The sequence below is a fragment of the Styela clava genome, chromosome 13 (assembly GCF_964204865.1).
Source record: "Styela clava chromosome 13, kaStyClav1.hap1.2, whole genome shotgun sequence".
Classification (NCBI taxonomy): Eukaryota; Metazoa; Chordata; class Ascidiacea; order Stolidobranchia; family Styelidae; genus Styela; species Styela clava.
In genome coordinates, this window is record NC_135262.1 from 2454819 (window position 1) to 2598997 (window position 144179).

The 144179-nt window shown below is 36.6% G+C and overlaps 9 protein-coding genes across 12 annotated transcripts in view; 5 read left to right on the top strand and 4 right to left on the bottom strand.

Annotated features, from left to right (window-relative positions):
• The first annotated feature begins 4984 nt into the window (after positions 1 to 4984).
• On the top strand, positions 4985 to 7806 carry LOC120332781 (mitochondrial-processing peptidase subunit beta-like). Its single transcript, XM_039400095.2, has one exon. The coding sequence runs from the start codon at positions 5056 to 5058 to the stop codon at positions 6475 to 6477; it is 1422 nt and encodes a 473-aa protein (XP_039256029.2). The 5' UTR covers positions 4985 to 5055; the 3' UTR covers positions 6478 to 7806.
• A 153-nt stretch (positions 7807 to 7959) lies between these two features.
• LOC120332358 (origin recognition complex subunit 2-like) lies at positions 7960 to 11817 on the top strand. The gene is made up of 2 exons (XM_039399586.2): positions 7960 to 9068; positions 9638 to 11817. Exons 1-2 carry the CDS (start codon positions 8342 to 8344, stop codon positions 10777 to 10779), a joined length of 1869 nt encoding a protein of 622 aa, XP_039255520.2. The 5' UTR covers positions 7960 to 8341; the 3' UTR covers positions 10780 to 11817.
• Positions 11818 to 13785: 1968 nt separating this feature from the next.
• Positions 13786 to 16194, bottom strand: LOC120332555 (uncharacterized). Its single transcript, XM_039399822.2, has one exon. It carries the CDS (start codon positions 16026 to 16028, stop codon positions 14727 to 14729), a length of 1302 nt encoding a protein of 433 aa, XP_039255756.1. The 5' UTR covers positions 16029 to 16194; the 3' UTR covers positions 13786 to 14726.
• Positions 16195 to 21600: 5406 nt separating this feature from the next.
• On the top strand, positions 21601 to 84316 carry LOC120332705 (kinesin heavy chain-like). 4 transcript variants are annotated; one of them, XM_078119487.1, is made up of 27 exons: positions 21601 to 21779; positions 24530 to 24631; positions 30322 to 30409; positions 38273 to 38346; positions 38724 to 38877; positions 40936 to 41079; positions 41668 to 41792; positions 42258 to 42362; positions 43410 to 43558; positions 43913 to 44061; positions 44475 to 44626; positions 45251 to 45376; positions 48175 to 48303; positions 49170 to 49316; positions 49561 to 49701; positions 50442 to 50636; positions 51563 to 51712; positions 53282 to 53421; positions 54413 to 54557; positions 54860 to 54949; positions 56994 to 57101; positions 58233 to 58369; positions 59510 to 59589; positions 60276 to 60372; positions 73808 to 73881; positions 74574 to 74630; positions 78927 to 84316. In XM_078119487.1, the coding sequence occupies exons 1-26, from the start codon at positions 21735 to 21737 to the stop codon at positions 74585 to 74587; spliced, it is 3060 nt and encodes a 1019-aa protein (XP_077975613.1). In that variant the 5' UTR covers positions 21601 to 21734; the 3' UTR covers positions 74588 to 74630; positions 78927 to 84316. The 4 variants fall into 4 exon arrangements, with proteins under 4 accessions (XP_077975613.1, XP_077975612.1, XP_077975614.1 ...); XM_078119486.1 differs by lacking the exon at positions 74574 to 74630 and adding an exon at positions 77273 to 77362; XM_078119488.1 differs by lacking the exon at positions 74574 to 74630 and adding an exon at positions 77460 to 77472.
• On the bottom strand, positions 61176 to 65076 carry LOC120332706 (uncharacterized). Its single transcript, XM_039400015.2, has 4 exons — positions 64920 to 65076; positions 64542 to 64698; positions 63641 to 63822; positions 61176 to 62639 (listed from the first exon to the last, which is right to left on the bottom strand). Exons 1-4 carry the CDS (start codon positions 65012 to 65014, stop codon positions 62183 to 62185), a joined length of 891 nt encoding a protein of 296 aa, XP_039255949.2. The 5' UTR covers positions 65015 to 65076; the 3' UTR covers positions 61176 to 62182.
• LOC120332708 (uncharacterized) lies at positions 67166 to 70358 on the bottom strand. The gene is made up of 4 exons (XM_039400017.2): positions 69951 to 70358; positions 69659 to 69815; positions 69131 to 69312; positions 67166 to 68328 (listed from the first exon to the last, which is right to left on the bottom strand). Exons 1-4 carry the CDS (start codon positions 70016 to 70018, stop codon positions 67872 to 67874), a joined length of 864 nt encoding a protein of 287 aa, XP_039255951.2. The 5' UTR covers positions 70019 to 70358; the 3' UTR covers positions 67166 to 67871.
• A 5173-nt stretch (positions 84317 to 89489) lies between the features above and the next one.
• Positions 89490 to 94778, top strand: LOC120332316 (E3 ubiquitin-protein ligase RNF13-like). Its single transcript, XM_078119407.1, has one exon. It carries the CDS (start codon positions 89513 to 89515, stop codon positions 91061 to 91063), a length of 1551 nt encoding a protein of 516 aa, XP_077975533.1. The 5' UTR covers positions 89490 to 89512; the 3' UTR covers positions 91064 to 94778.
• Positions 94779 to 94812: 34 nt separating this feature from the next.
• On the top strand, positions 94813 to 118813 carry LOC120332308 (autophagy-related protein 9A-like). The gene is made up of 19 exons (XM_039399526.2): positions 94813 to 94948; positions 95715 to 95823; positions 96971 to 97111; positions 97540 to 97681; positions 100056 to 100171; positions 102876 to 103053; positions 103204 to 103415; positions 104215 to 104325; positions 105911 to 105986; positions 106410 to 106484; positions 106803 to 106937; positions 107804 to 107983; positions 109035 to 109184; positions 109904 to 110002; positions 110497 to 110599; positions 111096 to 111284; positions 111573 to 111766; positions 112779 to 113300; positions 114557 to 118813. Exons 1-19 carry the CDS (start codon positions 94831 to 94833, stop codon positions 114659 to 114661), a joined length of 2955 nt encoding a protein of 984 aa, XP_039255460.2. The 5' UTR covers positions 94813 to 94830; the 3' UTR covers positions 114662 to 118813.
• A 2511-nt stretch (positions 118814 to 121324) lies between these two features.
• LOC120332815 (uncharacterized) overlaps positions 121325 to 144179 on the bottom strand; it is a 27190-nt gene continuing 4335 nt past the window's right edge. The window contains exons 2-11 of the mRNA XM_078119600.1: positions 142003 to 142749; positions 135483 to 135577; positions 130575 to 134655; positions 129682 to 129834; positions 128296 to 128470; positions 127825 to 127903; positions 126421 to 126503; positions 125230 to 125292; positions 124501 to 124593; positions 121325 to 123287 (exon numbers count right to left, since the gene is read on the bottom strand). Coding sequence (XP_077975726.1) covers positions 123173 to 123287; positions 124501 to 124593; positions 125230 to 125292; positions 126421 to 126503; positions 127825 to 127903; positions 128296 to 128470; positions 129682 to 129834; positions 130575 to 134655; positions 135483 to 135577; positions 142003 to 142749 — 5684 coding nt within the window. The 3' untranslated portion in view covers positions 121325 to 123172. The remainder of the gene's footprint in view (positions 123288 to 124500; positions 124594 to 125229; positions 125293 to 126420; positions 126504 to 127824; positions 127904 to 128295; positions 128471 to 129681; positions 129835 to 130574; positions 134656 to 135482; positions 135578 to 142002; positions 142750 to 144179) is intronic.

Below are 144179 nucleotides of genomic sequence, written 5' to 3' on the forward strand. Positions count from 1 at the left end.
GAGCAAATAATTTCGAATCGCCGCCATCTTGTTTTTTTTTCCTTCCGCCAATGGTCGTTTCTGTAGTTAGTTACTGATTAAAACGTTTTTCCTATTGTGTGTTAACGATCAGCAATCTGTCTGAGTGATGTATTTTACGTTTTCAGTAATTCATGTGTTGATAGGACCAATTACAATAAAAAAAAATCACATACAATTATATATCTCCCAAGTATTCGAGATTCGCTTCGAAAAAAATATTCAATTTGATTCTGAAATCACCAAGTATTCAAAAATGCCCAGCCCTACATCCCCCCTCACGGTACAATAGTGTATTTAATACACTAGTAATACACTGTATTACAAGTGCTCATATTGATAGATACAAGTCAGATACATGTGCAGTGTAAGTGAAGTAAAATATACGAAGTAAATATAATGAATAAACAAGCAATTGAAAAAACGAGACAACATTGTACAAACGTACGTACAACGTGGAATCGTCATATGAGAGAACTAACGTATACGCAATGGTATCGTAAGGCAGAAGTATGATATGAATGTATATAGTATATGCTATTTGTTCGGAACGTGAAGGTTTAAAAACGCCTCGTATAAACACTTTATTGCTGATTTGACTATAATTCTAAATGTGTACTGAGATTTGCGCGAAATAAGTTTCAGATTTTGGCAATAATAAATTTTCACTTTGGTACCTGAAATAATAGGTCAAATGGTATTATAATATAGGCCTATAGGGTGTCCGTGAAGTCTTAAAAAGTTAAGTTAAAATCGTAAAATGTTTCAATGAAATAATTTCAAATTGGAAATAATTGAAACTCGTATTTTTACTAGAATAACAACATACAAGTACCTCAATTCAACAACAGTCATTAAAAATTTCCAGTTAACGATCAAGGGGGCGCATTTTCAAACTTTGCTGTGGGAACATTTACTGATTAAAAAACAACAAACCTGGTTGAGATATATTGAGGACTGACTTCATTTTGAAATTATAAAGGGACTTTATGGTCACCCTGTATACACCTATACGATATGGAAAAACTGTGACTTTTTCCTGTCTTCCAAATATAATCAACAATTCTGCGGTTTCCCTGCTCGTTATATTGTTACACTCAATAAGGATTTGGTGGTTGTGACCGCTTTTATTTTAATAGGACATAAAATTCGGTTCATCACAGTCTCCCACGCAAGAATGAGGCCGCGTTGTGTATATATAGGGCTGCAAGGATCAAGTCCATCTGAAAACAAACAACTGGCTTACTAATCCCATACACGACATGGACTGGCAACCGAACGAAAGGCCGTGGTTCGCCATATAATTAAACCATTTTATCGAATTTACTCTCCCCCGCGATAAATATATATAGCCTAAATCCCAAGCCTAAAGCTGATTGAGCAAGTCTTGTTGAGGGCATGCTGACGATGGCCAAATAAGCAACGTGTGTCCTGGATATATTTGGTAACCTATGTTAACTTTTGGGAGCCATAGGCAAAATTGATAGACGGGCACCTAGTCTGGGTAAAAGTGTGAAAAATTAAAATTTTGTAAAATGAAGTTAATTCGTCTTAAAACATTTTATTTCGTTTCAACTAACTACTAAATCGTGATCAAAATAACTTCACACGGCATGTGTGAAGGAAACCTCATGCAGTATAGAATTATTATTGAGTACATGTTGATTTACACCTGACGCGAGGCCCACTATAGATGGTCCTGGAAGGACGTAACCAAGGGATTCACAGCACTGGCTCCATTCGACACTGTACCTACACACTCAAACCTGTAACTATGTTCCACAACCCGAGATTGTATATTAAAATCTTATATAAATATAAAGATGTAATTCTAGGCAAACTGGATGTTTGGAGGTGGATGGTTTGAGTTGCGATAGGCATAAAAATGAACAGAATGTGTAAAAAAATTCACCAGTGTGTTTTTATTAACACAGCCATTGTTTATTTTTATTTGTCACGCTAAATTACTTCGGATTCCTCAATCTGCGTTAAATTGCTTTAAGTCAAGTCTATACTTCCGAAAACAAATAACTGGCTAACTAATCCCATACCCAACATGGAATGGTAACCGAACGAGAGGCCGTGGTTCGCCATATTATTCAACCGTCTTATCAGTTCCCTGTTCCCCGGGATAAATATGTAAATCTTCTCTCATCACACATGGCATAATATGAACTTGCTTGTCCTTGCAATGATTCTTAACGTGACCCACGCTATTTTAAATTACTTACCTTTAAAACACCAATGCACATAAACTTGGGCCACGGAGCACCTGACAGTTGACAGTAGCGGTAGCGGAGTATTCTGTCTGAGGCATTGAGGGTTTTGTAGTGGCGAATTTTGAGAAAAAATTAAAGCTTTGTTCATTCGTTTTTTCCGTGGTCATACAGGTATCCCCAAAGATATTAATGCATTCTATTTGACGTAAATTTCGCTCGTGTGTTACCAGTATGGGATATTTTTGTGTAGATACAACCTTGGAGGTGAAATCCTCCAGATCAATAGCGCTTTTAGTGTTTGTATTTCACTTATCTTCCAGTAATTCAGCGCTAATTATTATTGTAAAACTAGAACAAAAAGTTCAAATGAATTCGAAAAAAACTTAAAACTGAATGACTTCTAGTAGGCATTTAGATTAATCCAAGCATATATTTTGATAACAACCTTTTATCACGTGGGTCATGAAAAGATCAAGAAAGGTCGAATTACATGCATGGTTGGCTCTGCTGTCCTTTGGTTGACGTTTGCTAGTATTCTTTTGCTGCCCTATTCTCCAAGTTTAAGGCTTATTTTCAAGATTCAACAAGTTTGATTACATACGTTACGGTATATCTTGAACACATCCTGCGACGGGATGTCAAGGCTCGGCGGTGTGGCGCATCGTGCTCAGCTTTGAAATACTGGTACCGGTACCGTACCGTATTACCGGTACCATCAGTACCGGTATCAGACCATACAGCCATACCTACTGCTATGGCTATTCTGATTTTTTTTATAGGGTACCGGATTATTTTGGGTCTCGTGTAGTTTCGTACCTAACCTACTTCTAATAGGCGTAGCATAACAATTTTTCGATATGTCAATCCTAACCCCCATCTGACTACGCCATTCAAAAATTAGGTCACTACGACATTACAATCACCTCATAGAGCTTGCCAAATAGACGTACGATCGCCCGAAATAGCCACCGCGCCGAAGTTAAAGAACTGACTGATGTCATCGATCTCTCTCCTATCGGGATCGCGGGTCTCGTGTAGTTTCGTACCGTACCTAACGTTTTTCTAGTGGGCGTAGCATAACAATTTTTTGATATGTCAATCCTAACCCCCATCTGACTACGCCATCCAAAAATACGTCACTACGACATCACAATCACGTCATAGAGCTTGCCAAATATACGTACAATCGCCTGAAATGAAATTGGCCCCGACGATGAAGAGCTGACTGAGAGTTATCGATCTCTCTCCTATTGGAATCGTTGCGACAAGAAAACGAGAGAAATAACTGTTTGATTTCGGGTGCTCGTTTGCGCATCTTGGATAGTAGTTCGTATAGTTTGAAGGGCTCTATTACGTCACTGTGACGTCGTGTTGATGTAGTTTTGGGATGGTGTAGTCAGGTGGGGGTTGGGATTGATACGTGAAAAAATTGTCATGCTACGCCCACTAGAAGTATGTTAGGTACTAAACTACATGAGACCCGGGATCGCGACGAGAGAACGAGAGAAATAGCTGTTCGATTTCGGGTGCTCGTCTTGGATGGCAGTTCGTATAGTTTGAAGGGCTATATTAGGTCACTGTGGCGCAAATTTTAGATGGCGTAGTCAGGTAGGGGTTAGTATTGACAGGTGAAAAAATTGTTATGCTATGCCCACTAGAAGTATGTTAGATACGAAACTACATGAGACCCATTATTTTTCCTAGAAATCCAATGGCTGAATGGTGATTTTTTTTGATTGTCCTTTTATTTTTTTTTGCACTCTGCCGATTTGAAGACCCTGACAGTCTCATAAAGAAGGGGTTAGCACTCACAGTTATACCAGTAACAGTAATTGATTTTCTCACGTCTCATGTAGTTTCGTACCTAACATACTTCTAGTGGGCGTAGCATGACAATTTTTTCATGTATCAATCCTAACCCCCACCTGACTACGTCATCCAAAAATTACATCATTACGATGTCACGGTGACGTAATAGAGCCCTTTAAACTATATGAACTGCCATCCAAGACGCGCAAACGATCACTCGAAATCGCGCGGCGGTGTGGCTCAACGGGCTAAGCGTTAGGAATACGCTCGCCACCGCACCTCTAATTACTCTGCATGGGTTCGCAGGTTCGAATCCCATGCAGGGATGGTTATGTGCGAGAGGATTGCTGGGCTCCTCGCCGTCGTTGGGTGGTTCACGTAACCGCTGGTCGGTTACGGCTTCCTCCACCACCAAGTCCACGCTTCCGAAAACAAACAATATAACTAATCCCATACCCGACTTGGAATGGTAACCGGACAAGAGGCCGTGGTTCGCCATATGGATAAACCGTCTTATCGGCTTTCCTCTCCCCCGGGATAAATATGTAAATCCTATCCTATCCTAAATCGAACAGTTTTTTCTCTCGTTTTCTCGTCGCAACGATTTAAATAGGAAAGAGATCGATAACGTCAGTCAGTGCTTTATTGTAGGCGCTAATGCCATTTCGGGCGATTGTACGTATATTTGGCAAGCTCTGTGACGTGATTGTGATGTCGTAGTGACGTAATTTTTGGATGGCGTAGTCAGATGGGGGCTAGAATTGACATATCGAAAAATTGTTATGCTACGCCCACTAGAAGTACATTTGGTATGAAACTACACGAGACCCATTTTCTCTAATGTGGAGGCTATTCTTGCAATCGGAGAACTGTACGATACTGTCTAAAACAAAAAATATCCACCAGCATTCGTGAGAATATTTTCTTCCCATTTTGCCATATTATTTTTGTTTTTTTAGTTTCCCCTGTAGTTTGGGTTGTAATATTTTAGTTAAATCCAGTTTATAAAATGTATTCAAGATTTGCAAAGAATTTAATCAAGCCTGCGAGACAGCTGAAGCAGGTTGTTCAACGCGGAGATGCAACACGAGCTGTTGTACAAGTCAATACTCCAGAAACACGAGTAACAACTTTATCCAATGGATTCCGAATTGCAACTGAAAATTCTGATCTACCGACATGTACTGTTGGTTTATGGATTGACGCTGGAAGTCGTTACGAATCCGAGAAGAACAACGGTACTGCGCACTTTTTAGAGCACATGGCGTTTAAAGGAACATCAAATCGCTCTCAATTGGAATTAGAATTGGAGATTGAAAACATGGGTGCACATCTTAACGCTTATACTTCTCGTGAGCAGACTGTGTATTATGCGAAAGCATTTTCGAAAGATCTACCACAGGCCGTCGAAATTCTCGCTGATATTATTCAAAACAGCACTCTTGGAGAAGCAGAGATTGAGCGCGAACGAGGCGTGATTTTGAGGGAAATGGAAGAAATCGAACAAAACCAACAAGAAGTTGTTTTCGATTATTTACATGCGACTGCGTACCAAAATACTCCGCTGGGTTTAACGATCTTGGGGCCGAGTGAGAACATCAAGTCGATAACACGAAATGATTTGGTAACGTATATCCAAAGTCGATACAAGCCATCTTCAATGGTCATGGCAGCAGCGGGGGGCGTCGACCACGACAAACTGGTTGAATTAGCGAAGCAATACTTTGGAGCTACGGAATCCAGTGTAGCAGAATCCCTATCAAATAGCCTTAAACCTTGCCGCTTCACTGGAAGTGATATGCGACATCGGGACGACAGGATGCCATATGTTCATGTTGCCCTTGCAGTTGAAGGAGTTGGATGGGATCACTATGACACCATACCACTGATGATCGCGAATCAAATTATTGGAACATGGGATCGCTCTTCGACTAACGGAGCTCATTTTCCGAATCCTCTCATGCGTAGAATGGCAAACGAAAACCTTTGCGTTAGCTTCCAGTCATTCAATACTTTGTACACTGACACTGGTCTATGGGGAATTTATTATGTTACAGATAACGCAAATGTGTTTGATTGTACGGTCCGTATTCAAGATGAGTTAATGAGAGTCTGTCACCAAATCTCAGATTTCGAAGTTGAGCGTGCGAAAAACACGCTTCTTACTAACATGGCAATTATGATGGACGGGACGACCCCAATTTGCGAAGACATCGGAAGACAGATGTTATGTTACGGACGCCGAATCCCGTGGCCAGAAATGACAATGAGAATCCAACAAATCGGAACCCAGGATGTCAAAGATGCGATGCAAAAATACGTTTACGACCAAGACCCCGCTGTTGCGGCTATCGGACCCACAGAAGCTTTGCCAATGTACACCAACATTCGTGCTAAAATGTACAAAGTACATTCTGGATTATTTAACTAAAATGACTCTCAATTCTGCAGAAATAACTTTAAAAAAATTTAAAATTCTGTCTTTTGCTGTTTTTTATTGAAAAGTGTTCTCAGTTTTGGGCATTTTGATTCTTTTTAGTCATTGGTGGTGATATATTTTTCCTTCTTTGAGTTTTTTGGGTAACTTATTCTGTTATTTATGGTTATTACTTATATCAAAACTCTAAAAGTTTCATAAATATAGCGTAATACAGTGCGAGTCGCTAGAAAAAAGGAAAATTTGTCAAACAGCTATTTATTTATAAAAAGAATAACTTGTGCAAAGATTTTCAAAGGCATACCGTATTTGCTCGTTTTGTAGCCCGGGCCCATATTTATTTTAAAAACTCACTAACCGGGGCCCTTATTCAAACCGGCCCTTATTCAAGCAAGGGCGCTTGTTATTTTTAAAGTAAAATTCTACACAAAAATTACGATATCTTTGAAGACAAATATTTGACGACATTAATCCGTTGTGACAAAAGCGCTTCTTATTTCCTTAGCGCCCTTATTTGTTTTTATGTTCTGTTCACACGGGCGACTATTCAAACGGGCCCTTAATCAAGATCGGGCGGTAAAACGAGCATATACGGTATGTTATATTCCACTTATAGATGCTCAAAATGATGTCCACGCACTTCAGAGCGATGTCTTAACCTAGAAGTCCAAGCTCGTGTAGTGTTTTGAAGGTTAACTTGTGGGATATTGTTCCAATTCAACCTATACCTATACTCATTTTATTCATGATCTCGTCTTACTTTCAAATTTTCTGCTCTTCTAGCGACCATTCTGTATGATATTTCATTACCTGGGTTGGCAAGTTCTGTTATATTAATAGAAAATCTTGATTAATTTTCATCAAATGATTGTATTATTCGATATTTCAGCTTTGAGTACTATTCTGTTGGTGTTATTGTTACAAAATCTCTGATCATTTTTTTTTGTACTGTTTATCTTACTGATAAGATAAGTTCAGATAAGAAGCTAGGTTATTACCTTCCAACTTATCCTAATCTATGATAAAATAGAATCGAAGAAAAGAGATCTCAAATTTATAATAAAATTTGTCGTTCCATATTTAAAAGTATCATCTTATAATGTATTCAGAATAGTAGATTCTTAGATTTGAATATCCTCTGATTTAAAATAACTATCCTTTGACATTACTAGGTCAGCCATAACTCCATATAACTAAAATAAAACTCAGTTTTCATTTGCTGTCAAATCTCCTATTGTTATGTCATAAATATATTATTTGCTCATAATATGTTCCAATTTGAATTCTGAATGCTCAACTGTTGTGCTTTTTTGTTTAACTTAGTTATTTTAGTTAATTTAACATAATTTATAATAGTTATATGCAACAGAAGCTTCACTCAAAGGAGATTCTCACAATATTCAGAAAACTTCAAGAATCAAGAGTGCATTAACTGTGACCTGGCCTGGAGAAATTTCCATAAAAACTGTTCACAATTATCAGTTCACCGTGGAAATATTGTCCTATAAGTGACAGCAATTGTCCTAGAAGTGACACAGCGTTCCTCTGAAAAACATTTGGTTACAAAGTTGAGTGTTCTTGAACTTGTATAGATGCGTTTAGTTGGACATGTGTGTGACCTGTCTTGGAGCAAGTCCTCAAAAAGCTTTTAATACTTTGCTCAGCGGGAATGCTATTTCTCGCCTTGCCTCTGTAGAGCATTTGGTTGTGTATTTTTTCTTTTCGCACACTAACAAAGAAAAAACTTGAAAAACTATTTTTTGGAAACTTAACATCTGGAATCCTCAAAAAATTTCGGCTGAATTTGGAAGAAGAAGAAAGGTTTATTTCCAAATTTTTCGTACCAGTTCAATAAACCATGTCAAAAACCCCAAGCCGACGATCTGTTCTTGTAAAACATGTCGGAAATGAAGATGTGGAGCATCACGTTACTATGCTTGGAGTCAAGAACCAACGAAAAACAAGATCTTCTATGGCAATAGCAGCGGAGTTCTTTAACGATGTCCCAAAAATTGAGAAGAAAAAGCCTTCTGAGAACCCTAAAAAGAAAGAAAAAAGCGTCAAATATGCGGAAAATGAAGAAAAAGACATTTTGAGTGAAATCACGTCACTCGTTCCGACATCTCTACTTGAAAGTAACGTACAATATGGAGGAGTAGATGTGTACGGTTTTAAAACTCCGAAACGAGCTAAACAAATGTCGAAACTAGCGTCTGAATCTGCAAGAAAAGTATCCAGTGCAAAACAATCGGCGAATAATGAAAATAACGATCCATTGGTTGAAAAAAGTAACTCCAAAACGCCGAAGAAAAAATCGAAGACTTCTAAGACACCTTCCAAACCAGCCACAGAAATAGAGCCTAAAACACCAAGTGTTAAGTTCGCTGAAAATGACACCGACAGTTCATCTAAAACGCCAGGTAAAAAATCGAACAACGATGCACTTGATACACCAACAAGAACCTCGAATCGCACAAAAAAATATCTTGTTCAAGAGATGCAAGCTAATCAACAAGTTGACGATAATTCTGACTCCAGTGAAGAGGAAAATAGTGAAGATGAGGAAGAACAAGATGAACGACAAGGTTTGCGAATTAAACTATCTTGGTTGAGTTCATGTCTCATGCGAATCAGCATGGACTTATGAATCGTTTTAGATAGGTTATGATTTACATATTTATCCCGGAGGATGGGAGAGCCGATAAGATTGCTTACCGTAATTATATGGCAAACCACGGCCTCTCGTCCGGTTGCCAGTTCGCTGGGTGTTGTGGCGAACATATTCCTAGCGCACAGCAGGATGTGTTGGTATTTTTTTTTCGTAGTTACCTTATTGAAAAATCGCTCTTGGACTAATTGCCTCTAGAATTTATAGTGTTTAAAGATTGTAATTTTCCTAGAAGGCTAAAATTTATTTCAAAACTTGCTGTGGTATCTATGGCATTTGATCTTTTTTGTGCAATGATGTGCCGGCTTCGCATTCATTGCTATCTGGTAGTCAGACGAAGTCATGAAAACTGCGGTACTGGTAGTCTACTGTTAAAGATTGCATACACCACACATAGGCCTACTACTTTGTTATGGTATTCTTGTCCATATATTTGTGAACTCAACTGTTAATTTATCATTTTCTTAACTGGCATATTTTTCTTAGATCAAACCCCAGTGCCGCAGCCATCAAAAAGAATTGCCTTGCCATCGGAAACAGAGCTTTATTTCGAGGCTCATAAAAGTGGAAGAAAATTGGGTGCGAGTACTTCTGATCGAACTCTAGCACGACTAAAAATACCTCAAATGAACCAAGAAACAATGCATTCTATCTTAGAGGAATTACAGAACAATAAAATCGCGGGATTAAAAAATTCTAATCCGCATATGTTCAGCAAAGTAGAAAAAATCGAGCTTTCTCGCCAGTGGCTGATTCAAGGCTATGAAGAATACTTTCGTAAATGGATGTTTTATATTTTTAACGATTATAATATTCTACTATACGGACTGGGATCAAAACGCCACCTAGTGCATGAATTTTGTGAAAAAATGCTCTCAGAGTTTGATAAAATTGTTATAAATGGTTATTTTCCGAGTTTAATTATACGCTCAATTTTGGCGTCAATTTGCGAGGTTGCGGACGTAAATATCACCATCGGAGGGAGCCAACAGCAGGCTCAAGTTGACGCAATATGTAAAAAATACACAGACAATGGGTTTGTTGATCATTTATTCTTGATAATTCACAATATTGATGGAACAACTTTACGAAACAATAAGACTCAAAATATTTTAAGTCGCCTAGCGTCGTGTCCACGGATTCATGTTATTGCAACCATAGACCACATAAATGCTCCCCTTATATGGGACCAATCCAAGTTATGTCGATTCAAATGGCTCTGGTACGATGTAACAACGTACGAACCTTATAAAGACGAAACTTCATTTGAGGATTCGCTTCTTATGTTGACCAGTGGAACTGGTATTGGTGGTTCATTAGCTCTAAGCGGCCTCGTCCATGTGGCAAGAAGTTTAACTCCTAATGCTCGAGGAATTTTTAAACTTCTCACAGAGTTTCAAATCGAGGAGTCAAAATCGAGTAATTATATCGGACTCTCTTTTTCTGATTTGTATCAGATGTGTCGTGAAAAGTTTCTCGTCAACAGCGAACTAACGCTGCGGACTCAACTTACGGAATTTCTCGACCATAAACTTGTTGAAATCAAAAAAGGTATTGACGGTGGCGAATACCTCTCTATTCCCCTCGATAACGCTACTTTGCAAGAATATTTAGATCAATCACTTTGAGAATGAGGAATTTTGTTAGAATGGAAGGTGATTACTTGTTTTTGAGGTGTTTTCACACTCCTCCAAGCTTTGTTCGCCTAATATCCACTGTTCAGAAACCGTCATTTTCACTCTGATATTCATGTTTTATTTTCACTGAAGTTCGCTGTCATTTTTTGTGAACTAGACCAGAATCTTTTCAGTTCAGAAACTGAATTGATTGATTTTCAGTTGCTTTTTTCACCCATGTCTGGGCTCCACTGATATGTGATAATATTCTTGAAAAGACCAGAATATTTGCATATTTTTGCTTACCATTGTTCAAATTTTGTTTAAATTATTTGAACACACTTGAGATGTTCATCCTCCAGTTAATTGAGAAAATGAACTGACTGATGTTCTTGTTCCATTTTCACTCTGAATTAGGCTCTGTACAACCAGTTACTGATAGGCAAGGTAATTAGTTTCTCGGGACCCAGAATATTTGCGTTTTTTTGCTCACCGTTGTTTTAATTTTGTGTAAATTATTCCAACCTTCTATTTATTTTCTCATTATTTATTATATTGCTTTCCACTGCCACTTGAAAGTGTATTTGGATGCTGTGCCACACAATGAGGTTTAATGACTATTTAAATCATTACTGTATTCCAGTCTCCTTACATTTTACTCTAAATTCCTCTTTCCGACTATTTCGGAACTCTTTATTCCTTTCTTAATATGTATAAAAACTGCTTTATTTTTCCAGTCGTTTGTGGGTTCTTCAAACGTATTAAGTACATTTTGCATTTCCGATTTGGTACAGTACAAGTAATTAATTTTCTAAGGTAATAATAATTATAAATAAATAAGGTAAATATAAATAAGCATTAGAATAAGCAAATAAAGAATATTAGTATTTGTACTACAGCAAATACTATGCAAAATTCCCCCTGAAAATAACAAAATTGGGAGGGGGGGTTCTCCTCAGCTGGGAAATGTTACTGTATTCAATCAATCGTGTATTTTGTTTCTACAAATGCTGCCTCTTGAATACAATATATTATTTGAATTGCAATGAATCTTGTTGAAATCTTCACAAAAATACCTGTGTGATCTGGATAGAGGATTGATAACCTCATCATGTGCAAGGCATATTTTGAGTCGTAGAGAGATTAGATCAGTGGTGCCCAACCTTTTATTATAGCATGTGGCCCTTTTTTAGATGCTTATAGTGCTCATGGCTCCCTGTTTATCATTCCAGAGGTATTCATAGTGTTATTTTGATTGGTAGATTCTAAATCACGTTGAGTTCAAACAATTCATGCTCTATAAAATGAAAACACCCTGTGAAATAACCTTATCAAGCAATGAAACTGGGAAGAATAGGAGAGTTTGCTTGTAAAGTGAAATCAGTTTTGCGCCTAGCATTGGGGCCCCCTCCAGCTGCTGTGGGGGGCCAGTGGCCCCTGGTTGGGAACCGCTGAGATAGGGAGGGCTTGATTGAACTTATGTGCTTCGGACTGGGCCACAGGGATCCTCTCAGGTTAGGAGGGAAAAACTTATTAAACAGTCTATGATCACAAGGTCAGTAGTTATATGTTCATATGGGTAGTGAAGGAAGCCGCAATCTAACAGTGTTTTTGTGAGTCACGCTGCAAGAGTCAGGAATCAAGCAATCATTTATTTCATATTTATTTACCAGATATTCTCCAGAGAAATGACAGGGCTGGGAAGTATGACTCTGAATTTGCTGTCATTTCTCCAGAGAAATGACAGGGCTGGGAAGTATGACTCTGAATTTGCAGTTCTGATCACTGAAGTTGCCTACCAATTAATATAGGCGGGTTACTCAACCTAGTCTTTAACCTGTCATGGGCAAAATCCGGCCCGTTGGGTAATTCAATCTGGCCCGCCTGATGCCAACTAAACTAAAACCATATTATGATGTTTTAGCTAAAAAGAAATTTGTTGAAATTGCAGTTAATTTTAGTTTCGTCACAAGGCTTATTGTTTTCCACTTTTGCTTTTGTAACACTGTGAATGTTGTACCCGACACGAGGAGAGGTCGTAGTTTTTCATATGATTGAGTCGTCTTATCGGTTTTGGGATAAATATGTAAATTACTTCTTCTAAAAATGAACGTAATTCTGAAATCCCACCATTCACAATAACGATGCGAAGTATCATGCAGGAATATATTCGAAAATCATAAACACAATTGAAACAAAATTTCTACAACACTAGGAGTAACATGATTTAAGCTACAAACACACAATAATATCATGAAACTTGAAAAATCTGATTAGAAATTCAGCCAGTCCAGAGGCGTGTTTTGCTCAAATTCTCACAAAGTTAAAATGTCCCGATCTTTTTAACTGCTTGTCCAGGCACTGTTCAACGCTTAAATTTAACCTTCTATAATGCAGAATTTAGTTCAATGTTAAATATTCAACTGAAGATAAATTAAATATAAATGACCGCTTGTGTAAAAAACTAGAATTTGTTCAGAGCAAAAAATGATGAGGTACGAATTTGAGAAAAAAACGTTAAATAGAAACAAGGCATGATTATTATTATGAAATTAACGCTTTTGGGGCTTTCAAATCTGATTTATGGTCAAAAAAATTCAAAATAACATGGTTATTTCAAATGCTGCAAAAACGAAAGAAAATAACGAGAATATCGGTCAGAGACCAAAGACTTATCGATTGAAAGTTAGGGGATCTCCCAAAACAGCGCTCTTACTCCATAGTGACACCCTGTGTCCCATCACTAATTAATTAATAACTCGCTAATTATACGACATATTTCGCCTAAAATCAATAGGCTTCTGGTCCGAGATAAGATTAATGCACATGCAAAATCTGGAGCAGATTCAATCTCGCTTGCGTGAGATATCGCGTGCATCTACCAGACATACAGACAGACAAATACCAAATCAACATACTTACCGATTAAAATCGATGAGTAATAACCAGAAAAAGACCAACCACATGTTTGACATACGAATAACAAATGATAATGCGTAATACAGTGGATAAAATAAATCAAATTAGGCAAGGAATTTATTGCTAGTGAAAACTAATGCAAGATTAATTTTAAAACACAATTTTGTTGAAAAAATAAAAACAATTTTCTCATAATTACTGAGGTTCAAGGTTGATAATATATAAAAATACAATGGAGAATAGCCCGAATTGTTGTTTCTAAAGACAATTTATACAAAAAACAAAATTGCTCTTAAAACAAATTTGCTGAAAAAGGGGTACTTCCGTAGTGTGTGTACTAGGTTAGGTTTAGGCCATAATTTTATTCCGATTTTCCTTATTTTAATTTTATTACAAGTTCGGGGACTGTCTGTGTTAGCCAAGTGAATATATCCCCTGCCCATAGGTTTCGGTCCCTTTACACAAGTTGATGTAACGTAGGCGAACAAAATTAGTTTCCCTCCATATTGGTACACATACAAGCAAGAAATACAATTAAAAATAAATAAAGAGGTCTGAATATTCTGTTGGAACATTTCAATTTGAGAATATTACTCATAGATTTGAAAAATAAATACAGTGAAATATATTTATGTCCAAGAAAATTTATACAAAATAACCCTAAATCAAATATTGTTCAAAAAAGTAGATTGAAAAAGTAACAAGGCACAAATGAACAATTGATTATATCTATAAAAGCAAGAAATAGAATTAAAACATTTTGTAGGAATAATTAGATTTGAGAATATTACTCATTAATTTTAATAAAAATACAGTGGAAAATGGTGATGTCCAAAGCAATTTGGGGAACTGCTGATGTAAAATATCTCATGAAAAAACAAAATATTATTTGGGTGATTTCCTATTATAAGTAACAATATTATTACACTTGTACTTGTCACTAATAGTCTTATTTCCAACCGTCGGCCATTTTGTGTACATTTTTTTTGATTATAAGAATATTATCATCCACTAGATGTCCTTCTATTTCTAAAATTAAATCATTTCATCGACTGGAGAGATCTTGTCATATCTAGTTCAGTGTGCGCTCTGGATACATCGGTTTGTAGGGTGTGAACATGGGTTTGTAAACGCTGAACTTCCGATTCTTTTTGATCTAGAGAACGCTGTATATTCGCAACATGTTCCACAAGTAACTGCTTGTCATGACGAAGTTGTGTATTTTCAGTGTCGACTCTAGCGAACCGTGACTCCAGTTCAGTCAAGCGTGAACGAACTGTCTCTCCTTGAAAGTTGGTGTGTGACATGTTATCTTGCATTTTCAGAATTTGGTTTTCTAACTCTCGACATCGCTGTTTCTGAATCTCAATCATATCGAGTAGTTTTCTCGACTCTAGCGATTTGACCTCATCTTGACCTTTTAGATACGCAATTTGAGATGTATGTGACATAGCTCTTGTTTCTCTTTCTCCGCGAAGGATTCTTTCGCGGTCCAGTTGTTTCGACAACTCCAAAATTTGACTTTGAACTGCGGTGTTTTCTTGAGTCAATTTCGAGACATCTCCGAGTAGTTTGTCTTTTAGAATTCTTTCTTGGGAAAACGCGAGCTCTTTTTCTCGTACTTGTTGCCTAAGCCCTCGAATTTCTGTCTGCAGGTCACGAGTGATTTGTTCTTGCATTGTAGCCGTTTGTTGGAAATGTCGCTCTTCGCTTGCATGCATGTCAGATTGTAAGCGTAGATTTTCCTCTCGTTTCCCTTCGAGAAGTAAAGCGGTTTCAGTGTGTTGAGTGATTCTTTGGTCAAGTTGAGATTGTACGAGAGCTAAGTTGTGTTGAGTGTGTCGTAAATCTGAATTTGTGCGGTCTAATTCTTGTCGTAAATTTACAATTTCAGAATCTTTTCGAGCTATATCTCGATCAGCAACGTCTTTAAGCTTTTTAAGTTGGATAATTTCTTCTCGGAGCATTCCTCTATCAACGTCAAACGTTGTTACTTTCGCTCGGAGTTCTTGATCAAGACGATTCTTTTCATTTGTGAGCATTGAGATTGAAGCGTCCTTTCTTGAAACTTCGATTTTGAGATCATTCGTTTCGCTGTGTCGTTCCTTGAGCTGAGTCATCATTTGATCAGCTTCTTTGACTAATTTTGGTTGAATATCGGTCGCTTTTTTCGCTTGATCTCGTAGATATGTCGTTTCTAACTCAAGGAAGTAGATTTGTTGTTGCAGATTTTTGATGTACTCTGATTCGACCTCTTTTAGAGTGCTACTCTTTCCTGGCGAGTATGCTGGCGGATAAACCGCCTTTTTCTTTTTATTTTCGGACCCTTTTTTATTCGGCATTTTGTGCTTTTTTAAGACAAATTAAAGAAGATATATATAGGCTGAAATTAAATAATATATTGTTGGTAATCAGATTTGGAATTCCACAATTTAAATGACATTATTTTCATTTATTGCAGTATTATGCTCCATTTTCAGACAGTGTCTCATTGCTATCTTTGGCATAGGATCTTAGTCCCAGGGAGAGAAACGCTGCTAAGATGGCCTAACATATGGCAACCATGCTCTCTTGTATGATTACCGGTGCATTTTGCGTATGGAAATAGTTACCCAGTTAACTTGTTTCAGATGAATGAACTTGTACGAATGCTAACCTTTCGCTAATACTTGGAATGGTATAAATTATTTGGAAGTAACCAATTTTCCATTATCAGTGAAGCTTAAAATTCTCAGTAGTTGATTGCAACTATTTGGGCTAGTGCTTCATTGAGAACAAGGAGCAATGTGGAACAAGCCTATGCTTCCGAAAACCAATAATTGGCTAACTAATACCATACCCAACATGTACCGGTACTGGTAACCGGACGAGAGGCAGTGGTTTGCCATATATTTAAGCCGGCGTATCACTTTCCTCTCCCTTGGGATAAATATGTAAATCCTATCCTACTGTATCCTAACTGTGAGGCTTTGAGTGAGTGGCTCCACATAAATACATCTGTCTCAGTAAAACCACTTCCAATCTCTGAAACCCCAGACCAATTTAGATTACTGCAATAAACAACAAGACACAGAGCGAATCTCCCTGCTTTTTGTTTGCGCTACATCTTTTTACAGTTATTGGCAGTTCATGATATCAATGCCAGGACACCGGTAACCAAGTAAATTGTACCGGTACCTTGTAAAAAGTACAACAGCCCAATAGTTTATTACTATCATGTATACATACATTTGTTTGTTAAGTTTGGCCCAAGCCTCATTTAATTGGGCTTGTATTTTTGTGGGCAGGCACATGAGATACTTCTCATTGTTTTATAAACTTTTTTATAGGTTTTGCTTGCCCTCCAGAATTCTCCATATTTAATTTATGTTTGTTATGGAGTTTTCGAAATAAACTATCTATCTATTTTCCTAATGCTTTAATTTGCAAATTTACATTGCATATAATATTTGTACATAACTTGCGATTAGCTAAAACTACAAATAACCTAACGGTCTTCTCTAAATAACATAATCATTATCACAATAATGTTCCAAATTAATCAAATTATCGCGTCTGAATTATTTAATTTGATTACAAAGTTATCGCTATCTCAAATGTTTGCAGAAGAAGCGCGTCATCAAAACGTCGTTATGGCAACTGATCACTCACTTTGATTGATCTTGAGTGACACCTCGCGAATGAATAAATTCGTAAATTAGTTCGTAGTGTTTGGAGTCGCCTAAATTGTTTCACGGATAAAACCGGAGTGGAGGCTTGACCATACAGCTCGCCCGCCGGCACGGTTTCTTTCCTACATCCTCGACGACCAAAAAAATGGCTGCTTAATCTTTGACGCCCGTTAAAAAAAAAAGGGAAAATAGTTTTTTTTTCGCCGGTCTTGGTGTGGCATCTTGATTTTCGCGGGCCTGTTTGCTCCCTTGGGTCAGCCAGAGCTGTCTTTCCGCTTCCTTGTTGGCATTAAGCAAGCATTGTTTTCTTTTTCCTACATCCAAATCTCGGGCATAGGATGAAGATGCTCTTTTACTTTCTCCTCCTTGTCTTGGACCTGCTCTTCTGGCACTCTTTGCCTGACTCACTCACACCTGCGTTGTTTTTTCTGTTTTCCTGTATTTTCTTCGGCTTTTCGCCTGATCCTTTCTCGCTTATCTTATTTTATTGTCCTGCTTTTGCTATTGGCGGTATGCCCTTCTTTCGGCTTTCCTCCCGTTCCCAGCCTTTTCTTTTTCCTCTTTTCCCAGTCTTTAGCTATCCTCTGCCTACTACACATGGGGATCCGCCTTTGCCTGCTCTGGTAGCCTTTTCTTTTTCCTCTTATTTTCTTTTTCCTTTCTTTTTTCCCAGTCTTTAGCTATCCTCTGCCTACACATAGGGGTCTTCTCTTTGGATCCGCCTTTGCCTGCTCTGGTGGTCGCACCGGCCTTCCGCTTCATCCGTCTGTCTGTTGTCCGTTGTCCTCATTTCTGACTGGTCTATTTCACTTGACTGCCTGCTCCTGGCGGTTCTCCCTTTTATCTCCTCCTCGCAGAGTTAGCCCAGGCTCTTCTTTTTTCACGCATGACTCATCTGCCTTAGTGATTCCACTCCAATCTGCGTTACTGTCTTCTCATGGCCTTCCCGTCTAATCTGCACGTCCGCTTTCCTTCCTTGTTCATCTCACTTGCCCGCCTGCTCTTGGCGGTCCTACCTTATGCCTGCCTTCCTCGCCTACTGTCTCTACCTAACCCACACACGGTTCTTTCCCATAGCTCCGTCTATCTCGTGGGATTCGAACCCACGCTTATACCTGGCCCAAGGTGTAACCATGTCTCTACGCTTCCCCTGCGCCACCGATACCGACGAAGACCGTTGGATCAGAATCTTACCTAATTAACAGATTTTAATCAACGTCACGCTTGGCAACCCCAGACTAATTATCTCAAATTACTGGACTCGGCAGTTGGCGAAGGGTGCAAAGCGTTAGATCACGGTTACCCGGCGCCGGATCGCAGGTTCGAATCCAATGAGGGACAATTATGTGCGAGAGGATTGCTAAACGCAAGCGCTGGTCAGCTAAGACTCCCTCGACCATAAAGTCCATCCACGAAACAAACAACTGGTAAACTATACTTATGTATACTACGCATGAACTGGTCATCGGACGACATAATTTTGTGCGCGATGTGGTTGGCCGTAACATCGGCCTGTTTCTCCACGGGATAAATTCCTATCCTGACTTATGCAATAGCGTATCAGCTTGCAGCATTGGAAGGCTGGAAGCCTGTGCATTTATGTCTGAATGGAAACTGTTGGCAACCGGATTTTAATACTTGACATAATCAATTTTGATTATCATATTGTGGCCACTCTGAAAAAAAAAAAAAACGGACAAACAAAATGTAGAGGACCTGGACGGCGAGCAGTCATAAGAACACAATAAAATAAAGACACGATATAAAATCGGGTAATACCTTTTAAATCAATTTAGGATGTGAGACACTGATCGAAAGGAGATCATGGCAATACTTTATACACACTAGAATTCAAAAAAGAAAAATGTGGTTGCGGTTCTTATATCGTGCAATATTTTTTTAATGGAGAAATCTAATATTACATTTGTATTGACTATTGGTAGTGGTATTATATTGGTATTTTCAAATTTGTGGAAATTCCATAGAGCTGGCGATGTTTTTCACTTATATTCTATGTCGCAAGGTGTTTTGAAAACTTTCCGAAATTTCCGTTTTGTGTGTTATCCCTATTCTATGGACGTTTCCCCGACCCTTGACCCCTGGAAAAAATATTATCAAAAAGATACAATGTTTACAACCATGCTTGAATATCTATAAACTCCAATTGTTACGTCATTGTTAACTTATTGCTGATTTGTTATTGTTACGGAAATAAACAAACAAGTTGCTGCACGGGGAAACATCCTGTCATAGCAGAGTTTATGAGATTTTTTTCATCCATCTGCATAACCACAAACTATCGTTTGGCTTCAAGTCCGTGTTCGAGACTACATATTTTATTGAATGAAAAGGTACATGGTGGCTAAACAACACGAGAACATCATCTATACTAATTGTTTTATTTAATTTATTTTATTTTTTCACTATTTGTATACTTTCCTCTTGAACATAAAATGTTAAAGGTCGTTTAATACTTTTTAAAAGGTCAAACAAATCGGGTCATCTCGGCACGATGACGTCATCCCCAGACAGAACGATCGATGTGAAAGCTTTGAGACAGCAGGTGTCGAGGGGTGGCGGTTTGTGATTTTTAGTTATTCGAGGGTTTGCAGTTGCCTCGACAAGGCTATTTCGGTTTGTAATTTTAGGTTTCGTTATTTTTACGTTTGGCTGTGTGCCTATTCCATTAATGAGTTGATAGACTTAGTTTTAATGCAGAACCAAGTGGAATCTCAGCCGTATTGTTTCTGCCATTCTGAGCTGATTGTCCTGTTGACCGTGACAGCTTGACAAAATACCTACCGGTAGTACCGGTATTAAGTTTTACTAGTTTGCTTAAGCAACTGATTATGTATAATAGTCTGTTGCAATATAATAGTAATATTACAAATCAAAGTAGTTAAATCTTGCAGATCGTCTCTTTTCCTGTTATTCAGTTATTGCGAAAGACTGAAAGAGGGATGGGCCTAAATAAATCTCATTCCAGTATTCTATTTGAACTATCTGTGGAATAAAAAATAGCAACAAAATAATTGGGAGTTTGCAAATGGATTTGCTTGGGTTGCATTGCTCATCAAAAACAGTCACTACAGCACTAGGGTGGCTTACCCACTTTCTGACTTTGCGCCCAAGACCTAATTGCGGCCATCAACTTCGACTATCTAATTAATGTCGAAAATTTATCGAATTGTGACGATATTTCTCACACGTTACCGTCCACTTGTCCCTCGTAGCTCTGCGAAATTACACTAAAATGCGGTCACAAACAAAAAAGTTACAACCGAAAACCTGACCGAGGAAAAGAAACGGACCATTTTTTCATGTCGCCAACTACCCATTGTCCCATCAAAAAAACTTGAAAATTCATACAAATATAAGAGATAGAGTTGTGTTTCTTTCAACCATCTTTAAATTTTCGCGTTTTTACGTTGTAAAGGAGGGGGAATAGGGGGTGCGCATTTCCAATACGTCGATAATATCTTTGCCGACCAATTTGTGACCACCGTGCTTTTGTCTGTTTGATTGCTGTGATGCGGTGCTTTGTATATAATTTGACGAGTTTTGTTCGAAATGACTGTGTTCTTAAAATATATGACGGTCAGAAATGCAATTAGAAGCCCATTTTTTCATGCATGGCTGCGTATGCCCTAGTCTTGACACAGCAGAAACGATGTTTAAAGCTTGAAATCTGTGGTCGCACACTGGTTGTTCGGTCGCAAATATGTCTTCCGAGTGTCGTACTTTGGTGGTTTGTATAGCTTTATCCCCTGGTTGTAGAAAGGTAATTCGAGGTTTAGCATGTAGAATAAATGCCAATGCACCTACGGTGAACGGGTTCGAAATATTGGTTTTTGTTTTATAGCGGTTTGAATGGAATCGTCAGCAGACTGGCAACACCACCCTACATTTTGAAGTTTTCTTTCAGGAGGAGGTTGATTTAACTGGGTTAATTCATATTGCTGTATTGTTGGATGCAGAACGGAACAGAGCTAGAGAACATTTTTTTGCTAGCTTCACAGAAATCATGGAATATATTTTATGATCATTATATTCTTTTTACTTCAATGTGTACTGTATTTCGTGCTATTTTTCTTCTGTTTCACGCTTTATTCAGTAAGTAGTAAGACCCCAATCATAGTGATGCATCACCTTTGAAAAACCTTTAGAACACTTGTGCACACTGAAAGTTGCTATTGCTATGATCATTCACAAATTTAAAAATATTTTCTTGTTCTACAGGGATTTATTAGTAGTAATATCTCACTTGGTTAGGTATTCTTTGATCAAATACATATGAATATTTAGAAGAAAATATTCCAACGTTCATTTGGAGAATTGGATTATAAACTGCTGAACTGTTTGGCGTCTTGATTCAAGATGACTGACGCAGGAGAGGCTTCATCGGCAGAATGCAGCATAAAGGTATTGTGTATGTTTATTGACGTTGGTTAGTATCACACAGCCCAATAGCCATTTACGAAGGCCATTTAAATGACGCTTAGAACATTATATCTTTCCCTAATATGATGTCCATATGGGGGAAACCATTAATGTACAGATTAGAACCATATTATCTCCATCTTTACTCCTAACCTTCTGTCCACGTGCCATGTATGGAGAAACCGATCAAATGATGATTGACAACTTTGATAAGATAGATAATTTGTCTTAACTTTGCCATTGTTCCAAACAGTAAATTATGATATACAAGACGAACACACAGCACAGATATTCAGGAAAGAAGATAAAACTTCAAGTTGAGTTAAGAAAAAAATGAGAGTACTACATGGTTAATTTATTGTGACATAGACTATAAATTCAGAAATGTACCACTTTCGACAGAGAAGAGTAAGCAATACAAATAGTAATTGGTACTATTATATACCCATTCTTATTCCTAACCTGATGTATATATGGTAGGTCAATAGACCTCTGCAGAGAATGCCATTTGAATGATGATTAGGACCACATTGGGGCTGGGCATTTTGAATCGAATATTCGAATCGAATAGTAAATTATTCGAATCGGTTCAGAGCTAAATTTCGAATCGCCGCCATCTTGTTTTTATCTTTCCGCTAATGGTCGAGGTGAATTCCCTAATTTTTCTTTTATTAGAGTCATATTTTTTCAACGGAATTCTAACATACGACTATTTTCTGTAGTGAGTTATTGATAAAACGTGTTTGTTATTCTGTGTGAACGCTCAGTAATCTATCTGAGTGAATCATTCTATGTCTTCGGTAATTCAATTGTTGAGAGGACCAATTACTATAATAAAGTCGCTTACAATTATATATTTCCAAGTATTCGAGATTCGATTCGAGAAAATTATTCGATTCGATTCTGAAATCACAAGGTACTCGAAAATGCCCAGCCCTAGACCACATTTCCATTTTTACCTTGCTATCTATCTTGCAGCTCAGTAGCCCTCTAGTGTAAAGCACATTTATTCGAATAGCGATTAAGACTATAGTTCCACCCCTATTCCTAACTTGCTGTCTATATGATAGCCCAGCAGCTCTCTACTGAAGAGAACATTCGAATGGTGACTGGGACCTTATATCCATCCCCATTCTTAACTTGTCTATATGCAGGGTTGCCATCTACCCAGAGCCAAAAATAAGCACGGGCGTCAAAATGGTATTTTTCAAGGGGAGGGGTCTTAACAACGGCAGAATAAGAATGAGAAGGAGATCATACACGAGTCTCCCACTTTTTATCATTAGAAGTCGCTTCGAACATGGTTGTACGCAGCTCCAAAATTGCAAAAAGCAATGGAAAGACACGGAGTCACTGCCACACGCTATCTCTAAGACAAGGGTCGGCAACCAAGTGTTACGAATCTTGGCGGGCGGCACATATTTTTTCCAGAAAGCTAAAAACTGAACGGGTGACTGATGAACCACATTATTTATACAGATTAGAAATTCAAATTTTGCACTTTAATAGCGACTTTGGTTTCCCGCAATGCGGTAGTATTGTGGGCACCGATTACTGTTTTCCACCTTTCTCGATGTCGCAATAGCAGTAGTTAATAGAAAATTTCTTTTCATGTTCGAAACAGAACTCATGGTCACGCTTACTCTAAATTGCAGTTAGTCCCTAAAAACAGTATTCCTAAAAACTAGCATCAACTATTGTGTGTGTCACAGTTTGCCTGGAAATACCGCAAACCCCACCGTTGAAAAAAGTTCGTCTGTCGTTTCCACGCAAGCTTTGTACACAAAACAAGTACTGGTCACCCACGTTTCTAACACCAAATAAGCACGCAACTCAAAAATAAGCACTTTTCTTAGAAATAAACACATAGTTACTTTATAAGACGCAGGCTAGAGAATAAGCATAAATCTTATAAATAAGCACGATATGGCAACCCTGTCTATATGGCAGCCCAAAACACCTGAAATGAGACCTCTAAAGAGAATGCTATTTAAATGGCGATTTGGACCATATCTCCTAACCAGCTCATCTCTATGGAATCCCAATAGTCCTCCTCCACCAAGATTGTCATTTAAATAGGGACCAATTATCTATTTTTATCCAACTATTTATATGACAGCCCAATAGACCCAAAAAAACAGGCTTTCAAATTATGATTGAATCTATATATCCAGCTTCATTACTAACCTAATTTTGGCTTGAACGAATTAAAGGAGAGTTGCAAGCTTTCATTGAAATACTGAATTTGTGTTAAAAATTTCTGATGTGGGAAGTTTAGATGTTTCAAATTAACATTTTGATTTAAAATATTCAACCACCTTTCATATAGAAGTATCGATAAAAAAGTTTGGCATAATCTATCACTGCTATTTCTAGACAACTTTTTGATTACTGCTATTAAACTAAAACTCTAAGTGAGGGAAAGTATAATTAGGGTATTTGATCCATACTTGAATCCGAAACAATACTAAAAACTGACAATGTTAACAACGATGCCAAAAATTTGTCTGAAAGACCAGCAATAGCCTACTCAACAACTGATAAAATTTTCCATTGTTATGTCACTTTTTGCATGTTACTGATTAGTTAATGTTACGGAAGTAAATAAGGATGTGCTTCGGGAAAAAAGGTCATGGTTCGTTATTCCTGTGCTGCGACAGAAAACCATTTTTTGATGTGAGACCTGTGGACGAAAATCTATAAAATAAGCGTACTTCTATATTTTTTTTCAGGTAATGTGTCGGTTTCGGCCGCTCAATCCATCAGAAAAGACAAGAGGGGATCAATTCTTGGCAAAGTTTCCTTCTGCTGAGCAAGTTACCTTTGGAAGCCCGGTATGAGAAATGTTTTTTCACTTTTTCCACATTAAAAATCTATGCCAATTTCAATTTAATTGAGTTATCGTATAATATAAAGTGGAATATTGTGCTCAAAGTTGGCCAAAACTGAATACATTTAAAATTATATTTTGAATATGAGGTATCAGGGAAGTAAAAGTTCTTACCATACAGTGTATATTCAATATTTTGAATTCAAAAAGACGTTTATTAAAAAATATCGAATATATTCTAATTTGAGTCTTGCTCATTGAAAAGGCAAATAAAATTGTTTGTCTCGGGTGTGCACAAAAGTGAAATAGACAGTTATTTGATAGGTTTCTGATATTTTATAATTTGAGAAATCTCACTAATTAAATGAAAGGGTTTCTGTTTCTACTGTTTTTTTATATTGATTATTTTTAACTTGCCTGTTGTATGCAACCCAATTTACTTTATGTATAGTGTGGACATGGTCGCCTAGTGCAGGGCTACTCAACTGGCGTACCCCGGTCCGAATCTGAACCGCATCTCAATCTTTATTTTGAATCATTAGCCTGATTTTTAACGTTTCATTTTATAAAATGACTTATTGTTTTGAATATATATGAAAAGAACTATAACACCATAATAAACAATCTTGATTAGCTGATAATCATTGACCGGTCGAGGAAGTGGGCGTTAATAAAGGATGCCGAAATATAATTTCTGGAAACACCGGACCCAAATAATTTTGTAGTTTTGTATGCGGATCTTCGGTAAATACAGTTGGGTGCTCCCGAAGTATGCGAACCAAGATGGCGGACATCGGAACGTAACAGGTTAGGGTTAGGCGATAATATTTTTCCAATTTTCCTTATTTTAGTCCTATTATCAGTTTGAAGATTAGCCAAGAGCCTCCCGTAGTATTTATACCTAAAATTATGGCTTAACCCTAACCTAGTACACATATTACATTCCGATGTCCGCCATCTTGGTTCGCATACTTCGGGAGCCCCTATAGTTGAGTAGCCCTGGCCTAGTGGTTACCAGTAAATATGATTACATATTTCGGGATCAATGTCCATGCCATGCCCGCCACTTCACCCTGGATAGAATGAATTATGTAGCCGATGTCAAACTGAAAACATTTCGTTCTTCCCAAACTACAGCGACAGTATGGCTGCCTTGTACATAGAAAAGTTTTATAAATACTTCATAGGAAAAATTTATGATATTCAAAATATTATTCCAGAATGTATTCGTAATAGTAAAAAGAATAGAATCTTTTTGGTCATCCTTGCTCGCAATTGAACTTTTCACAATGTACGTCAATGTTGTTTATGTTTTTGAGTTATATTACCATAAAAAAGTGATTTTCTCCTATGGATTATTTCATCATTGAAATTATTTCACATGGTTGTCATTGCCGCACTGACGATTATTCGATTTAGACTTTGCCTTTGGGGCTCTCTGTGTTTGGAAATACTAAACTTGTAAGAGGATTTCCAATATGACTTGAAATATATATTTGACATAGTAAATTCATTATTTGGTAAGGACTAATTTGAAAATGTGGCAATTGAAGTCTAATAAGTAGTTTTTATACTAAAAATACATATTGTATGAATAAAATAATGAAAAAAAAGGCCTTTCAAGGTGAAAAGAAACAAAACAGACAAAGTAACACTATTTTTCTGCCTCGACTTATCAGGTGGTAATATTGAAAAACCCTGATTTTTAGCACTAAAAATTGATCTAGACTCATTAGCCAGAAAATACGGTATTTTAGAATGTATTTGAAATAGTACATTATTTGGTTTGACCGATTCTTGCGTAAAAATTCAATTTGGTCCCATGTTTAGAACTACATAATTGAGCAAAATTTGTGTATATTTTATAAATGTAATGTAATGTCCACTACCTATAAATTGAAAGTCTCACGTTGTGACCAAAAACCTGAATAGGTTACATATTATTTGGTAAACAAACTCAATTTGCAATATATATAAAATATAATATAATTCAAGTCAACAACATTATTTTAAAATGTATTTGGAATATTAAATGATTTTGTTTTATCCATCTTTGCTCCAAAAATCCATTTGGTCCCATATCAGCATAGGGAACTATTATTTCAGAAATGGACTTTTTAAAAATGGAAATGGACTTCAGACTCGTTAAACCTACTGTCACTATAGATCAGCGGCTTCCAATGGGGACACTATGCTAGGCGCAAAACTTATTTTACTTTCCCCTTACAAGAAAACTCGGTTCTTTCTAATTTCATTGCTTGATGAGGTTATTTCACAAGATGTTATCACTATATTGAGCATGAATTGTTTGAACATAACAGGATTTGGAATCTAGGAATCAAAATAACACAATAAATATAAACAGGAGTTAAAATTCTCCAGAAGGGGACTATTTGTTTATTGGTGTAAATTGATGTTTTATTGAACACAAACAATACTTAACATAAACAGATCAGTTGTCACCACAAATAACAGAATATAAAGTTAGACGTAAGACACATGTTGCCTCTGCTACGCCAAAGTACTAAATGACCTCTGGAGACCAGCATGGCAGTATTTATACCCAGGAAGCATGCTTCAGTGGTTTTACCCACAATGCTCTACCATTGTGCTGTGCTGTCATTGGTCAGTTGAAGAGTGAGAATAGAATTGAAGTACAGTTATCTCAGGATGACAATCACCTGGATAAAATGTAAATGAGAACACACAAGTTAACACCAAGGGCCGTCTTTTGGTCAGCGTTTCCAATCTGTACTCGTTTTAGTTTTGATTCTAGGTTAGTGTGTTATGTTCATAACAAAAATTTGATTTCTTCAAATGTAAACGTAAGCTACTTTGTGAAATCATGTGAGCAAAATTCTTTGAGGAATACTTCATAAATAGTATGTAATGTCCACTAATTTTCATTTTATTTACCCATTCTTGCTTCAAACATCTGTTTGGTCCCATATATAGGGCCTTATAAGTTGAGGAGAGCTTGTGGCTACAGGTCCTATTATTGTCATAGCACTGCATAATATGTTTTGAATCTATTTTCAGATTTTTATAAAAAAACGCAATCTGAAAATCCACTGTGGAATGTCAGCGCATAAATACTTTGTAATGTCCACTACTTAACATTTTATACCGGTATAATTCACGTAGAAAGAATCACAGCCTCGAGGCAAAAGTTATGTTGTGATATATCGATGACCTTAAAAGATGTCATTTGATCAACTTGGGTAGTGCATTATCGTCTCTTATCTGGTGCTTTATGTCAGTCACATTACGGCTAGGAATGCTGGTAAATGAATAGTAATATGGGTATGCTGTAGAACAGTGGTTCCAAACTGTATTGATCTGTGGCCTCCTTCCAAAGACTTTTATTAATACTTGTGCCCCCTGTATTCCTAAATTCAAAAATTTAATATTTCGAATTTTTTTCAAATATTCATTCAATTTGGACATTCCTGATGACAAGCCAATAAGTTTTATCGGCTCTGATCTGGTGCTGTATGTCAGTCACATTATGGTTAGGAATTTTGATATGTAAATAGCTTGAATGTACCTAAGTTGTTTTTATGCTCTGTAATCATTTACAATGCAAATTATGATTTACCGGTAAGATGATTCTGGAAAATTCAAAACTATCAATGTTATTTCATAATCAATCATTCAAGCACGGGGATGATAGAAACATGAATATTTTTTACCAAACATACATTGCTTGTAGGAAAAATATGGAGTATTTCAAATTTTACTCAAAATTTACGCAAAATTAGACACATTCGATGATTTCCTTGGGAAATATGTGCATTCAGAACAGTGTTTTCATTCCCAAACCACGGCTGTGGGCCAAATGCGGCCCAAGCAACGGTTTAATATGGCCCGCCGAACTTGAATGAAATAGGTAAACACTTTATGTTTTTACCTTTTTGCATTCTAGATACTGCCAATTGTTATGTTATTATCATAGTTTGAGCATGTGTATATTCGTACGGTAAGTCGTAACAATTCAATCTTATCGATAGCTTAATTCTACGTATTGGTACCAACCTATACCAGTTGGGGCACTCTTTCTCTCAGCTCGAGAGTATCCTCTCACTTCTAATTTTGGCCCCCAGTTAATTAACTGATTTAGAATCTCCCGAATCTAAATGAATTTTAAAATAGAATTCAAAATCCCTCATTAATCTTAATAATGCAAATAGCAAGTAGTTGGTATGTCATAAAAAATAGAAGCAATTATTAAATTATGCATTCAAGGAATTTAAACCTCCGTAAAAGACATTTACCAGCTGGTATATAATGACCCAATAGAACTTCATTTAATTCATTTATTGTAATCACAAACATTTTTCTTTTGTCTTTAAGAATTTCTTAGACATCTGGATATTTATTGCATTTCGCCTGGGGGCGTGAAACTGAAAAATTCAAACTTGAGGTCACTAATCTGCTTAAAATTTTGGAATTTTATTTCTAGTAAAAGTTTTTAAATTATGTACGATACTTTTTGGATGTGATTTCATCTGTTTACTGTCTGAATATTTTATAAATTAGTGGTTTCTAACTGTGAGTTTGTGGCCCCCCTGAGGGGACACAGAGCAGTTTAAGAGGGGCCCCGATACAAGGCACCGAATTGATTTTAATGCGATTTTGTCTGCTTGAAATTTTGGTACTTTTATTTCTAGTAAAAGTTTTCAAATTATGTACGATACTTTTTGGATGTGATTTCATCTGTTTACTGTCTGAATATCTTATAAATCAGTGGTTTCCAACTGGGAGTTTGTGCTCCCCCCGAGGGGGCACAGAGCAGTTTAAGAGGGGCCCCGATACAAGACACCGAATTGATTTTAATGCGATTTTGTCTGCTTGAAATTTTGGTACTTTTATTTCTAGTAAAAGTTTTCAAATTATGTACAATACCATCTGTTTACTAAGCATCTTATAAATCAGTGGTTGCCAATTGGAGGTTCGTGGACCCTTTGGGGACACAGAGCAGTTTAGGGGACACAGAGCAGTTTAGGGGGGGGGGGGGCACGATACAAGGCACCGAATTGATTTTAATGCAATTTTGTCTGCACACTGCTCCTTCCTTGAAATATAATTTCCAGCCTTCTGTAGGTTAATTCTAGTCACAGGGCATTCAGCATGTATTCAATATAGGCCCTGATGTTATATCGACTAGGCCAGGGGTTGGCAACCTTTTGTCGCTCACTGGCCAAAATAAGGTTTGCAAGTCATTGGCAGGCCGCACGTATTTTTTGAGAGTTGAAAACCGAACGAATGACTCTTTTTATAATAAAAATCAAGCAGTGATACATCTCTCGAATAAAATATAGATTTATGTCCTCATTGCATTGCATCTCAAAAAATTTCATTTGAATATTCTCGGCGCCATTGAACCCTTAGCACTTAGCATAAACTTTTCTGCGTTTTTTTGCCATTTGTCTAATCATAATTAAATTATAGGTGCATTAAACGAGTAATTGGGAATAATATACTTGTTAGGTTATAATATAATTTAGTCTAGATGTGTCTCACAATAAATTCTGTTACGTAAAGAATATAATCGTCAAAACAGCTGTTTTGTTACTATAATTCGGTGAAGTGTCGCAGGTCGGATTGTAGTACTTCGCGGGCCGTAGGTTGCTGACCCCTTGATTAGGGTATTGCTTTTTATCATCTTTAATCAAAATTATTTTTCTTTTTCAGTCTAGAACATACACGTTTGACAAAGTCTTCAACGAAACGACGTCACAAGAACAAGTATATTTAGCTGGGGCTAAACCGATTGTGAAAGGTAAGGACATATAACACATAATCTTTGTTGGTTTGCACTTACAATTTTATCTAGGATTTCCTGTTGCATGTTTTATCCACCGATTCAATAATGTTCTATGCAGGTTTATCCAAATAGTAAATTGGAGAGGTTTCGAGCAATTCGACAATTTGATTAGAAATTTTAAATTTATCTATTCAATCCAAGAGTCTTGCTGCACACTCACACAAAAGACTCTTGAATTGGATGGAATAGGTATTTTTACTCTTGCTATAGCATCCTTGCGTATACGCATACGAATCCACCTGCGCAAGCAAGAAAAGGTAGTTAGTTTCACGTAACCCCAGCTGTTATTTAAATTTATCTACTTGATAACTTGTCAGGGGACATTTAATTTGTTCAGCTGAAATGGCTTCTAATGTATGATCACTTGATAATATATGAGCAAAAACCATTTGTCATAAATTTATATATAATGTTGATTTACAAAAACTCTTTTGTGTTTATTACTGTCATAATTAAAATTTATCGGAGGCCCACTAGAAAATGCTCAGCAGCCTACGATTAGGCTGTGGCCCACAGTTTGTCTACCACTGGTAAAGGTTGAGTTTTTGTTTCATTCTCTCTGATGAACAGAGATAAGATGGGCTATAACCAGGGTTACCATATCATGCTTATTTCTATAATTTGTGCTTATTTTTGAGTTGCGTGCTTATTTTGTCTTAGATATGTGACATTTTGGGGTAGATGGACTTTCATTGAAAAGGCACAGACACCCTTTCGGTTGTTGTTTCCTGTTGAAAATGTTGAATGCTGGATTTTTTAATGTGTATTGTGTGCACTTTTCTATGTGGCTTCTTACATTTCAGAGGTTGCATGGCTGGGGATAGACTTGTGTATGATTTCTTTCAATTTCATTATGCGTTTCCGCAGTTGTTTAGTACCTCCCCTCCCCCACAAAAAAAAATAAAAATACCCATTCGACGCCCGTGCCTATTTTTGGCTCTAGGTGGATGGTAACGCTGGCTATAACTTAAGTTATGCAACGCTATGATGGACAGAATCAAGAAGTAGTAAATTAGCGAAAAACGAGCGAAAAAAAAGCGAATAAATTAGGACAGAATCAAGAAGTAGTAAATTAGCGAAAAACTAAATTAGCGATAGGGCAATAACAAGCAGTACCCAAAATTTCAATTCTTCATTCCCATTTCAGACTACCTACCTTTCTATTTCTTCACACCACTTTACTAATTTCGAGCTCTTTATTGATGAACCTCGACCGGAAATAAACAGAATCATAGAAGAAAGGAATAGGATAGTACCCAAAATATAATTTCCATACATTTAGGGCAAATTTGTATTTTGCTCAAATGTAGATTAAATCTCAAATCTAGATACCCAATTCGCATTTATAATTTTCCAATTTCAGGCCCTGTATCACGGAAATGCATTGGTCTTATTCCTCACAATTCCTGCTCAAAACTAATGAATAATTTACATTGCTTCTTTCCAGCTGCCTTTCAAACTGCGCCATCGACAATATTAAGTGTTCCCTTTGGGCATTTAAGACTTTCTATACAAATACTTTTAACGCTTTTTTGAATTGCTTGAAAGTGGAATTTTTCGGCAAATTTTTCTGGCTTTTGTTTGATCAAGTAGTTTGAATCTATCGACATCATTTTTTTTGGATGGTGGTTTGTGGTCATAATAGCCACGATCACATGAAACACTACAAAGCCAGGTTTACCTTCCAGTTTTCTAGTGCATATCTGTCTATTACATGAACCTTTAAACCAGGGATGAACAAAATTTTTATTCACAATTTTAATGTCAAATTATAGTTTCATCTGTTTATAGAAGTCAATAGAATGTTATGTTATATTGGATGTCCTTTTACAGTTTCAATTTTGTTATAAAGTCAGTTCTCAATATACCATATCTTAACCAGGTTTGTTGCTTTTTAATCAGTAATTGTCAGTAATTGTAATTGTTGTTTTAAGTATTTTTACCTCATTCAATACATCTGTGAGGGCCAAAACAATATAAGGTATCGATAAATTTCATTTGCAATTTTATAAAATTTTAAGACTTCATGGACACCCTATATTATGTCTGTTATATAAGCAGAATTCAGAAATCGTTTTATGATACGCGGCCAAAAAATTTCTTACGCATTCTGCTTTCTGTAAAATTTTCAAGGCTAAGGAATAACAATTCTATTTGCAACAGTGAAGAGCAACAGAAAATAACTTGAAATCGATGTATAAACATGATAATGGTGAAAGATGACAATGTTTCATGTTTTTTTTCATTTTTTGGATTTACCTTCCCCCCCTATTCTGTTTTTTTGTTCGTCTGATTGTCAGATAAGGACAGCCTAGACCAAGGGTTTTCAAACGATGGGGCTCGCTTCACAAGGGGGGCATACACAATTTTTGGAGGGGGGGGGAAGCTAATCAAAAATAGAAAAATTTGTTAAATTTGATCTTGCAAGCCTTATTTTGGGTATTTACACATTTATCCACATATTTTTAACGTGTTTTTGATATAAAACATACTCTCGCTTTACTATTTGTTATTTGTAGCTTATTGTTGGCTAATTATTTTTAAGGGGGGGGGGGGGGGGCGAGTTTGAGAACCACTGGCCAAGAATGAAAATATTCTAAATTATTCCTAAAATATGAGCTCACGGTATTGGTCATAAATAATCAGTGGTGATATTTGGAAGTAAATTCTTAGCTCTTAGCTCGAGATATACTATTTTCTTCCTTTGTTTTTTTTACTTTCTAAATCTTTTTTCTATATCTATATTGACAATGGCCCTTTCTCCTTTCGTTACTTCAATCTTAAACTCAATAAATAAATTGTAAATTGTGTTTCTTTGTTTATTTTTTTTTCTTCGTTTTCTAAGCATTGCTTGTTTGTTTTAGTTCCGAGTTTGTTTAGTTTGTAAATTTTATTTGGTTTTGGCTGGTGAAAATGTAAAAATAACTTATAGTGTAGAAGATGAGTAGTTTTTTTAAGAATCACGTAACCGCTGGTCGGTAACGGCTTCCTCCACCATCAAGTCCATACATCTGAAACAAATAACTGGCAACTAATTCCATACCCGACATGGACTGGTAACCGTACGAGAGGTCGTGGTTCGCCATATGATTAAGCCGCCTTCCTGTACCCGGGATGAATATGTACCGTAAATCTTATATTTTTATCCTATATATGTCTTGATAAGGCACTTTGCTTCATTCAGCTTCAAACCATGGTTAGAATGGTATTGCAATGGATATGGTGTTAGACACGAGGTTTTTAAAACCACACAGTTCTCACTTCCTCTACAAAGGGGCCGCAGAGCAGTTAGAGGGGTCCATAATGATAGGCTCAAAATTAATTTTATAAAAATTTTGTTTGTATACTTTTTCCTTATAAGTAAATTCCCATTTCTGTATTATTATAATACCACTGGAATGATGAACAGGGCTCTATGATGGCTAAAAGCCTCTGAGAGCCATATAAGATTGGGAACCACTGCACTAAACTCTGAACAAATAGCCATTGTTATATGCTGACCTTGGAAAATGATATTTTCTATTCAGCATAGATTGTACAATACCCTTTTGGTATGTTTCAGGGTTTTGGTACTAAAACTCTAAAATAAATATCATGACAATTCTAGAATATATTTTTTTTAATTTGTATCCCTCTTGGAATTGGAATTATGATAGATATACAAAGATTTGCGCTTATTTTTTGCTAAACATAACCAAATTCATAAAATTTTTCAATTATTAGGATGTATTCGAATATGATAGTTATTTTTGGAATTCTAAAAATTTATTTCTCAATTTTCTTACTTTGTTTTTTACCGTATTTTGTCCAGTCTCTTTCTTTTGTCGGTCGAAACTTTTTCTTGGGGAACACTGTTTTAGTCATTCCAATATATATTGATCATGAAAGTTAAATCGAGTGCAGAACTGGAAACAATATCCCGAGTCTTATTCAATATTTTTTTTTTCTATGAGCCCTTCATCTTTTAGCTATGAAACGAGCGCCCCAGAAGTATGTATACCTATATGGATATAACTAATTTTGTTCGCCTACTTCACATCAAGTTGTGTAAAGGAACTGAAACCTATGGGCAGGTGGTATATTCACTTGGCTAACACAGACAGTCCCCGAACTCGTAATAGAACTAAACTAAGGACAATCTGAATAAAATTATGGCCCAACCCTAACCTGGTACATATACTACTTTACGCTTTTAAAAAGGTATTCATTGAATCACATTAATCTAGGATTTCTAATTTGGTATCACAAATTATAGCAATCAAAAAAAAAAAAATTTAAACCATAATATAGAGTTCTTTTATGGAATTTATCTGTGCATTGTGCCTATTAATTTGGATCTAGTTTAAAATTATTGTTTTCTGGAGTTACCGTATATCCTCGCATATAAGCCGACCTCCTAAAAAGGTGAATTTATAAAAATTTCGGCCTGACAATCGTATGCTCTTAACTTAGCATGGTTTGGAGTGTAGCTGTTGGGAATTAAGTTAGCATAATGTCATTTCCTTCAGGATTCATTAGTTGGGTCCTAAATTAAAATATTATGTGTGAAGTTGAATGAAAAAAATACTTTTTCTGTCAAATTTGTCAATTGTTCGATGACAATTGTTCAAATTAAAAAATATTTTTCAAACAATTTTCAATTCATTAAATTTTTCTGATTTTACCAAGTTTCAGGTCTGAACTGTTGATGGGGGCTGGATATTTCCATTCACTTTTTTCCATTGTTTTTTTATATTGGCCTTTGCTGCTGCCTTGGTTTTTTTCACATTCCTGGTAGTTTCCTTGATGACTCCAACAGCAACAGTCTGTCCTAAACAGTTCGCCCAAAATTTTTTTTTAATCTTGCATTTACCATATTCTCTTGAAAAGCAAACAACAGGCACAGACACTAATATTGATTATTTTATGCTTCTTCCAATCCATCAATTCCTATTGATCTTTTAGATTATTTAGGTAATCAAAGTTCTGACAGTAAAAAGGTTTCAGAATAAGTTAATGGAATCTGGTGTAAACTGAACTTTAAATAAGAACTCTAGCTCGCAAACGAAACCTAAATCGAAAAAGTTTTTTCTAAGAATTTTGGAAATGTAGGATTTTGTCCTGCAAACCGTTTTTTCTACCCATATTGACCTTATTATAGCAGCTCTTGATTCTTGTACAAATATTTGTATGCTTCTAGATATTTGATAATATCATCAACATGGTGTATGGCATTTTGTAGTAATTGTCAAATTTTCAGTATTATTTTTATCATGACACCTATTTTTCACCTTTCGCTCAAACAACGCCGCGACTGATATGTGTTGCCGTTTTTGGAATAACAGGAATCTTTGGCAGTTCGGCATTCCTTACCCAATTTATTTTACCTGGGTGATGTGGAAGGCACAGGATTTGAACCCAGGATTTTGCAATTTAATAATCGTTGGGTCTAAAGCTTTACCCACTAGTCCATCCCACCACCTATTGTTATTAAACATTTTAATAGGACCTTAATTTATGTGACAACCTTTCTAAGAGTTAAACTTTTCGTAGAACAATCATTTTTTGGGGCTCCCGAAGTATGCGAACCAAGATGGCGGACATCGGAATGTAATATGTGTACTAGGTTAGGGTTAGGCCATAATTTTAGGTATAAATACTACGGGAGGCTCTTGGCTAGTCTTCGAACTGATAATAGGACTAAAATAAGGAAAATTGGAAAAAAATTATCGCCTAACCCTAACCTGTTACCCATGTTACGTTCCGATGTCCGCCATCTTGGTTCGCATACTTCGGGAGCACACGTTTTTTTTTGTTCCACATCATGTCAATGTTTTCTACCAGGTTACATTTCATATGGAAGTAATTTTTCAATGATTTATTTTCACTTGAACTGTTTTGGAACTATTTTGTGCTTTTTTTGATTCATGAAGACATCAACATTATTTGTAAATTTATTCCTTGATTCACGTTCCAAGCACTTGTGATGCTCACAGAACGTTACTAATGTCAAAATACCTAAATAGAATACACGCAATAAGCCACAGCCTTCATTTACATTATTGATTTTTTATAAGAGTGCTAGAAAGTATTCAATCCAACTTACACATTTATTGAAAGTCACATTTATTGAAAGTGAACAAGGTTTGAACACAGCTTGAAACTTCCTACCAAAAAGTTCATTTTTTACATTGTAGGTCTTAAACTGTGTTAAATTTTATACGGTCCATGCCTTTTACTTCAAGCAAGCCCCTGTATAGGCACAAAGAAGTTAAAGGGCAGCCACAACAATTAACTCGGAATTATTTTAATGAAATTACGTTTGTTTATATACCGGTACTTTCCCTTGTAAAAAAATTCCCATTTCTCCGTAGTCTCATACATTCAAAAAATACCACTGGATTGAACATGGGAGCCATGAGTGCCAATAGCCTCCAGAAAGGGCCACAGGCCATAATTGGTTGAGAACTACTACACTATAGAGATTTTGGGGGGCATGTCGTATAATAATACATTATTTTAAAAGGTATTGGGGTAAAGGTAATGGTATCCTAGGTTATCTGGTTTTCTGAGGGTGATACGGGGTGTCGTATGTCCATGAAGTCTTGAAATTTTTTTTTTAATTTTAAAATCTATTGGTATCATTATTGTTTTGGCCCATCACAGATGTGTTAAATGAAGTAAAAAACTTAAACAATTACTGATTAAAAAAATTGAAATTGTAAAGGGACTTTATGGACACCCTATATAGCTTTGTGAAATGAAAATACAAATATTTTTGTTATCCTAGAAAGTTAGCAACTCTCAAGTTTAGATTGATCAGTTTAATAATCAATAATTAAGTTAATCAATTTAATTACAGTAATCAATAACTTTATTTCTGATAACGAAACTTTCTTGGACTTTTAGCCGTGAAATTAATCTTTAAAACAATCTTAGTTGATCAATAGTGACATCATAGAGTGTGTTATTGTGAGAGAACAATCTAAATTATTTATGTACTTGAGGGGATCTTTCTGAAATATTTATAAAGAACCGCGTGTGTATGTGGAATAAAAAAATTAAGATGAATTACTTTTTTGACAAAAAATTGTTTTTTTTTCTTTCCATTTCCAGTGAATTTTAATTGTTTATGTTATATTTGGTATTGAAGTGTTGCTCAATAGTAATCGTATATGTGATAAGTATCACAACGTAAAAACTTGGAAGCATATATTTTGCTTAAGTAAAGCCACACCACGATTTCAAAAAAAACGTTGATGGCAAACAGATAATAGTTTTGAAATAATGAATTAAATAAAAAGGAAACAAATGTTATGTAAACTGATTTTTTATATTTTGTTTTGCATATTTTATTCTTGTGTCTATAGGAGCAGTACATGCCCTTTAGTACATATCCATTTTGAAGATATCCTTGGGTCGTGAGATTTTATGGAATTTATTTTTTACAAAATTTTGTTTCTTGAAGAAGTACTGCTCTATATCTAGCAAGGGTTAACAAAATGTGATGATCTAATATTATGAATGTATTCTTGATTAATATTTTTTAATATTGAATACATCAGGAGTGGCCGACATGTCGATCGTGCCTTATCGACATGCCTGCAAGGAATATGTCTTCAACCTATATTTGATAAGCATCGCTCGTTCAAACATGAACATGAAGCAGCAGGTTCTTGTATGGTATCTGTTGAAACTGAGCCCACGTTCCAAATGGGGAGACGTTTTATTCCGTATGAGCAATCCCACGAGTCCTTTTTTAAGTTCAGGCAACTACTCCAACTAAAACCAAAAAACGTTGTTCTGTGACATCTAATCGGTTACTTCTCTATCTTTCAGATGTTCTTGAGGGCTACAATGGAACTATATTTGCGTATGGACAAACATCGAGCGGAAAGACACATACTATGGAGGTAACTTTTCACATAGATTTACATAAACTTTTCAAACATCTAGTTAGCCCACACAAAAAGTTAACAGGAAAGCAAAAAAAGATAATGCAGTTAGCACATAGCCTTACAGTAATAATGGTACACCTTTGTAAAGCTGTTTGTTGCACAATCTTTCTATAAAATGTTTTGCAACTGAAGAAAGTTTCCATACACCTTTATTTAGAACGGGTGCACAACACAGGGCACGCGTGCCAAATTTGGCACGCCATACGCTCAAACGTGGCACGCGAACGGTTTAATGAAAAAAAAAATTATTATATACATTAAAATATCACATTTATATCAAAATCAGCAGTTTTTCAGGACATTAAATTGCTTCCATAAATCATCTTACCTAGGGTATCCTTCATGATGAAAGTCTACAGGGCATCATTCCGCGTATCGTCGAAGATATTTTCAATCATATTTATACCATGGATGAAAATCTGGAATTCCACATCAAAGTTTCCTATTTTGAAATCTATTTGGACAAGATCAGAGATTTACTGGATGGTAAGGTTATTTTATGATATGATAAGCTTTATCCTGACGAGGAAATCTGATAAGTCATCCTGGTATAGCGAATTGCACTTCTTAAATAGACCAGTGGGTTAATAATGGATATTGCAATAATCAATGATTTAGTTGTTAGGTATGTATGACTTTTGGTGGCGGAGCTAGCCACCATAACTGGTCAGCGGTTAGTTTATGAAAATCTGGAATTCCACATCAAAGTTTCCTATTTTGAAAGATTTATCTTGACAGGGAGAGCTGATAAGTTAACGTCATCATTTAGCAGGGTGTAACCAGGAATTTTCAGAGGGTGGGTCCGAAATTTTTAATTGCCGAGTTATTAACAGCTAGTGGTTCTGTGCAGGGCTGGAAAACATGGGGTTCACAAGTCTTAAGATTCTAAAAAGCGTTTCAACCTATGAAAAAATGCTATTATGTCAGATAGAATTTGTTTTTTACATTTTAATAGGAGGGTTACATTTAAAAAGGGGGTTCTGAGAGTTGAGACCAGAGCCCTATTTTTAACTAAATTATCTAGAAATATCTAATGCTGTTTTAATTTTTATTATCCGAAGCAGTGGGTTTCAACCTTTTTAGTGTAGCAGGAGCCTATTAAAACATTCTAGTGGCTCAAGGAATCCATAACAGCCTACAGATTTCAACATTTTTGTAAATTCTGAAAACAAGAGGCTTTTCATATGTATTAAGCACAAGAGTATTAGATATACGTATATCCTCGCAAATGAGCTGATCTCTAAAAACAGTCCCTAGACGGTAAATTCATAAAAATTCACATGTTAGCCGACCCTGCAAATCGTAACACGTCGTATGCAGTGCATACTATGCACCTATCACAGTAAGAAATGTCTTAAAATCCTTTAAATTCATCCTCGCTATTACTGTCAAACTACCCAAAGAGATTTTTTTCAGTCCTGAGTTACAAACAGATTTCTTTTAATCCTCTCGTATATCACATGCTTTGGTTTATTATTAATAATGAGAGCATTATGCCAATTAATTAGTTCTATATTCGCTCAGTATGACTTCAGTATGAACGATATAGGTAACTGGATATGCAGTTACATATTGTGAGACAAGCAACAGATAGAGTGTTGCATGCCCACAATACTAGTTACATTGCCGGCATTTTTTTCTGAGAGTTATCTTCATTGTATGCTTTATTAGAAGTTGTAGTTTGGAGTTTGTTAGTATTCTAGAGCTTTGTTATTCAGAAATTGGCAGCTTGAATTTTTGTAGTTGCCTGCACGAACTTTTTTTTAAAGCGAAGTTGTGAAAAATGTTTCATGAAAAACACAACAAAAAGAGACATTTATAGAGATTAATGTCAGCTGAATTTTGCCTTATATTTGAGATTGCTAGTATTTTTGTAAAAGTGCTTGGAATGGGTCTCATATCTGAATCAGATTTTTTTAACAACTGGTGTGTAGTTTTTCAACTTGTATTGCAATTTACTGTTTTAGTATTTGTGAAAAACTTCATTGGTAAGTTCACTACATATGTGTGTGTGTGTGTGAATTTTTTAAGAGGGGGTTCTGAAATGTCTAATTGCCAGTTATACCATATCTGCTAGCGTGTCTGGCCGAAAAAAAGTGGGCTTTCAAGCCCCTTGCGAGTCTAAATAGAGTTTCAAGGTGCGGAAAATTGCTAGTTATGAGTCTGAAAAATGCCCTTTTACATTTTAAACAAGGGGTTTCTGTCCCTCACCATACCCTTGTATATATTAGTGGTTGCTTCAATAGTACATTGTTGAAAGGAATTTTCAAAGTATTGGGGGGGGGGGGGGATAACACTAATTGGCAAGTTAGGCTGTAACAGATGGCGGGAAAATGTGAGTTTTTAACATTCTTTGGTCTAAAAGAGCATTTCAAAGCTATGAAAAATTGCTATGTTTGATACAGATTTTTTTTCCAATTTTAGACAAGGGGGGTTTCAATCTGCAAACCCTCCCCCCTGGGTACGTCACTGCCTTTATATATCAGTTGCTGCTTTTTTCGAGCCGTGTGCAAAGCAAATAAAGAGTTCCCACTTACTTTTCAGCTTCGAAGACTCATCTGTCTGTTCATGAGGACAAGAATCGTGTTCCTTATGTGAAAGGATGCACCGAACGATTTGTTGCCTCGCCTGAGGAAGTTATGGAAACTATTGATGAAGGAAAGTCAACTAGACATGTTGCTGTGACAAGTGAGTAATTTTTTTTTTGGGAAGTGGGAGGATTTTTGGTGGGGGGATAGAATAAAACAAACAGAAAAAACATATTTGAAAGCTCTTGAGGCAAGGTTTTGCAAAATACGTCATGAAGGTAAGAAGTGCTTTTGGTTATAAGACACCTAAAGTTATTTGTTGGGCGCTCCAGAAGTATGTGTACCAATATGGAGGTAACTAATTTTGTTCACCTACTTTACATAAAGTTGTATAAAGGGACTAAACCTATGGGCAGGGGGAATATATGTCCTTTACATAACTTGATGTAAAGTAGGCGAACAAAATTAGTTACCGCCATAGTGGTACGTGCATGTACTGATTCCCAAGAATGCAGATAAACGTTAACTTAACACAGAGTTTATTAGCTCTTTACTTTAACACAGACAAAACATAAGTGACCAGTAAACAGTACCAGACTAAATAGGTGCAGTAATTATAGGTGTAGACAAAGTAATCATTGATGTGAACAAACTGATCTAAAGTAATTAACACAATATTACTACAGTGCACTTCTGAAGCGCCTGTATATTTTATTATCTTTTATCTATTTCTTATCATTTGTTTCAGACATGAATGAGCATAGTTCCAGAAGTCACTCCATATTTCTCATCAATGTTAAACAAGAGAACACAGTTACTGAAACTAAGCTTACTGGGAAACTATATTTGGTGGATTTGGCTGGAAGTGAAAAGGTACATGGTGGATTGTAGTAGAGGATTTGTTATAAGCCTTGGGTTCAAACCAGACATGGGCAAAGTACGGCCCACGAGCCAAATATGGCCCGTTGGGTAATACATTCTGGCCCGCCTGATGCTGCCACAGCCAAACTGAAACCAAATTTTGTTTTGGCACGAGGCTTATTGTTTTCTGCTGTTGCTTTTGTAACATTGTAAATATAGTTCATAAAATGTAACTTTTCAAGACACAAGTACATGGCCTGCCAGTCTAGGTAGGTTTAAACTGGTTTAAACCGTTTCCCTGGTGGTTTAATATAAATTGGATTAATGGTTAGGATTGTTACATTTACCCTAATTTGGCCGGACCATATTATTTTTTCACTGTCATAGTACCTGCTTATCTGGGCCCTTCTAGCTTCATTAGCGTTTATACACTATAAGCTATGCACTATACACGTTTTTGGCCTTTTTTCTCCCCAGGTTGGCAAAACAGGAGCAGAAGGCACATTACTTGATGAAGCAAAGAATATCAATAAATCTCTCTCTGCTCTGGGAAATGTCATCTCTGCCCTAGCTGATGGAAAGGTAGGATTTTGATTGGAGGAAAATAATTTATTTTAGTTTGAAAAATGTTTTTATTGTTTGAATATTCAAAAAACATTTTAAATTTAGTATAATGGATGTAATACCATGTATATTTTCGCATATAATTCGTGCACGCACTTGGTACGCTATGACAGTGATAACAGACTGATTGGTTGTCATACACGTGATCTCTTCCCGCTTATAAACAAATTTCTATAAATTTATTGTTTTAGGGTCGATTTCGGGGGGTCTGGTTATATGCGAAGATTTACGGTATATGTGAGGATATATGCCTATACAGTAACTATTTTTAACAAGTTTTTACATTTTCTCAAGGCAACGACCTGAGTCTTTAACCAAAATAAAACAATACTAATAGAAAAAATGCAAGTGATAGCTGATGTATTACAGGTCACATTGTTTTTATCCTTGGGCAAGGATCTCAGCCTACACAAGACATAGTCAAATCATGATCATGAGCTCGCAACCAAACTGACTGCAACTCTTACTAATGGTAGCCCGTTATATAAGTGCAACAACCCCCTATCAACTATGCTGTGACCGCTTATGTTAATAAAAACATGCTCATATGTAACATTAAACAACTTCACATATAGGTTGTCCATGAAGTCTTAAAATCTTTTGAAATTGCAAAGGGAATTTATCGATATCATATATTGTTTTGGCCCTCATAGATGTATTAAATGAAGTAAATATAATTTGAACAATTACTGAATAAAAAACAACAAACCTGGTTAAGATATATTGAGAACTGACTTCATAACAAAATTGAAATTGTGAAGGGACTTTATGAACACCTGTATATTAACAAACTTATCTTCATTGTAATTTAATGTTTATAAAGTAAAATTTTATTTTCATTGCGTCATGATTGGTATTACAGAAAATAAATGTGTTATGAGTTTAAAAAGTTCAGATACCGGTACTTATATTTTAGAGATAGAAATCTGTGCTGAAGATTATCTTCAAAGATTTTTATTTTCTATTTCCATCGGAAAATTCAATGCAATTATTAACCTTTTCCAGAAAACCCACATTCCATATCGTGATAGTAAAATGACACGTATCCTGCAGGACAGTTTAGGAGGAAATTGTCGAACCACAATTTTTATTTGTTGCTCTCCTGCGAGTTATAACGAATCCGAGACAAAGTCAACGCTACTTTTTGGTGTGAGGTGAGTGATAGTGTTTTATTCTCAGTTTCTGGAGATTTTTTGATGGCTTGTTGGATGAGATGTTTAAAATAGATCGAATATTCGAATCAGGGATGGCAAAAATAGGTTATTCATGTAGTATGTGTACCAGGTTAGGGTTCGGCCATAATTTCAGGTACAAATACTACGAGAGTCACTTGGCTAGTCCCCGAACTCGTAATATAACTAAAATAAGGATAATTGGAATAAAATTATGGCCTAACCTTAGCCTGGTACACATACTGAGTTCCGGTGTCCGCCATCTTGGTTCACATACTTCGGGAGTACCATTTTTCGACCTAAATTTCAACAAACTCTTAATTTTTTAACCATCAGAGCCAAGACCATCAAGAACTCCGTACAAGCGAACGTAGAATTAACAGCCGAGCAATGGAGAAAGAAATATGAGAAAGAGAGAGACAAGAACAAGCATCTAACTCACGTCATCGCTCACATGGAGAAGGAACTATTAAGATGGAGAGCAGGTTGGCCAGCTTTATCATTATAGGACAGTACAGTGGTTCCCTGCCAGGGGCGTTGCCAAGAATTTTCAAAGGGGGGGTAACACTTCTTACTGTATTGACTATATGAAAAAGTTTTTGTTTAATAATTTAATTATTTATTTAAAATGAGAAATTATATCCTGCAATGATGTTTGATCATTTTTTGAAATGTAAATGGAAAAAAAAAGCATATTTCTGTACCATACATTTTTTATCAAAAAAATCATTTTTTATTGAAAAAAAATAAATTTATCAAAGGTTTTGTGGGCCTAAAATTTCTTCGGGCACTGAAAATGGGCCACAAAGGAATCAAGACCACTACTTCAGAATGTATTCAGTATAACAGATTATCAAATTCTCAAGTAATTTAACAATTCTGAATTTTCTCTTACCAGGTGAGGCAGTACCAGAAGGAGAACAGGTCAAGCCCAAGGAGGTGCGAGGAGCATTAGAAGAAAATAAAGCGGCCGCTCCCCCCACTCCCGCTGCAGTCGTTGCAGCTATTACTAATGAAGCTAGCAAAGAAAGTGGAGACCATGTTGCTGAGGTAAGCTGCAAAATATCTCTGGTTTAATGCTTTAGACTAGTAACTTAGTAGTCCAGTATCTATTCGTTGGCACAGCTCTTTTTCAGGTATTCCTGTAGTATGTGTATCAGGTTAGAGTTAGGCCATAATTTATTCCGATTTTTCATATCTATTAGGAATTCGGGGACAGTCTGTGTTGGCCAAGTGAATATACCCCCTGTCCATTGGTTTCAGTCCCTTTATACAACTTGATGTGAAATAGGGGAAAAAAATTAGTTACCTCCATATTGGTACACATAATCCTGGCCCATCTGCTATAAATATGCATCGGAAATAAAGGCATGCTTGTCAAACTCCTAGAGATCTCTTAGATGAGGGGTCATTCGATATTGTTTGTACCACTTTTAGTATATTACATTTTCTCTTTTTATTGCTAGCGACTGCGCTTCTTGACCATGTCACTCAACTACAACATACAGGGAAGCTAAAACTCCCTTGAAAATATAAGAAATGAAAATATTAAAATTTTTACGTTCTGTACATTACTAAGCAAGTCCAGATATTTGGTAGAAACGGTAAAGAGAGTTTCTCAATGCTATGCTCAAATTTGACGTTTCATCTATTTCTTTTCTTCTTGTTACTTAGCAACCTCGATCATTGACCGTGACACCGAACAACTCATCCACGTCTATTTCATCTGGTGCAGCAACAAACAATGTGGCCTGGGAGGATGAAGATAAACAGAACTTATACAAGATGTTGGATGATAAGGTGTGTTGGGGGTGTGGCGTCTTTTGTCAGCGGCATAGCCAGGGAGGTTGAGGGTTGAAGCCCATTTTGAATTGTAAAAAAGGTGCTCTCGAAGAATTCGTACCAAGATGGTGCACAACCTGAACATAGTATGTGTGTACCAGGTTAGGGTTGTTCAGGTTGTGTGTCATCTTGGTGCACATACTTCCGGAGCGCCGTAAAAAAAAGAATTCTTCTGTAAAATACAAAGCAATTTTTCGTAGATTAGAATGCTTTTGAGAGTTTAGACTCACAAAACTTTGGAAGACCCATGTCTGAAGTCCTACTTGCTACCTGTTACGGCCAAACTTGGCAATTAGATATTTCAGAATCCCCCCTTTGAAGATGCCTGGCAGTTTCAAAAATTCATGTTTTCCTTCATCTTTCTAAGACAGTTTTGCTGTTTTTCCTTTTTGGGTCAAAGTCCACAAATTGAGTCAACTTCAAATTTAGTCCAAATAATGGAGAATAGTCAACATTTTTTTTTCAATCAAACTATCTTTTCACCAGGAGGATGAAACCAATGAACAAGATAGCGCTATTCGCATTGTTTATTATGACGTCACAGTTTGTTCCATATATCATATTATCTATTTGGAAATGTCCTGAACATTGGATTTCATTTGATACTAAACAGGCAGTTCCCAGGACAATAAAATTTAGGAATATTACAATATTTTTTGCCTTCAATTGTTCCAAAGGTATGTAATCCCTAAATACTAATAAATACTGATATGCTAAATTAAGACACGCTTTACACACTTTAATAGTAAGCGGTTAAATACAAAATAGACATGAAACGGCGTTAAATCATTATTAATGTAAGTCTGCCGAGTATACTAAAACAAACCCGCTGAGAACCAGCGTGTGGCCACTGCAACCTATGCGTCGTTGTAAAATATTAAATTTAACCACTATCAATTAAAATCAACCTTTTATTCTGTGAGAGCAAGACACGTAAAACCAAGTTCCCGTAAACGCGATTTCGTACTTAGTTATTAGGTAATAACATCTGAAGACGAACTCATTTTCTATGATTATCGTTACATATCATTATCTATCCAGACTTGGCCTTACTCAAATTCAATACGTCACTATCTTCGCCAGATGTGGCAACTTTTTTCAAAATTCATCGGCGACTAAAATACTACAGACTTCCGATCAAACGTGCGTCCATCTTGAACGATAGAAATGTTATCATTAATCATTATCTACCCAGACTTAGCCCTACTCAAATTCAATACGTCACTATCTTAGCCAGATGCGGCAACTTTTTTTTAAAATTTATCGGCGACTAAAATACAACAGACACTCAATCAAACGTGCGTCTATCTTGAACGATAGAAATGTTATCATTAATCATTATCTACCCAGACTTAGCCCTACTCAAATTCAATACGTCACTATCTTCGCCAGATGCGGCAACTTTTTTCAAAATTTATCGGCGACTAAAATACTACAGACACTCGATCAAACGTGCGTCTATATTGAACGATAGAAACGGACCGAAAAATATGTAATCTTTTAAGACTGAAATTTAAATGTGAGAGTTGTTCGCGTTTTGCGATATAACTTTGTATTTCGGAAAATGGTATAATAAAATTATTCGTAAATAATATTTGATCTAAATTTATGGCGAGTAATGTTATAACATTTAACGCCTGGCTTTTGGTTTACTTGCATCATTTTTTTGGGGAAAATTCGTAGGTCGCGAAAAATCATTTAATTTAAAATGAGGCAAGGCACGTCTGTAAACAATTAAAGATTGTTGCATTCAGATTATCGGAATATCACCAATAAGTCGGCACAAATAACGCTAGCTGGATAGCAAAGAAGGAAAACGCAAAAATGGTGCAATAACGAGTCCTCGCTGTGAGGTTATATTGCCGACTTCTTGTCTTGAATATGCCGATTGAAATTACAGTGTTTGATGTTTACCGATTTACGGGTTCTTTGCGAGCAGACGCAAGTTTAATTAAACGAGAGAGATTTCCACGCGAGAAAAACGCTCGTCTATAATTGATAAATTAGAAACCCGAAATACAAAAATTGACGCTTGGCGCCGGAGAGGCGGAAACCGAATCCTGTTATAGGATCCCGTTGGATTCGAATACTTTGGGATTCGAATCCTCCGGATTCGGTATTCTATATTGCCCATCCCTAGGGTTGAACCCCCATTTTGAATTGTAAAAAAGGTGCTCTCGAAGAATTCGTACCAAGATGGTGCACAACCTGAACATAGTATGTGTGTACCAGGTTAGGGTTGTTCAGGTTGTGTGTCATCTTGGTGCACATACTTCCGGAGCGCCGTAAAAAAAAGAATTCTTCTGTAAAATACAAAGCAATTTTTCGTAGATTAGAATGCTTTCGAGAGTTTAGACTCACAAAACTTTGGAAGACCCATGTCTGAAGTCCTACTTGCTACCTGTTACGGCCAAACTTGGCAATTAGATATTTCAGAATCCCCCCTTTGAAGATGCCTGGCAGTTTCAAAAATTCATGTTTTCCTTCATCTTTCTAAGACAGTTTTGCTGTTTTTCCTTTTTGGGTCAAAGTCCACAAATTGAGTCAACTTCAAATTTAGTCCAAATAATGGAGAATAGTCAACATTTTTTTTTCAATCAAACTATCTTTTCACCAGGAGGATGAAACCAATGAACAAGATAGCGCTATTCGCATTGTTTATTATGACGTCACAGTTTGTTCCATATATAGTCAGGTGCAAATATGAGCAAATTAAGAAATAACAAAGTTGTACTAACCGTCTCTCCTTTTACCAGGATGATGAAATCAATGAACTAACACAAATTGCTGAAAGATTGAAACAGCAAATGATTGAACAGGAAGAGGTTATCAAACAGACAAGAGAGGATTATGAGAATGTACAGGAGGAAATGACCAGATTGCAGGTTTGTGTTAGATGTCAGAGGTGTCTTGACATTTAAACTATGACAGGCTTGATTATCTCTATTTTTTTTGCTGATCCAGATTTGAATTTTTTTTGACAACTTTTATTCCTGATTTCTTTTTTTTTTGCTAATTTAAAAAAAAAAGGTCTTGCTCCCCAATTTCCTCCCCAGTATAAAAATTTGTCTAAATTACAGTTTTTCTTCATTCTCCATGAGGGTGAAAATAACACCACATATTTTTGAATTTTTTCCGAAACCCTCGTTGATCAACTTTCTTCCCAGTATAGGAAGCTTTTCTGACTCCATTTTTTATTTTTTTTTTAATTTCTTCATCCCCCCCAATTTCCCCCCAATATAAAAACGAGCTTTTTACAGAGGGAGTTAAGGTTTAAATCAGTAATTTATTTTTTTATCATGCTGAAAATCACACTAGACATGCATAGATTGAAGTGAGATAAAATTGAAGGTGTAGGGAGACGTGCCACCCTGTTTGACCTCTTTTTTTGTTTCCTTCCAAAAACTTTCCAATATGTAATAGTATGCATTTTATGATAGAACTTTCACATATTTATCACATCTCTATCTCTATTTAGAGCAAAAATGATGTAATAAAAATCAATAATTTATTTTTGACAACATCGTTTTCTCTGATTCTTTCAATTCATTTGGATAATTTTTTACTACCCCCATAGTTTTATTCCTGGTATAAACAATTTCTGATCCCCATTTAGTTGGAGTTAAACTATTGCAGTAAGTTTTTTTAGTCTCCAATTCCCTCCCAAATAAGAAAGCGTGTCTGACTTCATTCTTGGATTTTTTACGCTCCAAATTCCTCCAAAAACGATTTGTTTCTTTATTTTTGCTAGAGCGAAAATGACGCGGCAAAAGAAGAAGTGCAAGATGTTTTACAAGCCTTGGAAGAACTCGCTGTAAATTACGACAGAAAAGTTCAATTGGTCGACGATAAATCGAAAGAAGTTAACCAACTTTCAGAAGAAATGGCGACAAAGACTGTAAGTTAATGTTTATATTTATCTCTGGTTTCTAATCTTCTCAGTGTCTCAAATGGAATAGTTTTGTTTTGCTATAGCTATTCCTATACTCGCAGTAAAATCTAATTATGTTTCATTTCTAACAACTTCTTTGCTGCTACTCTCTGATTTGTGACAACTTTGCTGTTGACTAAAACGTTAGTTGTTGCTGAGTGTGTTTGCATACCCTTTTGGCATAACTTGATTAATTATATTCTGATTTCAGAAAAAACTTATGGCGTTTGAAACTGAGGTTTCCCATCTTCAAGAAGTGAGCGAACATCACAAGAGAAGAATTGCTGAGATGATGAATTCTTTGCTCAAGGATTTGGGGGAAATTGGAGTCGCTGTCGGGAATAAAGATCAGGTGAGACTTTGTGGTACTCCCGTAGTATGTGTACCAGATTAGGGTCAGGCCATAATATTATTCTGATTTTCTTTATTTTAGTTCTATTTCGAGTTCGAGGACTGTCTGTGTTAGCCAGAGGAAATTCCCCCTGCCCATAGGTTTCAGTCCCTTCACACAACTTGATGTAATGTAGGCGAACAAAATTAATTACCTCCATATTGGTACACATACTTCTAGAGTGCCAATTTTGTTAATTGTGAAATGCATTTCAGAGCACATGCTTCAAATATAGTAGTGCGAGTATGTCACAATATCCTACCAGTACAGCAGTGTTCATAACTTTGAACGACCACAAGATCTCTAATAGCAAAGACTGCCATAAAAGAGCGCATATTTCAATTTTGACGGAATAGTCGCACACAAAAAATGGATCCCTTGGGGCCCACAAAAATATTGAAATAAATAAAAAGCAATTTTCAACCACTTAAATATTCAAAAGTGGGACTACTTATTAAGACCCTTGCTTGGAGGATAGTTTCGTAAAGTCTAATAGAATTTTTTTTTCTCTATATTGGTGTATATCCTCCAACTGAATTGGACCCACTGGCTTTCACAGTCTGACTTGGCAATTACAATTGGAAAATTTTAGAATTCCGCACCCCCCCTCTTTTCTGAAAATTCCTTTCTACATCCCCTTGAAAAACTTGTTGATTTATTTTTAATTATTTGCTCAATTTTGAAATGTTTTTTTATTTCAGCAAATCCCTGAATCTATCAGCGAAAAATTTGAAGAGGAATTTACTATGGCTCGATTGTTTGTTTCAAAAATGAAGTCGGAAGTCAAACAGCTCGTCACTAGATGTCAGGCTTTGGAAAGTACGCAAGACGATTCAAATAAAAAGATGGAGGAGAATGAACAAGAACTGGCAGCTTGTCAACTACTTATTTCACAGGTATAGCATGTCATACTGTTTTAATGGGGCTCCCGAAGTATGCGAACCAAGATGGCGGACATCGGAATGTAATATGTGTACTAGGTTAGGGTTAGGCCATAATTTTAGGTATAAATACTACAGGAGGCTCTTGGCTAGTCTTCGAACTGATAATAGGACTAAAATAAGGAAAATTGGAAAAAAATTATCGCCTAACCCCAACCTGTTACCCATGTTACGTTCCAATGTCCGCCATCTTGGTTCGCATACTTCGGGAGCACCGTTTTAATTGTAGACTGGTTCATAGGTAATGATTTAAATCCGACACAGGTACATAATACAGTAATTCTAAGCAAACAATAATAAGCATGAAAATATATACGGAAGAGAGTGGGCAAGACTTCCAAGGTCAACAAGGTCGACCGACCTCTAAGCGACTCTTAAGCAGTTGTTGAAGCGCTTGGTCAGTGGTTTCCAACCTTTTACGATAAATACTTTCCTTGCTAATTCTGATTAGCAAAGTATGTTGATAGGTATTTGTCTGTCTGTCTGTTAGATGCACGCGTTATCTCACGAAAGCGAGATTGATTCTGCTCCAGATTTTGCATGTGCATTCATCATATGTCATACCAGAAGCCTATTGATTTTGGATGAATTATGTAGTATAATTAGCGAGTTATTAATTAATTAGTTATGGGACACAAGGTGTCACTATGGAGTAAGAGCGCTGTTTTGGGGGATCCACTAACTTTCGATCGATAAGTCTTCGGTCTCTGACCGATATTCTCGTTTACTCTTTATTAATAGTTTTTGTTATTTGTCCAATATTCAATGGATTCTTAGCTAGTTCCATGCACAACTCGCGGCGCTATGGAAGTATTTGTATCAAGATGACGCACAACCTGAACAACCCTAACCTGGTACACATACAATGTTTTAATTTCCAGCATGAAGCAAAAATGAAGTCACTAACTGAATATATGAAAGAGGTTGAAAACAAGAAACGCTCGTTGGAAGACGCCGTTGACCGTTTGAACGACGAAATCAGAATTCTTCGAGCTAATGAACCAACTGGAGAAAAAGAATCTCTGCCACAAGTAGGATTTTTTATTTTATTTGGAGAAATATTGTATGGTTTGCAAAAATTAAAATAAAATGAAAGTATGGTTTATTCAACTTCGCCTACGATTGAAAATAAAAAGTGCTCTTGTCAGAGATGTCCTGACCGTCCTGTTTTACCTTCACGAATGTCCAAAATAATTAAATGTTTGAATAGGTTAGTGCAGTGGTCGGCAACCTTTTTTCAGTGACGGACCGGTAAGATCTGACCAAAATTTTGGCGGACCACTTTTATACAAATTACAGACGAACTGATGTAATTGAATAAATTATATGCGCTAGAAAAGTTAGGTTAACAATGAATTCAAAAACAAAGGTATATTGTGTTTCTTACGTTCGTCCTACTTCAATATTTCGTTTTTGTAGTTGTCAATTTTGAAAACCTGACTTTACACACTGGTAACAACGCTATTAGGGCATTGTACGTTTTTTGTGTCACCTTTCTGCGGACCGGTAGTAATCTTCCCGCGGACCGGCAATGGGCCGCGGCCCGGTGGTTGCCGACCACTGGGTTAGTATGTTTGTGCAGAAATAAATAATAGAATTTAAGCAAAATGTAATGGATAATTCAGATGAGACAAACATCTATTGAATAAATTTCATAGTCAGGTACGCCCAGATCAATTCTTAGATTGATTGAAATAAAATTTCATCCAGTATTCTTGAGAATACTTGATTTAAGAAGTTATTTAGAATCGCATCATTTGAAAATTTTCATTTTACGTTTCTTGAAAACTGTAAATAAGGATTCATTGTTTATCTTAAATTATTCTGGTTCATCTGTGGTTCTAATCTTGAAAAATGATTACTATACTATTTGATCCAAGAGTCTTGCTACGCACTAACACAAATGTATTTCTGTAACGTTTTATCTGACCAAGGTCAGACTACTTCAGACAAGCATTTTTCCACTATCACTCCCTATCATATTATATCACAACTGTCTTGTGAACCCCAACTTATAGTAAAAAAGATGTTTTAACTCCTTCCGAGCATTGCATTTGCAATATTCACTAGGAGTCCCATATTTCTGATGAAAATGTATGTACACATACTATGTTCAGGTTGTGCGCCATCATGGTGCACATACTACCGGAGCGCCGTACTTTATGCCTTTTAAAGTTAGTAAACATGGGGGCCTAAAGAACAAAGGCAATGTCAATTCTTCTTCCTCATCTCTGCCTGATTTTCTTTTATAATACTAAAAAAAGGGGGGTCAAACCCGCCAGGGGGGTCGCGATCCCCAGGTTGGGAACCACTGTGCTAGTGAGTCCGTATGCGTATACTGCAAGGATGCTGTAGCTGAAATAAACATGACTATTCTATCCAATTAAAGAGTCCAGCTGCACACTAACACAAATGTATTTCTGTAATGTTTCGTCTGATGCCAACATAAATCTATATTATTATTGTAAACTGCTTGTTTGAAAAAGTCTGAATTTGGTCGGACAAAAAGTGACAGAAATATATTTGTGTTAGTGTGCAGCTGGACTAGAATCATCTGAATACCTACTTTACTCTGCACTAAACATCAGATTTCTCTCCAGGAATCTCATATTTCTGCTGAAGAATTGAAACTTGCTTTGGAAGAACAATTGGAACGCCACAGTGAAGCCCATCGTGAACTAGTCGGACAACTTAGAGATGAGATTGATAAGAAAACTAAATCCATCGAGGAAGTCAAAGAGTAAGTGTTGTGATGGCTTAGTGCAGGATTCTTGAACTTTTGGTTTTACAGGGCCCGTGAGGTGATGGACTATTATTCACAGAGCCGGACAATGCATTTATGAAAATAAAAACATAAAAACACATTATTACTTAACGATTAATGTTCCGGAGTAAATTAAAATTACTTTATTTGATGACTGATGTACTTGCTGTTTCGTATTTAAAAAATATTCAAATTGTGTCAAAAGGCGACAATTGAAATATGGCGTTTTCTATACGGACTTATAGATAATGACATATTCTAATTTCTGCCTCGTTGCCACTTTCTGACGCTAACATTGTCAAATTTTATTAATGTTGTTAATGCTTCTTTGGACTGTTACAAAATTAGCGAAGTCAGTATTTTAATAAGTAAACTAATAGCTCGCGGAGCTCCAGGTTTCACTGACGTTGGGGGGGCCTTCAATGTAATTGTGGTATCTAGTGGAAATCTTCGCTCTCGTCTAGATTAACTTTTTTATGGAGCTTCGTAATAAATATTCAAGCTCTTGACAAGCCCCATAACACCAAGAGTTTAAGAACCCCCTTTTATACGTTAATGTTTTTATCAAAATAACTTCCAGAACAGTCTAGAGCAGGGCTACTCAACTATTTTTACGGAAGATCCGCATACAAAACTCAGAGTCCGATGTTTTCAGAAATTATATTTCGGCATCCTTAAACGCGCGCCTCCTCGGCTGGCTAATGATTATTAGCTAATCAAGATTATGGTTGTTATAGTTCTTTTCATATATATTCAAAACAGTAAAAATCATCATATAAAGGAAACTCAAAAGTGGGGCTAATGATCCAAAAGAAAGAATTAGGTGCGGTGCGAATCAAATAATTGAGAGGGGTGGATTCCAGTTGAATAGCCCTGCCCTAGAGAACTGTTCCGTGGCCCTCTAGGGGAGCTACAGGCCCAATTAGAGAAACCCTGCATTGTTTTATCTCCCACATTTATCTTTCAGTGATTTCCAGAAACTTGAGCTAGAGAACAGAAAACTCCAAGGAGATTTTGAAAAATTAAAGAAAGATGAAAAAGATAAAGAACAGGAATTAAAGGATTTGCATATCCAATTTGATAGAAGAGAGCAAGCAAAACAGGATTTGAAAGTAAGAGGTCAAGGGTTCGAAACCCAACCGATACATGAATTTTTTTATTACTACATATTTTGGATTTACCAAATATGCAAAACTTTGTTGTAATCTCTGGTTTGGTTCCCATGTCAACCCGGGGCATTGTAAATTGTTGGGGAAATGATGAGGATTCCGGTTTTAACTGAATGATTCTGGTTCTTACTAGAAGATAATACTGTTTATATTCCATACTCTGAATGCTATTTCAAAATTTACTCAGAATAATAAATTTTTAGTTTCATCCATCTCTACAAATAACTTGATTTTTCTACTTCCAGGGACTTGAAGAAACTGTCAGTAAAGAACTTCATACTCTTCATAATTTGAGAAAAATGTTCGTGCAAGACTTGCATAACAGAGTCAAAAAAGTAAGTTTATTGCTAGTTAGCGTGACTAGTTCAGAACATAACATGTAGAATTCCTGCTAGATTACCCGCTTGTTCTCATCTCAATCCAGACGCCTGAAAGCTACAGCCATAAAAGGCTCGAATGGTGCGAGATTCCATGAGGTTTGGGAACCACTGTACACCTATATATATATATATATATATACAGGGTGGCCCAAAAGTAGGTATACAGTTATTAAACTATTCTATATGCTTTGAAGTTACTTGCAGTTCACTTCATGTTACTTGTTAAGTACCACAAAAATTGCTTAGTTTTTTAGATAATAAATCTAGTGTGAATTTTACATTAGTTTTCTAGCTGCTTGGAAGGTAATAAAAAATAAATAAAATAACTGTATACCTACTTTTGGGCCACCCTGTATATCAGTTCAGAGCATACCTTGTAAAATTCCTACTGCGTTACTCGCTTGTTCTCATCTCAATCCAGTGATAAAAGATTTGAATGTTTTAGCAGTTAAATGTGAGGTTGTATAAGATTTGGGAACTACTCTACTTTGCCATATAGGTTTGCTTGAAGCAAAATCCCAAGCCTTGAACCAAAAACAGTTAGTGTTTGTTAGGTTGTTATGCTAGTCCGAGCTTTACTAACTAACATCGAAATTGTCAATTAAATCGGTGGTTTTGCAATTTTTTTTTGTTAGATCCCCCCCCCCCCCCATTTTGGAACTCTTTATTCCTCACTATGTGTGAAGACCATTATATTTATTCAATCTTTAATGAATTCTTATCCAAGTATTATGCACTAGTCGTACTCCCGCTTTTGTACAGTTTTGGGGGTTCATAAGTGCATAAATAACCATTATAGTGATAATAATAAAGAATATTAGTTTTTAGTAAATACAGCTAAATGCAAAGCAAATTTCTTCTCAAGAATTACCCTCTTGGGAAGATTCCCTTCCATTCCAGATCAGAAAAAATAATGTTTGTAGCAGACAGCCCTGCTTGGCATGACAGGGGAAAAGGCTGCTTTGGTACATTTGTTTGGCCACAGACTTTTGCGGGCACCAGATGATTTGGCCTGTGACTTTTTGTTTCCAAAAATATTCCAGATGAAGCCTTTCATAGGGGACGACAAAGTGGGGCCTCCAATACTCCTGGCCCGGGTTTGTTATGCATGAATAAATGCAAGGTCAACGATTACGCCAGTATTCACAACTCTCGAGTGAGAAAATGAGATGGCTTTATTGAATCTTTTTTTTTTTAAATATCTTAAAATTTGTTTTATTTTTAAGCTTTCTGAGGGATTGTTTATGATGGTCCCCCACGTGTAAGATGATTAAATTTAAATTTGAAAAACTACCTTTTTTTGTAATATATATTTTTGCCATTTCTGATTGCTTATTTTACAAATAATGAAAAATAAAAATTTCTTAACTTCGACCTCCACATCATAAAATGATATATATAGAAGTGTTTAAGTCAAACTGTCAGAAAAACAATTAATATATAGAGTGTCCATAAAGTCTTGCAAGAAAGAATTTATTGATACCATATATTATTTTGGCTCTCATAAGTGTATTAAATGAAGTATAAATACGTAAACAATTACTGAATAAGGAACAACAAACATGGTTAATATATATATTGAGAACTGACTTCATAACAAAGTTGAAATTGTAAGAGACTTTATGATGGACACCTTGTATTATATTTATGAGTTTGATTTTTTCTACTGATCAATTTTCAGCGCTCCAGAAGTATGTGTACCAATATAGAGATAACTCATTTTGTTCGCCTATTTTATATCAAGTTGTGTAAAGGGACTGAAACCTATGGGCAGGGGGTATATTCACTTGGCTAACACAGACAGTCCCCGAACTCGTAATAGAACAAAAATAAGGGAAATTGGGATAAAATCATGGCCTAACCCCAACCCGGTACACATACTACAGGAGTACCGAATTTTCTTATAGGCCATTGCTTTTATAAATAACAGTGTGAGATTTCTATTTGATTGCTGTGTTTTCTATTCTCAGTATTTTTATCGATTATTTCCTATTTTCAGCAACAGCAAGGAGATGAAATTGAAGAGCTCGGAGGTTCCATCGCTCAGAAACAAAAAATATCATTTCTTGAAAGCAACCTGGACCAACTTACGAAAGTCCACAAGCAGGTGGGACCTTTGGAAAAGGAATTTTGGAATTTGAAAGGGGTTGGACCAATATTTCTAAGCTAGGAATGTACTGGCTGGGTGCTTGGTGCATTATGTTAAGCATTAGTGCATGGGTGGGCAATCACTTTTCTGAGTGGCCCAGCTACAGATATTAGACTAATCCTTTACCTGAAATTGACTGGTAACAGGACAATGCCATGGTACACCATATGATTAAGTCGTCTTGTTTTATTCCTATTTTCTAGGATAAATATAAAAATGGAAATTCGACTTAAAAAATTAATTATCTTGCATGCATACCTAAGCTCAGTGTGATTTGATTTATTATAGTTGTAACATAACTAACATAATTTGTGAAGGTTCCATCAGGAATATTGGAGTATAGACGGAGGACAGGTTAAATCAGAGGTTGCCAAGGTTTTTGTACCAGGGGCAATGTTGCCAGAATTTAACAAAACGAATATACGTTAGCTTATAACACACTATGGGTGAAATGATGTTCAAGCCTGTACTCGTAACTTGCTCATTAGGAAGGTGACAGATACGGGGCTTGGACCCCATGTTTTTATTTCATCATTGACTAATTTGTCTAATGTCCCGGGTGTTTTTGTTTTAGATGAAATGCTTTAGACCAGGGCTTTCTAAACTTTTGAGCTCGCAAACCCTTTTCAGTATCTTAATATTTTTCGCGACCACTGTTAAGTCGGCATTGTTATGCAAGTGCACCGCTTCTCTGATCCCTTGTATGCTCTCAGAATCGTGAGATTTACGTTTGGCGCTAGTTACATTAATTGTGTTTCGAATCAAAAGTCAGAAAAGTACAATAGGCATAGAATAGGGTGTCCATAAAGTCTCTTACAATTTAGAAAAATGATTACAAAGTGAAATGATGAGATATCGCAATGAGGGTTGTATTTTGTGTGAAATTGGTGTAATCTTTTCAACCCCCCCCAAAAAATTTGTCACACGCCCTCTGTGGGATCACGACCCCCAGTTGGTGAATGCCTGCTATAGACACTGGTGTATAATACTACTAATTTTTATAAATGGATATTGTGAGAGCTTGCCTAATATTTTGTGGAGTAAGGTTTCGGACGTGGAGTTGAACCCATGTTTTTATTCTACACCTAGCTTGTTCGTGATAATGCTGATCTTCGCTGTGAATTGCCCAAGTTGGAGAAGAGATTGAGAGCAACTGCTGAGCGAGTGAAATCTTTGGAAACTGCTCTCAAGGATGCGAAAGAAGGAGCTATGAGAGACAGAAAACGGTCAATAATAAGGCTTAATCTTAGTGTCTCTATGTCCTAATATATTGTATAGTATATACTTGATGACCTAACGCTGAATTAATTCAGTTCACAATGTGGTGTTATTTTCTTTCTGTTACTCATGTCAATTTTTCTAAAATCCCAGTCGCAGTACCAGGTTCAGTTAGTGCACTCCCCAGCTTTTCATTTAAAGGGGATGATGTTTTACTATTTGCGATCAAACTATTTGTATCTCATCCTATTAATTTAGTTGACTGACCGTCTGCACTGATATATACGACACTTTCTGGATATTCAAATACAATTATATTTAAGTTAGAAATTAAATATTCACAACTTAAAATTAGGGGATGTTTTATATCTATAGTGGTGATGTATGGAAATCACTGGATTCAATGCTAAGACTTGCCCCTTCTCACATAGATAAATCAATTGCTACTGTTAAAGCCAGGAATTTCATCGATCTGGAACCCAAAATAAGGACGACTTGAAAATTTTCTGCATTGTGAGCAGAAATAGTTGGCTTTCCTTTCTTTCGGCGCCAGGTTGATGTCACAATTACAAACGTCACAGTGTGCGAAGCAATCAACCTTCACGCTTCGTTTAACTTTGAATTCTTTCTGTACTCATGAAAAACGTTCTTACATTTGCTCAATTTGAAATTTAGGCTAAAATAACCATGACAAAACCTAACAGTCGCTACACTAACAATGCTTCATGCCTATCTGTGCCTTGCTTTTTTGTGTTCCAAATAAGATTGTGTTTCTTGTATGATGCCACAATAAAGCTTTGGCGGTAAGACAAACAACACAAAGCTTCCTTTATGAAGTCCAAATAAGACAAAATAAGGACACGCAAGCCAAAAATTAGGACAAACCTTAGAAATAAGGACGGTATAGAATCCCTGGTTATAGCTGTTAGGTTGAGATGCCTGTGAACTAGAAATGTACTGGATAACTGCAATCAAATCACTGTTTATCTTCTTTTGCATTTCTGGGTTAAAACTCATTTATTCTCTATATGTCCTGTTAAACACCACCCTTTTCAAAACAAGTTAGATATGTTTGAATTAGTCATTTACAATGCATTCTGGATATTAGATAATCAATTTTCCAATTTCTAAACTTCTGTTATTCCCAGGTACCAACACGAAGTTGACAGAATCAAGGAGGCCGTGAGAGCAAAGAACATGCAGAGAAGAGGACACACTGCTCAGATAGGTGAGCTTGATAATTTCAGTACGGTAGGTTAATGATGAACGCTCATAAGAGTCTAATCAGTGTTTCCCAACCTGCAAGATTAACACCAGAGAGGGGAAAATTTTCTTGTAGTTGTTTCCTGTGGTAGAGTAAGATTTTTGACTTAGTTAATAAAGTGTGAAATGCACCTATCACCAGTTGAATATTTATCAAAGATTTAGACTTTCCTTCTACACCTGACATGGCCAAATACGGCCCGTTGGATAATTTAATCTGGCCCACCTGATGCTGCCATAACCAAACTAAAACCATATGTTTGTAATCGACGTTTTAGTTACAAATAGCTCAAGCAACTTGTTAAGATTGCGATGAAATTTAGTTATGGCACGGAACTTATTGTTTTCCACTTTCGATTTTGATACACTGTATATATTGTTCTTAAAAGGGAACTTTTTACGTCACACTTACATGGCTTGCCAGTCTGGTCGGGCAAACATTGTGGCCTCTGGTCCAAAAACTCTGCCCACCCATGTTCTACACCAACATATCAGTATTCTCCAGTGAAATCACCTGTCCTGTTTGGAACCATTTCAAAATAGTGTAGTTTTTCACCTGCAATTCCTGTTACCAAGTATGAAAATAAACAAATATTTCAACAATGTTTATTCAAAAAATTGAATTGCATTCAATGATATTCTTTTTTCCAGTAAAACCGGTCCGCCCAGGACAAAATTCTCCTCATGGTCAGGCTGCGGTCAGAGGAGGTGGACAACCAGTTGTAGCAATACGTGGAGGAGGTGGAAGGTACCAATTTTTTTTTCAAATTTTGGGGGGTAGTGGGGTGATGAAAAAAATAGACTGTTTATTTTTGATGATTCGGGGGTCGACTTTTTTCATTTTTAGAGGGTAGGGTGGGCACAAAAAGTTTTGGATTGTTCAATTTTCGATGATTCAGGTGTCATTTTTAGGAGGGGGGGAGGGGACCTTATTTGGATTTTTTATGATTCAGGAGTCTATTTTTTTTTTTCATTTCTAGTGGGGTAGGGTGTACACAAAAAAATTTGAATTGTTTTATTTTCGATAATTTAGGCGTCTACTTTTTTATTTATTGGGGGTCGGGGAGATGCAAAAAATTTGGATTTTTATATTTTTGATTATTCAGTAATCTACCTTTTTTGTTTTTTGGGGGGTTTGATAGCAGAAGAGAGTTTTGGCTGTTTCATTATTAGTGATGCAAGAGTACTGCTAACACTAATCTGTTTCTGTAATTTTACATCTTGCGGAGGTAAGACTTCTTTGAGGGAGCGTTATTTAGCTGATTGAAAATAAAAATATTTGTTAGATTTGATCTTGTCCGCCTGGATATTTACCTTCCATCCATGTATTTGCAACTGGATTTTCAAATAAAACATATCCTCGCTGTACTATTTGTTGTACTACTTGACAAATTCTAAAAGGGGGACGCAGCTTGGAACAGGGCTGGCAACTCGGTAAAATGAGTCGACTTAATAGTTTTTATTTATCTCTTATTTATTTATGAATCGAAACCGCAGTTTCTGTTTTGGGGGATCCCCCAACTTCCGATCAAGTAGTCAGTCTCCGACCGATATTCTCGTTTGTCTTTTATTTATTCAAGCTGCAACAAAATTAAGTCTGGAGGACTTGCTACAATAAAAATGTCACATTTAATTAGATTACAATTGTTCAATTCAAATTTAGGTCATGGAAAATATTTAATTTAGTACATTTGACATGGATGATAAGACAAAAAATAAAACCTTTTAACAATGAAAACGAGAATATCGGTTGGAAACCGAAGACTTATCGATCGATAGTTAGGGGATCCCCCAAAACAGAAACTGCAGTTTCGATTCATCCGCTCTTGTAACTTGCGCACTGCGCATCGCACACACACACTCGGCGGGTTTCAAAATTCTCTCGCTTTACAAAAATCTAGATCACTATATCAATAATTGATTGATAACTCGCTAATTATACGACATAATTCGCCCAAAATCAATAGGCTTCTGGTCCGAGATAAGATGAATGCACATGCAAAATCTGGAGCAGATTCAATCTCGCTTTCGTGAGATATCGCGTGCATCTAACAGACAGACATACATACAGACAAATACCTATCAATATACTTACCGATCTTAAGATCGATAAGTAATAAAGAATTCTGCATTAGATTACCAAGTATTCGATATTCGATTCAAAAAAGTAAAGTCATGGAAATAAGTCATTTTGTACATTTGAAATTAATGATATTACATACTAATACCGAAAAATTATGAAATACTCTATTGAATTCAAAGAATCATTTGTTCGAATGACCAATTTAGATTTATTTGATATTTCGTTATTCCGGAATGTATTTGGAGTAAATCAGGTTCTAGGAAGTATTTGTGATGAAAATCTATGTTATTCAAGAGCATACCTTGACCCTAACCCAACTCTTTTATCACAAATGTTTGTTTTACAGCAAAATGCTCTTGCAGCGAGATTTCCTACTGCGAAATTTCCTGCGGCAAATTTTTAGAGCACGAGTAAATCATTTCAGTCAAACCATTGTTTGTTTTTCTATTTTATTTTTTTTTGATCATTGATCAATTTACAGTTTAGCTTTGTTAAATGCCTTGTTTAGCTCTTCTTTCAAAACTGGATGAATTTTTTTGTCAACCATGATGAAATAGCAGGAATGCTTGCTCCGATCCTTTTCCTCGGAATCGAGGTAGCACTTTAACCCTAGCTTATGATCGTAATGTAAATGTGCGGCTGCATACATTCCAGATTTTTCCATCAGCTTCATGCCCCCAGGAAACGTGTCACTGGACGCTACGTATTCAAAAGGTGGATATTTGAACGGCGAATTGTTCGATTCTGCATGCTTTTTGAGTCCCATTTCGTATGCTATGTTTGTTGAAAAACGACTATATTTGAGTCCGTAGTTCTGGTTCTTGTATTCCTTCGTCACCGCTTGACGTGCCATAAGCCAGGCCGCTGTTCCAAATTTCTGTGCTATATCTCGTAGTGGGCCATCAATGTTTTCTTCGAACCATTTGTCCCTCCTGTGAAATAAATATGAGTTATTACTTATCGATCTTTAGATCAGTAAGTATGTTGATAGGTATTTTTCTGTCTGTTAGATGCACGCGATATCTCACGGAGGCGTGGTTGAATCTGCTCCAAATTTTGCATGTGCATTCATCATATCTCTGACCAGAAGCCTATTGATTTTGGATGAATTATGTCGTATAATTAGCGAGTTATTAATTAATTAGTGATGGGACATGCGGTGTCACTATAGAGTCATGAATCGAAACCGCAGTTTCGATCGATAAGTCTTCGGTCTCCGACCGATATTCTCGTTTGATGCTTATAGGGTTAGCTGTGTATTTATATATATATATATATTGTATTTTGGCAACTAGCGTTTTTACAGATGGCTAGACATGACCAGTGAATGTCATCAGTTACAGATGACTGATCATGACCAACGAACTGTGAACGTGAGGTTGCTTTGGTTATTGTTATAGTATTTAAGCATATCCTTGGGTAGCGAGATTTTACAAACTTTTTCGAAAAACTTTGTTCGCTCAGAAAAAAGGCTGAGAAGTTGAGAACCGCTACTCAGTTTAATTAGTTATTGCTACAGCACACTGTTTATGAGATTTTTTAATTTTTAGATTAGACCTACTGCATATGAGCCGATCCTACAAATTGTAACACACCGATCACAGACTGTTATCGCTGTCATAGTATACCAAGCGCTGCTTCGTGTGTGTGCACGCTCTTATCGTGAGAACCTAGCATGATTCTGAGTATAGCTGGCAGAATTAAGTTTGACATAACACTTCGTTTAAGTGTTATGTCAGAGTTATGAGTTTTTAACTCTGCTTAAATGCGAAGATATACTATAACTTTAGGCGCTCCCGTAGTATGTTCCATTCCGGTGTCTGCCATCTTGTTGCACATACTACGGGGAAACCTAACTTTAAATATTCATGTACAGCCTTTGCTCTTTAGCATATGACGCCCAATGAAATGTTGAGCCGTCACACTAACTCACTTAATCATTGCTTCAGCTCCTTCTTCATAAATCTCCATAATTTCAGAAGCATCTGCATGTTCTGTAGGATTTGTATCATAAGCATAGACACCGCTGTATGCAGTTCTCCAAACTTCTTTCCCCTCAATATTTTCACGTTTTTTCAAAGCCATTAAAGTTGCTTTACCAGTGGCTATTTGCTCCTGAAAAATAGTTTTTATTCCTAAATACTTCATTTACTTAGTGGGCACATGTAGAATGCAGTGTGGCACATCGTGCTGAGCATTAGGAATATGCTCGCCACTGCACTTCTGATTACTCTGCATTGGTTCGCATGTTCGAATCCCATGCATGGATAGTTGTGTATGAGAAGATTGCCAGACTCATCACCGCCGTAGGGTGATTCAAGTAACCGCTGGTCGGTTATGGCTTCCTCCACCATCAAGTTCATGCTTCCGAAACAAATAACTAACTAATCCCATACCCAACATGGATTGATAACCGGGCGATAGGCTGTTGCCATATTATGAATAGGCCGTCGTTTCAACTTTCCCCTCCCTGAGATAAATATGTAAATCCTAGCCTAAGCCTTTTTGGCGTAATTTTGACAATCAACGCAAACGCTAAATATATTTTCCGAGCTTCCTCCACTATCAAGTCTATGTATGTGAACCAATGGAGTGTGATGGCAGCATCTATAGCAATGGGTTTAATGAAATCATGCTGGCAAGATGAGCTCTACTTATTTTTTTTATTATGATGGAATATTACCTTGGAACATTCCTCATGTAAATATCTAGAATATGTCAGTAAAATTTGTTTCTACTGAAAAACCAATGAGGTGTGACTAGCATCATCAGTAACTGGCAAATATTAGATCATTCTGTAAAGATATGCTTCAATAAGTTATAGCATTACATACCTCGTGTAAATATCTAAAATATGCTGGTAGAAATTGTTTTCGTTTTTCTTCATCTGGTAAATAACGTAATGAAATTGATGAAATAAAAAATGATTCTCCTGCTATTTTATAAAACTCTTCGCGTTCTTCTTTTGTCGAGCAGAAATCAAGTCGAATGCTGAAATGAATAATTTTTTAATGTCGTATAATTAGCGAGGTATTAATTAATTAGTGATGGGACACAGGGTGTCACTATGGAGTAAGAGTTGTTGAATCGAAACCGCAGTTTCTCTTTTAGGGGGTCCCCTAACTTTCGATCGATAAGTCTTCGGTCTCCGACCGATGTTTTGTCCTGTTCAGCATAGTTTGTAAAACCACATACAATGAGATGACACTTACTCTTTGTCGATTATTTGCGATTGTGACATCATATTTGCTCTTATTTTCCATACATTGCGCGTTTTTTTACAAATTATTCTTGATAACTTCGACATTTAGTTTCTAGGAATTAAAATACTCTGCAAAAATTTAGTGAAGCGTGTCTTATCAGAATAATTGTAATCTGCAAACATAGCACTTGTGCTGCCATTCATGCTCAATCATTTTGAGTTAAAATAAGATCAACGATTGTTGAATTGGGTGTAATTTAACACAATTTGGACTGCTCTATCACTAAAAATCAATGGAGTGTGTCTGAGCAGAATAATTGTACCTCATAAAACATGGCACTAATGCTGGCAGCCATTGCTCAACCATTTTGGGGTTAGAATAAGATCCACAGTTGTTGAATTGGGTCTACTAACACAATCTGAACTCCTGTATCAATAAAAATCAATGGAGTGTGTCTGAGCAGAATAGTTGTACTCTGTAAGCATAACATTAATGCTGCCAGCCATGTTGACTAGTCAATAAATATAGATAAGCTATTATCTGTCTGAACCTAGTTAAAATAAAACAGCTAATTCTAGTCCCAAAAAATAAAAAACTGTAGTTTGGCAGCATCAACCATTTTATATTTAAATAACATTGTTCTGTCTAATCACACTTCACTTCACAAAATGTAAATACAATGTCACTGAATCAACACACCAACAGCACAAACACTTACATAATGAAAACTGATACTACATATGACCTCTGCCCTTCATGGTTGACTAGCCATGACCAGTCATGTGTAACAGGTCATTTCACAGTTCACACTTTTCATTCTCAGCTAACATTTTTTCAGAAAGTAGAATTAAATAAGTCACATTCGATGAATAGCTTGAGGGTTTGTGTTGTATAATATTAATCACAGAACTCGAAATGAGCATTTATTTTGAGTCACATTGCTTTCATAAACACTCTGCTAGCTGCTATTCAATAAGTAAGATTGAATAAATTGTAGAATATTGTCTCTTTTATTGTCTGCTATTAATTGCAGAACTCAAAATGAGCAATATGATTGCCTGGACATTTAATTTGGCTTCCTAAATTACCTTCCTAATAATAAATGATTTCTGTATAGTGCATAGATTGTAGATAGTGTTTCTGCTGTTTGCTCTAAATCGCAGGGTTCGAAATAAACAGTTATTTACATATGTATGAGTCATATCAGCTTTATGAATTATTCAACACCCTGATAGCTGCTTTGCAGTCGGTAGCTTTTACTTTATGCATGAATTATTTCTATGTGATAAATTGCTTGAAGGTATGTCCATGTTGTCCAATATGAAATGCAGTACTTGAAATGAACAATGCGTTTATCTGAGTTATATTCGTTGGGAAGTCGGATGAGCAGATTCTTTACAGATCGCCAACTTGAGTGTCTCTATATAAATCCAAAGTTCACAAATGAAACATAACACATTTAACTTAATGTAAGTCTGAGTGTTAGAAAGATCTTATTACAACCAAATACTTCAATCAGTTAAAAGAAAATAGCATGTTTGAGACAGGGTAGGAGATATGGCATAACTCAATAATATCAGCTTAAATTAATTATTTAAACTCTTCAGTTGTCCGGTAAGTGGCGTTATCAAGCTTGACCTATTGCTGTATAAGATTCATTGGTCAGACATAAATTATTGTATTTTAACTGGTTATGAGACATAAAGTAATTCTGCTTCCAAATAAATATGCATAATTGGTTAACAATGTGCAGAGCTTGAAATAAAATTAGTATTCCTCATATGACTGCTAAAAGCCTATCTGAAATAATATTCACACTTTTTTCTCTCCATTCTGTAAGAAACTTACTATTTTGTTAAATTAAATACTTTTATTATCGTCCTTGTAACAATTTAAAATTATAAAATACATATTCAAATATACGGCAATAAACTTTGATATCTACCAAGGAAAGTATATATGACTATTGCTTGCATCTTTATAACAGATGGGCTATACCAATTGGAAATAAATTATTTTGAAATAGGTGTTGGTCGCATGTATGTTTCTAAGCTCTAAAATTTTCGCTGACAATTTTTAATCAATTGAAACAAATCATAGGTACGCTAAAAATTCTGTACATTTGAAGACTATTGATTAAGTCATATCTTGTTTTATCTGAAGAAGTTAGAATATGATCTGACGAAAGCTCATAAATAAACTTACTATTTCGTGGAAAGAGATTATGTTATTTATCTTTATAATACTATCTCGTTCAAACATCCTTGTGGCAACTGACACACACGGATCCAAAGTAGAAAGTAAACAAGGAGAAAGGACTTGCAGTTCAGTACACAATACCCTAGTACACCCCATATGGGTTTTTAGTTGATAAAATCAATTTATCATCATATAAATGAATATGTCTAATATGTTCAGGGCTGTGCTTGCTTGATTGCTTCCTGACAGATAGCCTGGCTTGACTAAGAACAGACCAATGGGTGTAGAACTGAGCTTTTATTATCAGTAACAAAGAATATAATCCTAACTGCAGTAAACTACTGTTTTATCTGTAAATTACAGGTTAATAGTTAAAGCAGATTGTTCAGTGCACAAGGCTAGTCTAGTACCAGAGTACCGGCAGGCACGAAGCTCATTGCCATGTACAGGTGGAGGGGTGCAAAGGTCAAGGCATGGCACAAGTGCCATAATGTTGTGTTACTGAAAGGATACATGTTGGAAAAGAAGATTGAAATGAAATTATGTGTTACTGTACATATAAAATAATATTAAAACACTGTACACAATATTAGCACAATAAAGCACTTTACAGTACACTGAGTCACACTGTATTTTAGGGTGATAGTGAATCTTTTGGGACATATCAAAGTCCATTTGATGTTTGATGAACATTTGACAATATTCTTGTAGTAGATCAAATTATAATCAATTCAGTTCATTATATTTCCAAGCTGAAAAAGTTCACAATTTAGCCTTAAATCCCTTTTCCAAGGCTTGCTTCAGCTTCGGATGAATGTTTTTATCAACCATTATAAAGTAACATGAATGCTGGCTTCTGTCAGTGCCCTCCTCTGATTCGTGATAGCACTTTAACCCTGGTTTGAAATTATAATGCAAATGTGCAATCGGGAAAAGGCCAATTTTATCCATCAGTTTAAATCCACCTGAGAACGTATCGTTAAATGCGACATATTCAAACGGTTGAATTTTGAATGGTGCTTTGCCAGAATCGGCATGCATCTTTAAGCCTAATTCGTATGCAATTTTTGCCGCGATTCTGCTGTAATTAAGACCATATTTTTGTTGCTTGTACTCTGGTGTTGTGGCTTGACGTGCTAATAGCCAAGCAGCTGAGCCAGCACTTTTTGCGATTTCACGTAACGGGCCATCGATGTTCTTCTGATGCCATTTGTCTCTCCTGTAAAAGTTGAAGGAATGTTAACATTGGGGCACAATGGCCTACACAGGTTACATATCTCTGGGATCCCATGCCCACCAGGCACCATAAGTGATAAATTGGATAGGCAATGCCGAAACAGAAAGATTCTGATACTCCTAAAAATTGTAGATTCTTACAGAACGTTAAGACTTCAATGGCGGAGCCAGGGTCTTTAAAAGGAGGGAGGGGGGGTTCAAAATCGAAAATTTATATTCTCTTCGGAAACAGTCAACGCGATTACACGCTCGTTAAAAGAGCCGACTTTTTCAGCGTATATTGACTTTCCAGTCGTGTAACATATATTCAATCCACGATAACTACGAGAATCTATATTGAATAACACGTCACGCTGACGGCAAATAAGGGTGCATTAATGATAGCGGTTAGTACCGGTATTGATCAAATTGTATTCGAACGAGGTTTTGGATAATTTAGTGGTTTTGATATGATGTATTGTGACGCAACGCGCAAAATGGCAAAAACATGCCCTTTCGTTATAATAAGTAGACAGTAACGGGCGAGGGCGATCTCTTCTCTAAGTACAAGGATTGGTAGCGCTATAAACGTCGTTAAGCGAATACAAAAGTTAATTGTTGCAATAATTCAAAGTTGCTTTCGTGGTGTAGTATTTTCGTCGTATTTTCTGCAAAATATTTTTTTCTCTCTTACATTTATATTGTGGGTATTTTAATAAACATTTATCTACACTTGGTTTGATCACCCTGTATATATTTAATTCTGAACCAATCAGAAAACATTTTTCAGATATCCCTAAACATACTTTATTATTTCTTCTGCTGCTTCTCTATCAATTTCCATGATTTCAGAACTATCTGATTCGTCAGTAGGCGATGTGTCATAAACGTAGATTTCACTGTACACAATTTTCCAAACTTCTTTGCCGTTGACATTTTCTCGCTTTTTGAGAGCCATTAAAATTGCTTTTCCTGATGTCAATGAACTCTTGAGATTATTTGAAAATGGGTATGTTAGATTGAAAAATTAATCAAGGGGAGAGGAAAATCGATAAGTTGGCTTTATCATATGGCGAACCACATACTTTCGTCTTGTTATCAGTCCATGTCGGGTATGGGATTAGTTGGCCTACTTTTTGATCAGATACATGGACTTGATTTGTTTCTAATTTTCGAAAGCTTGACTTCATTAGACAAACCCAATTAGGATTTACATATGTGAAAGTCGTAAAAATGTGAAAGTACATAAAGATGTGAAAGTACAAAAAAATGTCATCGAAAAAACATGTAGGCAAAGTATCTCTATAAAACTGGCAATAACATAGCTAACATACTTCATGCAAGTATCTGAAATAAGCTGGCAGAAATTTTCTCCTTTTCTCAACATTGGGTAGATGCCGTAATGATATGGTTGATTGATGAAACGATTCTCCAGCTCTCTTATAAAAGTCTTCACGTTCTTGTTTAGAAGTGCATATTTCCAAGCGTAAGCTAAAAGCGATATATGAAATGTTTTTATTTGATCAGGGGGGAGAAGTGAACCAATAAGATGAACAATTCATACCAGATTTTTAAAAGATGTCGACAATGACTATAATTAAAATTAGTCACTAAATTTTTACTTACTTTGAATCTATTTTCTGTATCAGATTCCTGTTCTGATAGTTTTCTATCCCCATTGCTGTATTAACCATGATCAATCTAACTTTGTAAAATCTTGAATCTTTTACCCTCTGTTTTCCCTACTTTTGAAGCACACTCAAAATTATCACTAGGGTGTCGGTGTCTCGCCACACACAGTTTGTTGCAACGACTTTGGCTTGCTAAAAATTTTGTCTGCCTAATGAAAGTCCACAATTCAGTATTTTGACTTCAATACGACTCCCAATTCCTGTAGAAGAACGCCACACTTGCTATTAAACTTTAATTCTACGGCTCGCCTGTAGTCTATAAAGCAACTCCTTTGTACTGCACAGTACTATACAAAACCAACTGTTTGTATTGTCTAGTTCAAACAGGATATGCAAACAAACTATAAATCGATTCATTGACATTGACATTTATAATCATTACCCAGATATTTGAGATAAAAAACTGCTTTGAAAGAAAAAGGCTAGATAGCAGAGGTTCTCAAACTTCATTGATCTGTGGCCTCTTTCCGACAGGTTCATGGCGAGGAATTTCTAAAGGGGGTGGCTGAAAACTTTTTATTGTCAAGGTAGACTGTACAGGTCCGGCCAGAGGTCGGAAAAAGTGTGTTTTTTAAGAGTCTAAAAGAGTTTTGGGGGTCTAAAAATCATTTCAAGCTACAAAAAATTGAAGCTTTTATATTTCTTACCTTGTAAGAACGACGTATGTTCGTTCATACTTTGTTACTTATCGATCTTGATCGGTAAGTATGTTGATAGGTATTTGTCTGTTTGTTTGGTTGTGTGTTTGTCTGAAACATGCAATATCTCACGAAAGCGAGGATGAATACGCTTCGAATTTTGCATGTGCATTCATCATATCTCGGATCAGAAGCCTATTGGTTTTGGATGAATTATGTTGTATAATTAGCGAGTTATTGATTAATTAGTGATGGGTCACGCGGTGATCGCTATCTCGTTGACTATCTTTGTGCCTTTGCGTTTCAATTACCTATTTCATATGGGGTGCAACTCAGGGTAACAAACAAAAAACCGCCAAAATTTAAACTCTGAATCAATCACTATAAAATAAATTCCAAAATCAACCAAAAAACCCAGCCTCCCATTCACAAATTCACTTGCCAGATCCCTATGAATATTTTTATGCACCATTATAAAGTAGCAAGAGTAGATATCCTGTTGATTTTTCGTTTCCAAATAACAACTCAATCCTGGTTTATAGTTTGTCCGTGATCCCCATGCTTTGGGAAACATATCATTGTGTTGTACGTAAGCAAACGGCGAAATTTTAAATTTGGGTTCTGGTAAAATAAACTCCTGTTCTATCTCTTTCGTCCGCTGGAGGCGTCATTGCTCACTTTGAGAATCACTGATCTGGACCAATGCTAACCAAAATTAGTTTCAGCTGGAGATAAAACATTTTTATCACAGTGTTGTATAAACAAGAAACGTCCGATGATTTAAATTTCAGGAAAGGATATTTAACTTGAAGGTAGAATAAGTCTCAGCAGCTAAGATCTGACAGACAGCGCCAAGATTAGTCTTCATTCAACGTCGCTTCTGTTTTCTATATTTTATAGACCATAACACAATCACAAATCAGTCGTGAAGTAATTGGGATATGACAGACGGCGCCAAGATTAGTCTTCATTCAACGTCGCTTCTGTTTTCTATATTTTATAGACCATAACACGATCACAAATCAGTCGTGACGTAATTGGGATATGACAGACAGCGACAAGATTAGTCTTCATTTAACGTCACTTCTGTTTACCGTATTTTATAGACCATAACACGATCAAAAATCAGTCATGAAGTAATTGTGATATGACAGACAGCGATAACACAAGTCTTTATTCAATGCCACTTCTGTTTACTGTATTTTATATACCATAAGAAGGTCAAAAATCGATCTTGCAGCAATTGAGATATGACAGACAGCTCCAAGATTAGTCTTCATTTAACGTCACTTCTGTTTACAGTATTTTATAGACCATAACACGATCAAAAATCAGTCGTGCAGTAATTGAGATATGACAGACATCGACAACGACAACACAAGTCTCTATTTAATGTCACTTCTGTTTACTGTATTTTATATACCAGTCCACAGCAATTGAGATATGACAGACAGCGACAAGATTAGCGTTCATTTGGCCTTACTTCTGTTCACCGTGTTTTACCGGTATCTATCATAAGGCGGTGAAAAACCAGCCGTGCACCACTGAGCTTTATAACCTGTCGTGCCTTATATATGAATCATGTAGTGTTTGATTTTTTATTGCCTACAAAGTACCACGATGCTTTGAAAATTGTTGAGTTCTATAGCCTGATGCGACTTGTGTATTGACAGTGTGCGCCTTATAGTTCCCAAAATATGGTTCAATTTGGTATTCATCTTGACAATTCTAATAAATAGTAAAATATGGTGTTGTATATATTTTTTTTTCATCTTTGTTTTACTTTCCTAATCTATACTGTAAGCTGTGGGCATAAAATTTTGCAGGGTTCAAAATGAGTATTGTCTTCTCGGAACAAAACTGCCAGAATGGAGTTTGCAGGGTTAGAAATAAAAAATGTCTAAAATGTTGGTTCCCAATCTTTCTTTGAATTTATTTTGTACCGATCAGTATTTACTAACACGCAATCATTTGCTATAATTCCATGAAAATTTAATAGCTCTTGGCACTTTATTAGGCGCTCCCGTAGTATGTGCACCAAGATGATGCACAACCTGGTAACCCTAACCTGGTACACATACTAAATTCAGGTTGTGCGCCTTCTTGGTGCATATACTACGAGAGCATCCTTTATTGGATGTCCTTTGCTCATATGCCATCCAATGTTGAATAGCCTCTACCAATGAGTGCGTATTGGCCGACATATAGACAGTAGTTTAGGGATAGTGATGAATATATCCTCCCAATCGCCATTTGAATGCATTCTTCATTAGAGGGCTATTCGGCCTTCATATAGACCAGGGTGGTCCAAACCCAGGCCCAGCGTCATTATCTGTGGCCCGCTTCGTCTTTGCTAAAGGGTAATCGAATATCGTATTTGGTGTTGTTTCGTCATAAAAATAACCTGATCGATAACATGATCGATTGTTTGCACAATAAAAATGTTTGTTTTGTATTGCCCTGATTACCTATTTATGACACTATTGTGGCCCGCGAACAATGCAAAAATAATTTTGTGACCCACGAAGGCAACAACCTTGAACCATCCTGATATAGACAGTAGGAATGGGGATGGATATATGGCCTTTATTACTGTTTGAATGCATTCTTCATTAGAGGTCTAAAGTTTTTATCGCTCTTGGCATCTTGTTAGACGTCCCTTGCTCATATGCACTCAATCGCAGGTTGAATAACCTCTCTCATGGAGTGCGTATTTGGTTGCCACATAGACAGTTGAAATGGGGATGGATATATGGTCTTTATTAGTGTTTGAATGCATTCTTCATTAGAGGTCTAAAGTTTTTATCGCTCTTGGCATCTTGTTAGACGTCCCTTGCTCATATGCACCCAATACCCATATAAGCCTCCCTCATGGAGGGTGTATTTGGTTGCCACATAGACAGTTGGAATGGGGATGGATATATGGTCCCGATTACTATTTGAATGCATTCTCCCATAAAGGGCTAGAAACTAGTTTAGGAATAGTGATGGATATATGCTCTCGATCGCCATTTGCATGATTTCTTATGTAGAGGGCTATTTTGGCTGCTGCTGCCATATATCCAGTAGGTCATGAAATAGTTGGGCCACCTATTTAGAAGGTGATTGGACTTCTATATAAACCACTTCTAATTGAGTAAATTTAAATTTCCAGAATGAAAACTCCAGAAGAAAGTTCATACAGCAGATCAACAAGAATTGTTCCGAACTCGCCATCTTCTAATGGAGGTAAAGATACTTTTGATTACAAAATTTTTTAGAGTTTTTTAGGAGAATTGTCTTAATAAAGCAAGGTGACTCGACTCGTACTTAAATAACTAAACATAGCATAACCTAAAGCATTGGTGTGCAACCTGCGAGCCAAATGCAGCCAACAAGAAAAAATATGCGTCGAGCAGAAAAGTTCCAATTTTGAATGGTGTGCGGCCTTCGAAGCGACTTTTTAGTTTGGTTTAATCTGGCTTAGGCGAGTATTTTGAATTCTTTTGCATTGCAAAGCCTATACCTGATTCTAATTTATTATCTATGACAACAAAATTCCCCGAACATCTAGCTTGTACGAAGCGAACAGCACTTGTTTTAAGACCAATTACCAAAATTTTGGTTTGAATCTCATGCGGGTTTAGTTGATTATGTGTGAGAGGATTGCTGAATTCCTCACTTCACTTTTACATAACCATTGGTTGGTTGCAGCTTCCTCCACCATCAAGTCCTTGCATCTGGAAACAAATAACTGGTTAGCTAATCCCATACCCGACATGGACTGGTAACCAGACTAGAGGCCGTCGTGGTTTGCCATATGATTCGAGCTGTGATTAATATGTAAATCCTATTCTATCCCTACATACAAAACATTTCATAAAAATGTACCGGTATTTTAGAAATCCTATCCGTACTAACATGCATTTATTCATTAACAGCTGTACCCACGTAACTACAGTCATTCGTTCAACTTGGGAGCAAAAATAATAATTATGGTAACTTGGGTGGCTTGCTTACCCCGCTTGCTAATTAGAATCGTCTTCAATTTTTCACGAGTTGTAGAATACAGGGATGGCCAAATTTGATCGAATATTTGAATAAATAGTTACGCAGCGCCAAAAAATAAAGATTCTAGGCTTTATAAAATATACTAGCTTTCACTCAGTAGTGTCATTCAGCCGGTTCGCACTGGTTCTATAGAACCGTCTCACGGATTTTCATGAGGTCAGCCAACCGGTTAGCATGACATGACTTTTTGTAACAGAACCGCCTGAAAATAGAACATTTGTATGACGGAACCGGATGACAAAAAACTTGAATCCCACCACTGTTTTTTTTCTGTATAAAGTCTTATCTAGAGTACAATGCGCACGATTGTCGAATAAAAAATGACCTTTGTAAAAGTCTGACCTTGATTGGACGAAGCGTTACAAAAATATGTTTGTGTTAATTGTGTAGCAAGACGAGGATAAACTGTATTTCAAAATAGAATAGATAGAAAACAATAGATTACTCACTTTTGGCCATCCCTGTAATAGAAATAGTGCTTTGATAGCATTTTGGAGTCTGCCTCATGGTTTTTGAATTTCGTAGATAATTTTTGGAACTTTTTGCTTGTTCTGATTGCTTGTAGTTGATTTCCAGGTAATTTGAAAATGACTATCGAAGCATATCTGGCCAGAATAATTATTTTGGGGTTAATGATGCGTATCTGGCCAGAATAATTCTCATTTAATTTGAATGTGCCAATGCTAACCAGGAAATTGATGCATTGATGATTTAATTTGAATCATGATTGAACAACCCTGATTTGAATTTGGGATTCAAAAAAGTGTGACTGACCGGAATAAATTCTAATTAGTAATTAGTATATATATATATATATATATATCGGGGCTGCCAGCTTTGATTTTTCACTCATTTATTCCCCACGAATCTAACCATTATATTCCAGACTGGAATTATGAAACTGAGTTCAAATTTTAGCTCTTCACATGTCGGTGGATAATTGTCCCGAGTCTTTTTCTAGTTTAAGTTTTGAAAGCATCTGATATAAAAACCACATTCATGCATTGGAATGATTTGAGCTACCGCACACAGTACATCTCCAAGGCATCTTGTCAGCTTTTCCATCTATCTAAACCAGTAGTTCTCAACCCTTTTTTTTTCGTGGCCCATTTTTGCTGCACATAAATTCTTGTGGCCCATCAACTTTTTATTGCAAGGGAAAAACTACAAGAAAAATCAAGATCTTCCTGCGACAATGAACACTAAAACGTTTATGATTAAAATAGGAATTACCTCTCAGTAGCAGAAAACAGCATCATCCTTGATTGCTGCTACAATCAAAATTAATTATTATTACATAAATAAAACTAGCAATTTTTAATACCGGTAGTTCTGCGGCCCACCCCAAAATCTTTCTAGGGCCCCCTGGTTGAGGACCAGTGATCTAAACCAGGGTGGTCCAGACCCACGGGCCACATGTGGCCCGCCGCTTCATTATCTGTGGCCCACGTCACCTTCGGAGAGTAATCAAAAATTCTCATTTCGTGTTGTTTTGTCAAAAATTAATCAGAAAAATCTTTTGACATATTGTCATCACTAATGTCACTGAATTAAATAGTGTTATAGCTAGCTGGGGAAACTAGCGAAGTTTAGTGATGTGCTTGGCAGTCTAACTTGTTATCTGGCTTACTAACTTTTTGGTCGGGAATATATGCTAACAATATAGGCATCAGAGAAAACTAAAAATCGAATGGGGCTTCTATTAGCCTAGAATGGCTATGCCTGATAACTATGTGTTTGCGAAATAAAGTGTTTGTTTCGTATTGCACTGTTTACCTATACTTGGCACCTGCGAACAATGCAAAAATAATTTTGTGGCCCGCGGAGCCGACAACCTTGGACCACCCTGATCTAAACAAACATAAGACCCAATAAAACCCCTAAATTTGACGCACAACCCACTTCGTATAGTTGTTTTGAAGTCTTATACCTATCCTATCCAATGTTAGGTTAAAACACAAATTATAATTCACTGACAAGTCATATCTTCAAATCCAACCTTTTAGTAAGAGATGTCTTTGAAGGAATATTGGCCCTAGGAAGATAGGGGGGTGGGGGATACAAAACTTGAATCATTTTCGAGCTGATCCCTCACAAATGCTTCTTTGTTTTTAATCTATGTATCAATATCTCACTGTGTAGGGACTTTCTCACAGTGAGATTTATAACACTTCTCGAAAAAAAAAAAAATTCGGTACTCCCAAAGTATGTGAACTAAGATAACGGACACCTGAACGTAGTATGTGTACTAGGTTAGAAGGATAGGCCATAATTTCATTCCAATTTTCCGTATTTTAGTTCTATTACGAGTTCGGGAACTAGCAAAATGGCTCTCGTCGTATTTGTACCTGAAATTATGGCCTAACCTGGTACACATACTACGTTCCGGTGTCCGCCATCTTGGTTCACATACTTCGGGAGCACCAAACTTTCAGTATACATAGTAATCCTCCATACATCAATGGCTGTTTTTTTGGAAACTTTTCCAGAGCTTAGATGTGCTCTGAAGTCTTTCAGGGTTTTCTACTGTAATAAAAATCACTGAAACCTTTTTGATCATTAATTTCAGTGTCACCAAATTATTCCTGGGAAAAAGGGCGTTTTGTAGTTTAGTCCCTGATTCGAGTCCAAGGTCCCGATTCAAGGACAATGAATATGGGTTCGAACTTAATGTGTCACTCGTTATTTAGACTTTTTGTTCATATTTGTTTATTAAAATTTCAATTTGTTTCCTATTTTTTGCTGCGAATGGATAGTTTGGAACTAAACGTAAGAATTTTTAACATTTTTGTTTGAGTGTGTTTATCATATGTGTACTAGGTTAGGGTTAGTCCATAACTTTTATCCAATTTTCCCTATTTTAGTTCGGGGACTGTCTGTGTTAGCCAAGTGAATATACCCCATGCCCATAGGTTTCAGTCCCGTTACGCAACTTATGTAAAGTGGGCGAACAAAATTAGTTACCTCCATATTTGTACACACACTTCTGGAGCGCCATAAGTTGTTCAGCGTTAGTGGAATTAATTTTTTTCCTAAAAACTAAAAATGGTATAATGTTGGCAGAATTGAAAATGAAAATATCACATAGTAGATTGAATGGAATTGTGTGCAATATCGGAAAAAGTCACGAACAGCAGCCACCAAAAAAAATTATTTCTTCCAAATATTTTTGCAAATCGAACTTGTTATTTCGAAAGTACAGCTCCAAATTTGAATAAAAAGAGACACTGTCAGCCAAGCTGGTCCCTGAATATACAGTTTCAAAGATAATCATATTATTTGTGCATGCCTACAATTTGTCTTGTTAATTTATCAGTATTATCCAAGAAAGAAACATTTGCCTGTTACATATAATTTAGTTGATTGTGTTTTGTGTTAGTTTTGCTTTAGATTGATTCATTTATTGTGATAGCCTGGAAGTCTTGAGTAGCATGCATGATCAATAAAGAAAAGACTTCATCTTTGAAAATATCTTGAAAGCCCATTGATCTCACGGTACTCGCAAAGTATGTGAACTAAGATGTCGGACATTGGAACATAGTATTTGTACCATGTTAGGGTTACGCTATAATTTTAGGTACAAATACTACGGGAGTCACTTGGCTAGTCCCCGAACTCGCAATAGAACTAGAATAAGAAAAATTGGAATAAAATTATGGCCTTACCCTAACCTGGTACACATACTACATTCCAGTGTCCGCCATATTGGTTCACATACTTCGGGAGTACCAGTCTCACAAACATACTCTTTTCTATATATTGTTTGAGGAGACGTTGAATAAATCACAATATTAAATGGATATTTATGTATAGGTCTTAGGAAGTGGCCGGTACTTTTCCCTTCTTTCCTTTCCTCTTTTAGTTGAGGGATCAAGACCTTTCTTTGAGGCAAAATATCATTTAAAAAGGTGCTCTCAGTGGTGACTTAATACTATTTCCATTCACTTTTAGTCTGATTCTCATAACCTCGCTTTAAGCAAACTTCATCAAATAAAGTTAATTTTCTAATTATGTCGGCCATTGTGCTCTGATATATTCATTTTATGGACATACCTATATATAAAGAATGCTAGGGGTCCCCCCCATAAAATATGGAGTAATTTGAAAAATGTTGTCCATATGTAGGCCTATCATTTTAGTTGTTGTGTCTAAATTAGTCATCCCTATTTGTTTTCAATATTCTTTTTAGAACAAATGAAAATTTTCTATTTTTTAATCTCCAGGTGGGTTCACAACTTCAGAAATCATTGAAATGAAGCGTTTAAGAAGACAACAAATAATTTCACAACAACAGAAGCCACCACATCAACGCAACGACACCATTGAACATTTATAATATTTTCATTCAATTTTGTTTCCGGAACATTAATTAAAATATACATGAGAAAGCTGTTCAATTCAATTTTTGTTTTCGTTTTTCGAACTCAAAAATATTAAAGAATTTAATCTATACATGAAAAAGCTGTTCACAACTTTATCAAGATCACAACTCCTAGCAAACTTTAGCCCAAGAAGATACTAATAAATGGTTATAATTTAAACTCAAAAATATGTTGCTATTCGTGCAAAGGACATGACTATTACGACCATTTATAATATTGCAATTTTGTTTCTGGGATTCAAGAATATTAAAGAATTTAATCCATACATGAGAAAGCTGTTTCAGGCCCTATTAAAATCACAACTCTTACTGAACTTTAGCCTAAGATGGTTTAAATGAATTAATAAAATTTATCCTGATAAATATGTTGCTGTTTGTAATCGTACTTAGGATATGACTATATCAAACATTTATAATATTATTACATATCATTGTTTTGAGCTTGAAGTTTTGAAATTATAAAAAATGTCAATTTAATTTATCAAATATGATAGGCTGTTTACATCAATCTCATGACCTGTGACATCTTTGTTTTCGGGGCTTGATATTATGGAAATTATCAATTTAATTTATCAAACGTGGTGTAAAGGCTACAGTTTAGTACAAGAAAATACAAAAAAAATTCAATTAACAAATATTTTGAAATGCTGTTTGGTACCTAACCCTTTCTATCATCATTCATCCAATGGTTGAAAATACAAATACATGTTATGAATTTTTGTTGCTTTCTGATTTACAACTCACACCTATGTCACAGCATTCATATATTTGCCCTCTTAGACTGCTTTCAAGTGTAATATGCTTTTGTATGATTGTTGGTGGCGTACTCTATAGTTAGTATTATTATTTATGAATGTATTAATATGTTTTTTGGCTTTTGACCACGAGATCAAACTGTGTCTTGGGTAACTGATAACCGGACGAGAGGCCTTGGTTTACCGTGAGTTCAAATGGTTTTACCCCCTTTCTTCCTCTTAGGACAGGGGTTCCCAGACTTCATTAGCCGCGGGCAAGATTAGAATCGGAGGGATGTTCGCGGGCCGGATGATAGCGCCCGAAAGTTTAGTTGGGGTTCAGTGGATTGACCATTATTGCCAGAAAAATGTCTGTTTACAGAGTCTGGTTTTCGTTTGTGTTTTGATATCTCTAAGCTTTCCTATGTGGTTGATAACTAAATTACTGCCCTATGTAATCTTAATACCGGTGCGTATAATTAATTCAATTGTTACAATAACTGTGATAATCATGTAATAATAAAACGCAAACAAAATCTCTTAAACACTACTTCACTTGAGCTCAGCGGACAATTTTACATTGTCACGCGGGCCACATTTAGTTTGGGAACCCCTGCCTTAGAATGAATACGTAAAAACTTAAATCCTTCTGCCTATTATTTACTAGTGAATTTATCTCTTAGGTAAAATCTTTGAATTTACAATCCAATGGTATTTAATGATGATGGTTGATCTATTTTCATGTGACTTCTGAACTTAGGGTCAAATGTCAGGGGTCAATGAATTACTTAACATACTGTGTATTTTATTCTTATTGAAAGAATGTGATGGATTGTTGTATTTTTTTTTGTTAAGATTGATATATTTCCAACTTTTTTGTATTAATTCCTATTATGCCTATGTTCATTGATCCGCCTTCCCAAAAACACTTCACCATCTGTCAATGCATCTGAAACAAATAACTGGCTGACTAATCCCATAAAGAGCTGGAAAGTCCTGTAACAATAAATAGGCATAAAACAAATCAGGGGAATCTCTGGCGCTCCTGTAGTATGTGCACCAAGATTCTTCCAATATTATATGGGAATCGAAGTTCAAATGTTATTTCCACTAAACCAAGGGATAAAACGGGCGAAGACAAAAATGCCCTCTTTTCTCCATATTGTATAATATAAACAATTTCTTATTTAAAAAATTTTCGATTTGTCTATTACATTATAACTTTGTGATCTTAAGAAATATTGTTACTTATTTCGTTGGACTATTGGCATGGACTTCTAAAAATATAGATTAGCGAAGACTTAAAATACATTGTTTCTGATAGCTAAATTTCTCATTAAATTTTGATTTGTCCACATCATCATAACTTTATATTTCCCTATAGAATTTTTGGTACCAAATTTTCACACTGTTACCTATTTAATATTGTTCATATTGAGGCAAGGGATGTCACAAGAACATGATTGACAGTGTCTTGCAACCTTTTACTACCAACTTGCTTCGTTTTTCACTTATGTTACTGAGGTATTTCAACAGACCAAAACAGTTATAATTGTGTATAACTGCTGTACAAGGGTCGTATTACTTTCGATAATCACCAAAATGTTACACAGTGTCAACTAGATTCAAAAATTTGTCAAGATTTATTCATGTGCTCTGTTTTGGATTGTGACATCCCTGGTATATTGTGCATATATTTACACATTTCATGTCTGATTGAAAATCCCAATTTAAGAAGTTGTGAATCAAATTTCAAGTTTATATTAATTGGTATATATATGAAAATCCTATATTCAAATGATTTTTTGTGTTTCAGCTTATCGCTACAAAATATTCATCTCTTTTTTTATTTTGGCGTTGGAAATATTTTCCTCAATTACTGTTAAGTAAATACAAGAGTTATCTCAGCCTTGATCCTAACAGGATTGTTTGTTTGGGATGAACCCTATTTAGTTCAGTCAAAGCTAATATTAGATTTTATTTCTCAACTATCTATTTATTCTTTTAATATGAGTGTCTCAAAAATGTTGTGTTCCTCTAATAATACTAATTGCCCCAATTGTACAAATCCCACTTTAGATTGTGTTCAGTTTTCTATCTGTCCCAACCCTGGACAGTGGTACATGTCAGGTGCAATCGGGACAAATGGTGTGAGTGGGACACACAGTGTACATGACTCTTTTGTGACGCTTTTCTAAATACTTTAGCAGGGGTGTGCAACTGGCGACCTGTCAAGCCATTTACTGTGTCCCTTGCCAACACTCAGATTTTTCTCCACCGAGTATAGAACTCGAATCTGGCAGTTTTTGTTTAAAAAGTCGTTCACATGGATGAAAACATTTTTTTTTCTCTTGTCTCTGTGTTGAAAATCTTTTGCTGTTTTGCCCGGTGTCTTTATTACTGTAAGGCTAAGCGATTCATCATGTTTATGGAAAAACCAAATTATTTATGCAGTCCGGCCAGATTTCTAAAGTTGGTTATATGGCCCATCGACAAAAAATGTTGCACACCCCTGCTCTATAGGCAATGTAGTTAGAATCCGAATCTAATGTTTCAATTTGTTTATTTTATACTTGTTACTGCAACTTATCCTATCATAGTAGCTCTATATTAGGGGCGTAGCCAGGAATTTTAAAAGGAGAGGGATTTCTGAAATTTCCAATTGCCGAGTTAGACTGTATCACCTAGTGGCGTTTTTTTTTCTTCATATTTCAAAAAGGGGGTAGGGGTTTAGACACTCAACGCAACCTCCCCTCCTCCCACCTGGCTGCGCCCCCGCTCCTTATGTATTAATGGAAGCTTCTCTAGAGACTTGTTCTGAGGTGTCAGAACGTCTTCAAAAAAGCTTGAAACTATAATTTTTGTTCAAGACAAGCGAGGGTTTTCCCCTTTTGTAATTTGTGTTTACAACAAGCGAGGGGTTTCCCCGTTTAGTGTTTTGTATTCAGTTATCACTCGTGCAAGAAAAGGCTTTTCAAATATTTTTTTGTATACTCTTGACATTATTACAAAGGTAATTACCGTAGTCAATATTCCCATTTATTTTTTTTATCATAAAACCTAATGTTCCAGTAATGGGGGTAATGCTTAGTGGGTAATGATATTAACCCCCCAATCCTAATCAGTAGTGGGCTGGTCCTGTCCCAATAGCCTCTCTCAAAGAGGATCTGTAACATTGATTCAAAGTAAATTCCCATAATCGCTAATTTTTTTGTCGTTCATTCATTGTTTATTCATTCTATGCTATCATAACTCGTATGTTTGTTTTTCTTGAATTGTATTGTTAGGCTATTTGCAGCTATTTACCCTATGTAGGAGATTTAACGGCATGAAGGTCTCTTTATTTTGTTATTATTTCATAGCGCGCCTACTTCACCACCACAATCTGGTGCATTCGGCCTTTGGTGGGTTATTGGGTATAAAAATCGGATTCAAACTCCGATACCACTTCGCCTTTGGCTTTTATGTAGATGATTCCAAATGTATGATAGCTTCGTACATATCAGAAGCTGCTTATCTGGTGCCTTGTTCATATTGGCAGTGTGAAAACACGCATAAAAATTAGGCACCTGGGCTTACTTGACATCCTAAATTGAAGAAGAAGTGCATTACCCCCTTGCCCACCAGTTGATGCAGGATGTAACAAATTGGGTATAAGCTAGTGGTTCTTAACCCTTTATCTTTCATGGGATCTCATGTAGTTTCTTACCTAACATACTTCTAGTCGTCGTAGCATGACAATTTTTTCATGTGTCAATCCTAACCCTCACCTGACCACACCATCCAAAAATTACGTCACTACGACGTCACAATGACCCTTCAAACTATACGAACTGCCATCCAATAGGCGCGGACGAACACCCGAAATTGAACAGCTATTTTTTCTCGTCACAACGATTCCAATAGGAGAGAGATCGATAACGTCAGACAGTTCTTTATTGTCAGCGCCGATGCCATTTCGGCCGATTATACGTATATTCGGCAAGCTCTATGACGTGATTGTGATGTCGTAGTGACGTAATTTTTGGATGGCTAGTCAGATGGGGGTTAGGATTGACATATCAAAATATTGATATGCTACGCCCACTAGAAATACGTTAGGTACGAAACTATATGAGACCCATAAAACCTTTTTCATTTACTTAACTCCGGCAATATTGAATACGTTTGTAGCCCACCTGGAAATGTTTCTATGGCCCAGCAGTTGTCCGTGGTCCACTAGTTGAGAACTCACGGTATAAGAAATAATGCAAGCAATAAAGATTCATTTTTGCTTGAAGCTTTGTTTAGAATCAAAGTGTGCAAACTACCGAATAAAAAAAAACAGGGCTGCTCCTTCCCATCAAGAATAAAAATAATATTTAGCTGCAAATGGCCCAACAATGTTGTTCTAATGATCTGTTGTTCTTTATTATTGTTCTTCTACTTACAGTTGCATGCTTTGCGACGTACGGTGACCGCATGAAATTTATCAAATAAAAGTGTTGTGAACAATGTACTCGAATATGCAATCGGCAGCAAGGGCAGTGGGTTGGATAAGATTTACACTTTTATCTTCCGGGGGGAGAGAATAGCCGACAAGACGGTATAATCATATGGCTAACTACGTCCTCTCGTTTGGTTGCCAGTCCATGTCTGGTATGAAATTGAATAGCCAGTTATTAGTTCTCGAACGCATGGACTTAATGGTAGAGGAAGCCGTAATTGACCGGCGGTTTTGTGAACCACCCTACGGCGACGAGGAGTTCGCGAGCGTAAATCTGGGTATGTTCGTAGCAAAAAGCACGAGTGCGCAATCCGTTCGCACATAATTAATCCCGCATGGCCCTCGAACCCACGCAGAATAATCAGAGATGCGGTGGCGAGCGTATTCCTAATGCTTAGCACGGTGCGCCACAGCGCCGAGTTTCACTCTTTCAGAAAATAGGTCCTATTCCAGAAGCAATATATTTTGAATACAGAATTTCCAATATGTTTTTAATTGGGTTATGTTCAACGGAGAAATTTGCTTGGCGGTATGGCGCATCGTGATGTGTCAGGGGTGTGCAACAATTTTTATCGGCGGGCCGTGTAATAAACTCCAGACATCTAGCCCCGCCACGCAAAAAAACTAGGGGGAAAGGTAAGAGAAAAGAAAGCGGATATCGCTCATCCTTGCAGTAAAAAATGCGCAGGGCAAAGCAGCGAAATATCTCATGCAGCAACGATAGCAAAAATCATTTATGTATTTTAATCCATGTAAGCGCTTTTTTAAACATAAACTGTCGGATTCGGATTTTATGCCTAATGGCAGTAATGGGGGAAAATTTAGTGTTGACAAGAGCCACACTAAATGGCCTGGCGGCCTAAGCGCTGGGAATATCACACCTCTGATTACCCTCTCCTGGAGGATAATTAAGTGCGAGAGTTATACTGGCCTGGCCGCCGCCGCCGTAGGGTGGTTCACGTAACAACTGGTCGGTTACGGCTTCCTCCGCCACCAAGTCAAGCTATGTTAGCAACGTACCACTGGTCTCCTGTGTCATTCAGTTCGCAGGCGGCGTAAATCTGGGTTTGTTCGTAGCAAAAAGCACGAGTAAGCGTCTCATTTTGCGCTCTCTGTTCAATAATAAAGTCAGATTAAAGTTTGGCTCGCCCTGGACAAAGTTTTCTTTGGATACAGGTGCGACAATCCAAGTTGTCATTTTGCCTCGCTTTGGGAAGAAAGCAGAAAGCCCCCTGGAATAAGAAAATTAGAAGTTATCTGGTAACGGATAGGAATGCAGATTGCGATGGAAATTTAAATTTTTGAATCATTTCTATCGCTAACTGGATAATTTATTATTTATTATTTCAAAACCTTGCGGGGTGAGGGCTTTGTACAAAATATCCAAGTTTTCCCTCACCCTTTAATTGTGGGCATCGCAATCCACATTTTAAGTTTGGCTCTGTTCGAAAATATGCATCTACGTTCATAGGACGACAGAATTTACAATCCGAGTTTTCAGTTGGGGGTTCTGGAAAGGTAAGCACAATATCCGTTCCGATGCAGCATAATCTCGATGAATCCACAATGAGTATGTTTATGGAGCTAAACACAACTATCTAATTTCGCTAAATATGCGGCCATAACATTCCTGTGTATAACAATTGACAGTGGGTCCTGCTTGATTCGGTTTACTCGCATGTGAAAACCGCATGTGTAGACACCTCTTCCAAAACGTAAGGTTTGACTAAAAAAGTCTTAAAAAAAAAGTGGGATTAAAAGGAGATTTTATTTAGACCAGAAAGATCTAGTACATTCTTGACAAGCAGCGAATTTTCGTAATCATATGGTATTTGGTCACTTGTGGGCCGCATTCGGACAGACCCTGGGGCACAATGGGTCAATCTGTCAAAATTCAACGAAGTATTCCCTTAAAAATAACAATTAATGAGCATATTCGTCTAAAGAACAATGAGACTTCAAATTTGAAGATTTAATATTTTTAAAATCAATATTCAACTGAAATAGTTCAGATATTTTGACAAAAACTTTCGCAAACAAATTTGATTATTTCCTTCCTCGAATCTAAATCTGGAAATATTATTGATCCTCGAAAATATTTCATATTGGGCCATGGGTTGAAAGAAATCATAACATTACACAAAATATAACGCATCTCTAGGTCTCTAAGCACTTATTGTATCAAACACTGTCCAATTGTGCCCTGTAGGGCATGTCCCACTGAACCCCGGTCCATTGTTCCCCATAATAAACAAACATTTTCAGACCATCCCACGTCGAAATTCGGAAGGCACATCCACTCGCCAACGTCATGAATATTTTACAATGGACTAAAGCTGAAAAATATCAGACGGTGGTTTGTCATGTTAGAAAGGCTAAAGTAGTAAAAAGAAAAAACTGGAACGGTGAAATTTTAGTTTCAACCTCTCAAAACCAATTTCACCTCATAGCTTGCGCCGCTCTACCGTCCTCTGTCCGTTCGCGGAGACGTTATAACTCACCGAAGGGCGGATTGAAACATCGAACCGCGGACAGGATTGCGGATACAGTATCAGTGTGAGAGCTGATTCTCCACTGTGCCCCATGTCCCAACGTGCCCCACCTTCCCCTACACTACTAAACCATTGGCAGATATTTGTATTTATTGGCAGAAAATTTTATTTTTTTTTGGGGGGGGGGGGGGATATTCCAATTTAAGTTCCTGAGATTTAAACCTTTTTCCTAATCCCGATCTCGAGAATAACATATATATCTGTTGAAATCAAGTAATTTCAAGGTTGTATCCATAAACATCAATGCGGTGCAGATCTGAAGCAGTAGCCAAAATCAAGAAACAATTGTTTTGTTATTTTGTTTGTACTTTATATATATTACTTAAAATAAAAAAACTCCATCATGCACCTGGTTATAACGGTAAACTCTCATGCTTTGATATATATTCAAAGTAGGTAAACTAGCAGTATTTTGATCATATTTGGGCAAGGCCTCCACAAAATTGTTTCCGGCCCGTCAATCTTGCAACCTTGGACCAACCTGTAATAGGTGATCAAGTATAGTTTTTATTCAAACGACGAAATTATCAAAGGCCTAAATAATGCATGAAAATGTTTCAATCGAGTATGAAGCAGGGTTTGAATTATATTGTACCTGACCAGTCTTGGTTATATGGCCTGGGGAGATTTAATACCGTCCGCCACTAAAACAAGTATTGGTATTTTTAATTCACGGAGCGCCTAAATAAAACACGTTTTATGTTATTATTCTGAGAAAATTCTAGATATTTTGCAGTGAGAATAATAATACATTCAGGGGTTTAAACTCGTGTCACGCGAGAAATAATGATTTAGCAAAGTAGTCAGAACTGATGTAAATTAAATAGATACACTTTTGTTGACATGTGGAAAACTAAAACAACGTCTGGACATTTATCTCTGTATTTGCGTGTATTATTTATATAATATTTTTGACTTGTGCAGTATTAATGTAATACCTATTTATGCACGCGATAACAAACTGCCAAAAGACGACGCTAGTTGAGAGCATTGCTATCTAGTAATCTATTAAAAATTGATCTTTGTGGGGGTGAAATGGTCATGAATGTATCAAAATATGTTGTGAACCACTTTCCTAGCTTGAAAACTAAGTCTCTACTTTTATGGCACGCACCAGGTAAAATTCGTATGTATCCATTTTGCTGTTGTTGACATCGAGTGAATGTGATGTTTGGACATATCTACTCTCTCTGATAGGCTCTCGGCGCTCACCACTCAATGTTGGACATAGTGTTGCAAACACACGCAGTGTAATCAGATGTGCGGTAGCTAGCGTATTCCTAACGCTTAGCACGATGAGCCACACCACCGAGACGAGAAGATCGGAAACCTTAGTGGTGGGCCTATAGCAGAAAAGTATCGGGCCGAAAACCCCACTAGGGGGCCGCGATTTGTCATTTGAATTAGATTTATTTGGGCTTTCCACATGTGATTATTAAGAAAAAACGTTCAAACGTATCTATTAAGTACTTCCGCACTGTGGGCAAAATACTAAGCGAAACCAAAACTCGAGTTAGTTACGTCATTAACTTCTCCTCATTAAGGTTGAATTCAGCTAATTTATACTATGATAAATTATATGTTCCCTTGTAAATTTATTTACTTAAAAAATGTGTATACATGTATGAAGCAGCAAAATACTTGAATGATTATTACTATTCAAATTATAAAATACAATTTAAATAATTAAACTAAGCAATTATTGCATTTCAGTTCTATTGAAATCAATTTTAATACACTTGGGAACATGTCATTTTCCTGTGTGTGAACATAATTTAATCTTTCTCATGGGATCAAAACAAAGGTCGGTTCTCTACTTTTGTCTGTTGCTATTTTCTTTTCGTTTTGTCGTCGGCTATTTTTTGAGTAATGAAATAATTATTAGAGAGTTATGTACTTCTGGTTGTTTATCTTATAATTTCGTGATTTAGTTATTTATGTCTTCTTTACCCTTGAAGGTATTAACGGGTGAGAAGGAACGTGAAACGCCGAGCAGTGACTGACTGCTGGACTGAGGGCTTCAAAGTTCTGAAGTTGGGAGAGATTTACATATTTCAGTATTTATCATGGGTAGAAATAAGATACCGTAGGTCATTTCATCATTTGGAGAATCACAGCCTCTCGTCCAGTTACTAGTGCATGTCAGGCATTGGATTACTGGATTACAGGATTAGTTTGCCGGTACCGGTACCGGTATGCTAGTAATCAGATGAATGGACTTGATGGTCTGATGGTGGAGGAAGCCATACCGGTAACCGACCAGCGGTTAAGTGATCCAACCTAGGGCGACGAGTAATCCAGCAATATTTTTGCACATACCCTCCTCTATGGGATTAGTCAGCCAGTTCTGCAGTTATTTGTTTCAGATGCATGGAATCCACGAAACATTTTTAGTTTTTGCTTTCTTTTAATTTAATTTATAGCGCAATCAGGCATTGCTAGTTTGCCGATATGGAGGCCCAGACTGTCTTGTAATGGAGGGGTTTGCACTCACTGTTTTAATTAATGGCTATTCTTGGAATCGGACAAAATATTAATGACTCTAAAATATTTCAGAACATATTTTGAAATTTTTATTTCATCCAAGATATTTGTGCAGTATCCATTGAAAAAAACTTTCTGTTTTACAGCTGCTTAGGCAAAATATAACCTAAAAATGAGGTTTCATAATTATTTCAATATTTCTGTCTTGATATTATGGATTATCATGGTTGGATTTGACAGTACAAATGCAACCATATACGCTTTCGACCAATTCAATGAGACTGACCAGTTTGCTGATATGGAGGCCGGATTTGGTCCGAGTATTGAAGATGGGGGTATGATCGGTTTACTTGTAAGAGGAGAACCATATGACGGATGTAACCCAATGAAATCACCCCCGTTTAGACCCAGTGACAATCCGGATAATATAAGTATATCTTGCTATGCTTTAATAACTCGTGGAGGTTGTGATTTTGGAATTAAAGTATATAACGCACAAAGAGCTGGATTCCAAGCCGCTATAGTACATAACACTAATTCTGATACTCTAGTAAGAATGAGCAGTGGGTTTCCCTCTATTACAAACGAGCTTACAATACCTGCAGTCTTTGTCGGAATAAGTTCAGCTCGGAGAATGAACACGACATATCTTTATGATAAACCTGGAACACCATATGTGCAAATTTACGAAGGTTCTTTTAATCCGTTAGACTATTATCTTGTCCCATTTATTGTCGTTATTGGGATTTGCTTTGTATCGCTTTTATGTTTCATGCTTGTTAAATGTGTAAGAGATAGACGCAGAACACGGCGTAGCAGGTTATCGTTACAGCGTTTGAAGAAATTACCAGTCAAGAAATTTGACAAAGGAGATGAATATGATGTATGCGCTATATGCCTCGAAGATTATGAAGAAGGTGATGTTTTGAGGATTCTACCTTGTAAGCATGCGTATCATTGTAAATGTGTAGACCCCTGGTTAACAAGCAATAGGCGAGTTTGTCCGTTATGTAAACGTCGTGTCCTCAGCGACGATGAAAGTGATTCCTCATCGGATGAATCAAACGATACGAGCGACGATGAACAGACTCCTTTAGTTCGTTCTTCTATTGCTTCATCCCCAAATTCACCAAGATTTGCGACTGGTTACGGCTCCCGAAATCCGATCACTAGGAGGCCTCGTAACCACAGCTTTTCATCTGATACTAGCACAGATATCACTGAGGTTGCTCCTGTGTTAACCCATGGTTCCCACTGGAAAGGTTCAATGCCCGATTCTAGTGATACTGAAGTTCCACAGTCGTCAAGGGGTTATGAACGTCAGCAACTTGTAACGACACATCAAGAACCTGATCGTGATGTCACAATGGGTCTTATGAATCCAGCAATGGAACCCGACGATTTACTGACTTCCGCAGAAGCAATGATGACAGGTCCGAGAGTTTCCGAATCCTCTATTGCAGTTCTATCCGACATAGAACAGTACGGTTCCTCGCTAGGGTCTAGTTCATATTGTTCACAAGATTTCCATAGTCTCAATGAATCTGTTACTATTTCACGATCTTCTATCACCACCGCTACAAATATTGACTCCGCCCACCACCACGAAGAAAATGATGAAACTGCTTCAACATCTGGCAACAGTACTGATCAGGATGACATCATTGTTATCGCGAAGGGTTCAAAGGTTCCAACTACATTTGATGACAATAGTGAAGTCTGATTATATTAACTCTTTCATTTTATTATTCTCAAATATCAGTGTATATTGCAATTTTATGGCATGATTTAATAATCGAATACAGCTCAAGAAACTCTGTATTTGATAAAAAGGTACTCCTGTAGTATGTAAACCAGGATGGTGGACACCGAGACGTGGTATGTGGGCCAGGTTACGGTTAGGCCATAATTTCAGATACTAATACAACGTAAGTCATTTGGCTAGTCCCCGAACTTGTAATAGGACTAAAATAAGGGAAATTTGGTATATAATTATTGCCTAACCGTAACCAGGTACACATACTATGTTCAGGTGTCCGCCATCTTGTTTCACTACTGGAGCGTTAAAAAAAGTTCCATATGTGTTAATAAAGGACGCTGGCATTGGTTTAGATCAGTGTTTCTCAACCTATGGGTCGTGACTAGGGCTGGACATTTCGAATCGAATATTCCGGTCGAATTGCATAGTAAATTATTCGAATCGGTTCAGAGCAAAATTTCAAATCGCCGCCATCTTGTTTTTTTCTTTTTGCCAATGATCTAGCTAGGTGAATTCCTCATTTTTTGTTCATTGAAGTCATAATTTTTCAACGCAATTCTAACATATGACTATTCTCTGTAATGAGTTATTGATAAAACGTGTTTGTTATTGTGTGTGAACGCTCAGTAATCTATCTGAGTGATGTATTCTATGTCTTCAGTAAATCATTTGGAGGACCAACTACTATAAAAAAGTCGCTTACAATTATATATTTCCAAGTATTCGAGATTCGATTCGAAAAAATTATTCGATTCGATTCTGGAATCAGAAGGTATTCGAAAATGCCCAGCCCTAGTCACGACACAGAACTGGGTTATGAAAAATGATTGTTTCATATAAGTCATTTAATTATGCCATTATAAAAGTATTACATGTCGTTTAGTATTTGAGCATATCCTTGGATCGCGAGGTTTTACAAAGTTTATTTTTAAAAAAATTGGGTCGTTTGAAGAAAAGGTTGGTAACCACTGATTCAGATCTCTGGTTGACAACCAGATTGACTCTAATTCCAAACTATATTTTCCCCTTGGCTAACAAACTTTTTTAATTGGAAGTGAAATTGGAAGTTTTTGATTGGAAGTCTACAATTTTCATATCTGAGCTAAAAAATAACCTGGTATTGACAAAAAATTTGACTCCCCTCCATTTGAAAATTACCTGCTGCTCCCCTGCTTTGGGGGTTCCATCGATCTGGTCTTGGTGAATATTATATTAAATCTATTTCGAAAAATTCACATCAATGAATCTTGAATTCTGATGTATATTTAGTCATTTTTTCTGTTTGTTCCTAATATTGAAAAATTTGTTTTCAAATTCAAAATATCTTAATATTTTCACACTCTGGTTTATATTTTTTATGGCCATGTTTAGTTGAAATGCTTGAGAGGTTGCTTTGTCACATGAATGCAGCAGTGAACAGGTAGTCATTTTCTGGCGTGATTGATTGCTTTTTTGTTTTTTTTTCTTGAATATTTTATCAAAGTGTCATGTTAATGCTAGGTGTATTTGTCATGGCATAAGGTCTATTCCATCACCTGTACTAGGGGTGCACAACTCAAATGAGGATACGTGCCAAATTTTTCAGAATAATCTTGTCGCGTGCCACGCACAATTGTGGTATTGTAAATTAACTCCCGCAAAACAAACAAATTTCAATAATAATACATAATAACGGATATCTATTTGTTGAAACAATTTAATGTCCTGAAATACTGCTGATTTTGATATAAACGTGTTATTTTAATGTATATCATAAATAATTTTTTTTTTACCCGTGTTGTGCACCCCTGACCTATACTATTGAGAAATTTTCAGAATATGGACCAGAATATACAATATCCTTTATTCATCTAAAGATTTTGAATTGGGAAATTGATTCTGAATTGTAATATGTGAATTATAAATAGGGTGTTAAATTGCAAAGAAGGGAATTCATCGATACCATATATTGTTTTGGCCCTCACAGATGTATAACTGATTAAAAAACAGAATATACTGAGAACTTACTTCATAACAAAATTGAAATTGTAAAGCAGGGGTCTCCAACTCAAAACATGTCGCGGGCCACTTTTTGAAATTTATTGAAAACGCGGGCCGCAAACCAAGAAATTAGGTACAAAAATGGGTATCTGAATGTATTGTGTTAAAATTACACTTGAATCTTACAGCAAACGAGACATGAAACACATTCATATGCAAATGCTCGTCCGTTAGTCGTGTGCGGAGGGCAGACTTGCTAACTTTCATATATAAGAATTGCCAAAAATCGCAGGTATGCAAAGTGAATGTGCAATTAGCTTTGCAAACCTTTCTTCGGGCACAATGGACTGACCGAAACTCGCTTATTTTGTCACAATGAACATGCGAAATGAAATTATCGCATTCATAATTGCATTATAACAATATAATAAAACATGAACGTGGACAACAGGGGGGAATTTTGCTTCGCTTTTTACAGTTTGTCGGACCGGACTCTTGATGATAAATGACACAATAAAACCTACTAATAGTTTACATGGTACTATTTTAGTTTTTTGTGGAAAAATCCCAACCATGACGCGGGCCGCAAATCACTGGCTGGCGGGCCACATGCGGCCCGCGGGCCGCGTGTTGGAGACCCCTGTTGTAAAGGGACTTTATAGACATCCTGTATAATAAATGGTTGAAATAACAGTCAAATGTCTGTGACTTTATTTGTGCATATGTATTTGACACTTCATTGGTGTGTGTGCTTGGTATACCAATAAATTTAAGTTTGCTCACATTCATTTGGTTGCATTGAAATTACATAGACTCCTTGCCATTATCTCATTTTCTGAGTTTTTGAATTCAATGGGATATTGTTAATTATATATTTCTATGATTATTTTTTTCATCCGTTAATTATTAAAAGTCAGTGGTTTCCATTCGACTGCCGGAATATTCAATTGTTAAAATTATTGATTGCTCATTTATATGACATGTTTTCACTCATTTATTTTTAGTTCTTTGACAAACAGTAAATCCCAAAAAGTTAGCAAACATTTCCTCAATGTTTTCATGTTATCGCTTGAATCGTAAATATAAATTTTGAGTCTTTAGCTTGGTTGTTCTCAAACTTTCTCGATTTCCAACTCTTAGCTTCTACCTGTGGATTGTGGCCAGTAGCTTGTCAAACTTTTCTGTGTCCAGGATGAATTTGTGATATTGCTGCCCCATATAGCCTACATAACTTCAAAATCAATTTGGGGGGTAAACAAATTATAGATAATGGTATACATGGGAATGAATCTTTTCAAGGTCAAGTAAGAGTGAAATGTTTGTAATATTATTATTTAAATCATCAAATCACCTGGGACAGCTGCAGAATCCTATTGTGTTTATAATATTGTTTCAATGATTAAATTCAAGTGTCCTATGACCCCTGATTGTTAAAAAAATTGTTTTGAAATTGATTATATTAAATGCTCCGGAAGTATGTGTACCAAGATGACGCACAACCTGAACCCTAGACTGGTATACATAACTATGTTCAGGTTGTGCGCCATCTTGGTACACATACTTTGGGAGCACCTTATATTATTATGTGATGATGATTTTAACTTGTTTCGTATTTTCGATTTCTTGTAAATATCCATTATATTATTACTTCTATAATCTCTGAAATCTAACAGTTTTCGCCATGTTTAATTTTCTCAGATGTGTTTTCTGAAATTTAAAAATACATTTCGATTTTTCCCGGGGAGATAAAAATGTCGAATTTAGAAACTAGTTATCGACGTTTGGATTCAACTGAAGAGGAAGATGGGGAGGGGGATTCCCCTCCTGATGGACAAGCATTTTTGGTTCATGTTCCTGATGGAAATAAAGGTATAATTTAGGATAATTTGTGGGTAGTTGGCATTACGGATAAAGAGTTAGACTTAACTGCTACTCATCTTGAGGTCAAACCCCATGCCCCCCGCGTCACCCGAGGTGTGATAAATTGGGTTGGCAATGTTAAACCGTGAAGATCCCGGATTTTCTGAAAAATAGCAGCTTCTAACATACCGCTAGATATTGGTGGCTAGTCGTACAGAGCCATGTTTGTATCAAAAGGCATAAATATCTGCCGTATATAAAAGAAATGAAAGAAAAAAATTATTGAGAGAATACCAAAACTGAATTAACTACCATTATGGATACATTTTTTTTTGCAAACTGAATCCGGCCATTTCTAACTAGGACACAGTATAGGAGTCAAAATTGATTTGATAGTTTTTGTTTTTTTTGGAATGGAACATATTCTGGAGAAAAATCAATTTCTGATCAAAATGTCCTAGATTGGTACTCCTTTTGTGTCTGTACCAGGTTAATTTTATTCCGATTTATTTTAGTTCTATTATGAGTCCGAGGAGTCGTGTTAGCCAAGTGAATATACTCCTGCCCATAAGTTTCAGTCCCTTTACACCACTTGATGTAAAATAGGCAAACAAAATTTTTGTACACATACTTCTGGAGTGCCTCTAGGTTACTGAAACATACACAAGTTCAAGTTGAATAATTTTTCTTCATTTTCGTAGGAGAAGTTTATTAGTTCTGTTTTTTGGCTCACCCTGTATTGATAGCCATTTTCATTAATCGTTTATTTTTTTAGCTCGTTGGCACCACATAGAAGACTTAGACGCATTCTTCACAAGGGTATATCAGTATCATCAAAATCATGGATTTGGATGTATGATGCTGCAACAGTGCTTTGAATTATTGTAAGTATATTAGATGCTTATATTTGTAAGTTCTCTTTCATAATAAATTTTTGTCTGTTTTGTCTGTCTCGACATTTTCAAATATCTGATGGTTTCAGAATCGAATCTAATATTTATTTAAAATCGAATCTTGAATACTTGAATAAAAAAATTTTCTCTTCTAATTACCGTAACTACCTCACCAATAGCTTTGAAATTTTCAGTGGCTAAGGATTGTATTTTTTGTTAGAAGGCTATTACTTTGCGTTAGTCGTTAAGTTTTGCGGTAAGTTTTGGATTTCGTGTCCATTTATTTGAGCATAGCTCTCTTATTATTATTGCCATACATATTTATACACGTGCTGCAAACTATTAAAAATCCAGAGTTCAAATACGCATATCACCAGCTGATAGCCATTCACTAGTAATTGAACAGGAAGCAGTAGTTTCCTACTTAATTGCAATAAAAAAAAGTTATAGTAATTATCTCTGCCTTTTTACGAACAAATTTTTTCGGCATCTTATTTCGTTTTGTGAGTTTTCATATTTCTTGGGAGCCTTCTCTCTCAATACCTAACTGAATCGTTTTTGTTTTCAATACATTCTCATTTTTAGCAATTGCAACAAAAAAAAAATTAAAATTAATTATCTCTGCCTTTTTATAAGTAAATTCTTTCAGTATCTTATTTTTTTATGTTTATTCATGAGTTTTCTTATTTCCTGAGAGCCCTTTTACTCAACTAACTGAATCGTTTTTGTTTCCAACACATTCTCAGGCAATTGCAATTACAAAAAACTCAAAAGTAATTATCTCTGCTTTTTTACCAATAAATTCTTCCTGTACCTTTTTTTATGTTTATTTGGATATTTTCCTATTTCTTCCCTTTCTCTCATTATCAACTAACTCAATTCAGTTGGTCAGTATTCTATTTTATCACATGTCGAAAACACACATTATACAAACATAATTAGGAAAGATAAAAAATGCATTTCAGTGTGAAGGGAGACGCGATAAACCATTGATTGTTATCGAGCAGCGTCACCTATGAGGGAGTAAGTCTAACATGGAATACTAACAAAAGCCAATCTTTATTAAGATAACTGAATAGTTTTTGTTTCCCTGTCATTTTTTTAGTTTCAACTAACTCATTCTATTTACTTTTTACAGTCAATTTGTCTTTGTAGTCGGATTCGCAGCATTTCTAGTTCGATGTGTGAAATATGATGTTTTATTCTATGATAAACCTATAAACGAGACTAAAGTTACACTCAGTGATGCTGTTTATACCGGGCACCAGTGCTCTAAAAGGTGGGTCTTTATAATTCACTCATTTGCTTGGTTAGAAATTTTTGCATCACATGTTGTTATGTTTCATCCAAGCAATGCCAAAAAAGTCATCATTGTAAAATGCTTGCCTGAGAAAAACTGACTTTGCTCAGATCAAATTTACAAAATAAAATTTATGAAAATGTTAAAAAAATTGAACTTTCATAGCCTATTAAACTGATTGGTGTTTTGGTTGTATTAAGATCATTTCTAACAGTTCGACTTACATTAGGTTAAATGTTTCATGCTTCATTCACAAGCATTGGATTTACACAAAGACACTCAAGTTGGCGATCTGTAAAGAATCTGCTCATCAGACTTCCCAACATTTTTCTTATGAAACTAATACACATCTGTCGAATTATTTTGAGAAAGACTAATTGTATTTAATTTATTTTGTTTAATTTCAGGATTGGGGAGAATGCCCTTCTTGTAATTGTTCTTTTCATAGCTGCTGTATTCTGGGGAGTTCGAGCTGTCAAAGTTTTGTACAATTTCTTCAGATTAACTGAGATTAGAGCTTTCTACTCTACAGCGTTGCGTATAAAACCGGTAAGAATCGCGTTTTTGATTTTTTTCTAGAGCAGGGTTTTAAATAGGGCCCTCGGCTGCTTTTGGGGGGCCAAGGATGTTTTTCAATAGATACTATTTGTAATGACTATCTTAATATACAGTAAAATGACTTAAAATTGTTCAACTCTTTGACTGTATTGCATTTATTTTTTAAAATTTTTATTTTTTTTTACTATTAAAAGTGAAAAATATATTAAATTATGTAGATGCTTTAAAAGCAAAATTAGTTATTTTCATAGAAGAGCAAGGTGCCACCGGTGTTTGCACTTTTTAGATGGGGGGTCAGGCATCGTCAATTACGCTGTAAATCTTGCTTTTACTTCAGAATAGTCTTGATAACAAACAATCCTGTATTTGAATATTCTTTAATATTATTCTTTGAATTACAGTTTAAATCTGAGGACCTTTTGGCTTTAAAACAAAGAAAACCGGTTGAAACACACCTGTTTGATACCAGTACAAGTGTCAAATCAATCAATTCAGTTATGAAGACAAAACGATGTCAATTTTATTGACAAATTAAAGGCCAAATTGATATTTATTGCGCTGTCTGAAGACTACCTCATAAATTCTAAAATTAAGAACTTTTTGTACAACAAATTCTCAGTAAGTTCTGAAATTTAAGAAGCAGTATTAATTATCCTTTCTAATAGGTGACAGAAACTGGTTCGAAAAATGCTTTAAGTTAAGTTTAAATTGATTTTCTATTGCCTTGAGGGCAATATAATATATCACAATGACAGTTTTTAAAATGAACATACCGGTAGAATGGTAGATCATAAAACAATATTTTCTAGGATTTGTGTTTTTTCATTCTGGTTTTATACAAGCATAGACTGATATAAAACAATGTTACTATTTGGGTTAGATGAAAAAATATCTAATTAAGGTCCATCTTGCTTATTAACTTGCAATCTCAAGTGCACCCGGGTGCAATCAACGTATGGCATCGGACACCGATGTCTCCTTCAGTTTGATTATTTCTATTTATTCAGCGGCGTTTGTTCCACAGTAGTATCCGGTGGAGCGTAACGATGTAAACAACATTAGTTTAAAATAAATTAAGTTTGATAAAAAAATATATTACCTTGAACGAACTGGTAGACATTTGTCTGTTTTAATAAAATTACTGATTCTATTCCTACTAAATATATGGTGTTATCATACAGCTCAGTAAGAATTGGAATCATTCCAGTTCCCAATTGTCTACCTAATTTATTGCGGCTTGGGTAAGAGGGGTCACAATTTGAACCCATATAACCTGCAATTCCCACACAGATAAGTCTAACGCTTTGATATGTAGGCCATCATACAGATTTTCAACAAAGAACCTCTAAAAGTTAAAGTATGTTTAATGATATGTGATTCATAAGGCTTACTGCACATTGACACCTGTATTTCTGGAATGTTTCGTCTGGTAAAGTTCAGTCTTCTTCATACATACATACATACATAATTGGGTAGTCCTGTAGTATGTGTACCAGGTTAGGATTAGTCCATAATTTTATTCCGATTTTCCTTATTTTAGTTTATTACGAGTGCAGGAACTGTCTGTGTTAGCCAAGTGCATATACCCCCTGCCCATAGGTTTTCAGTCCCTTTACACAACATGATGTAAAATAGGCGAACAAAATTAGTTACCTCCATGTCCATATTAGTACTCACACCTCTGGCACATAACTACACCAAGAAAGACACTTGTAACACTCAGAACAGTGATTTCTTAACTTTTATGGGTTGTGGCTCCTATTCGGAGGCTTTTAGCACTCATGGCCCCTGTTTATCATTCCAGTGTTGTTTATATTGTCATTTTAATTGGTAGATTCTAAATCCAATTTATTTCAAACAATTCATGCTCAACAAAGTGAAAACACCTAGTGAAATGAATGAAACTAAGAATAACGGGAGTTTTTTGTAAAGTGGAAAGTGAAATCGGTTTTGCACTTAGCCAACTGTTTCTTGGCCCCTTGGGAAACCTTGCGCTCTCGGTTGGGAGATTAATCATCTTCACTCTTGCTACAGCATTCTTGCATTATATGAATATGGATTCATAGACACAAAGCATAGAAGAAGGATAAATAGTCAGTCTTGCAGAAACCCAATCGATAACACATATATATCCAATAATTTCAAGTTGGATTGCGCGAAGCTAACTCCCAGTCCTTCCTCTGTGTCTTCATTCTAGTGGATCTGTATGTGTATAATGCAAAGATGCTGCAGCAGGAATAAACATGACCATACTATGAAATTCAAAAGTCCTGGTTCACACTGTCCTGCTGTCTTTATGTACATTTGTGTTAGCACGCGACAGGAGTTGCACAGTATATCCAATATGTTCTTTTTTCTATTTCAGGCAGATCTAGACAACATAACATGGCATGAAGTTCAACGCAGACTCATGATGGTGCAGTCAGACCAACAAATGTGTATCCATAAGCAGGATTTGACTGAACTTGATATATATAATAGGTAGGTGATAGTTTTGTTTTGGGGTTCGCTTTACTTTCCAAATCTAGATTATGGTAGTAGATGATACAAGTAGATTTGTAAAAAGCACAAAAGCGAATGACTGATCTAAAATTATATTTTTGACACTGTGGAATATTGAGAATGTATACATATAAGTACATATAAGCATACATATACATACATATATACCGTTATTAAAAGTGAAACATAACAATACCTGTTATCAATTTCATTTATTCTCTTCTGTAACCATTTGCTGTAATAGGTGCGTACGCCATGTTACGATTTGTATGGTCGGCTTATATGCGAATTTTTACAAATTTACTGTTTTAAGGCTGTTTTAGGGGTTGGCTTATATGCGGGGATATATGGAACTTTCTTTTCCTAAAATCAAGAATTTACTCAACTGTAAAGATTTTAAATTATGGGCAATCAAGTGGTCAGAGCAAAAAATTATGGTGTCTACAAAGTCTTGGAATTTTTTTAAATTCAAAGGGAATTTATCGCTACCATGTATTCTTTTGGTGCTCACAGATGTATTTAAATGTAGTAAAAATACTTAAACATTTACTGATTAAAACACAACAAACCCGGTTAAGATTTATTGAGTATTGACTTCATAACAAAATTGTAAAGCGACTTTATGGACACCCTGTATTTTATTGAGTTCCTAACGCTGTAAGAAATGAAAACCAATCACAAGTTTGTATTCTAATATATGCTTTGTTATCAACATTACTACATGTATATCTTCTCTATTTATATAACATGTCATTACTCATTCAGTCTACAATTTCTTAATCAATCAGCTGCCTTTGATTAAGCTCTATAATTAGCATAGCAAAATGTCACGAGGTCTTAATGATCATGTGTTGGTTAATCATACTTGCACTTGTCTAGTTTTCTGTTGCGTATATCCGCGCATTAAAACCCATCTGGCGTATTATCTGAACCCCTAAAAACGACCATGAAATGGTGAATTTGATAAAAATTCATATGTAAGACGACGCTACCTATTGTAACACCTATCACAGCAAATGGTTGCAAAAATGTATTAATGAAATGGATAACCATTATTGTTGTTTTACTTTCATTTATAACGGTAAGAAGTATCTCAAAATCATTCAAATTCATCCTCACCATCACTGTCAAAGTCCCCAAAGAGATATTTCCAGTCTAGAGTTATGCGCGTAGAAGTCAAATTTTTAGTGTCATCAGCTTTATTCGCATATAAGATGATCCCTTAGTAACACGATTTATTTGATGATGTTCCAAAAATATTATTAATTGGAAATTTGAGATCTGACGATATTGTTATGAGAATTAAGTTCAGTTATTCCTGTTGCAGTGTGTGCTACACTTTGGGGTTCTTTGTTTATATTCCGTCATTGTTACTTTGTTCTTTGTGTTGTGATCACTGATTGTCGTCAAGCGATTCGCCTGTATTAGTTAGAAGAACTGTTACAAGTATTAGATGGTGGTCCGATTAAGTTTGGCTATACTTAGTGAAGATAAATAAAAATAACATAATCTCTTTCTACGAAATATCAAGTAATATCATAAAGTATCATCAAGTATATCATAAATATAGTTGATATTTCGTGGAAAGAGATTATGTTATTTTTATTTATCTTCATAATACTATCTCAGTCACGGATCCTTGTGGCAACAGCCGCATACGGATCCGGAATAGAAAGTAAACAAGGAGAAAGGACCTGCAGTTCAATACACAATACCCTAGTACACCTCATATACTTAGTGACTCAATGTAATTATGTTGCACGTTCTTGTGTTAAGGGTAAGATGTGTTTTTAGTTTCTTATCAAAGCCTTAATTATGGTTATAATAAATAAACTGTCACAACAGGTATTCAACATTTTTATAGTGTGGCCTGAAAAAATAATATTGTAAACATATATGACGTGTACTGGTTCTATTCTCAAAACATTTGGTCTCATTTTTACTGTGAAGTCTGTGCTTGAAGGAAAGAAGATTACTTGTTAGTTGCTAGATTATTGTAATCTAGTATGCCTTCCTATATTAATTAATCATTATAATTTACTACTTGTGTATAATTAACGTAATAATTGGTGGATTATTGTAATCTAGTAATCTTTCCTGTATTAATTAATCATTAATCAAGCTTATCTATCAAATCTTTAATAATGACTTCAATTGCATATATCTTATATTGAACTTGTGAGTGATTAGGTGCCTGGCAATAGAAAATCTAAACCGACTGAATGACTTGCAAAATAAATTATATTTATGGCATTTCCTAAAACAAAATCAAGCATATGAATGCATTGCAGTCAGAGAATTGTACTAATCACATTTACTTTAATAATACAGTCGTCGTAAATGGTACCTTGTAAAGGTCTTTGAATCGCTCCTTATTCAATAAGTCCTGTTCTTAAATTAGACATTAGAAGTAAAAGGTAAATGCATTACATTCACAAAATTGAACAAATCTTAGTTTTTTAAAAATTTACTTCAAACTGATTTAGTCTTCACGAATGATACCTTGTGAAGGCTTTTGCTACACCCTTTTAGGCCACATTTAATATCTTAGCCAACAACATTATCTTAAAACCCCTTTTAACTAGTAAAAACAGTTTTAACCAGTTGAAACTTTACATTTTATCCATAAAACTTACAATTTGAAATTTAAAATAAAATTCAAATTTTATATATTTCATTTCAGAATTCTCAGATTCAAGAATTACATGATAGCCATGGTGAACAAGGAAGTGATACCGATGAAATATCGTGTCCCGATTCTAGGAGAATCTGTGTTCCTGACCCAAGGACTGAAGTTCAACATTGAACTTATCCTATTCTGGGGACCGTGGTCTCTCTTTGCAAATAATTATAATTTAAAAGTAAGTTTTTTGTAAAAGTAAGAGTTGGTGTCGGATTCTGATAGATTTGGAATCGACTATTTTCAATAATATTGTAAATTCTAGTAAAATATTATAGTGAAACTCAATCTTTTTGCTGATCTTTGACCCTAACTGTTTTCTTTTTTTCAGGAAGAATACAAACGCAGATCAAATCGAGAAGAACTTATAAGTCGTCTTGGTAACCAGATGTGGTGGGCTGGCTTCATTAATCTCTTGCTTTCTCCTGTTATCTTCGTGTGGCAGATTTTATACTCTTTCTTCAGTTACGCTGAAATTTTACGAAGGGAACCTGGAAGCTTTGGCGCCAGACGGTGGTCAATGTATTCAAGATTATATCTGAGGTGATATTTTGTTGTTTATGGTTATTTTACTTTTCTGTATTGCCTGGAAGAGACGAAATTTAATAAGACAGCCTCATCACTGATTGGTCCTCTGCGTTTTTCTTCTACTAAATCAGGAATAGTCAACCAGTTTCAGCCGTAGACATTTTTGTCATAGTCAAATGATAAAATATATAATTGTTATAAAAAAAAATTCAAAGCCATATTGCAACCAGTTTTGGTCAGATATCGAAATAGCTGATCAGTTAATTGTTCTCGATGCATGGGCATTGGATGAGTAGGGAGCTATTTTGGTAGTTGGGTACAGAGTCTGACTCTTGTCAATTCTAATTTTAAAAGACTGTGATCTTTGTGGTTTAGCATTGTCTGTGTGTTGGGCCAGGGGTGTGCAAAATTTTTTGTCGGTGGGCAATAAAACCAAATTAAACATCTGGCTGGGCCACACTAGAATGCGGAATGTGGCCATCACTTGGTATTAAGGGCATCAGGCAAAACGGCGACAGATTTACCGCGACTACAAGAGCAAAAAAAAAACATTATGTATTTTTACCATTGTGAGCACCTTTTTGCGCATAAACAATCTGATTGTTGACAAGGGCGACACTGAATGACTTTGGGAATCGGGTTGTGGCCCATCTGTCACCTGTTGCTCACCCTTGTATAAGCAAACAAAGTAATATCGGTACCTCGCCACAAACAAACACTGATACATGAATGACCAATTTATTACGATTTGGTTAAGTGGTGGACATTCTCGAAAGAACCAGAATTATTCCTATTTCATATTTTTCATTTTCAGGCATTTCAATGAGTTATCTCATGAATTCCAAGCCAGGTTGAACAGAGGATACAGTCCTTCAACAAAATATATGGATTCCTTCAATTCACCTGTGTTGACAATTGTTGCAAAGTGAGTAGAGGGTTAATGAAAATTTTGTCATTTTTCAAATTGATTTGTATATTACTTTTTACTTGCATATAATTTATTCGGTGCTCCTGTAGTGTGTGTACTAGGTTAGGGTTAGGTCATAATTTTATTCCGATTTTCCTTATTTTAGTTCTATTGCGAGTTTGTGGACTGTCTTTGTTAGTCAAGTGAATATACCTCCTGCCATAGGTTTCAGTCCCTTTATACAACTTGATGTAGGCGAACAAAATTAGTTACCTCCATATTGGTACACATACTTCTGGAGCGCCATTTATTCTAACTATTACTTATTATTTAACCTTTTCCTTATACAAACTTATTTATGCCTTTTTGTCCAAATATGGCTCTTTACAATCATCCGTTGATATCTATAGATACATACGGTGCTACTATTTTCAGAAGGACACTAGTTTTGCAAGCTCGGCATTGCCCACTCATTTTATTACATCTTAGGTGAGGGGGGGGGGCGAGTCGCTCATTTGTCCTGCAAAACAGTGTAATTTCCTCTTTCTATACTACTATTGCTTCCTGTCTATCAACATATACTAAGGAAATTTAACATAATAACAGGATTGTTTGTTAGTTTTAGTGGATTGTGCAGTGTGGCGCAAGACAAATATTATAGTATATCCAATTTTGATTTTTCCTGAACTATTATTTTTACTAAATATTTCAAATATATTAAAATACCAATCTAGGTTAATAAATGCTAATTATTCTTAAGCGCCCATGTAATTCCTTTCTGCAGTCTCTCACAAAAAAAATCTCTCGAAAGCTTGATTTAATTTGGATCTTGTACTTCCGTTGCCGAATATCCCACTTTATTATACATTTATGCCAGTGGTATCTTTATTACATTAATCCTCAAAACGGTACTCTCGTAGTATGTGTACCAGTTAGGGTTGGTTTTAGTCCGAGTTCAGGGACTGTCTGTTTTAGCCAAATGAATATACCCCCTGCCCATAGATTTCAGTCTCTATACACAATTTGATGTAAAGTAGGCAAACAAAATTGGGGGCTCCCGAAGTATGCGAACCAAGATGGCGGACATCGGAATGTAACATGTGTACTAGGTTAGGGTTAGGCCATAATGTTAGGTATAAATACTACAGGAGGCTCTTGGCTAGTCTTCGAACTGATAATAGGACTAAAATAAGGTAAATTGGAAAAAAATTATCGCCTAACCCTAACCTGTTACCCATGTTACGTTCCGATGTCCGCCATCTTGGTTCGCATACTTCGGGAGCACCCAAAATTGGTTATCTCCATATTGGTACACATACTTCTGGAGCGCTCTTTATAGCATTCGAACAATGAGCACTGGAATATTTGCGGCTTCATTATATACAACCCTCATTTCAAGAACATGGCTATATACTATACAGGATAGGATAAGAGTTACATATTTATCCCGGGAGAGAGGAAAGGCAATAAGACGGCTTATTCATATGGCGATCATATCGGAATACCGGGTGTCGCAAATTTATTTTTTAAGTTCTCACTCATGTTTGGCATGAATCATGGATTTGTGTGCGACTTTATTATATACACTTCTATTATATTTCAGAAACACTGCTTTCTTAGTTGGGTCTGTACTTGCCGTTCTTCTAGTCTTGACAGTCTGGGACGAAGATGTTCTCAGGGTTGGTAGAGAATATTATTTTGACTTCATTTCAACTAAGACTTAAAACGAAACTTTACTTGATCGAAACCAGGAATGACCAAACCAATTATACTTGTTCAATTGTATAAAACAAATATTTGGGGCGTAGTCGATCCTTTTTGGGATATTATTAACGATACCGTAATCTATGTGATTCAGTTGGTTTGATTTTTTTTTTACAGTTTTTAGGAATTAAAGGGGCTTTTTTGATCACACTGAGTTTTTAGTTTTTTGAATTTTTGGAATATTTTTCTAAATAGAATAATTCTAATTTAATCCCAAAAATAAGTATGGATTTGAATTATTTTTTCTTCTATATTAAAAAAATAAATTCCTAAATCTCTGAAAATTTCTGCACTTTACTTTCAATATTTTTTTACGGAATTTTTTGTATTCATTCCAGGTGGAACATGTTCTGACAACGATAACTCTTTGCACCATTATCGTTACAATCTGCCGATCTTTTATCCCTAAAGAGGTAAAACATTTGTTTGGAGTTTGCTCAGAAACTTTGTTATCTAAAAGCATAGACTGCCACTCTTTTTTGGCAAAATCTCCCATCTTATATTCCGTACGTTTTAAACCTTTCTCTCCCGATTTCTTATTCAGTTTTTACTTTTTTGTTTTTATCAATCATTTTATCGCCTTTTATTGTGATTATGGAGTCGAAATATACTTATTTTATCTAACTTATCTTATCATAAAGTGTACATTGAGCGGTTGAAAAGTTTTAACCCCACATGCCAACATACTAATTCGATACCTATCTTACTAACGTTTATCCGATATTTTTCAGAACGCAGTTTCATGCCCAGAACAGCTGATGAAAAAAGTTTTATCTCAAATACATTACGTGCCAAGCTCATGGCATGGTAGAGCTCATACCAACGAAGTCAGAAATCAGTTTGCACAACTGTTTCAATACAGAGCGGTAGGTAATATAATGTCTTGCGACTGTTCAGTTATGATTGTATTCAATTAGTAAGCGTTTGATAAACAGTGTCTCAACTATATGAAGTTGAACAGTGAAAAATCGTCAAAAACCACCAAAAACCTTGCAACATATTACATGAGTTGTTACATATTATTGGGTCTCCTCTCTAGGAGACAACGATTACCATTCGTTTAATATGTCTGTCTGTATGTCTAACTGTGGCGTCTAAACAGCTAGACAAATTTAGTTGAAATTTCTCTCATGGGTTATCACCCTAGTAATACACGTTTACCGACTAGTCGACTACTCATGCAAAAATGCCAATGCAGTGCTCAAAATAAGCTGGCTAATTCTGTAACCCAGTCACCATAGTATGCGGTGGTTATGGGTCTGCAATGTTTTCTGGATCATGGCCTTAATTTTCTTACCGAATGTATACCCTTCATTCTGTAACTCAGTCACCACTGTATACTGCTGTTATGAGTCTGTAATTTTGCATCGTGGTAACAATGTTTGTTGGAATATGAGACTCAAGTTCGAGCGGAGATAATTGTGGTGATTTGTGTCTTAAAATCTAGCAACACATTAAATAGTCATGACATTTGCGGTGCTGGCGTATACTACTCATCATTTAAAAGCATGGTGTTTTGATTTGAAAGTCATTCTTTGGTTCATGCTGCTTTAAGACGCTTGATTGACGTTTGAGCTAATAAAAGAGTAGTACTGTATGAGCTCGTTTATTTCTGTGTTTGGTTTGTCACAATAACAAGCACCTACTCCTTTTTGATGTATCCTATAGCAATTATTCTGTTTTGCCCATATATGCTTGTCTTTTTAATTAATCTTATTCCATTATTTCTCAGGTCTACATACTTGAAGAAGTCCTTTCTCCTTTGATAACTCCATTCTTACTAATGTTTCCCATGCGGAATCGAGCACCACGGATGATTGATTTCTTCCGTAATTTCACGGTTGACATAGCAGGAGTCGGCGATGTCTGCTCCTTTGCTCAGATGGATGTGAGAAGGCATGGAGATCCAAAGGTAATTTATTTGTGATATTTTGTCAGACTCTTTAGGCTATGCCTATTACTCCTTTATTCCGGACCATTATTCCTTTATAACAGTGGTCGGCAAACTGTGGACCGTCGAGCATTTTCTAGTGCAGTGTTTTTCAACCTTTTTCGAGCCAAGGCACACTTTTTTCAGTGAGAAAATCCTGCGGCACACCACCAGCTGAAAATATGGGGAAAAGACCTAATATTCACAATATAAGTGTTATATTGTTAATATAAGATTTTTAACATTGAAGAAAGATGTTGAATAGGACAACCTGAATAGTAATCAAATAAAAACAAAGACAAAAAAAAATCGCCACTTGATGCTGCCACGGTCTGATATAGAACAGTACTACATGATTACTCTGCCGGGCGCTACACCGCATAGACACACAACTTGAAGAATTTCCCACGGCACCCTTGACAATATTTAACGGCACACCGGTGTGCCGCGGCACCCCGGTTGAAAAACACTGTTCTAGTGGACCACCAATAAATTTTAATTATGACACTGATACACAAGAAAGTTCTATAAATCCAATATTACATTTTTTTGCCAAATGGTTGTTGTTTATATATCAAACGATCATACATAACGTTCATTTCAACTAAACAAATGAGAATATCGGTCAGAGAGCGAAGACTTATCGATCGAAAGTGTGGGCATCCCCAAAAACAGCGCTCTCACTCCATAGTGACACCTTGTGTCCCATCACTAATTAATAACTCGCTAAATCAATAGGCTTCTGGTCCGAGATATGATGAATGAACATGCAAAATCTGGAGCAGATTCAATCTCGCTTTCATGAGATATCGCGTGCATCTAACAGACAGACAAACAGACAAATACCTATCAACATACTCACCGATTAACATCGATAAGTAATTAGATGTTCCTTAAAAAGTTCATTGCGCGGTTAAATTTAAAATTTCCAACGAAATTGTTGGGCCTTGAAATCTTTTTCATTTTACTATTTGGGCCTCACTTGAAAACTTTGATGGCCATTGCTTTATGATCTTTTGAATTCTTTTTCCAGTGGCAAGTAACTGATGAACCAGAGGCTCCAACTCAGCCAGCTTTTATAGCAGAGGGTGGAAAGATAGAACTGTCTCTCATGCATTTTGCTGTCACTAATCCAAAATGGAGACCACCACAACAAGAGAATAAATTTCTCAATGATTTGAAGGTATTGTATGATTTGTAAAACAATCTTTTCAATTTTGATGGGGATCTCTGATCAATCAAGTTTATTTTTTTCCAACCAGTAAAAATAAATAAACAACACAGGCATAAATTACGAGAAAGTAATAAAGTACACAGTTTTACTAAGGAAGGGAACCGGCGGGGAACCAAAGCTGTTTAATATTTCCTAACCAGATAAGTCTTCGGGCTCTCCTGAAAAAGCCTTTGTTTAAAAAAAATGTTTTAAAATGGGAAAATTCTAAAACAAATATTTCTGCCTTTTTTAGATTGAGAGACATCAAAAATGAATAAAATAATTATATTCATAATTAGCGGCAATAGCCAGGAATTTTTAAATGGCGGGAATTCTGAAATTTCTAATTGCAGAGTTGGACTGCAACAGCGAGTAGGTCTAGCCGGAGGCCGAAAAACGTGGGAATATCTTCAGGGTCTAAAAAGGGTTTCAAACTATAAAAAATTGCTTTGTATGATACAAATAAAATTGGGAGGGGAGGGGTGAGCCGCAGACCCTCCTGGGTACGTCCCTGTTCACAGCTTTAGTTAAATTGTTACACCTCGGGGTGGGCATATTTGCAACCAATGTTCCACTGAACTTCGAGTGGTCGCTTATTCAGATCTTTGCAAATGTTGTATACAAACACATTTAGTCTTAAGAATTCTTTCTATGTTGCTGTTTAATATTTCTATCTTTTTTACCCTCAGACACAAGCTCATAGAGATGCTCTATTACTCAGTAGAAATGATGCTGTGCAGAATCCATTGCTAACTTCACTACAATCACTGGGATCCATCGGTCTGCCGGTGAGTGTGTTTGTTTAAATTATAATAGTTAGGGAAGACTGCTTAATCATATGGTGAACCACAGCCTCTCGTTTGGACCGCCTTTGTCTGATATGGGATTAGTTAACTAGTTATTGGTTTTGGAAGCTTGGCCTTGATGGTGAAGGAAGTCATAACTGACCAGCGGTTATGTGTACCACCCTATGGTGATGAGGAGTTCAGTAATCACGCACATCATTAACCCTGCATGGAATTCAAACCTGGAACCCACACAGGGTAATAAGATGTCCAATGGCGAGCGTATTCCTAATGTGTATCACTTTGCGCCACACCGTCGAGCCGGTAATTGTTACTGTTAACTTCTTTTTTAGTGTAGAGATGGTCGAAGGTCAAAACCATAAGATCCAACATAAATACAATCTGAAATAACATTTTCAAATACTTACATGCAGCTTATAAAGTTTGAGAACCACTGTTTTAATCAATCCTACTCGTATTATTGTTTTCAATTCCAGCAAGCCAGTTTTCTCCATCACCCGGGCATAAGTATGATGAGTACCTTGTCACCACAACAACCTACTGTAGCAATGCAACAACAACATTCTACAATACAAGAATGTAAGTACGCAATGCTTCCTAGTTTCAACCTATATTATGTTTCGTAGTTTTGAGTCAAACGTAGCCCCAGGGTTCTGCGAGAAAAACCTAGGGGTTATGTGAGCTATTTGTTTGCTTAAAATACTGACTTGGCTAATTAGGTAACTGTCCAAAGAAGCGATAGCGCATTAATGAAGTTTGACAACGGTAGCGGTAATTCAAATATGACATCTACAAGTTCCAATAGACAATGCCATAGTTTAATTATAGCGTTGTTGCTACATTTCGATACTTTATTAATAAGTTTGTCAAGTGTCAAATTTGTGGGGTTCTGTAAATAACAAAGATGGGTTGAACTCAGGTTGTGTAACAGGTTAGGGTTCAGGTTGTGCGACATCTTGGTGCACATACTTCAGGAGTACCCCCATTTCTCTATGCCCTCTTCCTCAGAATAATTCTTAGAATAGACACAATTGAAAAAATCATATTTATTGTTTTATTGTTATTATTTCACCAGCTATTCCACCAGAAAGCTTGACATATGAGGAGTCCATGATGACATCATCATTTCCACGGCAACAACAAACAACAACAGAAAGTCGAAAACAACCAAGAAAACCTCGTCTGGTAGGAGGGTCACAACATGAAGGAAGTATGGAAGAGAGTGGATTAGGATTAATAACAAGTGTTATAAATGGCCAGCAAGGTGGGTGTGTGTGGATGTTTCCATGACCCTTGACCCCAGAAAATCTCTCCCAATACTTTATTTACTGTTGCGAAATTTTTATGCTTAATTTAAGATTGTTTCGTCATTGTTGACCCATTGCCGATTAGTTTTGTTCTCCTACCTAAATCAAATTTATTTTGGTTGGGGTTACAGAGACTGTATGAAGTGAGAGGCATGAAAAACGTAAAATAAAAAAATGGTATATCAATTGCAATAATTTTTAAACTTATTCAATTTATTTTGAATCTGTACAATTTTCCATCCCAGGCCTTCCTGTCAACACCACTGATATGCAGCAATCAACACGCCCTTCACAGCATGCAGTATTTGGCAGTATGATTGGTGGAGATATTGGAGGCGGGTCAGTTTTCAGCCAATCACGAGGATTTGAACTAACAGAACAATCAATGGTCGAATTAGCTCCGGTTGAAATGGGAATAAGTGCTTTATATATGCATGAGGTAGAATTTTTACAGATTTATATTTTTTAAATTTGTTTTATATAATTGAGTAACGTAATCCTAACTAGCCCATTTTGCTCAGTCAGCCAGGCTCCGAATAGGTTCGAGTTTGATTGAAAAGATGCTAAATAACTCTTTAAATGATAAAGTTTGTCGACCAGTGTGCTAAGCCCTAGAAAAACGCTCGCCACCGCACCTTTGATTACCCTGCCTGGGTTCACAGGTAGGAATCTCTTTGAGATCAATATGTTCGAGAGGGTTGCTGGACTCCTCGCTGCCGTGAGGTGCTGTTACGGCTTTCTCAACTATTAAGTCCATGCATGAGAAACTAATCTCAAACCAGTCCCTGTCGGACACCAGGTATGTATTAGAGATGCATCGACCTTATGGTGGATGAAGTTGTGAACCAGTGACAGCAATTCACTCACGTTTAATTATTCTTCATTGGACCTGTGAACTCACTCAGGTTAATCGATAAAGAAGTTCGGAAATAATTGATGTGCGCTGTTACATCGATACTCCCGTAGTGTGTGTACCATGTTAGGTTTAGGCCAATAATTTTATTCCGATTTTCCTTATTTTGGTTCTATTACGAGTTCGAGGACTGTCTGTGTTAGCCAAGTGAATATCATCCCCCCTGCCAATAGTTCCTTTACACAACTTGATGTAAAATAGACAGACAAAATTTGTTTCCTCCATATTTGCACACATACTTCTGGAGCGCCCTTACATCAGTGTAGTCAAAAATGCCAAGCTCTGCTCACGACTGGTTAAATAGCTTCCAAAATATATACCTACGTCTTTCCATTTTATCCTGTTCCTACATTGTACGAATCGTTGTGGCCTCACCGAAGCCTCTTGCGGTTAAAGAGGACAATTGAATGACCATTGAATTATTCCATGACGCCAATATTGTCCTTGTCCAATACGGCTCCAAGTTAATGATATGTTTAAAGTTGTGGTCGAAATGTTCGTTAATCTTTTTGACTTCTTCATATTTTTCTTATTTCAGCTTTACCATAATAAAATGGTCCAAGCAGACAGAACGGCAAACTGGGAATCTGTGGCTGACAATTTGCGATCTGGGAGTTACCATAGCGATAACAGCAATGCAGGGCCATCTAGTGGACAATACAACACTCCTAGTGGACAATATGGTGCTTCTAGTGTCGACCCAAGTCGGCCATTATTGCAAATAAATCAAGAAAATTCTCGGCCTCGAACTGGGAGTCAAAATTATAACACTTTGAACGCTTTTGGGGGTAACCAGACCCAACAAACTCATTTTGGGGGGTACCAGGACCCTCAAAAAAGTGACTCCACGCATAATCACCACCAGCAACCTTTTATGGCAATGGGTCATGGTAATACTGTACCTGTGAGGACTTCTTATTCTGACACTGCAGTGACCCATGGGTCACAAGGTCAAAGGACAACGGGAAGTGTACTTCAGGAAGTCGGTGCAACTGAAAATATTGACCTGGACTCTGATAGTGACGAAGCTCCACAAGAATTTCATTTGCCAGTTGAACAGGTGAGAGGTGTTGTGATTTCCCTTTTTAATTTCTATTAAGCATCTCTCAGCGCAGTAGTTCCCAAAATTTTTATGGTATATATTTCTCCCACTGTTTATTTTGTAACCATCATTCCTTCCTCAGTATTGATAAAAGCTCTGTTACGTTATTTGATCAATTTTGAAACGATTCTTACCTAGTGTTAATAACACACAACCTGGACTTTTGTACAGTTTAAATCAGGCGTGTGCAACAGACTGCCCGATGGCCATAACCCTCCAAGCCATTCAGTGTGGCTTCCCCATCGAGTATCAAATCCTAACCTGACAGTTTATATGTTTAAAAAGGTGATTACACGAATAAAAATACATAATGTTTTTGCTCTCGTTGCTGAGTTAAATCTTTCGTTATTCTGCTTCGCGCCTTTATTACTGTAATGTTAAGTGATAGCTGCATTCTGCATTTTTATGAGGTGGAGCTTGATGTCTGAAGTTGGTTATATGGCCCATCGAGAAAAAAGGTTTCTAACCCCTGGTTTCAATAGTTTATTATATGTGTATAGATAGTTTTTTGATTGATACTAAATTAGGGTCACCATATTTAAAAAAGCAAAATTCCGGACAGTGCATGACTATTTTCATGACCTTGTAGCAAAAAATATGCGCACGGTACTAAATAACAATGTTTTGTATTAGCAGTGTGCACAGTACGATAGCAGATGCAGTAAAATCCTGAATTCTGGACATTTGAGCATTTTTTAAATTCTTCCCGGACGCAAAATTTAACCCTAAATTCTGGACGGTATGGCAACCCTATACTAAATGCTACAAGCAAATGCAATGTAAACTATTCTCCCCCAAAACAATGTAATTCCTGCTGCTCTCTGCAATCAGCACTCACATATTACATGAAAAATATAATTCTAGAACAGTCACCCAGGGGTGTGTAACCTTTGACCTGCAGCTGCAGGCCACAAAGAAAAATTGTGCGGCCCGCGGAGAAGTGCCAGTTTTAAATGGGATGCGGCCCGCGAAGACGATTTTTTAATTTAGTTTAATCTGGCACATGCGTGCCTATAAATGAGTCCAATTCATTATCTATGCGTGGCGTTATGATCAATAACCAAAATTTTTCCGCCTGAATCTTCTAGAAAGCCTATGCTGAATGAAGGTGCGGCCCGAAGTTTCACTCGATTATTGTATCTGGCCCTCCTGTTGCACATCCCTGCACCAAACTATTGCTACACTTACTGAAGTTCAATTCTCTTCTTGTACAGGATTCTCCTCGGCTAGGAGATTTGCCATCTCTTGGTGCTCCACCTAATTATGAAGACAACGGAAATATGGAAAACAGTGGGGGTTACCAACCCCCTCAGGCCTGAACTAGGATTATATTGTTGTATTCAGCGATAAATTCTGAGTGTTTCTGATAGAGGGCTAAAACTGAGTAATTAGCTATTAATTCAAAGCAGTGGTTCCCAAACTTTATTGACCGCGGGCCTAAATTAGAATCCGCAGGATGTTCACGAGCCGAAAAAAAAAGGTTTGTTTGACTCATAATAACGCTTTATGTCGTATTGCTTCAGAACTGGAATATTTCGTTCGACAAATCGCTTGAGTTTGATTCTTCTCAATACAAAAATACAAGTCTTCTTCGATCCTTTCTTATGGCTTTTATCTTTTTTATGGCTGAAAACCAAATTACTGCCTATGTGATCCTAACACCGGTACGTATAATTGAGATACTTATATAATCGAAATGCTATGATAAACACGAGCTTAAACTGTGATAATGACGTAACAATTGGAGGTTTTTAGATTGCAAAAAGGTAGAAACAAAATCTGTTTCACAATTCCACTTAAGCTCGACAGGGCCATTTTAAATCATTACTTGGGCCGGATTTGCCCTGCGGGCCGCGGTTTTGGAACCCCTGATTTAAAGTCGGTGAACCCGCAGTATTTGATCACTTTTGGGTTTTCACGACTGCGACTCTCCTGCAAGGCCTTAATATTGAATATACAGTATTCTGTATTGGGTCATATTTAATATGTTTAAAGCACTTCTTAAGTGTGGGCTTGAGTGTCCCACTTATTTTTTTCCTCGAGTAATCAGTTCTATTTTGGGCTATTTCTATTTCATATTTGTCATAGGAAAATTCTGTGTGGGTAAGAGTACAAGGTCATATGAGGTGCGGCTAAAATGGAACGGGACTGACGTCACAGATTGCGCAACACGATTAACCATCGGTAATCAACACTTTTGCAGTGTGGCGTAATATGTGTTCTTTGTTTAACAGCTGTTTTGACACAATATCGCAATTATTTTTGCTTTTCAGGATCCATAAGTGAATGTGATAAATTTCTTGTTGAAAAAAAATGCTGTGCGAGGTCTGATTGAGTTTTTTGGCGATAGGGGATTCAATTGCAGAATGACGATTGAGCAAAGAATTAACATTAAATTTTGTGTCAAGCTTGGAAAAATCGTTAGTTTTTTGCTCCTCAGTCAACTCAAGAGCCTTTGGCATCATTTTGGCACACACCTTTCGCATTCCCAAAGTGTCAACCAAAATGGTGCGGACCGTTTCTTTGTCCATCTCAATTTTGTTGGCAATGACGCGAATTGTTAAGCGACGGTCACTGCGAACCAACTGCCAAACCTTTTCGATGTTGGTATCAGTAGTGGACGTGCAAGGCCTCCCTGACCTCGGATCATCCTCCACATCCTCCCCACCTTCCACAAATCGCTTGTGCCATTCAAAAACTCTTGTTCTGGACATGGAAGAATCTCCATAAACATCAGGCAACATCTACAAAGTCTCAGTCGCCGTTTTTCCAAGTTTGACACAAAATTTATTGTTTATTCTTTGCTCAGTCGTCATTCTTTAATTGAACCCCCTATCGCCAAAAAACTCAATCAGACCTCGCACAGCATTTTTTTCAACAAGAAATTTATCACATTCACTTATGGATCCTGAAAAGCAAAAATTATTGCGATATTGTGTCAAAACAGCTGTTAAACAAAGAACACATATTACGCCACACTGCAAAAGTGTTGATTACCGATGGTTAATCGTGTTGCGCAATCTGTGACGTCAGTCCCGTTTCTTTTTAGCCGCACCTCGTATATCTCTGATTCAATAACAGATTCCACCGACAATTAAAACCTCATCCTGTTGAAATGTTCCTACCGCAGTTGCTAGTATTATATCTGTATGTGCGCTATAGTTCCATATGATCGCAAATTTAAACCAGCCTTACCTTTTCAAACTGTCTGCTACAAAGCTTTCAAAGTTTCCTTTCCACATTTGAAGGAAGTTCCAATTTTTGTTCATATCTTTAATTGCGCTTTAGTTTTACGTGTGTGTGACATACAGTTGAAATCTTTATCAGCCAAAATGTTTCTTGCAGCTAATGACATTTCGTATGGATTCATACAAGCAAAAGCATTTCAAACCTCTCTTGAGTTTTTTTGCTTTTGAAAGGAGTTTCTATTTTGTTCATGTCTCCTCTCTTAAATTGTTAAGTTATATAGGGTGTCCATGAAGTCTCATTACATTTTTTTTCACATTTTGCAAAGGGAATTTACCCATACGATATATTGTTTTGTCTCAAAACTGTCTCAAAAGTTTTTTCTCTATTTTTATTGTGTTCATGCCCTTTTTTAATATCATTTGTTCAAATTTTATTATGATGTACTTTTTATTTTATATTTGTTTTGTTTCATCTAAAGATGACCCCTGTAATAATTGCGCTTTAAAGTAAGTGTTAAGATGCAGATCATAGAGAGCAAGCAGTCCCTTTTATTTGATTAACTGTGTCCATTAGGCATACTATCTGCTAAGTATCGTAGACAAATTAAGATTTTGAACCAATGACTCTTTTCAAATAATCTTATCTAATTCATCTATCCCTGACATGGGCAAACCATGGTACACGGGCCAAATCCGGCCACTTGGGTAATTCATCTGGCCCGCCTGATGCTGCCACAACCAAACTGAAACCAAATTTTGATGTTTAAGCTAAACAATAGCTTGGGGAAGCTTCGCTCCCGAAGTATGCGAACCAAGAAGGCGGAGATCAGAATGTAATATGTGTACTAGGTTAGGGTTAGGCCATAATTTTAGATATAAATACTACGGGAGGCTCTTGGCTAGGCTTCGAACTGATAATAGGACTAAAATAAGGAAAATTGGAAAAAAATTATCGCCTAACCCTAACCTGTTACCCATGTTACGTTCCGATGTCCGCCATCTTGGTTCGCATACTTCGGGTGCACCTTGAGGAATTTGTTGAAACTGCAATTACATTCTGTTTTGGCACGGCTCATTGTTTTACACTTTTGCTTTTGTAATACCGTAAATATTGTTCATAAAATTCTTACGTCACACTTACATGGCCCACAGGCGTAGGTGAGCAAAATTTATCCCAAGGTACCTTATTTCAGAAATAATGGTTTCATACATATCAGTGACAAGTTGTCTAGGGTCATGTTTTGAGCAAAAGTGATTTTTATTCTATTCTATTAAAAATCTTGCTAGCAACTACTCTCTTAAAGAGTTTTTCATATCGAATACATAGTAACTGCTTCTTCTTTGGGGCAATTCTATGTAAAGACACTTGGATCTGGCAACCCTCAGAAATTGCTTTCAAATTATTGGTGCCAATTGCTTCTACTTTAGAGAATTTTTTCTAAAAAAACTTAGATCTGGCAACCCTTAAAAATGCTTTTAATAATTGTTCTATGTTGTAATGCATGACACTGTGAGTTGTAGTATTAATATTGTAATATGGTTATCCCAACAGAATTTTGTTTAGCAGAATAAACAGGTTTGTTAAGCCTGGGATCAATTCTGTCAGACTATTTTAATTGTTCTAAAATTCAAAAATTCCGGGAATCTATCTCCTGGAAAACTGAATTTATTTATAGGAAGATTGAAATTCGCTTTTCTAATTCTTTAATACATATTTGATACTTACATTGGAAATGCTGGAATCTAAACTGTACGACCCTAGAATTTGGGGGGGAAATGCGTATTTTCGCTACTTTGTATTCGAATCAGGGGAAATCTTGTTTTCGCTCCTTGTAATCGAGGGATATTACTTTTTCTCAATCTCCTGTATTTATGGAAATATACTTTCTGCTGTTCCTTGTCTCTTAATCACGAGAAAATTTTACAATCTATAAAACGAAGTCACTCAAACTATTATATTATTATAAACAGATAATTATTTATTCTTAATTGCTCTATCTAAATTTTCTCTTATTTTAGTTGCGGTACTATCCTGCTATTGTGCGACAATTAATTTTTTGATCTGTTTAGTCCTCCATGGAATATTCCACGCAAACAAAATCTCAACCCTTATCTCTGGAGATTTTTACATGTTTTTTTGCGCGATGTCCGTTTCTGAGTAGGTTTCAAACATTGCTCTTATCTATGTGCTGGTATTACTGTAACATTGTTCTTGCTTGACCTGTTCCTATTTGCTATTTTATAAACAGAATTCAAGTTGAAGCATCTCTATGGTAGAGAGAAGTTTGTTATTGACATTCAGGGCTGGGCAGGCATGATTGTCGAGAGAGAGATCCAATTTTATTTGCGAGAGAATTGCAGGAATCCTCGCTGCCGTGGGTTGGTCGGTTACGGCTTCTGCCGCCACCAATTCCATGCATCTCCGGTATGCAGGGTATAGGGATGGGCAATGTAGAATAATTTACTATTCTAGAATAGTTAAATCGAATACCGAATCCTATTCTATTTTCTTACCTATTCAAATAGTGGGAATTTGGTGCTCCAGAAGTATGCCCACCAAGATGTCGCACAACCTGAATCCTAACCGGTACACACACACACTATGTTCAGGTTGTGCGCCATCTTGGTGCGCAAACTTCTGGAGGTCCGGGAATTTTCCTGATTGCTGGATTTAGATGTCAAAAAATTGGTAATGTATTACTATAAATCTATTATTTATTTGGAAAAATCCTTAACATTGGATTTGATCTGATACTAAACAGGCATTTCCCAGGACAATGAAATCTAAGAATATTACAATATTTTTGCCTTCAATTGTTCCAAATGTAGGTAATCTCTAAATACTAATATGCTAAATTAAGATACGCTTTAAACACTTTAATAGTAGGCGGTGTAATACAAAAATAAATATGACACGGCAGAAATGGCCCTACTCAAACTCAATACGTAACTATTTTCGCCAGATGTGGAATCTTTTTTTTTAAATTTATCGGCGAATAAAATTACTACAGACACTCGATCAAACGTGCGTCTATCTTGAACGATAGAAACGGACCGAGAAATATGTAATCATTTGAGAGTGAAATTTAAAAGCGACAGAACGTGGTGTTTTGCGATATAACTTTGTATTTCGGAAACTGGTGTAATAAAAGTAATAAAATTATTCGTAAGTAATATTTGATTTAAATTAATCGCAAGTAACGTCATAACATTTCACGCCTGGCTTTTGGTTTACATGCATCATTTTCTGGGGAAAACTCGCCGGTCGCGGAAATTCATTTACAGTTACGTAAAATGAAGCAAGGCACGCCTGTAAACAATTACAGATTGTTGCAACCAGATTATCGGAAAATCGACAGTAAGTCGGCACAAATAATTATTAATATTAAACCATAGCTAGATAGCAAAACAGGAAAACGCAAAAATGGTGCAATAACGAGTCTTCCCCGCAAGGTGTACTTCACGACTTCTTGTCCAGAATACGCCGATTGTGATTAAAGTGTTTGGTGTTTACCGATTTTACGGGTTCTTTGCGATTAGGCAAGTTTATTTAAACGAGAGAAATTCCCAGGCGAGAAAGAACGCTCGTCTTTAATTGATAAACGAGAATATCGGTCAGAGACCGAAGACTTATCGATCGAAAGTTAGAGGATCCCAAAACAGCGCTCTTACTCCATAGTGACACCTTGTGTCCCATCACTAATTAATTAATAACTCGCTAATTATACGACATAATTTGCCCAAAATCAATAGGCTTCTGGTACGAGATAAGATGAATGCACATGCAAAATCTGGAGCAGATTCAATCTCGTTTTCGTGAGATATCGCGTGCATCTAACAGACATACGTACAGACAAATACCTATCAACATACTTACCATTAAAATCGATAAGTAACAAAAATGGTGCAATAACGAGTCTTCGCCGTGAGGCGTACTTCGCCGACTTCTTGTCTAGAATACGCCGATTAAGATTGCAGTGTTTGAAGTTTACCGATTTTACGGGTTCTTTACGAGCAGACGCAAGTCTAATTAAACGAGAGAGATTTCCACGCGAGAAAAAAACGCTCGTCTTAAATTGATAATTAGAAATCCGAAATGCAAAAATTGACGCATGGCGCCGGAGAGGGGGAAACCGAATCCTATTATCGGACCCCGTTGAATTTGAATACTTTGGGATTCGTATCCTCCGGATTCGGTATTCTATATTGCCCATCCCTAGCAGGGTAACCCTCCAAGAGTGGTTCACTGTATGAATAAAACGTCTTTCCTCTTTTCACGGGATGAATATTCAAATCATGTCCTGATTACAAACGAAAATAATTTCAATAACGCAGCAAAACTCCTCAAAGGTCAAAATGACCATCGAGATGTTTAATTTATACCCAAATTTTGCTTGTTAAACCATGAAAACCAGCTAATGCCGAAGCAAACACGCTTTTCGCAACGCTGCTGATTGTCTCGCCGATTCGATCCCGATGGGCTATAATTATTAATTAACGGGCAAATCTTCTTCACTGTCTTCAGTAACGTATTTATGCAAAGTGGCGCTCCTGGCAATTTTAAAAATTCGGCCCTAGCTGTTGTCGAATTGAAATCCTTGTACGTTATCCAAGTAAATATACGAGTTCAATTAATTTCATGTTAACGGGTAAAACTTTTCGCCCTTTTGCGGCCTAATTCAAGCGACGCATTTGGCTCGAGCTGTGACTGCCATACCCGAGATGCGCCACTTAGTGTCGTACAGTGACCTCCACTCCTTACGTCATAACACCAATTAATTAGTATAAAAATTATATTTATTGAAATTAATTAGAAAATAAAATACAAAGGTTTAATGCTATAATGAAGCAGAAAGGACACTTCAAACTGGGAATAATTTTAATGCGATGAGAAAAGAAGGCGCAGGAAGCCACTTTGTACGTGTAGTGTCACGATAAAAATATTTTTTTCAGCCAGCAATGCGGCATAACTATCCATATTTACATTTCGTACTTTTATTTATAATAGCTCCGATTCGTGAATAAATTTCCATTTACCACCAAGAGCATATTTTGTCATTAAAATTCATGATTCACTAATTATTAAAATACTTAAACAAGCTTTTTAAAAATTAAATTTTCAACTCGATTTGACAATTCTAAAAATAGAAAATATAATAGACTCTACTCTGAATACATGTATGTTATATAGAAACTTTACATAAAAAGAGTTAAAAATACTGAAAGCAGTTCTCATAATTAGCATAAAGGCAGATTAGTTCGAAGACTGCGTAAGCATAAACAATGTGTAATATCAGATAAATTTTTCAAAAAAATGTTTGTAAGCTATTTTTTACATGGTTCGTGGTCGGTTGACCGAAACCAGGATCAAAATTCAACTCAGAAAATATTGAATAGAAAAAGTGAACATACAAAGTGAACTACATATTAATGAATTTACACTAAATATAAAATAATTAAAAATAAATTGCAATTCAGAGTTATTCTAGTCAGTGTAGTGAGTTGTTTACAGTGTGTGTTGCAAGTATATGAAGATAAGAAATTTGGGTAAATCATATAAGCAAATACCGCCTGCTTTAGGAATTTAACTAAATCTTTGTCTGCACAATATTGCAGGCGGATTTCCATGCATTGGCAAAGATCCATACTGGACGTCTACCGCTTGTTTCAACGAGATTGGTTAATTAACCTGCATGAATTGTACTAATACATGTAAGTATGTGCACACTTGGAAGTGAATTCAAGATATCGGTTTAGTGTTGAGGTGGAGAAAACACTAAACTAAAAGCTTGTTTCCTAATATGACAAAATAGATATAAATAAGAAAGTAATAAATGTGGATAGAGTAATGTTTTGGATCCTATTTTGAACCCTATTTTCAGGGCTGTCAATACTTTAGGATAGTGCAGGTTCTTAAACGATTAGGCGTGAAGCTAATTAAAAAAAAAAACCTTTGTTAGATTTGATCTTGCCCGCCTTATTTTAGATATCTATATTTCTTTATTTTGAATATTTACGTTCCATCCAAGTATTTTCAATGTGTATTTTAATAAAACATACTTTCGTCTTACTATCTGTTAGATGTAGCTTATTGTTAACTAGTTATTTTTGAAGTGGGCCGCGAGACTTGGCAAATTCTAAAAAGAAGGCGTGGCTAAAAAAGTTTGAGAACCACTGGGAAAGTGTATTTCCAAATTGGCGGATGAGGAATATGAATAAGATTGCTCAATCATATGACGTACAATGGCCGTTTACCAGTCCGTGTCGGGTATGAAAATGTTTGAAAAGTTCTAGTTATTTGTTTCACTTCTGCGTAAACAAATGGAAGCATACATTTCCTAGCCGAATATTAGTCGATAATGTTTTCTTGATTCGAATACATACAAACTAGTATATAGGAAATGGAACTAAGGTTAAAATCGGTAGTGCGGGCATAAGATTTTCTGCAGCGTGAGCTGGAATTTTCGACTCGAATACAAGTTTTGGCGATAGCAGAGTTGTACGATTACGGAATTCATTGGTTGTATTCGTAACCTTACAAAGACTTCCAGTTATGATCGTGCGGAAATGTCGGTATAATCTTGTTCAATATATTCTTGCATATTATTAATATTTTGAGCGTGTAATACTTTTTGCATCGAATCACTTCACTCTTGGGCTCGCTCTGTGAACAGGCCTTCTTGGTGTTCCAAAATACGCGCTGTATGTTGGTCTCATCTGTGGGGTGACCGGTAGCTTGTTCGATTTTGCAGAATTTCTGAAAAAAATGTTAAATCAACCGTGAATTTATTTTGGCAGTTTCTCTATAACTAGTAATCAGTTTATTTATTCACTATACTGGAAAAAATATACACAGAACCTAAAGATTTGAAAAAGAACTAAATGGCATTTTATCGTGAAGGGAGGGACGCGACAAAATTAATACTGTTTATATACCGCGTTTCTCCAAAAATAAGATCTACCCTGGAAGTGATACCTACCCTGAATTTCAGAAATGATTTCAATACAAGCCCTCCCTTTAAAAAAGGACCTAGTCAATAACACGAATTTTTTTTTTGACATATTCGATAGCAAGAAATCTCTCCTACACGTTTTAAATGATTGATAATTTATGTTTTGCAGTTACTTTGAATAAAAACGTGTTATTTATAAATAAATGGATATAGGTTTTCATAAATTGTATATTTGGAAATCTCGTAATTCTCCACTTTGTTATTTTGTTTTTGATAAATGAAAATATAAGGCATCGCCCGAAAATAAGCCCTAGTGTTATTTTTCGGAAGAAAATTGAAATTAGACCGAGTCTTATTTTTGGGGAAACACGGTAGCATCGACACTCGGGGTTAAGCTTATCAGAAGTTTATAAAAAGGCAAATTATTCGAGTTGAGAAACTCCAAGTGAGTCGGGTCATATAACCAGAAGTCAATCGCGTATCAAAATAAAATGGCGCCAATGGAAAAGTTTAAAAATGCGACCCCTTGATCGTTGACTAACAATTTATATCTGTTGTCTAATTAAGATACCTGTACGTTATTATTTACGTAAAAATACGAGTTTCAATTATTTTCAATTTGAAATTATTTTATTGAAGCATTTTACGATGAAAACTTTTCGTCCTTTTTGCGAAAATGGCGACCACGACAGGAGCGATGTCGGCGCTCCAGAAGTGTGTGTACCAATAAGGAGGTAACTAATTTTGTTCGCCTACTTTACATCAAGTTGTGTAAAGGGACTGAAACTTATGGGCAGAAGGTATATTCACTTAGCAAACACAGTCCCCGAACTTGTAATATAACTGAAATAAGGAAAATCGAAATAAAGATATGACCTAACTCTAACCTGGCACACACACTACGGGAGTACTGCCATACCCTGGAAACGTCACTGCCAGAAATCGCTCGTTTCATCAAAAGGAGGAAATCCTCTCAACCCAAACGATGATAACTTATAGCAGTGGCTTTCTCCTTACCTGTCTCTTTCCTCTTCCTTAGGAAGATTCAACTTTGGATAATCTGGAGTTATAATTTCATGTCTCTGGTTTCTTGAAACAGAAGAATGACTTCTGAAAATGAAAAAGACAATATTGAAAATTTAAAATGATGTCTAGACCAGTTCTTTCCAAACTAGGGGTAATTACTCCCAACAGGGTAATTTGACAATTTTTGGGGGGTAGTGCAGATGTTCACTGTTTTAACAATATCTTTTGTAATCCTTGGGCTTTTGACTTAAATGTTGAGTTGGCGCAAGTTTAGCATCTCGAAGTCTGATAAAAACATGCAATAGGTGGTGCTCCCGTAGTATTCGTACAAAGATGGCGCACAACCTGCACATAGTATGTGTACTAGACTAGGGTTAGCAGGTTGTGCGTCATCTTGGTTAGGGATAACAATATTAAAAAGCTTGGAAACCACTGGCCTAGACCCACGTTCCGCGAGATTTTATAAAATTAATATTTCAAACAATTTGGTTCACTTCAAAAAAGGTTTGAAACCACTGAACTGTAGCCAATCTAATTCCTAAATCAAGCTTTACAATTTATTAAGGACGGACTTATGGTTAGAATTTCATTCGAGTGTGTTCCGAGTCTATTTAATAAATAGCCTAGCGTAGAATGGCACATCTCTCCGTATTCACGATCCTGCAACCAATACGCCAATAGGACAGGCCTATTTACTTTATTATAATATGTAAAGGTTACCTTCGTTTTGGCTGATGTTTCCTGTACAATTCTGGTCTCGACGGATTAATTGGCGCAAGGACGCTGAAAAAAAATATTTAGATATTTTAAAGGTTATTTTTTCTTAATTAAATAATGAAAAAAAAAACTTTAAGATTCTGCATAAAATATATACTTCGATTTAAAAACAGTTGCGTTTTGGACCAAGAGCAAGGTAGTAGATGAATCTTTGTTTTAAAATGGAATATGTACTAACACAAAATCAAGTGTTAAGTTATTCTAATATTTCGGTGTTTCTGGTAAAATTCTGGCTTTGATGGAGTAATCGGTACCAAGAAACTGGAAAGAACAAAATATTTGAAAATTCTGATGAGGTGTTTTTCATAACTTCACTCTGAACAAGGCTATGCACAATAAGCCAATGACACATGAGAAGCAACTATTTTCGATGGCAAAACCGGAACCTTTTCGTTTCGACAATGCCTACACAGTTTATGGCGCTCCGGAAGTATTCATACCAAGATGACGCACAACCTGAACAACCCTAACCTGGTACACATACTATGTTCAGGTTGTGCCCATCTTGGTACGAATACTTCATGAGCACCCAGTTTATTACACCACGGCTGAGGTGGAGAGCATAGTAAACAGGCAGGCTCTCTCATATGTACAAACGCTATAAAACATACAGAAACCTACCAGCGGTCTCCCAAAGAAGATATCTAAGATTAAAAACGGGCTCGCTTTGAAACCAGAGCGAGCAAGGGCAATTCATAAAAAGCAAGAAACTTATTATTATGTATCGAGTTATTTTATCATTTTCGAGTGCCTGAACCCCATGGTACGTTACACGAGGACATTCAGTCAAATCATTGAGTTGTCTCATTAGAGTTAAGTTGATGCCGAGGTTGAGCTCCCGAAGTATGTGCACCAAGATGGCGTACAACCTGAACATGGTATGTATACCAGGGCAGGGTTCAAATTGTACGCCATCTTGGTGCACATACTTCGGGAGCGCCGCCGAGGCTGTGTGTTTCCATTGAGATGATTGAGTTTTTGATTAATGGTGATTCGAGCCAATGACCGGTGCCACCATACAACTGTTATTTAAATTCAAATTTCTCTGGCTTAACAATTCAAAGATGTTCTCTCTTTTTCTCTCTTTCTTTTACCCCTCAGAATAATTGTGTACGTCATAATAATAGTACTCACTGATCCATTCTCCATGAAACCTCTGGGTCGACCATTCCGTTTGCTGTTAATCTTGTGCTGTGGCCTTGACGAACAGGTACTGGCTGTTTGAAAGAATATAAGATTTATACTAAAAAATCATCAACCTATTATAGAGGTCTCCTTTTTGGGTACTCCCGAAGTGTGTGAGCCAAGATGGCGGACACCAGAACGTAGTATGTGTACAAGGTTAGGCCATAATTTTATTCCAATTTTCCTCATTTTAGTTCTATTATTATGGCCTAAACCTAACCTGGTACACATACTACGTTCCGGTGTCCGCCATCTTGGTTTACATACTACGGGAGTGCCCCTATTTTGTTTTTCTGGAAAGATCAATAGAGTGTAATCGCCATGGAAAGTATAGCCAATACTATTAAGACCAAAGCTGGATTGAGCAAAATAATCACGTGCGCACCGCACCAAGGGAAAGGGGCATCACAGAAATTGCCGTAGAAAAATTTTCACTGACGCCTCCATGTTTAATCATTCGAGCCGATCAGACGACTCAGACCCCAATATTCCCCCGGTTGAAATTGATTTTTGCCTATTTTTCGTTCTCAAATATTATTTTAACCTCGCTTTAAACGTTTGAAGCATAAGACCTATTTAAAAAAAATATTATGTAAATTAATTATGAATTGGCCCTCAATCGACCATGAAGCAGATGCTATGTTTAGAGAGGCTTGCATTTTTTCGTACTGGCCTTGCCCACAGAAATAATGCTCCATCGCCAGAAAGTATCAGCCGCAGTAAGTAATTTTGGGGAGTTTATGGGATAGTGTTTAAAATGAATCGACTCACTTGACATGTATTTTCTGTGATCGTACATTCGGGACCACGTACATTCGAACCCATACATTTGCACTCGCATATCCGCGGGTTCAATCTACATGAGGATGCTAAAACCCATGGGTTAGTGTTAGTATGGGTTCAAATATCCGCAAAACAAAAAGAATTTTCATAGGTGCAATAGTATGCAGGTGCAAATGTACGTGGGTTCAAATGTAATGGAACTAAATTTTCATGCGCTGCCGATTACCTGCTCTGTAGGTAAAATACCCGCTATGAAATACAGGTAGGATCAGATTATCAGCTATATATTTTTTACAATAGGATAAAATTTACATATTTATCCCGGGGATAGGAAAGCCAATAAGACGGCAAACCAGGCCTCTGTCCGGTTACCAGCCCATGTCGTCAGCTACGGGATTAGTTAGCCAGTTATCTGTTTCATATGCATGGACCCATGCAGGGTAATCAGAGGTGCGGCGGAGAGCGTATTCCTAAGGCCTAGCACGATTCGCCGTGATAAAATGGCAGTAAACGGCGATTTCTTCGAGTGTTTTTGGACAGTTTTGAATTAAATATTGCCCCTCAACTTACCATTTTCAATAGATATTCAACCGTATCTGTATTGTAGTAGGGTGATAAGCTGTTCCAAGTGTAAGGTTTGTATGGCTTGCTATAAAAATGAAATGTAAAGAGTGAATAAAATGACAATTGTCAATCGCATTTAGTCGGGAAAATTAAACGGCAACTCCCCCGCCTTTCCAAGAGGATTTATGACTCATACATACTCAGATAGATCACTGAGCGTTCACACAGAATAACAAACACGTTTTATCAATAACTCACTACAGAAAATAGTCATATGTTAGAATTGCGTTGAAAAAATATGACTCCAATTGAAAAAAGACTTGACAAATTCTAAAAAGGGGGCGCAGCTTAAAAAAGAACTACTTTGAGAACGAACCACTTGACTATTAACTAAACGGTAGGTAATGAATAATATAAAATGTGAATTCCTTCCACAACTTAACAATAATAACAATAAGTATTAACAATAATACTCACACTTCAGGTCTTTTTGCCATGTTTACTCGCTTCATACTGTCAAGGTCTTTTTGTATTCTGTCCAATTCTTTTTGCAAATAAACCAAGTTTGCACTCTGCGCCATCATGTACGTTGGCCGTGTCGGTGCCGAGCTTGTTTTCTTTCTACGACGTAGGATATGTAGTTCTGAGTCGCCTGTAAAAGCAAATATAATGTTTTAGGGTTAACAACAGTGCAGCAGTGATGTACGCAGGATTTTGTTGAGAGGTCTATGCAAAAATTTAAAACTTGTGACGTCATAACATGTCATAATTTGTATTTTGCATAAAAAAGAAAATCTATTGTGATGTCATATTAATTTGAAAAAATGACAACGTCATAAATATAATTTTAAAATCTTTGTTAACTACAAAATTGCAAATATTAGCAAGTATATTTGGAAATTAGTCACATTTGACTACAAGTTAAGAAGCTCAAAGCTGTAATAAAACGTCATGGTAACAGAAAACTTGACATCGTAGGACCCATACTGAGTCGCGAGCAGTCACCGTTCCCTTAAAGAGAGAGTAAGTGGGTTGAAATTGGTTGATTTCCCTCTACGTCAGACATGTGAATAGCCAACTAATTAACCGGTAGGCTCGGCGCGTTTATCTGCAGGCCTGTGACAATGCTCTAAAACAAGGGTGCGCAACCTTTAATATAGAAGGGCCAGATACAAATAACTGGGTGAAACCGCGGGACACAACTTCATTTAACATAGGCTTTCTAATAGTTGCAGGCCCAAAAACTTTAGGTATTGATCATATGACATGCTTTGTTCGTTTCGCACGAGCTAAGATATATCTTTGCAACGCAAAGGAATCAAAATTAATCCCACATACTAGATTAAACTAAAAACTTGCACTTCTCCGCGGGACGCACAATTTTTTTTGTTTGTTGGCCGCATTTTGCCCGCGGGCCGTAGGTTGCACATCCCTGCTCTAAAAATTTTCAGATTCCTAATCGGCACTACGCTAGGCGGCGTTGTAATATTGTGTAATACGCAACTCGTTCAGTACGAATGTATACAGGTCATTTCATTCTCCTCCCAGAGCAATGGTTCTCAAACGGCGGGACGTGTTCCACCATTTTTTGAGGGGGCGTGAACCTAATCAGAAATAAAAATATTTGATTTGATCTAAGCCGAATTATTTTGAATATTTACATTTCGTTATTGTTTATAGATTGCAGAGAGCTGTTGTGCTTATTATTTTTATTATCCGTTATATTATTTTCGCCTCACTATACATTATTTGTAAATTATTGTTAGCTAGTTATTTTTGAGGTGTGGCGCGAGACTTGATAAATTTTAAAGAAGGGGCGCAGCTTTAAAAGTTTGGAAACCACTTTTCTAGAGATCATTTTACCTGTGGGTGTTCTTGGTGGAGGCGAAATTCCATCAGATTTTTGTGGAGATTGAGATCGTCGAGATGGATGAGCTGCTTTTGGTCTTGGCGTTCCAGATCGATTAGAACTTCTTGAACTACTGGAATCGCTTGAAGAAGACGAGGAAGAACGTTCTGAAAATAGGAAAAAATGTTAAGCATATATATTTTAAAGAATTATACGTTTCTTCCAGGGTAGGGTTTCCAGGGTTCCTTCCGCGCAATAACTCGTAGAGTTCATAAAACAGAATTTTTCAAAAGAGATTTTGATTCACCGAAAAAGCGCTGTAGGTTCCAATGCTTAAGGGGAGCTACTACTTGTGAAAGGAGGAGATATACATATTTATATTTCGCTTAACCATATGGCGAACCCCGGCCACTTGGGTATTGAATTAGTAAGCCATTTTTTTTTGTTTCAGATGCATGGACTAGAAGCTTTTGACTGTTTTCCAATGCTCTAAACCAGGGGTCGGCAACCTTTTGTCGTTCGCGGGCCAAAATTGAGGGTTGCAAGTGCTGGCCGCACCGCGGGCCGTAGGTTGCCGACCCTTGCTCTATCCGTTAAGAAAACCACCGCATTGCGACACGAGAATATTATATAAAAATAGTCGTGTGTGTGACGTGTATTAACACATTTAATCGCTAATCTCAACTCTTTAAATCGAGCACAGCTTTTAAGCTCCCAGGTCTTAGATGGAGTTCCTCTACCTTGCGTTTGGAATTTTGATTTAAAAGAATAAACCTGGATTGCTCTTGGTGCGTCACACTGATCGCATGTTACTCTTCCCTCGTTACTTTTCTATTTTGGGGTGAGGGCCTAGACCTGATTTTATAATAAAGAAAATGTTTGCTATTTTGGAATAAAATCAACCTACCATCTCGCTTCTTATGCTTGTGCCGATGTCTGCGTGACGTCTCCATTGTTTTCTGATTGGTTTCTTGAGATTTGAATTTTGGAGAGGTCAGTCGTTGATTGGGTGATTTAGTTCTGGGCGTGGTCTTTTTGCTAGTTGATTTGTCCGAATTCGAACTAGAAGAACTTCGACTTCGAGAACGACTTTTTGATCGCTTTTTGTGCCCAGAGGTTTTCTTTGATCCACGGTCCGAACTCGAATCCGTTCCGCTTCGACTTTTGTTCGATTTTCGAGATTTCGGTCTTCTTGGTGATTTATTCTTTTCGTCGCTCGAACTTTTATTCGAATCAGTTCGTTTTTTATGTGGTTCGGTAGATTTATCTTTCTTTTCAACTTTATTTGACTTTTCTTTATCAGTGTCCGAACTTGAACTTGATTCAGATCGGTTTTTGTGCGTTTTGGACACTTTCGGACCCTTTTCTGATTTTTTGACCACTATCGTAATAGTAGACTTCTTTTTAGACTTATCTTTATCTGAATCGGAGCTGGAACTTGAGTCTCGCTTATTGCTTAGTTCAATCTTCGGTTTTCTCGGTTCCCTTGACGCTCTCTTGTTAACTTCGGTCACTTTTCTGCGTTCGGAATTAGGACTCAAGTCACGTTTCGTTTTTACCGATTTTTGTACTTTTGAAGTCCTTTTAGGGACGGAAATAGCTTTTTTATTCTTTTTATCCTTCTCAGAATCTGAACTGCTGCTACTAGAGCTTGAATCTCTTTTCTTTTTGGTTACGACAGTAACTTTGGGTAATTTCGGACCGGTTGGAGCTTTCTTAGGAGGCGGTGCTATCTTTTTGACGACCTTTTTACCCGAATCGGAGCTAGAATCACGCTTAATTTTGGGGATTTTGGGTTGTTTTGGAGCTCTTGGCTTTTGCGGACTCCTTTTTATTACAGTAACTTCCGCTTTTTTGACCTTTGACCGTTTCTTGTTATCCGAATTCGAACTCGAACTACTAGAGCTCGAATCTCTTTTTATCTTCGGTTTTTCTAAAGGCTTCGGACGCCTTGTTGGTGATTTTGCTGGCGTTGTTTTTGTAACTTCTGCCTTTTTAACTGAAGTCGATTTTTTAGGTTTTGAATCTTTTTTCGATTTCTTCTTGCTATCCGAATCCGAACTCGAACTACTAGAGCTTGAATCTCTTTTTTTCTTCGGTTTTTCCAATGGCTTCGGACGTCTTGTTGGTGATTTCGTTGCAGCTGGTTTTGTGACTATGGGCTTTTTCACTACAACTGAAGTCGATTTTTTGGATTTTAAATCTTTATTCGACTTCTTTTTGCTATCCGAATCTGAACTCGAACTACTGGAACTAGAATCTCTTCTTTTCTTCGATTTTTCCAATGGCTTCGGACGTCTTGTTGGTGATTTCGTTGCAGCTGGTTTCGTGACTGCGGGCTTTTTCACTACAATTGAGGTCGATTTTTTGGGTTTTGAATCTTTGATCGGTTTCTTTTTGTTATCCGAATCCGAACTCGAACTACTGGAGCTCGAATCTCTTTTTTTCTTGGGCTTTTCCGGCGCTTTCGGACGTCTTGTTGGAGATTTGTTCGTTACAGGTTTTGAAACTGCGTGTTTTTTGGGCGCAACTGGAGGCGCTTTTTTAGACTTCGATTCTGGTATTTTGAAAGCCTTAATTGGCTTCTTTTTGCTGTCCGAATCCGAACTCGAGCTACTAGAACTCGAATATATTTTTTTTTTTGGTTTTTCACTCTCTTTCGGGCGTCTTGTTGGTGATTTTGCTTGAACTGTTGGTTTTTCAGCTGGTGGCGCCTTTTTAGGCTTTGTTTCTTGTATTTTAAAAGCCTTAATTGGTTTCTTTTTGTTGTCCGAATCCGAACTCGAACTTGACGAACTCCGACTTCTTGTTTTTTTTATAACTATTTTAGATTTTGTTGGTTTCGGACTTGCAGGTTTCTTCACAGGCTTCGATTTTTTTGAATCCGAATCCGAACTTGATGAACTCGAACTTTTTTTGAGGCCAGCAAATCGTGGAAGCGTGGGTGTTCTTATAGTTGGTATTTTTATTGGAATTGGTTTTGTCTTTTTTGAATCCGAATCTGACGAACTAGAACTCGAATCTTGCTTCGGTTTTTCCTTTTTAGGAGGCTTTGGAGAACCAGGCTTCTTCACTGGTTTTGCCTTTTTCGAATCCGAATCCGAACTTGACGAACTCGAACTTTTTTTGAGATTCGGAAACTTCGGAAGAGTTGGCGCTTTGAATGAAGGAACTTTAATTCCGAGTTTTGGCTTCTTGGAATCCGAATCTGACGAACTCGAATCTCGCTTTGCTTTCTCCTTCTTAGGAGGCTTAGGAGAACCAGGCTTCTTCACTGGGTTCGCCTTTTTCGAATCCGAATCGGAGCTAGATGAGCTCGAAGAACTTTTTTTGAAATTCGGAAACTTCGGAAGTGTGGGAGCTTTGAACGAAGGAACGTTTATTCCAAGTTTGGGTTTTTTCGAATCCGAACCTGACGAACTCGAATCTCGCTTCTGTTTTTCTTTTTTAGAAGACTTCGGGGATTTTGGAGAACCAGGCTTCTTCACTGGTTTTGTCTTTTTCGAATCTGAATCAGAGCTGGACGAACTCGAACTTTTTTTGAGATTCGGAAACTTCGGAAGGGATGGAACTTTGATTGAAGGAGCCTTGAAATCAAATCTTTTCGAATTCGAATCTGATGAACTCGAATCTCGCTTTGGTTTCTCTTTTTTAGGAGACTTCGGGGATTTTGGAGAACCAGGCTTCTTCACTGGTTTTGTCTTTTTCGAATCTGAATCAGAGCTGGACGAACTCGAACTTTTTTTGAGATTTGGAAACTTCGGAAGTGATGGAACTTTTATGGAAGGAGCCTTGAAGTCGAATTTCTTCGAATCCGAACTCGAATCTCGCTTTGGCTTTTCCTTTTTGGGAGATTTCGGAGAATCAGGCTTCTTCACTGGCTTTGCCTTTTTCGAATCCGAATCCGAACTAGACGAACTCGAACTTTTTTTGTGATTTGGAAATTTCGGAAGTGATGGAACTTTTATGGAAGGAGCCTTGATATTGAAGTCAAATTTTTTCGAATCCGAACTTGATGAACTTGAATCTTTCTTCGGTTTATCCTTTTTGGGAGACTTCGGAGAATCAGGTTTCTTCACTGGTTTTGACTTCTTCGAATCCGAATCCGAACTAGAAGAACTCGAATCTCGCTTCGGTTTTGTAAGTTTCGGTACTTCAACTTTAGGTGGTTTCGGAGAAGGTGGTTTTACAACAGGCTTCGCTTTTTTCGAATCTGAACTTGACGAACTAGAACTTTTATTTTCGTGTTTCCTCGGAGATTTCGGCGAATTGGGCTTGCTTGTAGCCTTCTTGCTTCCCGAACTAGAAGACGAACTTGATTTTTTTTTAATTTCGATTTCTCCGACACGTTTTTTCAACCCCGAAGCTTTTTTTTTTGCTCGATTGAAGACCGAATTTTCGTCTTCCGAATCCGAACTCGAGCTGATATCAAGATTTTTTAGACGAGCTTCCTCCCTTCTTTTTCGTCTTAGAATTTTCTTTTTGTTCGAATCCGAGTCACTTTTATCCGATTTTCTGTCAGACGAACTCGCTCTTCTGGGTTTCGAACCTTTTGAATCCGACGAACTTTTAGAACTGTGATCACTTTTTTTCTTCTGTGTTGCTATGACAACACCTGGTTTCGAGATTGTTACGTCACTTTTCGATTTTTCTTTATCGCTGTCACTGGAACTGCTGCTGCTACTCTGTTTATCAGTTTTGACCTGTGTCGAAACTATGGGCTTTTGTATTGTTACGTCACTTGTTTTATTGTTGACCTCAGTGTGGACAACCGTTTTAGTCTTTATGACCTCACTGTGAATTATTGTTCCGGTTTTTATGGCGTCACTTTTGTTGACTTCTTTGTCGCTTTCACTGGAACTGCTACTGCTGCTACTTTTTGTAACTTTTGTTGACGTATCGGTTTTAATGACGTCACTATGAGAGACTTCAACGTCTTTTGTGACGTCAATCTTTACTTCGCCGTGGAGTTCAATTGACGGTTTTACCTAAAAATGACAAAAAAGCTTGGTGAGAAAAAATCACTCAAAGCTCCTAAAAGACTTTTGACACACCCGGAACTAAACTAAAACTTACCCGACACAGAACAAAATTTTTTGGGTACTCCCATAGTAAGCGAACCAAGATGGCGGACACCGGAACGTAGTATGTGTACCAGGTTAGGGTTAGGCCATAGTTTCATTCTAATTTCTGTGTTTTAGTTCTATAACAAGTTCGGGGACTAGCCAAGTGACTCCCGTAGTATTTGTATCTAAAATTATGGCCTAACCCTAACCCAGTGCACATACTACGTTCCCGTGTCACGCATCTTGGTTCACATACTACAGGAGTACCGATTTTTGGTGTAATCAACTTTCATAACCCAAAATATAATAAATCAAGTAATCAGTGCCTAACTTGGAGAATTCAAGCTCTTAATATCTGATAGCATACATAATATCTCATAGCACCAGCAACCCCAAGAAGGCCACAGAGCGGTCGGAGGGGGCACAATGCTAGACGCACAAGTGATTTTACATTTCCCAATTCAAGAGAACTACTAGTTCTAGTTTCAGTGCTCCATAAGGTTGTTCCATAGCGTCTTTTCACTTTGCTGAGCGTATGAATTGTTTGAATATAATTGGATTTTGAATCTACCAATCAAAATAACACTATAACTACACTGAAATGATGAACAGGAAGCCATGGGTGCTGAATACCATCCGGAGGGGGACACGGGCCATAAAAGATTGGTAATCACTGATGTAGAGCTTATTTCAATGCAAAAAAATCAAAACATCGCATTGAAAACAAAAATAACACTTCAAGAACGAACCTCTACAATTTCTGGTTTTGCCACTGCTTGATCTGTAGTTTTCTGTTTTTCGTTTTCCGATTCCGAAGACGAACTCGAAGAGGACGATTTAGTTTCTGTATTGTGAAATAACAAAAGGAAATGTTAAATGGATTGTTCGTCACAGAGAAAAGATTTTTCAATGAAAAGTGCGAGCCAATCAATAAAAAATAGTATTAGTCCCGATGGTAAAGTCACGAGTGATCCTTGGCGCGCTGAAAAGTTTATACGTTTAGTACAAGTGACCCCCTCTCCTCCATACACACAAAAACACCCACAGAAACATAACTCATACGTTTTTTAAAATAAAGAAAATTTATATACCAATTAATCTTCTGTTTGTGTGTGGCTCTAACCAAAAGCTTTGGTAATCTAACGCTTTGAACGAAATATGTTTTCTGTAGATATGTTCCAAGTAATCTCCTTGGCGTTGGAGACAATCTCGCATGCAAATAGATTCAGTTTTGCAATGGACGTAATGAAAGTGATATAGTGATTACCGACCCTAAGCCGCACATAATAGTAACAATTATTTGACAAATCGAAAGCGTTTTCCCACGATTTGCGTGTAACAACATATATATATTGGCCATTCGAAATCGCCGAACATTCTTCTATACGTACACGCTAGTGATAATTTGCAACCTCAAATCACGCAAAACCATATAGCCTATTATATTAGCCTGCCGTTTGTTTACTGTCTTCAGTCACACATAATAGTAATTTTTATAACCGTTCGCACGCAAACCTATACGCCCTACCCTACCCTAGCATCGTGCGTAATGGGGCATAAAAAGATTCGCGGTAACCTCTCCTATTTGTTCAATTTTTATTATCAAATAGCGGTAAATTAATAGTATTTCATGGTAGCGACTTCTTATGTTTGGCAAGATTTGGATTCGGGCAGATTTGATCTTTTTAGAAGGATTGATATTTCCCACCGCGCGCATAAAATTATCTGTACAAAGCTGCGATGCCTCGCGACTATTGGTTCGATAATTATCAGTGAAATATAATGTCTTGTTTATTTATGGTCACAAGTAGCACACAACAGTTATTCCGTAAACCACCTTGCACACGAGCCATGTTACCTCACGATCAACATACTAAAACTATAGGGTCATAAAGCGGGATATGTGGCAACCCTCATATTTGATCGGGCTAGTTTTAGAGTCGACGAGTTGACAATGTTCAAAAGGCGATAAATTTAAAGATATTTTATGGTAACGACCGGATTTCTGCAAGACTGAATACCTATACTTCTAAGATTTTGCGCTGGTTGATTCGTTTGTGTACAATGCACGGATCAAGAATGAAGACGAGAATATCGGTCATAGACCGAAGACTTATCGATCGAAAGTTAGGAGATCCCCCAAACAGCGCTCTTACTCCATAGTGACACCTTGTGTCTCATCACTAATTAATTATTAACTCGCTAATTTTACCACACAATTCGCCCAGAATCAATAAGCTTCTGGTCCGAGATATGATGAATGCACATTCAAAATATGCAGCAGATTCAATCTCGCTTTCGTGAGATATCGCGTGCATCTAACAGACAGACGGACAGACAAATACCTATCAACATACTTACCGATTAAAATCAATAAGTAATGACTAATTTATGTCTGTTTATAGGTCAGACAAAACGTTAATCAAATACATTTAAGTTAGTGTGCAATAGAACTACTGAATTACTTAGAACAGTCAGTCATTTCATTCTTGCGTAGGCATCATGAACCTCCTGAAGTATGCGCACCGAGATGCCGCACAACCTGAACTTAGGTTGTGTACCAGGTCAGGGTTCAGGTTGTGGGACATCTTGGTGCGCATACTTCAGGAGTACCGGCATATTTTCATTATATACGCAAACGGACCCACAAGAGCATAGACATATAGCTGCGGTGGAAATATTACGATCCGCGGGCCGGATCCAGCTCTTCGTAGTGTTTCATCCTGCCCACTTGTGTCTGCTAAAATTACAACTATAGTTTTTATGGATATGAATTTTGGTTAAAAATATCGAGGAAACTAACGTCATAATGCTTCTTGTTATGAAAACGTTAGCCTAGCTGTTATAAATAACCTATTTTCATTCATAGTTTTCATATTGAGTTTTGATCCTCCGGCCTAGTAACCAAGTCTATTAACTGGCCCACTCAGAAGTAAGTGCCCATCCGTGGCAGAGGCCCTTGTTCTTACTTTATGCGCTGTTACCCGCCACGTACTTTGAAATGGAAGGTTTGTGTTATGATATACGAAAGCACGGAAAATTAACCAAATTTTTTCAAAGCCTGTGACATATCAATGCTTTGTTTTTTGAAACCCAGGTATAGACGTGATATATTTGAAGTGGGTGAGGTCGTTCAACAAATAGGTATCAGATTTTTAATGCTGTTAAAAAAAAAGATTATTTCTACTATTATTTTAAAGGTATTTCTTATTGCGTGACCCCTCTAACATTTTACGAAATTACGGAAGACTACTGGAATAGATACCGATACTATACCATATATCAATTATTCAACAAGTCATGATGATATAATTCTTATTTAATAACGTTTGTTTAATTTCATCTTTTTTTCAACTCAGCAAACAAGGTGTCGCTGACACGATGACTTACTTCATAGTCTTTTGCGGCCCTGCGTCAATTGCGGAAATAATGTATGTTTTTTTATATTTCCATTATTGTTTGTTTAATTTTTTGTGCACAATATTTCATGCACGACGAAATAAAGATCTGAATCAGGGATGGCCAACCTGTCTTCCACTGAGATCGACTAAAATCTTCCTAATATTTCGCGATCGACTGTTTGTTAATGAGGTCAACCAAAAAATGTACGAGTACTAAATGTCAATATTCGTTGAAGACAAGTTTTTTGAGACATGATATTAAGTTGGTTCCAAGAAAATTCGCCGAAGACAATGCCGTAGGAAATCTCGCCGCAGGAAATTTCGCCGTAAGAGCATTTTGCTGTAAAACAAGTATTTGTGATAAAAAACATTAGGTTTTTGAAGTATCTTTTTATCTAAAAAAGATTCGCTATTTAAGAGCATACCCTAGTCATAACAATCTGAAGGTTTGTATCACAAATACTTGTTTTACAGCAAAATGCTCTTGCGGCGAATGTTCATGCGGCGAAATTTCCTGCGGCGAATTTTCCGGACACGTATTAAATTCACTCAACATCAAGTGCCATCGACCACTCAATTTGCGTCAACTAAACTGGCAACTGTAAAAGACAATTGCTCTGTTATAGCAGAACTTTGATATCTATATTCGAAACGTTGGCTAACTGTAACGATTGCCACTTACCAATTGTGCTTGTTTTACTAACTAAATATACAGTTTACAAATTTGGCACATTTATAGCTTCGCTATTGAGCCAATGTTTTGCGCCAATATTCACCATATACCAATTTTATAATCGGCCATAGAAGATCATATCATATTGTATTGAATGTTGTTGTGCGCGATCAATGTTTACATAGCAATTATGATACAACAATACAATGATAGGTAGCTAGCTGTGTGACGTTGTCAATGGATTCAGTACACTATTCAAAAACATGACAAATTTACGTAGAATTTTTAAGTATTTGTTACAAAACGCTAAGTCTACCCTGAAAAGATATTATCGTCTATCGGTTACCAATGGCAACAACGAGGTGTTACACCTGTTCGAAATATCGCTACGGGCGAGCCCAGTAAGTAAAACTAATAGTATAATGGCTAAACTTGGAGGTTTCGTGGCATTTCGTCATTCAATATATTTGAAGTTGTGTGATGCAAGTCTTTGAAACCACCTATTATTACGATTCTTGCCTTGCCTCGCTATAAACAAAACTCATTAAGTTTTACTGAAAAAATCAGGTAAAGTTAAAATCCGGTAGTTAAATCTCATACGTTCGATAGCATCTTATCACTATTTTAGGCACTTTTTGCTCGAAGCAAGGCCACCATTACAATTTGATTATGTGGAAGCGTGATGCAATGGCTCTATAAATAAACAACGTATTATAGCGATTTTGACTACACGCTGACCTACCAATACGAGCGAGGGCATGGTTGTTCCAATCGACTATATATTCGCCAACGTCATACTCGCTTGACTGTGTAACTTGACGTGCTATAATTTAAAAATTGCAAAGATAATTTATCGATATTATATATTGTTTTGGCCTTCACAGATTTAAATGAAGTAAAAATACTTAAACAATCACTGATTAAACAGCAACAAACCTGGTTAACATATATTGAAAACTGACGTCATAACAAAATTGCAAAGGGATACCCTTACTTTCGCTTGTTCAATTTGATTGGTTAGTTAGGTTGCAATATTATTTGTATTCATTTTATAAATACCGTTTTTCCGACTCTGCGCGACTGGCAAATATACCATTGATAATACAGTACAAATAAAAGCACATAAAACAAAAAATCTCACACTATTGCTGTCATTGTACACATTTTGTTAACCAGAAAAATCTTTGGTGTTCCTGAAGTATGCGTACCAAGATAGCGGATACCGGGACGTAGTATGTGTACCAGGGTTGGGTCATAATTTTAAGTACAAATACTACGGGAGTGGCTCGGCTAGTCACCGGACTCGTAATAGAGATAAAATAAGGAAAATTGGAATAAAACTATGGCCTTAGCTCATAACCTGGTACACATACTGTGTTCCGGTGTCCGCCATCTTGGTACGCATACTTCAGGAGCACCAAAGATTTTTCTAGCTTAAACTTGGAAGTGACCACCGCACAAATATTTTCATGATCATGTCAAGTTGAACAGCTTTTGTTAACCAGTATTTACAAGCGCGTAACGAATCACCATATTTTATAAAGCTGATTTAATCCGTTTCACCACTTCTTTCATTTTTCAAAACTTCGAATAAATTATTTTGACTTTGCGTCGTCATCTAAATTTTTCTAAATTAAAATCCACTTCCACGTAAAATCGCGGTAGCACTTTTACTCTCAGAACCATTTTTCTATTCTCATCAACCTATAATAAATTAAAGATCCGCCTTCGCTATAACACGCCCCTATCTTCAATGCGACCAATACACATAAAGCTATTGGCAACGGCACTAGACAAAGAAACTCACCAAATAGCGCGTATGATGAGGTTTAATAAATTTGCACTTGACTATCTCGAGTGCATATTTAATATATGTTTTATGAATAGAATCACTAGACTGTAAATTATTAAATATTTGACGTTGCTATTAGCAAATGACAATATAAGTAGTTTTCAAAGCGATCCACTTGTGAACAAACAGTTTGAAAAACGATTGAAATGTATGCCGTTTCAGGGTCATCATGTTAAATGTAGGGTTTTCATATAAAAAAATGGCGCTTCAGAAGTGTGTGTACCAATATGGAGGTAGCTAATTTTGTTCGTCTACTTTACATCAAGTTGTGTAAATGGACTGAAACTTATGGGCAGGGGGATAGTCACTTGGCTAACACAGACATTCCCCGTACTCGTAATAAAACCCAAATAAGGGAAATCGGAATAAAATTATGGCCTAACCCTAACTCGGTACACATACTACAACCTAAAAAATTTGGTTGAAAATAAAAAATCAAACGTTTATAGCGGCATTACAGTTTAAATACATTGAACACGATTCCTAGCTATTCCACGTTTCACATAAGTTTCATTATTCTAGAACAGTGGTGCCTAAACCGGTACCGTGTCCCACCAAGAGGACCACATATCAGTTGGAAGGGGGTCACAATGCTAGGCGCAAACTCATTTTACTTTTACTGAAAAACTGCCCGTTCTTCCTATTTTTATTATTTGATGAGGTTATTTCACCAGTTGTTTTCCTTTTGTTGAGCATGAAATGGTTGAAAATAGTGGTATTTTGAATATATCAATCAAAATAACACTCTAAATATCACTGGAATGATAAACAGGGGGTTATGAGTGCTAAAAGCCTGCGGAAAGGGGCCAAGAGATGAGTTAGGGACCACTGTTCTAGAATGTTTTAATAAATTTCGCCCACTCACTTAAAAGTAAATGAGACTCATTCCCGAGAAAAGCCACAAGCGATCTGGAACTATATGGGTGCTGAAATGATATACTGAAACTATGGAGGTGCCTTATTCGTCAGAATGAGAGTTCAACATTCGAATGCAATTGTTTTAATCGAGCTCGATTTGTGTTTGTTAGTGAAATGGGTGCTCCCGAAGTATGCGAACCAAGATGGCGGACATCGGAACGTAACATGGGTAAAAAGTTAGGATTAGGCGATAATTTTTTTCCAATTTTCCTTATTTTAGTCCTATTATCAGTTCGAAGACTAGCCAAGAGCCCCCCGTAGTATTTATACCTAAAATTATGGCCTAACCCTAACCTAGTACACATATTACATTCCGATGTCCTCCATCTTGGTTCGCATACTTCGGGAGCCCCGTGAAATGTCTATTTCCAGTTGGTTTTATTGTTGATATTATGACAATAATTAAGTACTAAAAGTTCACAAACCTTTCTTGATGGGTTCCACGGATGGTGATTGTACTGGTAGGATTATATGCGCGTCTCTTGATTCCTCTGTTTTAATCTCCTGTGATGTCACAGATACGGTCGCTACTTCCTTTGTGACGTCTGTATTCTTTTGAATTGTGACGTTAGCTGTTTTGCGGCCGCTGTCACTATCGCTAGATGACGAACTGCTGGAATCGCTGGACGAATTTTTTCCCGCGTCTTCCTTCGCGCCTTGTATTAAAGCGGAAAATTTATCCGCGATGGTGACGTCACTATCCTTTTTCGTTTCAGTTGTGACGTCACTGTGTGTCTCTTTTTTGGCGTCCCTGGCCTTCTCGGCTGTGTCGTCTGCGGTGTAGCCTGTTTCTAAATCAGCAGAACTAGCCTGCTTGATAACGACTGTTGGAATGTCAGTTGGAGGGGTGACCGCCGGCGTAACCTCTACTCTCGAAGGAGAACGACTTTCCTCTTCGCTACTGCTACTCGAGCTACTACTACTGCTCGACGACTCTGTTTGCGAATTTGCCCTTTTTTCATCGCTTTTCGCCCCCTCGACGATGTTTTCTTTAGAAGCGTTGTTGGTGCTTGAGTCTAAGTTTGCTTGCTCTGTATTGTTAGTTGTGTTTACGGTAGCTACTTCAGATGTATTGTCCGTCTTATCCCCGATTCTCTCGGTCGTTTCTTCGCGCTTTGTGGTGTTTATTAAAATTTCTTCTTGTCTCTGCTTTCTTCGCTCTTCGTCGCTTTCTGTAAGGGTAAATATAAATTATGAGTACTGTATGAGTACTGAGAAAAACGCGAAATAATCAAATTTTTGTATTTTTATCGTTACAACTAATAATACTCTGCTTAGTTTGTTTTGTACTGTCGAGAAAAACGTAACTCAACTCAACGTAAATATAATTTATTAGGACTGCCAAGAAAAACGTAAATTCACCATAAAGATGCCATTTCATTGTTACAACTAATGCTATTCTGCTTAGATTGTTTGGTACTGTTAAGAAAAACGTAAAATCACCAAAATTTTCATTATTACAACCAAACGATACACTGTTTAGTTTGTTTTGTAAATAAATAAATCAAATATATGCGTACGTTATTACACTGTTTTAACCCCACCATTAATTTTATGGGATCTTTTGTACAAAGTCACCTTCACTGGTGCAAAAAATGAGATATTAAAAAAAAACGCCACGTTTTCAAAATATCAAATTAGTGATTATTCAGCTGGGGTCATCGTTCGGGTTAGGAAGGATTTAAAAATTTGAATTTCTAGCGCTGCATTCCAGCGCTCCAGCATCTGCATTCCTAACCTCAAACCTAATACTAACTAACGAAGACAGATCAGAGTGTGACAGGGCAGTGGTGGGGCAATAACCGGTTAAAACAATTCGGCCTTTTGCGTAAGTTGTATCAGTGAATACACAATGTTTTCTCGTTTCTAAAACTTCTTTTGAATATAAATATATATAATCCATAACAAAACTAATTGTATCTTTCCCCGAGCATCGACTTTCTTTAGTTTTTCACTAATATTGGCAAATCGGTAGTGAATTAACGGTGACGCGAAATTGACGGCGGCTTCGAAGAATTCCGACAGCGGACAGAAGGATGCGCAATAAACGCTTTGATATATACCCGCAGGTGAATGGCGTATAAATTAAATATACATCCTGGGTCAGCAAGAAGTATATCGAGTGGGTTCCGTGTCGAAATTAATAACCAAACAAAAGCGGTGGAGTAGTGTTTAACTTCTATTAGAACCGGATTCGTATGTACAAACTCTCGGACCGGCCCGAAGCGGAAGTTTCCAATTCCCCGGTTCTCATTTTCTTATTTTTGATGGAGGTGATTAAGTGAGTAGGTTATCTAGGAGGTAGCAGCCATGGCTAGTATCATGGGCGGCGTTTAGATTAGGGCGCAAAAAAGGGCGAAAAGTTTTCATCGTGAAATGTTTCAATAGAATATTTCAAGTTGGAAATAATTTAAAATCGAATTTTCACTGAAATGAGATGTACAATCTAAATTTAATAACAGTTGTCAAAAATTGTCATTCAACGTTCAAGAGGGCGCATTTTTAACCTGTGCCACGGGCGTTATTTTATGAAGATACACCGCCGAATTAAGCTGAAATCTCGGACAAAAACAGTAAACAATAAATTGGCAGAGCGTTCTTA

Coding starts and splice junctions, on each gene's coding strand:
- LOC120332555 (XM_039399822.2), bottom strand. CDS start 16,028: ATGCCGAATAAAAAAGGGTCCGAAAATAAAAAGAAAAAGGCGGTTTAT.
- LOC120332781 (XM_039400095.2), top strand. CDS start 5,056: ATGTATTCAAGATTTGCAAAGAATTTAATCAAGCCTGCGAGACAGCTG.
- LOC120332706 (XM_039400015.2), bottom strand. CDS start 65,014: ATGTCGAAGTTATCAAGAATAATTTGTAAAAAAACGCGCAATGTATGG. Junction 63,823..64,541: donor ATTTTAGATATTTACACGAG/GTATGTAATGCT, acceptor ACTATTTTTCAG/GAGCAAATAGCCACTGGTAA. Junction 62,640..63,640: donor GGAGCTGAAGCAATGATTAA/GTGAGTTAGTGT, acceptor TTTATTTCACAG/GAGGGACAAATGGTTCGAAG.
- LOC120332708 (XM_039400017.2), bottom strand. CDS start 70,018: ATGGTTAATACAGCAATGGGGATAGAAAACTATCAGAACAGGAATCTG. Junction 69,313..69,658: donor ATTTCAGATACTTGCATGAA/GTATGTTAGCTA, acceptor AATAATCTCAAG/AGTTCATTGACATCAGGAAA. Junction 68,329..69,130: donor GCAGCAGAAGAAATAATAAA/GTATGTTTAGGG, acceptor CAACTTTTACAG/GAGAGACAAATGGCATCAGA.
- LOC120332358 (XM_039399586.2), top strand. CDS start 8,342: ATGTCAAAAACCCCAAGCCGACGATCTGTTCTTGTAAAACATGTCGGA. Junction 9,069..9,637: donor AGAACAAGATGAACGACAAG/GTTTGCGAATTA, acceptor TATTTTTCTTAG/ATCAAACCCCAGTGCCGCAG.
- LOC120332308 (XM_039399526.2), top strand. CDS start 94,831: ATGTCGAATTTAGAAACTAGTTATCGACGTTTGGATTCAACTGAAGAG. Junction 94,949..95,714: donor TGTTCCTGATGGAAATAAAG/GTATAATTTAGG, acceptor TTATTTTTTTAG/CTCGTTGGCACCACATAGAA. Junction 97,112..97,539: donor GGGCACCAGTGCTCTAAAAG/GTGGGTCTTTAT, acceptor GTTTAATTTCAG/GATTGGGGAGAATGCCCTTC.
- LOC120332316 (XM_078119407.1), top strand. CDS start 89,513: ATGAGGTTTCATAATTATTTCAATATTTCTGTCTTGATATTATGGATT.
- LOC120332705 (XM_039400010.2), top strand. CDS start 21,735: ATGACTGACGCAGGAGAGGCTTCATCGGCAGAATGCAGCATAAAG. Junction 49,317..49,560: donor AAGAAATGGCGACAAAGACT/GTAAGTTAATGT, acceptor TTCTGATTTCAG/AAAAAACTTATGGCGTTTGA. Junction 54,950..56,993: donor TGCATAACAGAGTCAAAAAA/GTAAGTTTATTG, acceptor TCCTATTTTCAG/CAACAGCAAGGAGATGAAAT.